Genomic DNA, 144,179 nt, shown 5'->3' with positions numbered 1-144,179 from the left:
GCCTAGATAAGAAGGCAAGGTGGATGTGAGCAGGACCCGCTGGTTGGGACCCAGTGGGGGAAGTCGCGGAATCTCCTGCGCAATTTGTGTTTTCAGAGCATACTTTGGTTGTTCACCTTTCAATGATACTTGCAGAAGTGAACCTTTCGCTTGTGATCACTTAAATGTCGGGGGAGGCGCCTACACCGTCCAGTCTCCCCAGTGCCAGACTAAGGCTTCAAGAGCCCTGGGTACTGAAAATATGATGGTGTCCCCCACCCCCATCCCACTCCTAAAAAATGTGAAACATAACAAAATAAGAAAAGAAAAACAAATTAAAAGTAAAAAGGTGGTAAAATATCAGTGTTGCCATCATTCCAAACCAAAGTTCTAATACATGCAGATTGAAATGGTCATGAACAATTCATTTCAGTTTTATCGTCAACAATTAATTTGACTTTTATTCTTGTGCTCCTGTTGGGCTGGTGCCCTAAACACATTCTTAGTGTGTTTAATTGGGTAATTCGGCACTGAGTCTACCCACTCACCGTAGATCCCCGCTGATACCAATGAATTTCAATCTTGGTCTTATTTTCTGGTCAAAACCTTTATATTTTCTGGAAAACAATGTATGTTTTATAAGCAATCCGAATGTAACTGCTACTTGAACACGTATTCGTGCTACTCTGTATCTTATGGAAACTGATTAGAGATTACCGTTGTCCACATTTATTATAAACATGCCAATTGTATCAGAATTCACTGCCATTTATTAGAAGTAGTAAAAGGATACTCGTTTCTGATTCCATATGACAGTCCTTCCCGGTTACAACTAAAATGCGCGAATATCTATGTCGTTGTTTCGCTTCATTCTCTGTAACAAATACATACCATCAAATTGGAACAATTTGCTTAATCCCGTTGTAAATAGCTATCAAAATGATGATGCTGTCATGCCCATGGAAGTCCCCATTAGAACGTCTCACGCCATTTTTAGCCTAGATTCGGAGAGAGACTTCAGATTAAATCGGTGGGTGAAATCTTCCGTGATACAAACTTGAACAACCAGCACAGTAACTGTAAATCACATGTATTGGCCTGCTACCTCCACACGTCGAAGAATTCGTGTTACTAACGGAGATCGTAGTGAAAATGAGTGAATGTTGTTTTACACACTCCGTTCACAAACTGTAAACAGCAATATTCATGCGCATGCCAGCTGATCAATTGATAATTCGGTTATGATTTAAGATGAAGTTAAAATAAAAAAGTTGAATATTGATAGATATACAAAAATATTACTACCACAGTAATTTGATCTTGTTTGCTTGTTCACGTCTTATTGCTGGCATCAGAAACGTATTCGTTTGATGACTCAACGACTCTCTCCTCGTAACGATCGTATTTTCTAATACTGACAACTCCATGAGATTTGTCAAACAAAATCACATTACTACGATAATATGTATACATACCTAAGAGATTGTATCACATGCTAGGACAGGAAGACTTGGGATTCTATCATTATACTGTCTCCATTGCAAACTACTGTTACCATAACAACTAAAAAAATAAGGGATTTAAGAATTGTCAATCAGCTGAAATTTTGTAGCGAGAACAAAAGTTTAGATTTGAAGAAAGTCAAAAAACGTACATATCATGCCAAATGCATAGAATTGACAATAATGATAAATTCAGATCAAGATATGTTCTTCCCTGAAAAATGGAATCGGCCTAAAGAAAACTTCGTATCTTACACTTGGAATTCTTTGAGAAATCTATTGTAATTAAATTAAACCAATTCATCATTTTTCCGGAAATAATACTATTTTCAACATTATATGTCTGTCTCCCTCTTTCCATATTAGTCTTGAGCTTTATTGTACAACGTCATCAAATGCAGCGTTCCTTGACGTCGGGCTCTCTTACTTGGATATTACCATACCATGTAAATAAAAAAAATCAAATAAAATAAACAAAATATCATGACAAACGCATGGTTATGACACTGAAACCTAGACGTGATTATGACACTGAAACCTAGACGTGATGTCTTGCATGATGTCAGAGCGACATAACCCTCCAAAATATCGATGTTTGTTCTTTACATGGTCGTTCAGATGGATGCCTAGTATCATCAGTGTGTAATGGATGGTCATTTTTTTCTTGCATATTCTGGCCACAAATTAAATCATGCAGTCTTAAGAAAAGGTTATCCCGTCTTGAAGCAAGATAGGTCAACTTGTTGCGACCTGTGCAGTGAGTAATAATGAGCATACATACCAACGCGGACAGATTATAATGCGTGTACATCATGTTGCTGACATCTTAATATCAGACGACAACAAAGCAGATTGGCACTAAAATGTCTGAAGAGTACATCAATATCTATTAATGTCATACAAAACAAAAACATCTTAAACTTCATATTATGTGCGGCGGAAATCATTTAACCCTAAGGTTATAAAGCTACTGTATTGTACCTACCAGTGTCGATGAACAAGAATACACGGCGACTAAAGAATCTTTAGGAAACAGACCAACCGTAACCAACCAGAGAAAAAAGCAAGCAAAAGCGTCAAACTAAAACAAATATATATGCAGTGTGTCTCATTCTCGCTTTGGGTTCCAAAACTTATTTTTAAAAAATAAAAAATTAGTATATATTTAACTGGTATCTGACAATTGAACAACACATTATCTGTAAATTAACCATGGTAATAGCTAGCTCTTGGAGTCTGCGTAGTAAGCCACATGTCGCAGTTTATATAGATCACTATGTATTTAATATACATGACGAGTAATCAATTTATCTGGATGGGATTTTTATATCCATGCTCTACTCGGAGGATAAACGTATTTAGAGTTTGCGATATACGTGGAAGCAGCCATTTTAATGAACGTAATGAGATCGTAGTGCACTTTGTTTGGTTTGGTTTGGACATTTTTGGGGCAGCTTAATTCATGTAGATTACCTAATGCAGAATTAACATGAATATACTGCCTTGCATAAGAACACGCCATGGTAAGCAATCTTAGCAGACCCACTAGTAGGTTTCAAAACACGCACCCATTCCGCCGCGAGTCAAATACACAAACAAAGACTGACACGGTGTTGGTCGTCAGCAAATTAAGTGCAAATATCACGCTTTGATGTTAAGGACAAAATTTACAAGATACACAAAAATAACTACAACTAATTGTTTCTTTGTCAATTCGAAAACCAAAATTCCCTCCTGCTAAAGACATCGGCTGACAGCATTTGCAATGTACGTGGGAAGCACAATGGTATCACTAGGTTCGCTAAAAATAATTAATGAATGTGTTTATTTGTTCATATATATATATATATATATATATATATATATATATATATATATATATATATATATATATATATATATATATAGATAGATAGATAGATAGATAGATAGATAGATAAAGAGAGAGAACGGAAAGTCTTATCACTGGATTAAAAGGAGAATGTTTGTTAATACTGACATAATTCTTCTAAATAAGAATAAGTGCGCATGTCATGTGTTCATGGTTGAGATGGAATAGGGGTGGGTGCGTAAGTTTATCCGGGGACCCGGGTTCGAATCTCCGTTAAAAAGGAATCAAAATTCTCTTACCTGCCTTAAGACAATTAGGAAATTAATGTACTTGATCAGGAGCTTTCTTGCACAAACATAATTGCTGCGCTGCTAACAGGACTAATACGACAAACACATCAAAATTCATCATATATCTTTCGTTAAAGAAACCCTATATAAACTGTGCTCTGACCAGTATCATTGGCTTTTAACATTAATGACTGTTCATCTCACCAGGTAAGCAACATTTGCAAACGCACTTTCTTTGGAAAACAATAATCTCTCTCTCTCTCTCTCTCTCTCTCTCTCTCTCTCTATATATATATATATATATATATATATATATATATATATATATATATATATAAACGTAATAAACAGACTACGAACAGTGCAAAACTAGTATCGAGCTTGCCTAAGCGCTTTCGACTCTTAATGAGTCTTTTTCAAAGACAAATACAAAACATAGACAAGACAAACAGATAAAACAGACAAACCGTTGTCTTTGTAAAACTTTACATGACTATGAATTGTTGCGGATGCTGAAAGATATTTTATATTGACCTAGAAATCGATTTGCCATAGCGTCATCTGTTATTTTATGTAAATGTAGGTACGCGCAAATTATATCCGGATATTTCATTGTTATAGTTGTAATTATAGGTTATTGGGTGACTAATATTCGGTGTGTATGACTGTAAAAAGTTTTTCAATATGTATTTTGTTGCATTCGTTTCATTTCAGAACACATATTCATTAGTTAGTCAGTTCAGTATATTGATTGGAATATTTTCGGCTGTATGACGTTTCAACAATCGATGTCTTTTCTTTCTAATAGCATACGTTATCTTTAATTACATACAATGTATTCACATATTTGATGCCTCTTCAATAAGGCACACAGTTTGATTTTTCAGGAATATAATGAAAAATATTTATCTACCGATTTATCTATCTTCATATTTTCCGTTACCCATATGTGCTTATTTCGAGCACCTTGGACATCAGTGCTTTGCTGCCAACCCGTTAAAAGAGGAATGTTATATATGATATAAGAATGAGAATTTAACAAGTTTTACATTCTTAAACGTTCATATAAGTAAAAGATGACAGGTTATGTAAAGATATTCATGCATCAATACAGTATAATCCCCATCAGGTAATTTTCCTTGTCAGAAATTTGTATCTGTAGATTCATTATCTGCGTGAAATATTAAAAAGGTCATGCAACGGTTTGATCCCCCCACTGTACATGTTAGCAAATATCTTTAAATATACGTGTCTGGACTAACAATAACGTTGCTATCGCTTATTGTTAAACTTTTCCCTTCGTCTTTTTTTCTTTCGCAGAGGATGTCGTCGATGCTTATAGCGTTACTTTGCTTGTGTTTCGTGAGGTGAGGCTTCAGTCTCTCTCTCTCTCTCTCTCTCTCTCTCTCTCAGTGTACGTCAGTATAAATTAGGGCTGTTTATTAAGTCATTCAAGACTCTTTAAAATCCATTTCAATCTCAATCTTGCCTTTTGATAAATCCTGAAAAGGAACTTTATTTTGTTATTGTGCTATAAATTTTCCTATACAGAATCGACGATAGGCTGGCTGTCATTCTTGCAGTATCTATTGGATTAGCAAAATCTGAATATGCGACAAACCATTAAACTATAACAAAAGTATTTAATATTCCGACTGCATTTCTCTGATGAATCCAAGTTTAACATATTCAAATTAATTCGTTTTCATCCTGTTAATTAAGACTAATTAATTCAGCAACTTTGTGATGAATAAGTAATGAAGACAATTGTTTTTCATGTTTGCACATTACTTTACTTCTGAGTCCGATATACATCAAGGCATTGAAATAAATTCCATAAAATAATACACTTTGTAAGTATATAAAGTTCAATGGCATTTGGACATAATACATTGGGTATGCCGTGAAAACGGGAACATTGCGGCAAAACTTGCCATTATTAATTTTGCAAATCACATATGCTCGTGTTACGTGTTGGTATATATGCCTATTGATGTCTTAAATTAGCATCGAAATCAAATAACTTAAACAGCTTTGCGGATAACGTATATCTCTTTGCGAATATTATCGTAGTAGCCGGTGAAGACTCTCTATCGAAGCTGTTATAGACATACCCGACAATAGTGTTAGCACTGTTACGCTATGACCTGACAATTTCGATAGAGAAAACAATTATTCACGGAATTTTCATAAAGGTAAAGACATTACTTGATATAGCAGCATGACGAATCTGATTCTACTAAGCCAACTCGCACATGTGCGTGGTATAAGAATACCAAAAGAACATGCGAAAAGCAGACGTACTTGCTTTATTAGAACCACAACAGGTTGTGCAACCACTTACCCTGGATACATCTCAACTGGTTGCCCAGGATCAACGAATGCAACCACAACTGTATCACAATCGAAGCAATTTTCGCATGAGACTGATATATAAATATAAAGATGCGAAAGTAACGCTGATATATTCACGTAATTTGGTATGAGAGCTAAACCGCGTCAGACTGTGAGAACGCTTTGTGAAACAACACTACTACTTCAGCCAACATCACTGCCGACCCTGCTGAGAACATTCTTTAACACGACAGCCGTCGTATTACGCGCAGCGTTGTTTAGGTTGCCACAAACCACATAAAGTACATGTACCCTACTTTCAGTTTCACCAGAGTCGTGGTGATTTAAAAAAACTATTAGACAATTAGTCGAGTTGAATACGTGTCAGGTAAAGACTTGCTGAAACTTTTTTCAATGAGGCATGCAGGAAACTGTTCAACGTTACAGCGCCTAGATACCTCTGGAGTTTATCCACAAGAATTGTTATTACAAAGATGCATCTCTGGAGTTAAAAAGTAAATCTTGTTTTCTACGTGCGTCTGATTATTCCGCTGAATCGAAAGTCATCAGACTAGGGTTTAAGACCACACAACTTGTAACTTTATTGTGATCCTCTTATAATATTAAACTGCAATAATATCGAGGATATTTATGATAAACCCAACAGAATCTGGATGGACTTTTTAAAGATGAGTGATAGCTAAAGTGCATATTTCTCCGTTAGAACTTATGCGCTCATCAAGATGTATACTAACACCAGAGACTGTTCATCCACATTCATTGATAGATGTAAAAAACGATGATAAACAATATTTTAATGGATGGTTAAACCACATTACACACCGAGAGTGGTAATGCACATCAGACACAGAAATATCAGCAATATTTGGTTGAACTCAATTTTGGCGACACAGAATTCCCCATTCATGTTACGTCGGCCACGCTCAAAATGTCTGAAGCACTTAACACGGGTATCACTGTATATGTGTTCGCTTTGAACAAAGTGTTTGATCCACTCACATTACCTATACATGTACAAAACAAACATGCGCTTGAGAGGACTCTCATCAACATGCTGTTTCTGCGCAATATGAATGGTTCAGAGATCGAATCACATCATGCATGGAAAAAAAAACATTTCAAAGTTGATTAACCGCCAAGCAACCACACGTGTATAATTTTCCCTGCTGATGTTGCATGCATTTATTTAGCACAGAACAATAGCCTCAATACCATGATTGTTTACTGTGGTGGAGTTGATGACAAACTGCAGCGTACGTTTATGTCATAACGTGGTAAAAAAAATTTCCAACCTTTACATCGGTGTATCAAAACATGAAATTACCATATATCATCTGTGCCAACGTAAACTGTTCAAACGGTCCAGTGGAAGATTATAAGAGCCAAACAAACACAGCCCAAGTTGTGAAATACGTCCCATACGGGCTTGGTTACACTGTTTTCAAATGAAATGGGAAAACTTAGCCGCCAATATTACATCGCGCCCAAGGCGCTAGAGGCCCAAAACATTAGATGTGTTATGTAAAACGCTCGAGGGCATGGAAACATACATCAGCCCACAGCTCTATTCATTTGCATACATGATCATGACTCGTAATTATAGTAATACGTTTTCTGAAACCACTTATTGCTGAATCCGTTATGGCGACTTTATATCCACTAATTTCAATGTACGTATTTACTGTCACATTACTGGTGCGATAGCTCAAGAGCTGCACACAACGCCTGCAACTTGCGGCTTCAAATTAAACCAAATGTAATTAACAAAATTGAAGTGTTTCATAAACTTCGTAGGCAGTGTAGCCATATAATAATGCAATAATTAGCAACACGATCAAAACCACGAATACGTGTCATTACAATTAATATGGAAACAAATACGACATTGAGGGTTTGCCAGCTGTAATTCATCGACTCGACACAGTTTGTGAATTTCAGCCTGCCTAAACGAAGTAATAACCTGGCAGGTGATGCTAATGCTCAATTCATACGGTGGTGCAAGTGATGAAACAGTCGGTTTACTCATTCACAAAGGAGTGCATCCTTACGATTATGCGAGAGAGGTGACAAGTTTGATGGACACAGTTGCTACCCATAAGAGCCTTTTACTGATCATTTTCTCGAGAGGGAGTTTTCAGAAAAAGATTACGAGCAGGGGAGAAACGTTTAGTTTGCGTTCGGCTATGTACAAATGGGTGCCTTGTCACTGTATGTAACCGAGAACAGACATGGTTTTGATAGATGGTATCTTTTGGGGTGTCTCATGGCACCCATCCTAAGCAAATCTTTACAGATTTCAATTTCAATTATCTGTATGGTTTAGCAATGATGCAGCACCTGCCTTTTGGTGGTTTTGAATGGGCGATCCAACACATATAGATATCCAATCACATATACATGAGTGCGACAGTACCCGATTCGGCTCTCAAAAGGCCTTTTATCCTATGTTCATCGACTCCATAGTCCTTCATAAATAAAATTACGATCCCAAAAGTCCTTATGATATGTGTATTGACTCCAGGCTCCTTTATAAATGCACGTATTCTCCCTAAAGCCATAGTAATATATATGTATTGACGACAGAGTCGGTTATTTAAAAAAAGCGTATTGTCATAAAATCTTTATTAACATATGCGTATTTTAAACAATGCGAAACAATCTTAGTGTTTACATAATATCCTCATTGTTATAGTCTTGAATAGCAACAATAGATTCAGCAAATATCTAAGTTAGGGTCATTTTAGTAATTTCTGGTTATTGAAGATCTCATAAAAGAGAAGATAAAATATCGATGTACGCATGTGCTGATCCATGATTGCCTTAAAGTACAGTTTTAAATGTGAAATCTTCCCAGTGGACGGCCAAAATAGTTTTGGACGTAGCTTAAAATATTGTTTACGAAATATTTATTCATATTTATCACGCTTCCTTTGTATAATCAAACCCTAAAGCTAATGAACACTCAATCCCATTAAGGATACTTGCAGACTATCTTCTACCTAATTAAACACGGATTGTAAAAGAACTGGCAGTGTCTTCCGTTAGGATTATCGAAGAAAAGGAAAAATATACAGAGGGGAATTCTGTGTTGTGTCCTTTATGTGTATGAATTGCAATATTTTCCCTTTAGATTCAAATAGTTTATGTATAATTGGCAGACACCATATCAACTCAGTAGCTAATCTGTCATCATGCTGTCAGTATGGTTGCCGATGACGTCACAAGTGCATCCAATGTGTTAAGCATAGACCCTATTTTATGATTCAGTTCTTGCGCATCGTCCTTTGTTTACGTTTTGAAAGACGTTAATAAATCTTCTAATCATTAATCATTCCTGTATTCTATGGTGTAATGCATTAGTCCTTTTAATATATATCTATGAATTTAACAATTAGACCCAGCTGGCATGTATTTCAGATATTTATAAAAATGTCGCCTGAAACTTTGTGGAAAAATGATTTACCTCGGGATGTGTTTTCTGATCTCTTTTCCCGCGTTTAAGAGGCTTTTGGGTCATCAAGATCGAAAAGGTTATCTCGTCATGGCAGTGATGTGCACGCTATTCTTATAGTTTTAATAAATTTCCTTTCGTACGCGTGAAATAATGTACATTTCTTTCAACTGGACACATCATACCCGACAATCTAAGGAAGAATTCGAAGGAGGAAGCCATATATACCGCGTCCGCCTCGGAGGCGGTAGGACGTTGTTTCGATCCCCGGCCGAGCCATACCAAAGACTTACAAAAATGGTAGTAACAGCTGCCTGTTTTTTTTTTTTTTTTTTTTTTTTTTTTTTTTATTGCGTTCAGCATTAAGAGGTTAGTGTTAGGAGTAGTCGGCCAGGTGTCATGATAAAGTGATTCAGTGGGACATCATGCTACATGAGTGCTGGACGTCACTATAAACTGCCACACTGCACACATCGTAGCGATATGACTGAGACATTGTTAAATCTACGTTAAAAATCGAAATCACAACTATATATATATATACATATATATATATATATATATATATATATATATATATATATATATATATATGACTCCGTAAAATCGCAACTTCAATACCATTTTAATACAATACATTTGTCCAACTTTTTAACAATGGTAGCTACATAAAATTCAGTTATGATCTTCGTAATATCATTTTGTCGTTCTTGTTGTTTTATAGTTTTGGGTGGACTCAAAAAGGTACAACATCATCGACGGAATCAACCACTGCGGGTCCTCTTTCACAAGAAAATGGCCAAGCCGTGTTTTCTTTCATGGATGGTCTGATCCTTCAGGACCAAAAGATCACATACCCTGAATTCGAGCAAGCTTTGTTGCAGTATGACAGCAACAGTTCGTATCCCTCTATCTCCGTTTCTCTCTCTCTCTGTCTGTCTGTCTATGCCTCCGGACAAAGGTTTACATGGTTCAGATCACAATTATTTTTCCTGTATGGTCTCTTTATTTGTTTCATAGTACTGAACTTTCCACTGTGTTCAATCATAATAAATAATGTGTTAATCTAAAATACCTTCAACGATGATCTCAAGGTGATATTCATGGTATATCTTATCAGGGATGTTTTTGAGAGGCTGGACTGGATGCGAAGCACCGTGTAATGGTTCAAAGATTTCACCTCCAGATCAAAAGTAATGTCTCATTATTCATTGTCACTATCGCCTAAATACACGCAGACAACCACATCATTATTCTCAAATTCTAAAGAATAAACAATTATGTTAAAATTAATAGCACGAACGCCGAAATGCAACTCGGGTACCACTATCAAAGGAGAGGGGAAATAATGCTCCGAAATAGACTGGGGCTGCATTCGGCGGTACTGGACAACAACGAATACTTGTGACCTGCAGCATTAAAGCCTGTATAACTCATTTGCAATCATGCAATACATATGTCTCTGTCTCTGTCCCTCTCTCTCTCTCTCTCTCTCTCTCCATCAGCACCATCATTTACAAATTTATATGCCCTTGATTTTCTGATATTTTGTATCAAATTAATTGATATTCATCGGTTTTGAAAACTAGTTGTGTAAAGGTGTTTTTCCATCTTCGGTCTTGGCAGCCTGATTTAACTAGGAATTGGCGCCATTTACAAACATTTTGAAGACAAAAACATTAATGTCCAGATGCTTTCTAACAAATTTAGTCAAATTCAGTTGAGCGAGACTGACAGCATTTGTATGAAAACGAAAGATATACCAGCACGCTAACTACGAAACATGCTTGAATTATAATGGTCAGTACTGACGAAATGATGAAAGTGTTGACGAACGACACACAAGATGACGATATATGACGGACGAACAAACAACGGTAGAATATGCTTTTCAGTATATTTGATAGATGCAAAAATATCAGTGATGTTTCTGCATTTCTAGAGGATGGCCTCATATCGGTACAGGAGATCGGTGTCGTCTTGGAAAAATTAAAACTTGGACCAAGCTCCATGGCAACAACGATATTCGGATTTATTGATGTCAGACCAACTGATTCTTATTTGAACAAAGCTGAACTGCAGTCTCTTTTCGGTCTTTTTGATTCAAACAGTAAGTTCAGTACATAATCTCTCTCTCTCTCTCTCTCTCTCTCTCTCTCTCTGCGTATGCTTACTTGCAAACGCATACTATTTTATTACAGATATGGCCGAAATATATCTTCTGATTGATTCTTCTCCGTGAAAACCAAATATGTATCAAAAGTTTTAAATAGCCATTTGTATGGTGCATAGCTATTGTTAATATTAAAATAACATCTCCGTTAATTTCAATTCAAAATGTTCTAATGGAAGTATACCATAGGTCGGAAATATCTGTGACATAATTTGACTTGTTTGTAATAACACTATATTGTTTTATATACTGATTTATTTGAGTGTCTGTAAATAAATAAATAAGTAAATAAATAAATAAATAGCTACATATCTTTATTTTTCAGGCGATGGGAATATTGTCTTGTCTGAATTTATGGCCAGTTTCAATTCTCTTCAATCTTTGATCAAGCTATTTGGATAAGAATTCGTTTTCAACTGTTGAAGAAATTTTCTGTTATCCTAGCGAAATTGAATGTGGTATTTGTGTACCAAACAAGACTATGTGAGATGATTTAATTTTTTCTCTCCCAAAGATGACAGTAAAATTCATCTTCATGCATCTATCTAGGTATTTATACCAACGTGAATGTGTATTGCAAACCCATTTATCCGTTTGATCTTCCATCTTCCATTGTTAGCGTGACTACTCGTTGGCTAATACTCTGAGCAACATGATGTACCGCATATATTGTAGATCCCCAAACATTTTGTGACAATTATTGTAATGTTTGACTTGCAGCACTACAGGAATCGGTTTAGCGCAACTAGTCCTGCGGGTTTTAATTCATTGTGCTTTGGTTCCGCATTTTTGATAGATTTATGTCCCGTTGTTCGCTTTAGCTTAACGCAGTGCATGAGAATATCAGTAGTGTAACTGGTCCCCCAGTTTTTTACGTATATTCATAAAGTTGGAAATTGTTAAGTCATCACCAGTGGATATGCCTCTCGTTAAATCAGCTTTCTACCGAAATGTTTCTGGAGATATGCCCATTTTTGTCATTAACTGTAGGGAAGAATCATTTAAACGCACATTGATTTCAGATTCTAAAAGTTGGTGCATGTATAGTCAGCATTAAAGATACACAATTTGACAAATGCATCTGACCTCTTTATGTTATTGTCCTTACTGCCTTAAAGCTGAATGCAGTGCGCGATACAATTTTATGAATGCAACTACTATAGCATTTTGTTTGTTGCTCTGGAACTTGGCATATATTATGTTAATTATGAAATCATATGCATAATGACAAATAGTTGTGACGTAATTCACAAAGTGTTATCACGTATTCCTGCATACAAACACCATTTCCATTATGGGACAGTGATAGGATGTGGGACAACTGTTGCTTTGGAAAGAATATATATATGTACCTACAAGGACAGCACAGCGCTAAGTTTGGAGAAGTACTTTATATTATTGGGGCATTCACGATGATCCTAATTTGAATGACAGGACAAAATAAATAAATGTGGTTAACAAGCATCTACCAGTGTCTATCTTTATAACGTATCTATCTATCTATCTATCTATCTATCTATCTATCTATCTATCTGTCTGTCTGTCTGTCTGTCCCTCTATCTGTCTGTCTATCTATCTATCTATCTATCTATCTATCCCTGTTTATGTCTCTATATCCGTCTGCATTATATTTCTGTGCTTACATCAGTGTGTACGTAGCCCCTTCGTAAATTTTGTAACATTTGAGTATTTGTAAATTAAACTTATTCATGCCATTTTTGCAATGATATTTTGAAATATACTCATTTTACTATTCATAGGGTAGCAATATATTGAATGAGCCCTTCGGTTGATGATTTATGACAGTAAAGTACACCCCCTCTGGTTGTTTCTTATTATGTGAAGAATAAAACAGATTCCTGTATTTAAACCTGTGTGTTTGGTTACATCAAGGTTGTCCTGTCAGGCGTGAGTAAATCTTGAAGACGCGTCGAGAGTTATTGCATTGTTGAGTTCAAGAAAGCAAAGCATGTACGAAAATTGGAGAAAACTATTATGGAAGTCGTCATTCAATGTAGACACTCGTTTGCATCACACCTCGATATATCACAATACATTTAAGGTAGAAAAGCTAGTAATATATTGAGGTTTCAATGCATCTTGTTTATAATACACTACTTTCAACGTCTAGATACCAAGAGATAAAGTATTGTTAACTAGTCTGTCCTTAAGCCGGTAAATGTAAATTTGTTTATAACTTATCAAAAACTTCTTGACATGTTTCAGTCATAAGAAACTTGTTTTTCTTCTTCAATACATTTGTCCGAGATTCAGCAATTATGGAAAAATTATAACAAAATTTCCGATAGCATCCAGCCATACCCGAAAATTGCATCATTTTCTTTTTACTGACAGGCACAGGGAATTCAGAGATAGCCTTGACCTTAGCATCTATATGTTTAACTTGTCCGTGTCCTACCATATGACCTAGAAATGTCACATAAGCACGATAGAGCGCACCTTTGGATAAATTAAATGTCAAGCTAGCATCAGTGAGTCTGTCAAAGAACTTCCGAATTGTCGCTAAATGTTCTTTCCAGGTGTCTTTATAGATGATGACATCATCACAATTATCTAAACCAGATGTAATCATAAAACTTTGAAAAGTACCTGTCGAAGCCTTCATCCCAAACGGCATAGCTTTATTTTAATAAAGTCCACCTATAACCACTAATGCCGAAATTTCCTTCGCTCTTTCCGTTAGAGAAATTTGCCAAATTTCTTTCAGAAGGTCGAATTTGGTGACGTACTTGTTATGTCCGATTTTATAAATGCAATCATCGATTCTTGCTGCTGGAAATGAATCTGTTTTAGTCACACTGTACACGTTTCTATAATGAGTGCACATACGGAAAGTTTTATCTGGTTTCGGAACAAATATACATGTTGAACTCCAATCACTTTAACTGGGCTCTATAAAAATCATTATCCAGCAAATATTGAATTTCTTTTTTCGAGTATTCTTGTTTGAGAGGGTTCATCCTGTACGGGTGTTGTTTCACAGGTTTGAAACTTAAAATTTCAACTTCACTGAAATTTGTGTTAGTTCTTGTAATACTATCTAGGAACAAGTGCTCATATTCAAATATTACCTGCTTAAGTGCATTCTTTTCTTGCTGTTGCAAATGTGAAAGTTTCTGGTCCGATCATTCATAGTTTTTTAATTCCGATGATTTGTCACTGCAAAAACAGTCCGATGATATTCCTTTACTTAAAACTTCACTGAGTGGGATCGGTAATACTAAATTAATTGCATGATTAACCTTGATATCTCTCTCAATATACTGGCACTTCTTTAATTGATTTAGATCTCAGGAGTAATATCACTATAATTTAACTCATTCATCTTCTTCCTAACTTTATTAGGAACATAATATCTAATCTGAAGAAAACTATGAAGAATAAGCAAAAGAGAAAGAACTCTATTACCAGACTCAAACGTTCCCTCCATTGTAGTTCTGTCCAACCATAATTTCCCTTTTGACTTGAATTGCAGGTTCACAATTTCAATCACAATTTGCTGGAAAATTCCAGACATTACTTTTGACCCTTGATCAGATTGGATAGATTTGGGAACTCCAAGCTGAGCAAATTTTGTATCAATGTCTTTACTATTGTTTTCGATTTAGTATTCCTCGAAGGACTTGCCGCTCAAAACCTTGCTGACTCACAAATAATGGTCAACAACTATTGGTTACCTGATTAGGTCTTATGTAAGGGAACGACACAATCTATCATCATTCTGCTAAATGGTTCGTGACATGCAGCATTAGATTACATATGAGCCTCGTGTATCTTTTGAATGTGTATTCCTTTGATTTGACAAGTATGACAAGATCTGCAGTATTTAAAAACATCACTTTTAATTATTGGACTAATACAAGTAAGTCAAGATCTTGTGATATGTCTTATTAATCCCTAAATGACCAGCCAAAGGAGTTTCCTGGGCGACTAAGTATTCCTGTCTGTAACATTTTGGAACTACAATCTGATTATTCACTAACCATTCGCCACCAGCAGGTACCTCAAGAGGACTAAGGTTTTCACAAGAATTCCATTTTGAATAAAATAACAGACAGGTACTTCAGTGGCTTCAGTTTCACTAATGGCTCTTTGAAAGAAACTCTCCTAATATTTTCAAGTTCCACGACACGTGATTGTCGTTTAGCACCCTGATTAGAATATAGAGATTGATTTGTTAAAAGAAGATCAATGTGATCAACACCCTTTGATTGATCGAAACAAGGAGTAAAATTGACCTCATCAAAAGCCTGACCAATACATGTGTTAGCTAAAGAAAACTTTCCTTATCAACATCACTCTCAATAGCTTTCTTTGCCATAGCGCTAGTAACTGCACAGGCTGGGTATAAATCATGGAATTCTTTTTCAATATGATTAACGCTCTGGTCCAAACAAGACTTGTCAGTTATAAGTTGATTAATCACAACCTTATCTTCAGTTAGATTGTTGTCTCTAGTAATATATGTATGCACTCTACGGGTAAAGCATACACTATTCCGCCTATCGCGGGTCATGAGACTAATTTTGATTACAAATTTACACAATGGAGAGGAACATTAACAAAGCCGCATTCCATTCCCTGAGTAAGAACACTTTCATTGTAGGAAAGCAAACCAGAAAAAGGCAAAGTACCTGACAATAAAAGACTCTGAGAAGCTCATGTGTCCCTTAAAATCATAATAGGGATGGGATTGGCCTAATCTCCAAAGAGTGATATAGAACCCTTCGACATGAATGGTTCATAAGTTTCCATAATAAAATCAGATTGGGGTTTATTAGACCCAACAAATGTATTGTTTTCAAAACATTACTGTGACCTTGACCTCTTAGAAACAAGAGCATTTGGAATATGTCTGTCTTGATTCTGATGCTTGTTTTTCAATTTGTGGCAATCAGAAATAACGTGTCCTTTCTTCTTGCAATAGGTACACGTATGAAGAGACAATGATCTTTCAGAAGCTTTATCTTTAAAAGTTTTGCCAGACTAAAATTTAGAATGACTTGTATTAGGCTGAAATACTTTTCTGCCAGAAGAATGTTGAGTGGAAGTCTTATTTACAAAAGGAAGTTTATGAGCTAAGGAATACTCGTCAGCGAGAACGCAACCGGGCAGGAATTGTCAGTGAATTCTAATCCCTCGTTGTAAATAAATTCCCGGAGGGTTTCCTCTTTTCAATGCAATAGCATCATCATTTCTACAAATCGGCATTGTTATTTCTGAGTTGTCCCAACTATCTAATTAAATTTGACCCTTACCAAGACGACATTTCAGTGTATGCCAGGGATTGCTAGCAACGTAGATATACGTCAACAAATGTTACACATTCATCGCCAATTTTAGCATCTCTGTAAACCTGTACAACACCCTGTCAACAATTGCACAACCTCATCACCATGGTCAGAATCCAGCACATATGTGTATTGATAAAACTAAAAGACAAATGCTAAGGACGAGTAATTGACCCTATAGAAAGACGTATAGTCCTTTGAGTCGAATTTTATCTTTAGCAACTGATAATTTTGATGCTTACCACGCTGGTAGTCATTTAATAATTTATGTCATTGCAATTCACCCGCTTTAAAATAAGTAAGTACGACACGGACTATTCTACATTTAAGACGTGAAGTTAACGTTTATCAAACTCATTCCTGACAATACACGTTGACTATTTGCTGTATTTTTTTCTCATTCGGTGGTTGATATGTTCCCCTAAATGTTACACATGAACTTACATCGCGTGGTTGCAAATAAACTCGCGACCTTGTAGCACGGTCAGCATTGATAACGAAATCGACATACCAGCGACGCTGATTCTGCCGATGCCATTGATTTTAACAAGAAACGTTGGAACAGCGTTCCACAGATTGATAACAAGAACATAAAATCCTGCGTTAGGTGTTCGCAGTTTTGCAGTTCAATCAACAAAAATATCCAGCTAACTCGGGTTGACGTGACCGGGTTGGTGAACTCAATCTAACCCGTTTTCGGAGCAACCTTAGTCAGATATACATGAGGGCCATGAGGACGGGCAGTTGGTCATCGTTAAATATCAATAGTTTATTTTAGTCTAATAAGCGTTCTTTCTGAATATGATGGTGATATCAATAACGGCGCGTTGTATTCATGGTGAAGACGCCGGTAGTGCATGAAACGCTGAAGCACCAAGATGTCTGCATCTTTGCTTGCCTTGCATAGTTTGCAACGCCATTGTTGAATAGAATAATGGTTGTCTTCGACTGCCCTTGGAAACATAATCAGCATCATCACGCGGCAGTGCAGGCCCAAAATACAAAACAGATATTTCGGTGTTTCCACGTATGAAGCCAAATATATCGCAGGTCCTTTTGAAGAACCAATGTCGAGTAGGACAGCTTCCAACTGGCGAGGAAACATACATTCAAATTGATCTCGCATAAAGACAAGTCAGAAATGCTAGAAAATCTTTGTCATCGCTAGTAAATCAAACTTAGACAATGGACGAGTAAAAGGCGGGACCTTAACGGAAGACCTTGACCCCAAATCAGCTCTTGAGCCCAATTGGAGAATCGAAGACCTTTTTCGATTTTATTCATTCATCGGACGCTATGCTTCCCCCAACTGCTTTTTGAGAACCATTCCAGATGCAGGTCAGACAGGCCCTAAAACAACCGCTTGTCTACAGGAAGGAGCTGACAATGATATAATATAAATATTCCACCTGCCTTTTGTATTTATTGTTACTTTTATTGTCACTTTTAATGTCACTTTTATTGTTGCAACTTTGATCTGCCTGTCAAAGCTCCTGAAAACATATCACGAATCCCATTTCCGTAATACGTCAGGTAAACATTACTTTTTCTCTAGCATTAACAGCACGTATGGCCTTTCTTTCAAATGTCAATAGCTGCATAGCAGAATCATGGCTTTATATTGTTTGCAATGCCGCATGAATATAAACACTACAAATGGAACCCTAGTTCAAGCACCGAATTTGTATTTGGTGTGGAGTAAATAAATTCACATTTATCGAGCTTTTCTCAAAAACTAATGTAACTGTTACAGTAACGAAGCTCACTGGGACGTTATGGAGCAAATACCTTGGTGAAAGGTACATCTTTGGAAACAGTAAGCATGGAACACGGCTGGATATACAACTTTATTCTAACAACTAACCAAAGTCTGGAGAAGTAACGGATCATTTTACACGCATGGTGTTGCGTACAAAACTCCCCGTGATATATACGCGCATTAATGTTCTCAGAGATTTCACCATGGACTTTAGTGCAATTAATCCTGCACTCGGAGAAAGTAGTGCTAGATGGATCATCAAAAGATGGCATGAAGGCAATGATGCCTCTTCTTTTTCATTAGGTGAACAACATCCGCTTATTGTATGTAACCTTTATTGACAATAATACGCAAACAAGCAAATTCGTACAAGAAAAGCGTATTAATCTCAACGATAAAGTTACTGTTTGAAACTTAACAACTGGCAAAATTCATCTATGGGATCTCTCGAGCATGCTTGGCCGAGCAGGTGCTGTGCAAAATTTACATACTCGAGAGAATAAAAATTCATCGCGTATAGTATAATGTGAGAATACCTAATGAAGTTAATCAGACTGATTGTTATTTTTTCTTGCACATAATCGCGACTAGGGGCGGATATACAAGGACTTGTCACCCATTGTAGATTTTGCTAGCACATATAAGACGTGGGAGAGAACGAAGTCTAAAGATTTCATAAGTTTATCTGATGTGATTACACGTGTATATGCCCGTTCAGTAATGATATGGATACGTATCTTGATCATCGATCCAAATAATTCATTGGAGATGTTTCTGGTTTGTTCGCAAAACATAAAGCGATCGTCTATGATTGCTCTTTAATGCATACAATAATCAAGCTATTGTGGAAACATGTAAAGATGACATGTGCAAAGCGGTAAGCATAAAGGCAGGCAAAGTCATGCTAGTGACCAGATGTGGCCTATTAATACATTTACAAAAACGGATAGGATTTTCGGGGATGGTAGCGTATTATTATTTAGCACGCTGGTGAACGGATAACAAACCGGGCATATGTATGAGGAGAATTGCAAGTTATTCAAGCAGAATCATTACAACCACCAAATATATTCAATGCATTAATGTATTACTAATAACTTAATCAACTAACGTGTAGTGTCTTGGTGCATAACTGGTAATTCCGTCCGGGAATATCAATCATGGTGTCCAGTGTTGACAAACTTTCCCATGCAAAGCTTCTTTGTTTCAATTAGATTTGCTGCGGTGCGAATTCGTGTCGCTCACGTAAATATGCCACATGCAATATGTGTTTGAGATCTTTTGCGAAAACAATACATGAAAAATCCTTATACCTGTCTATTGTCTTAACGAGCAAGGGTAAAACGTCTGGTAATTGTAAGATGCAGGTCCTTTCGTACCTCCATACGTTTACTTGAACACACATCCTTGAACTGTCCAACAACCTAAGTGTACTTGATAATAAATGGTGAATCATCTTTAATTGCAGCCTGTCCGAGGATATTCCATCATTGGTAATGTGTATGAACAACGAGCCCGTACCAAGGCTTAATCTTATCATAGTAAAACATTTGACAAGTCCAGCACAAACACGCAAACATGTATCATTTTAACAACTTCAGCATGGCTTTCTTGCTCTTGACGGTCTTGACGCAGCTAGCTGTTAAATATTGTTGCGTGACTGAAATGGTCGGTCCTTATTTAATCAGTTGAGTTTGACTTGTTCTCTATCAAGTGCAAGGTTTACTCATATGCAATTGTGAAGATTCTTCATAATTGTGCCATACACAACACCGTTTGTTTGAATAACTCTTTCTCAAACTTATTTGTGACCCTGGAATATACGGCGCCATCCAGTCCTTTATCATTTGTACAAACGGCGCCTTTTTGTGCGCCATCTACCAGTTTAAGACAGTATATTTTACTCCGTAATCCAATAAACTCAAAGATAGGAACAAACTTCGTTTTATCCTTAAACTTTTCTATTACGTTTTTGTTATTGTCACAGTAAGATTCGGTATTTTTTGAAAATCTGAAAGACCAAATAATTATCAGCTATTTTACACCTCTTGAAAAATACCATCAGATTCTAGCTTATGAATTAGCGAGTCAGTGTCTGTAAATAACAGTTCTGTATTAGGCCACTTAACCGTAAGAAAACATAATGGAAGCATTACATGAATTTCTTTGATATCTCAGGTACTGCCATACCGACATAAACTAGCTTATTTAACATCAGGTTTTTATTTCGTTTATGAACGGCTGCCATATTTACATTAAATATTTCATATTCACACAACCATCAGATGCAGCAAGTTTATTACGACGTTCCACGTATTTAACGATCTCATTATTGACTTGCTTTCTGATATTTCCCATAGTCTTGCCGAAGACTCAGTTGTTCATGGGCTTGAAAATGTTTTGGCGAATTTTGTTTTTCCAACTTCTCTTCTGTTATAATCCTTCATACAACATTACTAATTAAATTGTAAAACTTAATGAACTTTTCTTAACACCAGGCCATGATCAAGTGCCTGTTTCAGATTATTGTAATGCAAAACGTATCTTTGCTTGTTAATCATATTAGGAACTAATTTATGAACAATAGATTTACACAGTGAAGAAATTTGTTGTTTTTCTGATAATAAACTGCAGCCGATTACCATTGATTATGGACAAAATGGATAATCATAATGGTTATCATGAAGCAAGATGGTCAAAATCAACTTCAACCCAATAACTAATATCGTCCGGTACGATTTTATTAGTTTCATCAAAAACCAGTTTTTCACTGATCCATCTGAAACTACCATATGGCATAGGCTCGAAAATTGCATACATCAAGATAGGTTATACAAGTTGATGGCGCTGTATTATCATAGTCTTGAAAATATTTATTATTGACCTTTGCATTTTGTTTTGTTATAACTCTTATTCCGCCTCTGATTCCTCTCTCGATGAAACAGAACATGTCAGGATATGTTCACAGTTCTAGTTTTACTTTGCCGTGCTTTAAAAACGAATGGCAGCTGAGTCCTAATGCCGAATAATACCAAGATGGACCAAGTGTGTTGTTATCAGCGTTGACATATCTAAGATTCTCAGATGTATATGTGAGCAACAGCACAATTATGATAAGATACAAGTCATGATCATCACTAACGTTTTTTTTTACAGATGAACGAGTCCCATATCAATTTAGCATAAGCATGATCATCATTGCTGACACTCTCAATATTTAACCGATAATGAAAATTATCTTTGTCAGGTAAATATGTTTCATCAAATCTGCTCGAATCATCAAGATCTTCCTATGGAAAAATACATGTACATGTCAGTGAATTTTATTTCTTGCCGAACTGCTCAGTCAAATTATCAAACTTACCGCTGCCTTTTACAAGTTCATCCAACGATGCTGCCATAAATTGCAAACTATCCATAAATTGCAAATTATCCATTAATTGCAAACTATCAATAAATCTTAACTTGCTGAGTGTCACTGACATATACTTTTCAGTGTTAGTAGGAATACATTATATTTTATCGTTGTTAATTTTCAGACCGTTTATTATAACTTTGTTGCCGAACACCTCAACAATAATGAAAATCGTAACCACGAAACTTGTGAAAGACAACAGGAACACAATATGATGCGGTATATTTTATATTACATTTGCCATGTGCTAGAGCGCGATACTTATCAGTAATAAGACAGTTATCTTTTAAACGATCTTAAGGCGCAAGCACCCGCTCTCAGATGTGACGTATTGCTGCTGCAGAAAATCAGCTTTGTGTTTTATTGTCAGCGGTTTCATCGTTGTTGTCTTACTGAGCAACATCATGATGAGATCGACCTCGCTGATAAGTTTTGTTTCTTCAGAAACCAAACAGCAGGATCTGTTCCACGACAAATGTTTATTGATTTTAATAAATGTTTATTAACCACACAGTCAATTTGATATGCTGTTCCAAAAGGGATTTGTTCTTGAATTTTTGTTGTCGAAGGTTTATCGTGATTATATTGTACTCCTTGCACTGGAAGTAAAACAGACTCTAAATATTGTGCATGTAGTGTATAAATTGTAATATTTTTTCATCATCGCCAGGCATAGATATCCGGCGTACGTCATAGCAATACTGAGACTTGCAGCTGTACTTGCATCTGATACATAAATGTTTCTTTTCGTTATGCTTGTTGTACTGACCTTCGACTATCCCGTTAAAGTTTTTTATCCACGCGTAGTAATTTGTATAAAACAATAAATGTAGTGTTATTTGTGATACTTGATCGCTGATATATCTTGGATATTTCTTTAGTGGTTCATCGTCAACACCATACACGTTAATACCTTATTTTTTAAATTTTGGAATTTGATTCTCAGCCTAAGGAAAATCAATCTTACTAAAGTTTAGATTGTTCAAATTACAAATAAAATGAGATACTTGATAAGGATGATCTCGTGCTGGAAATAACGCTAATATCATAGGTCACTGAAAGCATTTGTTGATATTCACACAACATATGAGTTACATTACAATAGTGTGGAATAATATTTCTGAGATCGACTCAAATCTTCATCTCAATCACGATGTTGTGTACTCGTTGTATTTATTCCATACTTCCTGAAACATATTATCTGACAACGTTATCAAATTTGTCCCAGTTAAATGCGATGAGATTTTGATGTGATATAAGGATTAGAAAATTTCTCGCGTTGCTTTTGTTGGGATTCTTAGCTTTGAGAACATAACATGAAACAGCACAATGATCTTTAGTCTTCTGTGTTTAGCAAGCTCAGATGTTACAGCTTGCAGAAACAGATGATACAAGTTTCTGGCAGAAAATGAGCTAGAACAAGTTTATTATCAAAATCTGCAGATGTTATCTAACCCAGCAAAAGCCGTTGCAAGATAGTTAGATGGATAGCGTGCTATCCGCATCAAACGTCGTTTTGCTATATCAAAAGCTTTCAGCATTGGTATATTATGTTGTTTTACATTTTTTTAAAATTGAGTTTGATAGGAAAACTCTCAATTAAAGATTTGAAAAACACAATCAGATAATGACACAAAATTTATATGAGATGCCTATCAATTCGTGTTATCTCGCGAGATATCAAGAAATGTTCTGGGTTCAACCTAGGTATAACTTGTTTTCTGATAACGAGCTTGGCAATGTGATAAATATAAAATCAAAAAATTTGATTGGAGTTTTATCTGCAGCTAGTTATAAAATTCGAACGAACGCGAAAGATGACGAATGACATAATTAAAATATTTGTTACAGGAATTTATCTATACGGTGTTCTGTGATGAGATTCCAACGAGGATGCAAGTTTCTCATGTGAATGATCAGGTCACCGACAACAGCATTGAAATTTGGTCTTTGCAAGATGAGTTTCAACTACATTCAGTTTATGATTTTGACGAATCGAACGATAGAGGAATTATCAGAAATATTAAAATAAGGAAAGTTGTTGGTTGTATTGGTAATATGGGTTATTTTAAGGTGGCAGTACTACGTACACAAACCGATTATACTAATTATTACTCAAACACATTTGTTTATGAGGTTATTCGTGTGCCTATCTCAAATGGTTTGTCATCGACAACATCAACGGTATTGAAACTGATAATCGACTTGAGAATTTGGAACTTGTCATTTATAAAGAAAATATTAAACGTGGCAGATGTTTTGGTGTTAATTTTAGATACTCTGGCAGACCTGTTATAGCAACAAACTCTATCATAGGCAAAGAAAGGGATTTTCTTCAATATTTGAATATCAATCCAACATCAATAAAATATATTGCTGATGGTATTATAAAATCCACCTTCTCAAAACCAAGTGAGGATATAATCTTCTTTCATTACGAATCACCCGCTGTTTAAAATGTTTGCGATATCGTTGCTTGTCAAACATAAATTAATATATTTGTTTAGACTTTTCGCATCGTATTCGACAAAGATCTTGCCGTGATCGACTCCGACGCTGTTGAGCAAGATAAGATTATTTTTTTGTTTTACTTCGAAATGAGCCACACCATTGTTGTTTAGCTGGTTGAGGTTCGAGTAACAAAGCTCTACATGTTGTTTAATAATGAGCACAAAATTGCTGTTCACAGATCTATCCTATGAAAGTTTATGATATCGTCCCTTATCAAACAACAGTGCGCCCACTTCCTCACGCTGTCTCTGTCGTTCCTAACAAAGATTTGTTTTTATATTCATTTAATTCTAATACCTCAGAATTTGTCAGTAGCACGCTAAACACCGATCAAGGATCAGTTTCAATTAGTACGTTCACATGTTTTTTTTCTGTTTGTTCATTGCTAAGAACATATCGTGACAGTGTCGAATAGCACGTTCATGTTTAAGAATTTAGCTCTGACAATGCTTCTAATTTCGTCTGGCGCTTTAGTACAGTAATTAGACAAAAGCTATTTTTTATACGAGATATCTCTGATGAAAAGGATGTCAGATTTCTACTCTGATCTCGAGTGTAATACTGCAGAGTACAAACACATGGAGTGTGAATTACATCAGAATGCAATGCATCAGGATTCTTCGAATCCCAATGCTACTAGTGCTTAAAAATACTGTTAACAGTTCAAAGTGTGATCTAGAAACATTGGTTTTTCCTGTCATCGACAATAAATTTGATGATGCGACAGTTATTAATACCTCAGTATGAACAAGTTTAGGTCGCAACGCAATCACGGTATAATATAACATATGATCTTGCTTAAAAGATTAAAAATTCTAATTTTTGCTATCTCTGAGCAATAGATATTCTGGGAAAAGTTAAAACTTTTACAATTCGTGAACAGCTAGAAATTTATGGTCGTCACAAATTTTACAATTTGACTTTCTGCTTGATAAGAATTTAAACCTGATGACGGATCTAACAACAACGCGAAGACAACATTTGATATAATTATGCAGGCCAGTAAAATGTCAGTCTTTCGCTTTGAAATACGAAAGGATTTACTGTGAATCGTTGGATGAAACGCCTTCTGAGATCGGATAGATAGCGATCTAATCAAATATTTTTTATATCACTAGTTGATATCCAACTATTAAAACTGTCACTATAACCTCTCCATCTGACCAAACTTCGCTTATCTTTGCTTGCTATTACTCGCTCGATGAGAATATATTCTGCTCTGTCACCTTATACGTAACAGGTACTGTTCTAAGAATTTTATCCAAAACAAATACTTCCTTAGACCAATTTTGATTAAATCCTTTTCAAATATTTTCGTTACTAACGAAATTCTAACTATATCTTCTATTGCAAACTTAAGTCTTCGGTACATATTCTCATTCACCAGTATTGGATTAATAGCAGCGCTTGCTGGTGACATTCCAAGCGTTTCATGTTTAGTATTATTGTAATCCGATACAATCAATGGCAGATTTATCAACATACCTATTAGTGTTTTTAGTTCTGAGATGCTTATAGATCTTCTCTTGTAACATGCGAATAAATCTATGTACATATCAGTTTCTCCTTCATTTCAAATTACGTACTTTCTGATGTTATTTTGTTCTAGAAACTGCTCGAAATGCTTGTATCAAAACCTCCACTCAGCGAGTAGTTCAACAGTTTTTTTATAGTTTTCTCGGTGTGTCGCTAGACGCCGTGTTGACAATAATATCTCTTAACGCGTTAGTTACAGCGTTTCCTGTTTTATCTGCAAATGATACACTAAAAGCATATTTACTAAAGAAAATATTAACTACCTTCACCCGGTATCCTTCGTTGTTGTTGAACTGTGCAATGATTGACATATCAGCAATTTCTATTGCTCAAATATCTTCAACTGCGTTTGTGATTACCTTTCGTCGAGGAAACCTTTTTTGGTTTGTGCAGTTGATGTGTCAAATTGTCATAAAGAATATTTTCACCGAGATGGGGCTATGGCGCATGAGCCTTACCGAGACCGAGTTTATATTTGCTCCAGTAATATCTTTCACTAGGTATGAGATCAATTCGCTCTGGTATTCGGTTGCATATCTCATAATTCGTCAAGCATATCACGATCAGAGTTACAAGATAACCCGGTTGGGTTCGGATTTATAACAACACTTTTGATGGTGACAAACAAAACAATGTTTATTGATAAATGACTCAAACGAAAAAAAGAATTATGATTAATACGTGCCTGTATAAGATCCAATTATTGGACAAATTAACACTAAACGCATGAACCTTACAATGTAAAATAAATGTTAATACAAGTAAATGACCTTACACAATACAAGGACAAAGGTTATTTGATTCACGGTAATTCCACATGACGATAAGTTTGGTATACTTTTACAAAAATAGTAAAAATGATGTGCTTTACTCATATTGTAAAAATAATGAATTCACTGAAATAATGAAAAACGATGTACTTAATCAGATAGTGAAACGATGAAAAAATGGGACAGATTTCATATAATATATCTTTACAGTTTCAAAACACTGGGTATAAGAAACCGCAAAATTAGCTCACGGCTAAAATAATACCTGTACGGAGTTAAGCAAAACACTCCATCACTAGAATACTTGGCTACCAGTCTCAATGGTCAATCAAGCAGTCAGCTTTATAGGTAATCACCGACCATCATTCAATAATATCAATCGGTCAGCAACATCTAACCACCTGCTACTCAACCAGCAAAACACTGTTCAACCAGCTCTACAGCTGCTATGGTCAGCTTTGTGGTTAGCTCTACCCTTCAACTCTAATCAATATCGCCAGTTCTACAGCTGCTATGGTCACCTCTACCGCTGCTACCCCGTCAACTCTGAACACTGTACTCAGCTCTTCAGCTGATATGGTTAGATTTATGGTCATCTCCACAACTGCTACCCCGTCACTTCTGATCAGCTGAAAATAAATCTAACACCGTGTACTACGAATGATACGGGCATATACGATTACACGTAATGACGTTATATATTGTAGGCTATACAAATTACATTATCAGCGTAACGTTACCAAGCAATAAACAGGTTCAGAAGTGAACCTACAAGTGTCCGATAAGAGCCCTATGGTACTAAACGTTTCTTTAAAAAATTAAACTTTATTGCTACTATAGATCTCCTGTTAAGTCACATACAATAATAGAAAATATTTACATTATACTACGCAAGCCGGAGCTACATAGAAAATATAAAAAACTAAACGTGGTGGTACAATAGTTATAACCGACAAAATACATACGAAATTAATAAATAGCTCACCTCTACAACTGGAGATCTGCAAGTCCTTAAGTAGAATGCTCACTGACAAAACGTTTCTGTAGTGTAATGTGTTCGTCCTACGGTGAGGTATTTATGCACAGACGATGTAGCCCTACACTATATGTGTGCTTGATGAATAACGGTTTTTCCCATCGAGAGTACTTTGCACGTGCGGCATAGGATGAATCAAATTACTGTTTCAAAATATTGTACACAAACAACTAAGCCGGAGTACATGTAGTTAATAAATAAAAAAGGGATTTATACAATTCCGTGACCATCACAACCAGGTTTTGTCGTGTTCGCTGTCCCGGTAACTTTCGTCACGAAGCATTGTATATGAGGCAACCTGTTTATAAGGCTCTTGTCCTGGTATTGGGTTGTCAGTTTCATCAAGCTGTTGACTGAGTGGATTCCAAGGTCTAGTGTATTTGTGACGTGGCAATGTCCATCTTCGACGAGGTTTTGGTAATTTGCCAATAAGGTTGTAAATATCTAATCCGGATCCGATTACTGCTCTGTGATTACAATGCCGACAGTAATTTATCATTTTGTCCTGCTATATACACAGATCGTGGTTAGCTTAACCTTTGCAACTCATTTTATAAGTTCATCATCGACTAAATAACAATAGGAACCTTTGCATTCCATGATCTCCAGGTAGTGGAATTCGGGCGATTCCATCGCCGGTGACAGAGTCACTGAGTTTAGTTTTTAGAGACATACTCTTTTTTTCTGCCACTGGTAGCACAAACAACTTGTAAAATAAGTCATTTATTTTTAGTTCTTTCTGCAGTTTCGCTTGTATTTTCTGTGTTATTTCTGCACTTGAGGCAATACGTAGTCATTTTTATACTGCTATGCTAGATAAAGATTGTAATAGCTGTATCATTGTTTTCTTCACTAGGTCACTGTGCAAACTGTAATACAAATTTTAGAAAATCACCGATGGACTCTTCCGTTCCAGACATTTGTTTCACAAGTATAACACAGTAATATCCGCAAGCAGCAATACCAGCATGCTGCAGCTGATTACAGGAGTATTTTTTGTATTGTTAGATGCAAAAACGTACCGTTTGATAACATCACTCGGAAGTAGACCAAACGAATGAAAATAATTGTTTTTGTAAAGTGTTACCGAATGTATACATTCGCTAAGACTTTGGATATTAATTACACAATTTCGACAACTAGAAGCTGATGTTAGCGGCGTTTGTCATGATAACTCATCTTTTGAAAATTCTTCGATGAATCCGTTAACATCATTTAGATTATCTAGAATCTCAAAGTGAATTAACGGCGGGTACCAGTTAGCATCAGGCCTTTTAGTCTCGTTTTTGCTTTCTCGTTTGAATTTCCCGCCCTATCCCAGGTAGATTCGGACGTAAACTTCCTGCTATTCCTGCTAGCAAAATCCTTGTGAATCCGCCTTGATTTTGTCGTTGACCGCGCTGCGGTTATCATTTTTTTAGTTGTTTTCCGTTTCCGAACCCTTCGTATTTCAGGTAGTGTTTATTATAATCGTTAGACAAAATCACTAGATTAGTGTTATATTCCATCACTGTACACAGCCCTTTTAGTTGCACTAGATATTGCACCTGACGCTGCAGCTATACCTAATGTTTCTAGTATCGGGAATAATTTCGGTAGTTCCGTTTTTGCAATAGTTGCTAGTGCAGTTTCCATAACTCCTTCACTTCGCGCCGTTCCATAAAGTTTGCTGCTGGTAAATTCAAAATAACTCGCTTTCTTTGTTGTAATGTATTGATTTGTCTTTTTGTATATAACAATATTGCTGGCAGAAAGCTTTGCGTTCCGCTACTTTGCGTTTAGAAATATATCTTCAACGAAACAGACTGTCGTTTGGCGATAGGCTGTGCTAGTTTCTTTTACTTGTCCCGGCGATAAGTTCTTTTCGGGTATAATATATTTCATTATCTTTTATTTTGTCTTCTGTTTGATAAATTTTGCCGCTTGCTGTAAGTGCAGAGCACTCCACACCTGGAGAGTCATTCTGCCTTTTGTCCGAAAATAATTTCAATAGGACTGCATTCGCGAAAAACTTGACTATTTAGACCATTCGCATCCTCACAAAATGCTCTTAGTACGACCAGGAAACTGTGCTAGGTGGCTATGGAGGAAAAACTAATTTGCATGGCTGTATTCCAAACCGTCTTCGCGGAACAGGAAAATCAAAGCAAAGTTTAGAACAAATACGGAACGCGGGATAGTTGATTTGCAGACATAAAACGTCGAAAAGAAACATTTTATAAATACGAAAAACAAGCAACATGTATTGTATTTGTCAGGTCAAAATACAAAAGACGTGTATACAATTAGTGCTATAATCCTCTTCTAATGGAACCTATTGGTAACGTCCGCTAATTACACTCCAAGGATTCACATGCAAGCGTAGATTATGTGATTTCTTGTGATTGAAGACAAAGAAAGTGTCAAGCTACATAGATGGCATCTATCAAACCACACATAATCGCTCTACTAGTCCTAAATGTCTAGAAAATATATTTGTATTGCCTCCAGAGTCCTTTATAAATAAACATATTGTCAAACAAGTCATTTTTAAAATACGATAATTGCATGCGATATGACGCAATCTTGGTGTGTACTTTGAATTTTGTGTTTATTAATGCTATCCATCTCACGTATGTATAATCATGAATTGAATCAATAGCTTTAATAAAGATCTAAGTTATGTTTTTATTTTTCATCTTTTGGATATTAAAGGGCCCATAGAATAAAATAAAACATAATGACGTACGCATTTGCTTATCCATTATTGCCTTATAAAACAGTTCGAAATACCATTTTATAGCAGAGGACCGCCACAAAAGACCTTTTGGTGCAAAGATATTGTTTTGGAGTTTGGACGTCTTCTATAATCAAAATGTATACCCGATGGAGATTCGTTCCGCTTACAGTCACTAGCAGTCGATTTTCTACCCATTTCAACATGGGATGGAAGTGTCTTTGTTATGATCATCGAATCGGATAGTAAATATACTGATATTAAGCCTTCTTGCTTTCCTTCCTTGTATATATTGTAATATATTTTATTGAGATTCAAGCAATCTCTTTCAACCGCCAGACAGCATAAAATAGCAGTAGTATATAACTCACATTAATGCCGATATGGCTACCAATGACGTCAGAAAGGCGCATGCTAATGTGTTAACAGCAAGGCCTCATTGTATGGTTCTCCTCTAGCGTATCGTCATTTGTTTGCATTTTCACGACATTTATAAATCTAGTCATGACTCACTCCTTCGATGTTATGAAAGAAAATATTACTCCTTGTCTTATGCATTTAGGTATTTACCAATTAAACACAAAGTTACGCGAATTTCAGATTTGTATAAGAATGTATGCATGTTTGTCTGAATCTTTGTTTTTAGAAAAGACATTGTGTTATGTTGCGATAGATTTATTTTTATCATTCTGTTCTGAACGTTTTTCGGGTTTCGAATCACCACGATCGTAAGGTTCGAATCGGCAGTGTCGTTTACGCTACTCTTTTAGCTCTAAAACATTTCTCTTCGTATTTTGGTGAATTATTTTACATATCTTTCAAACAAGATAGTATTACCTGACAATATACTGAGGAATTCGAGAAAAGAGCCAGTAGTGATACATATAAATCTGTAAAAACACAAATTAAAATCGTTTCGGTTCAATACTTTTTCTAAACTTATAACAATGATAGCTTCGATAAAAATAAACTATTATCTTTTTGAGCATGTGCAAGTTAAAAAAAGGAATGTAATTTGTCGTTCTTTTTCTTTGACAGTTTTGGATGGACTCATACCAGTACAACATCCTGCACGCAATCAACCATTACGAGTCGACCTTTCCAACAAAATGTCCAAACCGTGTTTTCCTTGATGGATGGTATAATCCGACAGGACAATAAGATCACATACCAGGAATTCAAGCAGTCGTTATTGCAATATGATAGCAACAGTTAGTATCACTCCATCTCTGTCTCTGTATGTCTGTCTGTCTGTCTTGTCTGTCTGTCTGTCTATGTCCCTCTCCATAACATTGTGATGCCTCTTTATCATCTTCGTTACAATTATTCAATGCATCTCTCTCTCTCTCTCTCTCTCTCTCTCTCTCTCTCTCTCATCAGCATCATTTACAATTGTAAATGCTCTTTATGCCAGGATACTTTATATAAATTGTAGCCGAATTGATAATGATCGGTTTTGAGTAGAACTTGTGTAGAACTTGTGTAAAGGGTTCTTTCATTTTTTAATAAGATAGCCTTATTCGAATACGGATAGGCATCATTGCACACGTTTGCAAGAGGAAAGCCTTAATAAATAGATGTTTTCTAATAAATTTAGTCGAATTATGTTGAGTGGGTTTGGAGAAGGCGTTATTTAAATTTTTCGTCTATTATCAATTGTAACAGTCGTTCTTGACGGCTTAATTGAAATCATTTTTATGAACTTGAGAGAAACTTGCACCAGAGTGCCAACTATGAAACATACTTGAACTGTATTTGAAAGTACTGAATAAGAATATCAAAGTGTCGATAGACGGCCCACAGGCTCACGGCGCACAGGCTCACGATGCACCAATGACGATAAATAATTAACTTCTTAGCATGGTTGATGGATACAAACATGTCAATATTTTTTCTTCATTTCTAGAAGATGGCCTCATGTCGGCACAGGAGATGGGTGTCATCATGGAGAAATTAAATCTATGACAAAAATTGACAACATGATTGACATTCGGATTTATTGATTTCAGACCAATTGATTCGTATTTGAACGGATGACGAACTGCGGTTTCTATATTCGTTTATTATTTCCTGTTCACTACTTGTATGTACCTCACAACCATTCTTTCCAGTCATGACAAGTAAACCTTTATTTAAGCATTCGTGGAGTACTTTGTTAGCCATGTTGTATTTTTTACAGCTTCTTAGCAACCATTAAATCTCCGTAGCAGCCATGTAGAGAATACATGTTTAGACATATTCCAAAATATACACAGGTAACATTTTCATTAAACAAATGGATGAAATAATTATTTTATCAAAATCTGCAAACAAAATTTTGTATATCTTGGTCACAATGACAACCAGGTGTGAAATCAAAATTTTGCATCTTCAGAACCACTTTATGTCGATAACCCTTCAAGAAATGTTCAAGTGTGACACGTTTTAGTAAATGATGTTTCCTGTGCCTTAGTATCAAGCAAGCATCTTTTACATCAGGCAGGTAGAAACGGGGTTTAATGGCTTTCAAACAAAATCTATAATGACAAATTAAGTCAATCTTTAGAAATAGATGCAATATCCTTTAGCTTCTATTACATTGATGAATACCCTAAAAACCTGTAATCTGTGTGAATTTGGGATGAGTATGTAAGTGTATCATATAAAAACACTCACCCTTTTATTATCTTACGAGAGAGAGGGTGAGAACTTACAAAGTAAGCTTTCAAATGGCAACTCTTTGAGACGGTCCCTCGATCCCATTTAAAAAAAAAAAAAAATAATAATTTCTTGATACGCCGCTCTGAAACTGCATACTAACATTGCTATTCTCAAAGGAGAGCACAGTACCTTTTTATTAAACCTAGTCCATCCCATCGGCGACGCGAGTATACAGTATTTTATTATCACACAAATTAATGTCAAACCCTCAACATCCACTCTCACGCTTGCTACAAGGTAGATTTTATTTGATACGTGATCATTCGTCTAGTCAAGTTATATTTTTAGTCGTGCAATCACCTACGTACGTCTAATTTTTTTTTTTTAAATGCGATTTTCAGCCTTGTTAGACTTAACATAAGCATAATTTAAAACGTTTTCAACATTTCGAATCAGAGAAAATGAAAGCAACTTTATGTTTTGAACGCTAATACAGTAGAGCTCCGTTATGGTTAAAAACAGCACTGTCGATGTGAATTCAAAATGTCTTCACTCAAATTCGAATATTATGTTAAGCATACGAGGATGTAGCTTTGGTTATATTTGTAATAATATTGAGTTTATTTACTTATTTCTCTGTATATTATTACAGGCGATGTGAATATTATCCTGTCTGAATTTATGGCCAGTTTCAAGTTTCTTCAATATGTGGTCAAGCTACTTGAAAGAGTTCATAATGGATCTATTACAGAAATTGTGTTGTGTTAATGAAAATGTTGTTAATATTTTTACACGAAACTGGAGTTTATATGATTTTGTTTTTCCTCTTATCCGAAAGAAATCATTAAAAAATTCATCGTTATGCATCTATTTATGTATTTATACCTTTATTTATATAGATACGAACGTAGACAGTAATCCATTTGGCCATTTGTGTTTCCATCTAACGCATCATTTGTAGTTCAACTAGAGCCGTAGTTTTTGATGGACTGACATGAAACTTGCAATACAGTAAAAGCAATACCTGGTGTGGTACATAACGAGAACTCAAGTTCATATTTCAGCTTTGTTGCAGAACGCAACACTCAGTTTAGCTCAACTAGTTCTGCAAGATTTAATTAAATTTTAGGGAATTAGTAAATATCATCGTCATCAGCAAAGGAAACGGCTTTTCACAAATTGCTTTTCTTGCGCAGTATTTGTCAGGTTGTTGCCCTTTTTCAGTTTTAGCTGATGTTTTGTAATCTATGTAGCACATATCGTTCCTGAAGTTGGACGGAATGTCATTTAAATTAGTAAATAATCGGGGCATGACCCGAAGATGAGCATATCCATGAAGTAAATTGCTCTCGCCTCTTTGTTAGTAAAACGATTCTATGGTCCTAAACTAAGAAACAGAATGAAGCAAAACTAAGAAGCTTGTGCAAAACTTAACAAATAATTGAATTTATAACACGAACATTTAACAGGGCTGCCATAGTCCAGTTTGGAGCGAATACACGTTCTATATAAATTTAATGTTTTTTTTTTTTTTTTCTATAAGCACCCGAGTCAGTGTGCGCTACTACTTTAAGTAAATCTAGAGATTTCAAGTATTTAGCTTTCAATTTCTTTATGTGCGGATTGAAGGGCAGGTTTTTGTCGAATACCTAAAATGTTTGCTTCCTCATCAATTGGTACAGATTTTCGGTTCAGCGTGAGTTTAGTTTCGCCATGGTGTCTTCGTAACTGACATAAATGTGTGCATACTGTTTTTGACTTTGACAAATTGACACCGTTGGTATTTGCCCAATTTTGAATATTGTTTATATTTTGTTGTAGTTGTTTTTCAATTATATGCTTGTGCTTTGATCGACAACATATTAAGAAATCGTCAAAAGATAAAGCACAATTCACACCACGAGCTAGACAATTGGTGATGCCATTAATGTTGATGTTGAAAAGCGTTAAAGAGAAATTACTGCACACCCATCTCTTGCTCGCACATATATGAGAGGGTAGAATCCACTCGTACCTTGAATTCCGTTTGAGAGAAAGTTTGATATGAAATAGGGCAGACGGCCTTATAGACCCTGCTCATCGATGATAGAGTAAATGGTCTTAAGAGCGACTGAGATGTGGTCAGAGTTAATGTTATCTACAGAGAATGGGATGATTCACTGGTGTGGAAATCATCAGTGACCTTCCAAGCATAATCAAAAAGCAGCAAAGAAGAAAACATTGTCCAATCACATATATGAACCCATTCCAGCATGTGAATAAGTCGGAGAGTTGGTGTTGTATAGACATAAATCGTGTCTAGAAATCAAATATTATTCTGTTTTGCCTCTTTCATTTGTGTAACCCGATCCCCGTAAAATGTTATGGGCATTGAACTCAAGTAAATCAAATGGAGAAGGTAGCTGTTGAACAATATCGTGTAATTGATTTGGTAGTAAGTTGGTGTTTGGTGGTATATCAGTGAAAAAAAAATATATCACTCTATGAAGAGTAACGCTTACAGCAATGGTCTGTATATTTATATTTATTTGAATTACATGGTAAGGGGACCTATTGTCAAAAAAGGATTGATTGATTGATTGATTGATTGTATTTTAAGGGCGCATTAGCAATGTTAGGCTATTTATCGCCATAAAAATGTTATATGTATAATTGTTTAAAAATTATAAAACGTCTCATATCGAGCAGCGATATAAAAACCAAATAGTTGAAATTAAAACGATAAGATGGTAACGGTGATAGCATACAAGTTAGAGTTTAGAGTAAATATTCACTGCTTTCAGGAACTCTATAATACAAGTGATGTTTATAGTATCAAACAGTTCCTTCATGTCATGCACATTGTAATACTGATCGCGCGTAGGTTGCAGGTCAAAACACTCTATCATTAAGTGCTTAACAGTGAATGGTTCATTGCAAGAAACGCACTCTGGTGGGTCTTCACCTTTTAGTATGTGGGAGTGGGTTATATAAGTATGACCAATTCGGATTCTTGCAATGACTACCTCCTCCCTACGCATGGTTCTGTAGGAAGGAGTCCACTCTCCTAGGATTGGCTTTGGTGTGAAGTTTATTATTGACTGCATCATTCCATGATACCTGTCACTTCTGACGTAAAGTCTCTTTGATACTAGGTTTAAAATCAGTATACTGTATTTTAAAATCAGATAGTTGTTGAGATAGGGCCATTTTAGCAGCGCGATCTGCTTTTTCATTATCTTTAATACCATCATGGCTACGTAGCCAGCAGTATACGATGTTGTGGGAGGTACTCAGCTTAGTATTTTTGACGAGAACATTGGTCAACAATGGGTTCTCCAGTTTTATATTGTGTAGTGACTGGAGTACTGATAGGGAGTCGGAGAAGATGATGCTGTTTAAAATACGTTTGTTTTCGATATATTGCAGAACAAGGTACATTGATCTGATTTCGGCTGAAGAAATAGATGTGCCATTTGGTAAGCGAACTTGCGTTGTGTGATTTCCACAATTGAAGGCTGCAGCAGGCTTTTCCTCATCCTTTGATCCATTGGTATAAATTATTGTGTAGTTTTTAAATTCGGTGAGGAGTTCATTATAAGAGTTGTGGGAGACGGAAGGGTTGGTCTCAGATTTTTTTCTCCATCGTGTAGCGTAAAAAGTACTTTTGATTGTTTAAGTAGCCAGGGTGGTGTTTCGGAGATGGACGTTTTCTGAATTTTAAAAAGATCAATTTTTGTACTGTCAAGGCTGGATGCTATTCTAATGCCAAAGGAAGGCATGGCGTCTGGTTTATTTTCGTATAAGGTTTTGTATTTGGGTTTAAAAGCAGCCGAAAAAGCAGGGTTCAGAGGGTTTGACTTTAATTTGAGAGCATACAGTGCGGAAAGCATTTCTCTACGATGTGATAACGGTGGTTCGTTCGCTTCAGCTACAAGACTTTCACACGGGGATGTCTTAAATGCTCCCAGAGCGAGTCTTATTCCTTGATGATGAATTGGATCAAGCATTTTTAAATATGAGTTTCTGGCTGAACCATACACAACGCAACCATTGTCCAGTTTGGAACGAATAAACGTTCTATATAAATTGAGGATGACTTTTCTATCAGCACCCTAATTCTACAACCCCTTACCCGCAGGGGGAGTCAAAAGAGGATGTACCTCCTGAGGTTCTGTCAGTCAACATTTTAGAGTACATGTTGAGAAAGGAGTTATGTTTAGGTGTGTTGTTGTCCGTATCTTTCAAAACGTTTTTATGCAGACATAGTACTGCAGCATCATGTTCTCTTTGAGGCAGAGGAATATCATTGTAGTTGGTTTTAAGTCCTCGACAATTCCATTTTAGTATGGTGTTCCTCAATTTTCAAAGCTTTGTTTTAAAGTCTGCATTTTGAAAATTCTTAAATGTTCTTTTATTTGTGAAATGTATTTTTACTTTCTGTCTTTTAAAATGTTTATTTCTTAAATATGTGCTCCGCATTTTGTTCCAAGTTATGACTTTTCCTTGTTCCTATATTATCTATGCTGTACAATGTTCATTCCGAAATATTGAAATAACGAGAAAACAAATAAAATCTCAATATCATGTTCGCAGACAATATTGTCTAAACATTAGGAAACACATTGAGATGTATATCTGTATGAAATGAGCTCGCCCCTGAAAGCATCTAAGAGATGTATGTATGTATGTATGTATGTATGTATGTATGTATGTATGCATGCATGTATGTATATATGTATCTCGAAGATACAGAGATCAAATTTCAGAGAAACATACATTATTGAGAATTAAATCCCAAATAATCCTAAAGGATCTATCACAAATCTTTACGTATAGAATATTCCGAACAAAGCCCAATCAAGAATGTGCTGATTTAACAATAGCTTGGATAGTTTCATGTACCAACAGTGTTGCTGTGACACATTGATATAATCTAGAATGTAATTCACAAAAATCCCAAAATGTTTTAGTCCCAAATGTCAATTAAAACTTTGTTAATTCCAATGAATAATTTAAATAATTAATATTAACTTATACCCGAACAAAACTAAAATTTATCCGCAAAGACAAACGTTAAGATATTAATTAATAATTGTGTTGATGACAAAATTTAGATATAAAGCTAGACACAATAAGAGGATAAAATTATGGATCACTTTCCCATCAGATTCATAAACAAATTCTCTTGTAGAACCGTCCATGTATCTATTACATCAAAGCTAATGAAGGCTAGATCTCAAGCTCAATTTCAAGAACCCATATACTTATAACTTATGAACAAGACACAAACCAAGTGCAAGCTAACATTCTATCTTCAGTGACGGACAAAATTCAAGCTCAAAATACAAACTAATTATGCATAACAATATAAGTATGCAGATATTTGTAACTGGCTGGTTTGAAATTGTGAGAGAAAGATACATAATAATTATATCTGCATATATGTAGAGAGCGAAAACTGGGGGCAAGAGGGTGGGAGAGAAACAATACAGATGCATAGATGTAGGAAAACAAGCAGCGGATATATATATATATATATATATATATATATATATATATATATATATATATATTGCAGAGAATGGTTAGTTACATCTTGATAAGACCACAGTTGTGTCTTAATCGTATTTACGTTGTTTATGTTTTCAATTCTGGTCTCGCTATCAATACAAATGCTGTCATTTACAGATACATTATTTGTCCAATCTTCGTTTTTGCAACAGATTATTGATTCCCTTGTCTTAAAACAGTTCCATTCATTAAATTGTTCACTGTATCTTTCGTATCGTATTTTGGCAACAAAGACAACACTTTCCAGATGAAAACTGTGACCAATAATACTGTACTAGCGTTGCATTTTGTTATGCATGCTTGTGTAATTTGTGAATAGGCTGTTCTTTTAATTTGTGAATAGGCTGTTCTTTTAATTTGTGAATAGGCTGTTCTTTTAAACATTCAATCGATTTATAATAGTGTAATCTCTATCAGTGATATTTAATTTGTTCGCACAATTGATTGATGTCTACTAAAGTCATTGTACTTCTGGAATCGTACTACGGGTTCCTTAAACACGGATTTTTCTCATACTCCGCAAATACATCCTTGGCGTAGAAATATCAACCCTGGGATGATATAAAGACTATATAAATGCGTAAAGGTGAGGTTAACATATTTGATTTCCAGTATAGGGTTATGTGTTTTGTAGTGGTAAGGAAATTGATCCAGTAATAAGTAGGCTTTATATCAAGGGGCTGACAATTGAATTAATCCAAGAAGCATTTTGTGTTATTTGTTTTGCTTATTCACAGCTCCAGTTCCACACACAAAAGACTACCTATCTATAACTGACCGACTAATCTAGAAATGTCATATTTTACATACTCCTTCGGTATGCACAAAATAACAACTATCGTACAGTTGCCACCTTAACTTTAATAAAGGTGTACATAGCATAGCTTTCCCTTCAACGAGATAAGCAGAACAAGGAATCAAATAAATGATTAATTGGGCAAAATTGACAAAATCGACGTCCTAAAAAGTGCGGATTCGTTAAATATGTACACGAAAAGGTCACCACTCAAGTTGGTATATATGTACACGTTTAAGGTTACTAACATACAGCAATAGCCTGCAGGAGTTTCATCACCGTCCGCTTAGCATTTCGATTTCCGCCTCAACTGACCAATCACGGTCAACTAAAATACGGAAGTGAATAGATAATAAATCTCAAACACTTCTAATGCTTAAATTTGTTAACACACCTCTCATGTAGTTTGATACTATTGGACTTTGTCATCACCGTTTTAGCGCGTGAACACATACAATAATTATGATAATTACTTGATAACGAACACATGTTTGTGTTTGAATTTCCAATTTTATTTATTAAAACTACACTTTAGTTACTCCACTTTTCTCTCCAGTATTTGGGGAGAGGGTGGATGTAATTCTGAATCGTTCAAGTCAACAAATTATAATCCATAAATGAACATATGTATTTACACCCGTATTCTTCTTGTTTTTCTACTTGTCGTTCTTCTTATTATTACTATTGTTGTTGATGATGATGTTGTTATCATCATCATCATCAACATCATCATTAACAACATTTGTATAGTCATTATATCTATGCCGTTATTATTGCAAAATTCATGTTAAGATATTACTATCGACGGAGCATAAAATATACAACTTTTTTCAAATAATAATCAAATACACTTAGGTTACATTAGATTTACGTATGGTAAAGATATCAGTTTAGAACTTTTTATTAACCAGATTAATAGGCTTCAAATGCGCAATTTTTTTTTCTTCTGCATTATCTTGAAATCTTACTTCTTAAAGATTTACATTTCTCTTGAGTTTTATTTTTTCTTCGCAACTTCAAACACATACACGTAAGCCAATCCTTGATGAGTCACAAACTATTCCCTCTGGTGTAATAGCCTTCTTGGTGGGTTTATAGTTTTACTATTTGCTTGCATAAACTACTTTGACTGACATTACAGTTAACAAACACAACGGTGAAGTGCCAATTTAATAATCATTGATAGATGTTATAATCAGCGTTTTGATCTTCGTTCAGAAAAAATTATACACAAGTGTATTTTTGTCAACAATGTATATCTACATGTTGTATTTATATATTTAAAGTATACTAAATGTTTTGATTCCAGTTTATTCGCCTTCAGCATTTATGTTGGTTTAGTGTTTTCCGCAGAGTAATACGAATTTAGTCCCGAGGAAATTGAAATAAAAATGCCTTGTTCAAGTACACACCTCAAACGCATTTTCGAGCCACTGTAGGCATTTTCCTTGTCTGGTCTATTCTGTAGATTTAGAATTAAATTATAACAACATATATGCTATTCGTTAATGTTATAATCTCTGTGTTGTCTCTGTCCATTTATGCTAAACGTCTTTTCAAACCTAGATCGTTGACCTTTTGGGAATTGATTGATTGCATTTTAACGGCTCATCAGCACTGTTAGGCTATTTAGCGCCATACTTTTGGGAATTGTTCGACATTTTTTACAATAAGAAAACCTTTAAGAGTACAATATATGCCCATCCCGCCTCTAATTGTATTTTATGCAGGCTCAAGAACCTATGGTATGCAGCCTTCAACTAAACCTCTTCCGCAGAAGATGTTTTATCGAACATATCATGCCACGACATCTACTTTTAGGCCCCTAAATCAATAGATTCTAAAATTAAAATGGGAGCAAGTCATTCACAAAATTGGTAAAGGACTGTGCGCAAGAACAAACGTTATTCTTCAAAACCAGTATCTATCTGACATACAGTGGTCATTAAAGTTAACTTTCTGACCAATATATCAACAAGCCGCTGTACCTCAGTATAATATTTAGTCAGGGTACTTAATCTGGAAATGAAGCTATGATGTATATACGTGTTTATTTTACTCTCAGTAATTTTGACCTTAAATATCTTGATCCATAATTCAGTTATATCTTTGCCTACGTGACAGTCACCTACAAACGCTGTTTAAGGTACTTGGTGATTAATTGAAAATTATGTGCGGAAACTAACTTTCTTCTTACAGCCACAGTGACCAGGACTTTTATCATTTCGCTCTGAAAATACCAAGCCTTTTCCCTATCCCATGTACAAACTATCTACAACGTTTGATAACTGTAGATGGTGGATAACTCGAAGCATTGCGCGAAAATCAAATTGGTATTACAGAGGCTGACGAGTGGACAAGATGCACACACCATGTGATGAGTCTTATGGTGGGTGTTTCAAAATGGAGAAATTCCAAGAACTTAGGATACATGGGAAAGTTTCGATGATACTAGGAAGGCGTTCAAATGTATATTGGAGAATAAAGAGCTAAACATCTTTTTGTAACTTTTACAAACACTTAGAGAAAATTATATATTTTTCAAGACTTCTGACCGTTGCCTTTCCGTATATAGATTTCTTCAATCCATGGTATATATTCTTTGCATTTTGGCGCTGTGATGTACAGTAAGATCTGCCTTTTAAATACCAAAGGAAAATGAAAACAAGTCAATCACAAGTCTTCTAATACACGTATCTGGCTATAATATCAAAGTTCTTGTAGGCATAACATAGGTCCCTGGTAGCATGCAGGATTTGAACACATCACGTGTTACAAACGTGTTTATAGAGGGTAGTCTTGGAAGGCTTGAACGATTCTTAGGTTCATCTAACAATGTTACGCGTTTCATGTTACCCTGTAGCCGCCTAAAGCTGTGACCTGTCCCAAAAGACCAAGCTATGCATACATAGTTCAACCATATAACATATTTTCTTGAGCCAATCCCATGTTCTAAACGAACACTATGTACGAATATCACCGTGTTGTGCTTATTTCAGATATACACATATACAAACACGCACATGCAATGTGTTCTTTATTAATTTTCTCTCCTAAACAATATTACTTCTGTCGGTCACAGTATTGATGCATACGGATCAAAATACAAATTGTCGTCATGGATTCACGTGGATTCTTGTATTTTTTGTTAGGAAATGTTCATAGTTTATTGCACACACACATGTATATATATATATATATATATATATATATATATATATATATATATATATATATATATACAAAGTACAACTTGGTACTGCTTTTCAATTGAACGTAATTATGGAAGTTATACGTGTCAAGAGATGTCAAAGAACAGAAGCCCATTATCCCAAAAAAGCAGAAAGTCCTGGAAACATACAAATCTGTTTGTCACGAGCAAGGACATAGTCTTCATTTAATTTTAGACCTAAAATACAGTGGGTATCTCGAATTAATTTAACAAGTCATTGATTTTCACATATTAAGACTATAGACGACAGCCTTGCTTTATATTCTGATGCTAGTAGTGACGTATTGTTCTTAAATGTGTTAGCTCCCCATAGATTCTCGTCCAATGTTAAACTTACTGCCGTTTAAACATTAATATCCTGTAGAACCCCAAAGCGTCTTCCTAATGCCAAATCCTCATAAACCCCATACTTTCTCCCCATCTCAATCCCCCGCAGTAATCATGATCCTGTAGACGTTGTCAACATCAAACTCACCTTGCTACCATATCAGCCGAAACCAAAATGACGATTTGATGTAAATTTCGTCAAGTGTACCGGGTGTTGATTGATTGATTGGTTGTATTTTAACGGCGAATCAGCACTGTTAAGCTATTTAGCGCCAAACAAAATGTTATATGTATAATCTTTTAAAAATTATAAAAGGTCCCCGGGTACAGGGTGTTATAACCCATGATAACCATAGTACAGCCACCACAATTTAACCTTCTTCTTGTTGCCATAATATCACACAATATTAGCCCTAAGGACGTTTTTAATATTCATTTCCTCTTGTGGTCATACCAGGTATGGTGGCCCCCATACGCTACTAATACTGTCACTAGCATGATGCACGCTGATTTTGGTTTCAACATCATTGATGAGGTAAACATTAGCAAATGATTGAACCTCATACATGGAATTCCTACATTAGATTATTATTTGCAAACTGTAAATTATAGGCCAGCAAAAGAATAGAACAGATTTAATGACAATTTGATAAAGATTTGCTGGTAACTTTCGGATTATTTGTGAAATACGTGGAAGTATTCCCCGCTACATTCAGAAAGAAGCATGTGCTAATGACACATATACGGCAATTAATATGCAAGAATTGAAGAACATTGTTTTCAGCTTCACTGAAAAGTCAACCTGTGAACCACTACACTTGTAGGATTTCATCTGATAATGGACCAAATGTATGAAACAGTTTTGATACAAAGCTGTTTTAAAACCAAATTACAGATCGAAGCTATGATTAATCTAAACGTTTTGCAACTTATTTAACCAGCACGAATTTTCAATTGTTTGATAAATTGCTTTCCTCACTGCAATTTAATAAAATCAAACAAATTGACTTTTAGGCCAGCACATAAATGTAATCGCTGTGACAGAATATAATGTTTGACAATATATAATTGCCAGTTTGTACAGATTACTATGGAAATAAAGAGACCCAAATAAGCTCGATACTTCGAACACTTGATTTGAATACATTACAAACGTTTTTAATATATATTTTATTTGCCGTGTGTTTCTTATTATACAGCATCTAGTTTCAGAAACAAGTAGTGACAGTGACGTGAAGCGTAAAAGACTAAATTAAAAATATAGATACTCGCATCTTCAACACTTACGTTCATTTATCGAAACGATTTACGTTAGATTAACATTTTCAATTTGATGTGATATGACACAGATGTAACTATTTTTTCTTGCCAGAATCGATTTATAATTCCATCTTATTCTCAAATATCTGTTTTACTGATTGTGGTAGATTGTTCAGGACTGCTTTCATATCACTAATGCTCATTCCGGAAACTGCAAAAGACGAATAAACATAATATATTCGAGGCATGTTCGCAGACAACATCATTAATTAAATAAACAACAAAATTACAAAATAAATATGTGATAAAAATAGAGATGTTAAGCAGGATAAAATATGCTAGCATGTGGAGTCATTTACTACTCATCTTCTCTTGATGTGTATTTGTTTAAGTATGTATTTATAAAGTTATCTACTTTTGGTTGATTCCAGTTCCGCGTATTTGTTTGTTTGTTTGTGCATGAAGAGAGAGAGCGAGATGAACGAAAATCGTTTTGTTGAAAACTATTTGATTGCTGCATTCTATCATGTATTAAAACGGAGCAATCTATTTCGAATGCTCGTGGATGTTGTTTCTTGCCCTCTCGTCCCGTGATGAATACAGATAATTATACAGTCTAGTCTTGTGCGATCTGTAAAATCTTTCAAATATAAATGACATTTTGGGTGAATACGCTGAAAAGTGCTCTCATGTGTGTTTTTAACCAGATCATCGAATCTTCTGTCTTAAAACCCTCTGTCCACAAGAAACTGTTCATTGCCAATTTTCTTAAGGATTTATGCAAAGGCGACTCCTAGAGCATACACATTAGGAAAATACATTGATTACAGGTAATATGTATATTTCTCAGTCAATATCTCTTTGACACTTTTGCTTGAGCAAAGTCAATTTAGGTCATTCAGTTAACCATTCTCTCAATTGTGCGTAGCTTATTCTCTCTTCTTATGGCTGACTTTTTCTAACTTGTTGAGTGCCTCAAGATACTAATAAATTAACCATGACACCGTCATAGTGGGAGCATGTGAATGGCTCCTAATCCATCTTAAGAAAACGATAAAATTATATTCAACATCGGCATAAATGTGTCCACAGGACTGGCATTAAACTAACATCCTTGTTTGTGGATATTATGACAATGTTTGTGGATATTAGGACTACTTATAGCCCCATTTTTTGATAGGAGAAACGTATAATTTGTTCTTACGCCCAAATATCTCCTTAACTTCTTCTGACGGATTGTTCAAGGCCTGCTCAAGATCATACATATTCATTCCTAATGCTGGAAAAAGAAATAATGACAAAAAAATTACAAATGAACGAGTCATGTTGATAGACAGCATTATATATATATATATATATATATATATATATATATATATATATATATATATATATATATATATATATATATATATATATATATATATATATATATATATATATATATATATATATATATTAAACAGTAATAAATATACCATTGTGGAAAGGCATCCACAAATTTGATCCTCATCGCTATTCAGTATATAGGTATATATGTATGTATGATGGATGGATGGATGTAGGTAGGTAGGTAAGGATAAATGGATGGATGGATGGATCGATGGCGGGATAGATAAGTATGTATGTATGTATATATAAACAAAGTTTTCAACAAATGCTATATTTAATCAGTCCATTGGCAGAGAGAGAGAGAGAGAGAGAGAGAGAGAGAGAGTTAGTGTAATAATAGGCACGAAGAGGTATGGAAAGAAAAGCAACAAAAATGAGAGCGAACTTAAGTTAATTACAAATACTTGATTGTATCGTTCTTAGTTTAGATAATCAGAACCTTCACAGCGCCTTGCATTTGATAAAATAATATCGACCACAAATGTTTGTGTTCAATAATAATGAAATCGTGTTTTTTGGTTACTAACGTCTACTGCCTGTAAAATTTTATGTTTAGTTTTATTATAACTTTGCAGTAGTATTTTTGGTATTTTCCTTGACGGTACTGTCATTGCTGGTCACATGTACAAATCGCAAGTAGTGTTTGCCACACTTCTATGCTTGACATTAATGAAACGCATGTCAATTTAGAAAGGAATCTTCGTCCGTAAACGGTCCTTATTTTATATGGACTGAGTTTACCGCTGTCATATATTAATCAGAGTACGAGGAACAAAGAGGGAAGGTATGCATTATGATATACGTACACGTAAGTAGGGACTGGACTTGGTTCTTCATGGCGGGTGGGATATTGTCCAATGCATACTTTAGGTCATCCAATTTCACTCTAACTAGAGCAGTGACATATCAATAAATCAATTATAATATCATACATGAACAAGCTAACCTAGGAGAAAACAAAAAAATACAGCTAAAATTTAATGTTCATGCATTTGACCGTTTGTCATTTTAATTATGATTTCATTCATTCCTTTATTTGTCCACTTGTTTGTTGACAAATGTAAAAATGAAAGGTACTTATTTCAACAAAATAGTATTCCCAAATTCGATTAATTCTTTGAGCATGAGAAATATAAAAGTTACACTTGATCATTAAGATGTCACTTTTGATAAATCCTGTAATTTGATTGTTATTACATTTCTATCAAAAGTAATGAAAATCAAGTGTTTATGTAGCCTTTAATGGGATGAGCTTCCGTGAAAGTATCTTCTATTGTTGGCATTATAAATATTTTTCCATGCCACATAATTTTGTTCATAGATATCACAGCTCGTTCGTTTGTCCCTCATTATTTGGAAATATCAAAACTTAGCAAATGACTTCTCCCAAAATATTAATATAAATGTTATTAGCAATACAATTATTTATAGCAATAAACAACTTACAAGAATCGTCTGCCATGGACAAATCACCCATCGTAAAGGTATTGTCTGTAACAAAAATGAATAAAACCTTAACATTCATGGAAGAAAACGAAAACTATGAAGTGGAGGAAGTTACTTAAATCATTGTATCGATGTTCCATTTAACCGATATAAATGAGAATAGTATTACCTATTCTCTCAACTATAGGATATGCTTAGCCCTCATCGTTCTGATCACATCATAATCTCTTTTCATTTTAAACATGTAATATTACATTTATTCTTTCAACGAAATGGTCAAATAGACATGTTCTTGTTACTTTGCAAATGACGATACATCGCTATAATGACCCTTTGGAAAACATTCGTACACAGAAAATAAAATACTGACGTTTGGGAAGATTTCATGATCCAGCATCAAACAAATTTCCATTTAAAATAAACAATGTCTTATGCAACCATAATAAAATATGAAGATATAAAGATAAGAAGATATGAAATGTGCCGTTCTAAACTGAGAAGGGCGTGGCTCTTTCTTTTGAAAATTATTTTGGTTATACTCTAAATAAAATGCACATAATTTCTAACTTGAGCGGATGCTTCAGCTTTCAAGCTTGAGACACAAATTTTCTCCATACTGTCCAATGGACCATACTATCTTGAAACGTCTTTTGCAGTGGATTAGGCATACTCAAGAGACTGGTGTAATAACTTGTAATGGACAACAGCAGCAGAGGGGGCGAATCGGACATTTTGTCCAATCGTTATTTTGCTTAATTATTACTTTCTGCACTCAACGATCTAGTGTCGTCAGCGCCTGGTAAAAAAAAAACGACGACGTCGTTGGGGGATCGTCGCGTCGTCATTTGGTTTAATTAACACCTTCTGCGCGTCGATCCCCAGCGTCGTCAGCGTCCGGTAAGCACATCGACGACCGCGTCGATGTCATTGCCCCCTCTGCTGCTAAGTGGTTATTTACAATGATCTTACAAACAGAGTGATCACTAACTCCTCCTCCTGTAGATCAATTAGGTTATTTGACTGATCGGTAATTCTAAAATTAATTCTCGTTAAAAACCGATTATGGCATCTCATATAGACTGGATTAATTGGACTCTCAACGATTAAAAATCCGGGAGGGGCTGTTGGTGAAAACGAATAAAGGATATACCCCTGTTGAGCTTGATTTGATTGCTTGGTATTTACCTGGTAACTCCCTTCGATAACATCACACACTAGATTAATCGCTATCACCGATGCGATATTTACGTTGTACGGGGCGATATGCCTACCACCATCTCCGTTATCGTGTTTGAGGATATTAGTTGATGGACCGAGAAAATCATTAAGAGATTTTCTTAGTTCTGGTGCGTTGTATCCTGAAAACTTTAAATCGGGTAAATCGGCTTCTGTGATATTATACTCGGTTAGGAGTTTTTGTTTATTACCATCGCTGTTATCGGATATTGTTTTAACGATTCGTTCATTGATATATTCCATGTCTGATATGAGTTGATTTAACACCTCAACGTGTTTTCGTGCTTTTGTTTGCCGTAGCTGTTCTAGTTGTGAATGGTAAATATAATTAATCTCGGCAAACGCATTAGTGATATCATCTAAATTAACTGTTAATACGACGATCGATTCAGGGGTTTTGTCATACTGAAAATACCACTGCATGGTGTCCATGTCTTGAAATATAAACCTGCTGGGTAATGACGTGTTTTTCATAATAGACAAATTATCTCGATACCCGGGATTAATCTCATGATACGATTTCTCATTCGTGTGCAAGTCCGCGGGTGGATTCTCAGGCCAACCTAGTATGGTTCTTATTGAACTGTTATAAATATCAACCATATACCCCGGTGTGTTTATTTCAATCGTTGACGATAACGTCGGTTCATGAACCGTAATAGCGATTTTTGATTCCTTTCCTGTGATCGATTTTATCCTGCGTTGAAATTCTTTATTGATTTGTTCTATTTGGTATGACCCAGTTGGTATTGTAACCTCATTCCAGTCTGGGGTCCCATCGGGCTTATTTGTCCATGCAAAAACCAGCGAGTTATTAGGTTGTTGTCCGTTAAATGCGTCTGCTCGAATATTAGGCCAACTGTGATATACTCGCAATTTTGCCAGCGCTATTTCCTTCACTGGAACCGGCGACGGGAAGTTCACACTGAATTCGGGTTTCGTTGATGTTATCGATATCATATTTGTTTGTACCGGAGTGGTGTTCTCCGCGATCCGCTGAAGTAATTGAGACCCTTCGGGGTTCAGCGACATTATTATTATTCGTTTTCTTTAGTGTCTAATTTCAACAACCAGGTGGTTTCGGCTTCCAGTTGAAAATCCTCGATTTTTGACATCGCGGAGCTATACAACTGGACCATCGTGGAGAATTCAACATCGGATACGAACAAATTATCAATCGATAACGAGATCAACCCGGATAATTTCGAGTATGCGTCGGATACTATTTGATGTTTTACTGTATACTCGTTGAGTTTTTTCTGAAAACACGATGATATCTTCCTAGTGATTGCGTTGGCAACTCCAGCAACTGTTGTCATCGCGGAGACAGCGATTGGAACAGCGATCGGGGTTATCGTGGTCACCGTGGATAAAATAACACCGGCGCCAGCTACTATACCCGACACCGAGTACACGACTGCGTCGATGACGGTTATTTTACGACGGTATTTTTTTATTTTTGCACGGTATTGTTCGGAAAGCGTTTTCAAATTCGCGGAAAATTCTTTTGCGGTATCGAATCGATATTGATGTGACGTCGGTGATACCTCTGATTCAATTTCCTTGGTGGTCATTTTTATTTTAAAAGAGCTAGTGTTTTTAATTACTTAGATTCGCTACAAATTCCACATACCATGTAATGTCTGCCCTAAATATACTGCTATTAACGACCTTAATCATAAACCGTTCAGTTGCGTCCTTGTCTATAATTGTTGATATTGTATTGTTAAACCCGGATGAACTCGACGATGATATACTAAACTGCATCGCCGAAATCAATGTCAATCGATAAATACCCTTAACAGTTGCGGTGATATCTACTGTATTCTGTGTAGGAGTCCAATCGAATGATCCATGCTGAATTGTGTATACTGTGTTGATGATATTCTCATGAGGGATTTTTATTTTTTCGTATTGATCTGTTTTCAATAGTGATTGTCTAAACGCTTCAACAATAATTTTGATTTTTTCTATTTCCTGTCTATACGCAGTGATATCATTTATAGTTATTGTGATTTCATCCGGTTTGATATTTTTTTTACCAAAGAATTTATCAACGGCGCTATCAATCTTGTTAACATTTTTTCGTAACGAGGATAAATTGGCCGACATCGCCGTAAACTCCAAAATAGCATTTCTTATTGTTTCAAGATTTGGTTCGGTTATCGTCGTGGTTCCAAAAAAACTATTGATAATTAATTGCATACCGACGACAGATACTTGTACCCCCTCGAACTGAATTGCTTGTATGTTAAATTTATTATACAAATTTTTTAACGAATCCGACATGGTTATATAATTGTCGCCAAGTGTACTTATTTTTCCATTTATCGTCAAGATGGATTCACCCGGTTTGAGTCGTCCGTCGCTGGTATACAGCGCGATAGTGTCCTCGGCGGCATCACGCTGTCGTATTAAAACGTCATTCAGTGACACATTACTGGATTTCAATTTACCCTGGCGGTCTTGAAATACAACTATTTCGCCCGGGTCAACACTGGTTAAATTCAACATATCAGCGATTTCATCCTCAATTAGTTTTTTTATGTCGGCGGCGGTCGTTTCCGTGGATTCTTTCAGCGCCGAAACCGGTCGCCCCCAGGTATCAATCATTATTATTGTAAATGTTATTCTCTAAAATCCGTTGAGCTTCTACGACCCCACTAGTGTATTCGTTTACAACCACATGAGGTGGTTTCCGCGATGATGAAATCGCCGCGAGTACGTTCAATACCTCACGGCCACATATCGGTGGGTCGCTTAATCGCTGTGTTGGCAGCGTGGAATAAAAAACCCGGGCTGAACACGCCCGGGCTGAACACGCCCGGACATACCGCATGAACTCTTTCGGCGGAGCTAACCCGTATGAATCAAAATAGACGATTGCACGCGGATCAATCGCGTACGCAACCCAATGAGTTCCCGCTCCGGAGGACCCATCGAGGTTAATTATGCCGGTTTCAATATTCCTTGGTGCCGCCGGTAATTGATCCCTCATAAAAACACCTCTGAAGTTTTTTATCGCTAACGCGTTTGCGGCGTCTATTAAATCAAAATTAGACATTGGAGTCATTAAACGGTTCCCGGTAGTCTTAGACCCTTTCCCGAATACCATGAATACGGGGTTCCCGGTAGTCTTAGACCCTTTCCGGCCACGGGTCGTTTTTTTTTGTAGCCTTTCCCGGTTGCCTTCTTCAATGCCATTCCCGCCGCGGTACCAACGGCTCCTAACGCCGCCGCCTTAGCCACTGCTGGTGCGGCCGCGGCAATCAACGCTGGAATCGCAGCTAACAGCGGAAATATCCCACCGGTCTTTTCCATGTTTTTAATTGCTGCGGCGGAAAAATCTATTTGAGCACCCTTTTTATTCTTCATCGCATCATTGAAATGTTTTATTTGACGCGCCGTCAACGATATCTTATGATTACCACCTGCCATCTGCGACGGCTTCAGCGTTATTGTGGTCCCGCATTGTTTAGCCGACTTTGATCGTAATTTCTTGACTTGACCATCAGTCAACTCTACACTGACGACACTATACGACATTTATTGTAAACGCGTTTTGTGCTTTCAATTACATGTTTTCCACTGGCGCATCAACGATTCTCATTCGTCCACCAACGCCTTCTAGCAGCATTGATTTATCGCTGAGAATGACAGCAACCGCTCTATAATCGGCACCACCCGGGGCTATACGAGCTCTGAAGTGTATATCAACGACGGATTGTCTCGTTAAATCAAGATGTTCCAACGAAAAGTAATAAATCGGATACAGGTTTTTAAAATCAAGTTGTGATATTTGCAAACCAGTGTCGACGTTTTGATCACGACCCATATATGACAGCAATCGATGATACACACGTGCGATATGGTTGTTGTCGTAATTAAACTGTATATCCTCGGATGGTTCCTGTTGTCCGTTTATTCTCAGCGAAACATCCCTGACTCCTAATTGATCAAATATCATATGGCTGCGTTCTTGACTGCCCAATCGTTCCCTATTCTGCAGCGCTATGAATATATGACGCGGGGCTGAAACACCTTGTTTTGATGCTAGGTGCCATGTAAACGTATCGGCGACGTTATCCTCTTTAGCATCAGTTGTTACCGCTAGCCAACTCAACAGCGATTTCCCTCCCTGTTCCATAAATGCTAACAATCGTGCTTCCGTGGTAACTGATGGAGTCAGCACCGGCATCCACAATGCCATTTTAGTTAAAATGACTTTACCGGCAGCGACGCCAGCAGCATGCCATATTGCATTGTTATCATCGCCCCTTCGCGTTAGCGCGATTGTATGCTTAGCCCCATAGACAACTTTTCTGACATTTCTGCAGAATCCAAATATGTGATGGAGTGGAATCGCGCATGAAAACTTTCGGCGTATTCCTTGCAACATCCCTACTCGTGTTGCGAATCCTAGATTAAAATTATCATTAGTACTTTTTATAATATTGAAATTAGCGCCTGGTTTTGCTCTGCGATCTGGATTGGTTGCTTCATCCTGGTCAATTGTGGTATTTTCTTTTATTAGCACGTTGATGTACTGAAGATGGTCAGCGTTATTAGTGATATCCTTTGCGAACATCATAGATGGGCCCGCCGATCTTGTATAATCATCCGAGTATCTCGCTAACCCAATTATCGTTGTTGCAACATCAACCTCGCGTTCTATTGATTCAATTTCTCGCCCGTCAATAAGATATCTGGCGCTCTCAAATAACGCCATGATACCGTTGTTGACAAAGCCAACTCGAACACGATTGTCATCTGCGTATGGTGCATTATCGGCGGCATTTGTCACGAGTTCTCCCTCGATTTCGATAAACGCTTCACACGGCAAAAAATATTTACTGGTATCTTGGACTTGAAGTTCAATTCGCGATCGTAGGTCAGGTTGCGCTGCATGATAAGAATAATATTGATAATCACGGACAGAATCATCCCTGTGCACTGGGGCGTCCATATCAAACGCGGGATCAGCGGTACGCGCAAACATTTTATTATTTATCATGTTGATGTTTTCAATTGCGATTTTTTCGTCGTAGACCACTTCCCGCTATCGCGTTCATGAGCGCGTTAGTGGATGACTCAGCCGCCAACGACTCTAGTTTTTCTTCCACGGCGTTATTTATTACTTTACTGACATTTGCAGGCATCACCGTCGTTGATGGCATCACCGGTGGTTTCTGTTTTTTTCTCTTGGATTTCACCAACGACATTAGTTTGTCCCGCGCGGCTGAAAGCGCCTTTCCGGCAACATCTCCAATAGCACTAATTCCCTTATCACGAATAACATCAATAGCCTTCATCCCTAATTGTTTGGCTAACGGCGCTACTTTTGGAGCCATTCTTGTAAATAACCCCGCAATGGTGCTACCGAGACCATCTCCATAGTACGCGCGGTAAACAGGCAATCGCGAGTTTACCACGTAGACGAGTACTGGTTTATCATGGTTGTAGTGTATGATCATCCTTATTAAAAACACCAGTTTTCCAATTAATCATCCACGAGTTCGTCTATGAGCGTTCGATATGCATTAATGTCCATAATACCGCCTGCAAATAACCGCTTGCAAATATCAGCGGCCTCATTGATTATTTCCGGAGAGTTATTTCCGGCTCGTTTTCCTCCAATTAGTACCTCTAGCCGTGATATATCACTGAGAACACTACCAGGACAGGTAACGCCGTAGGATTCTTTACCAACAGAGTATCCTTTTCCTTTTTTTGGTGTTATACTCTTAACTTCCTTGTGGAATGCGTCGTAATCGGATTTACTACGATGTGGTAATGCTTCTTTATGTTTACTCGCTAAATACACTATTCTTGCCCAGTCCTTTAACGACTTTATATTTTTCTCGTAACCGCTATTGATATGCTTCTTATCTCGTATGCTCTTAGCAAAATTGTTGGCAGCAAAATTAATTAATTCTTCCCTGTTGCTGAAGCCTCTAATTTGATCTATTGTGCTCTTCTTGAGTACAATACGGGGTATATTCCCCTCTTTTTCTTCCGGTATTTCTTCTTCCGGTATTTCTTCTTCTGGTATTTCTTCTTCTGGTTCTCTTGCGGTGGCGCCTAGTTCTTCCTCGTCGGCCATTGTAACATAAGGTTCTTGTGGTTCGGTTATAGCGAGTGGTGGTGGCCTCCGTGTTGTAGCAGCCGCTATTTTCGCAGGGAGTGTTTCTAAGGACCTTTTTGTTTGTTTTGTCTCTGCCGCTATCTTTTCAAGCGCATCGAGGACGGGCACAGTTGCCGCCGTAACATCTTTGGTCGCTTTAGTTACCGGGGCAAAGAGTTGTTCGCTTCCAACAGCAAAATCAGTTTGCATTTGCTGCCGCGTTTGAAGTTGTTCTCGGACCCTGTCTCGTAACGGTATAAACTTTTTAAGCGCTGCTAGCCGCTCTCTGGCTAGCCGAGTAGTAAGTGATTCGCCTACCATTATTGCAATTGCGAAGCAATTTCTAATTTCTCGCCGGAGTTTTCGTCTATAATCCTTCTAATGTTTTTGATCTTACTAGAAATCTCCCGGCGTCGTTCATAAACACGTCCGAGTTTTTTTCGTATTATTTCAACGGCAGTGAATAGTCCAATGAATGCATTTGCGTCATTGTGGTACAAGTTTTCATTGATCGTATGTTGTAATCGTTTTATAAAAAAGTACTCGCGGGCCAGGGTAAAACGTCCCCGTTTCGACTGTTCGTTAATAATCTCATAATCGGATAATATTTTTTCACTGTCGAGACCATCAGATAATTCAATTCCTTGATTTTTTAATTTTGAAATCTCGGCTAATATATTATTGATGTCTTCGATATTCATTATTCTTATAAAACATCTTGTTTTTAAATAAAAAAAAATGAAACCCCGCGTATCAATCCCGAGGTGTTTAATAATTCGTTAGACGTGACCTCGTCAGCGCCATAGGCGCCGGTGACTTCGTATCTACATATGAAAATCGAATTCTATGCCCGGTCTTTTTTGAGATTGCTGTTTGATATACTCGTTCTGCTACTTTTCGTATTGAGGCGATACAAATGTCAAAGTATCTACTGGCTTCATTCATCGACTGAAATATTTTTTCCTCGTGAGTTGTTGTATCAAATGACTTTACGGGTTTTGCTTTCTTTGGGTATTTACCGGTTTGGCCTTTTTTACTATTTTCACTCTGAGAGATGGCTTGCAAGTTTGTAAGAGAATTATCAGTCTTATTATTATTAATATGATCAATAACAAGCCCATTCTCGATTAATCCGTGAAAACATTCATAGATGATTCTGTGACAGAGATATTTCTTCTTTCCGGCACCAAACATTAAATACCCGTGATTATTTACGGTACCAACCGGCTTCTTCAGTTTGCGGTTTCTAACAATGCCGTCGCGAGACGCCTCGTAACTGACGAACACAGGATGCGGCTGAAATTCTTGGTCCATTTGTATAATAATACTATTTGTCTAATTTATTATTTGGTTTAATTATGAATCTTTCAACGTAGTCTTGGGGGGTTTTGATGACGAAGTCTGCGGTGGGATCAATGACGGCGTTTTTAATTCGCTTGTCATAATAGCGTTTTAGTTCCCTGTATCGCTTTCCGCCACAATTAATACACAACTGCGATTTTCCTCTTACACCGACGTGACAAACCAAGCACGGGAGGGGGCCAAGAGAACCATTACGAACGCTTTGTAAATGATACCCGCAGAATTCTCCTCTACATGATTTATTGCACGGGGTTGTCGATCCAATCATCAACCATTTGCAGTGATTCATTATACTATATTCTTTCATTTAAATACTTGTTTTAATTATATGGATGAGTTTGAGAGATTGGCAGCAATTAAGCCCCGGAAAAATATTAAGTTCAATCTCGATAGAGTCCTCAAGGACACACCAAAAGCGTTAATAAACGATAGAACCCTGTTGAGTAAAATACGCGATTGTATCAATGAATTCAAGCGTGATGGTGCATCTCATAGTTGGTCAACATTTCGAATTGATGGTGTTGTTGATGCTATCATGAACGACAACCGCGCAGCAACGATAATATCACAACTTGACGGTAAAAGGTATTTCTTCAGAGTAAAATTCATTGTCCGGGTGGAATCAGGTGATTGGATCATACGTGATAAATTTGAACCAGTTCTCAGCGACATGAAAACAGTCACTGTCAGCCGCGACTCCAAGCCGGGGTTGTTAACCGGAATTGACAGACCATACTATGAACGAGCGTATCCTGAAACAGCAGTTGTTTATGGAATATACCCGTTAAATAAGAAACCTGATATCGGAAAACTGAAACCGATGAAACAGTCAACCGGGATAAATTGTGTAGCAGAACGAATAATAGAGCATTTTACAAATGCGTGTCGAGGAAACAAATTGACTGATTTACGACGTAGCAAAATCAACCAGTGGGAACTAACCGTAAAAGAGCGTGGAGCGACCATCAGCGACATAGCGAGATTAGAAACATCGCTGAGATTTCCAATAACCGTTACAACGATAACCGGTGAAGTATTATACGAATCAAAGTATAAATCGAAGGGAGCCCCAATCAAAATTATTGATCATAACGAACACGCATGGACGCCCGCGATCACAATATTTCCACGGGATAGAACAGTAAAGTATATACCCGAAGAATTCCTGGGAGAACAATTCTCCAAGGACGGTTTTCTCGCGGAGAGGAAACTATTTGATGCTATTGCTTGTTTGTGTAAAAACGACCCTGTATCAGTGTGGTTACTTCGCAGCGCTGAAAACGATGCGGATACCTTTGATCAGTTTGTAAGACCAAACGGTGAATTATACCGCACTGAAGCGTTTCACAACAAGATGAAAAAAACTGCCATAGAATTTGAGGAGCATGATGAACAACTGCTAACAAATTGTTTTACGATTCCATCGGTTGTAGCTCATGTTGCAGCAAGGAAAAATGCGTGGAGACCAACGCGCAAGGAATTTTTACCAGATGTACAATCCAGTTGTTTGGAATACTATCACGGTGGACTATGGAACACTGAATACAACCGCGACACTATGATCTCGGTTGACATGGTTGCCTGTTATCCAGCGAGTTTTCTCGGGTATGGATCCGCCGCTGAGTATTTCAAACGATTTGGACACCCCAGACATGAAATGACTCGTGTTGCTATTAATGGACCACTGCCTGATTTTGATTTAACGGGATTCGCTCGCATAGTATCATTTGAATTCGCGGCAGGACTCCATCGCTGTTGCTATATTTGGATCGGTAGACACATAGCTGAAAAGAAGTGGTTGCCAATAGCGCTGCTACGGTATATGATTGATTGTAGCATGCTAGTTTCGTTGATTGTCAGTGACGCGATTATATCATACCGGGCGCAGACTGAAGTCTGGTTACCAGAACCAGAGCGTCTAGATAGCATAATTGATGAATCCAGAAAACACATTGATGCCGACGAGGAATATATCATCGAATGGTCCAGGAGGATATTCAACCAACGAAACCACGAGGCAAAAGATCTCGGTAGAAGAATAATTGGTAAGTTCACACAAGGTGGAAAAAACTGCGACTACAAACGATATTGCTCACGGCTGATTATAGATGACGCAGAATATGATTTCGTAATCAAGGACGCAGTGGCGAAAAATAAATACGTGAACTGTAAAACAGCTTTCTTGTCCAATGGAACAAGGTTGGGTACAGTTGTTACCTACAGCGATGGAGACAGCCCGGCATACCCGCATTTGAGGGCGTCTATGCTGGGTTACGCCGCTATCAATTTATTCTCGATGATAAATAGATTTCCTGACACCGCGGTTAGAGTAGCCGTTGATTCATTTTATATAGACGTAAAGTACAAGAAAAACGTAGCCGAGTTTACTAGTCCGGACGAGAGTTGGGGTACATGGAGAATTAAAAATGAAATACGACGCGATTATTCCCCGTCAGCAAATGTCATCGTTGAGAACAATTACCTACGCGGTGATAAATTGTCAGAATGGTCTAATGCACCATCGTGTTCTGATCCAATTTGTAGACATAAAACAGTTTATTTAAGCGGCTGTGGCGGGTCAGGAAAGACGACTCGGGCAATTGAATTATTTCAAACGCGGGCAAGTATAATCGTGCTTACACCGACCCATAGACTAGCGCGAGAGATAAAACAACGAAATGTTGACGCCGTTACTTATCACAGCTTTTTTCGATACAGCGGCGGTGAGTGGACTCCTGATCGAATGGGGGAAAAATTTATTCCCGACATTATCATCTGGGATGAGATATGTACTGTTTCGTTAGATACTTTACAAATGTTTCTTGAGTGGTTGCTGCGCGCGAATACAGCAGTAATCATGTGTGGGGACCATGGCCAACCACCACCATTTGTCGGCGAGGGTCCACATGATTGGTTAAAGGGTTTTGTGGACTATTATGAAGAAACCGATACTGATTACCGAGCACTTGATGAACAACTGCGCGAGGTTAAAAAATTAATCAGATTACAGCCGGATAGAATTCAATGTGAAATAATCCGCGAGGTGATTCCGGAAACGCCGTTAAATGAATTCTGGGAAACATGGAGACCAAACGATTTAATTGTAGCGAGCAGAAAGATAGTCAGAGACACACTTCAGCGGAGGTTGTTTGCGTTGCATAAGGAAAAGTTTCCAACGCGTCCAGTGCCGTTATGTTATAGACCCGCGGACACACGGCGGCAGAACATTGAAGTTGAAATCCCGGGCCCGACAGCGTCAGGGACAAAAAAACAAATTCTCGTGCTGAATGATATCGTGCTCGTTGATATCGGTGTCGTCGAGGACGCGCTACGTGCTGATAAATCCCCGTGGACGCTAGGATACGCAACAACAATACATTCCTCGCAGGGACTGACCATCACGGACACAATTGTTTGGATGGTTGATAATCGCATCGAATGGTCGAATCTAGTCTATCTTGCAGTGTCCAGAGTACGAAGGATAAATCAGCTTCGAAGAATTGTTATTGACGGAGCCGGTGACGGAGTCACTGACGAAGCCGGCGACAAAGTCACCATCGATGCAAGCGTCATTGATAGAAAACTCTCGGGTTACCGCCAACAGGATAAAAAAAAACAGCGGCGTTTTGATATTGATGCCGAATTAATAATTGCGTTACGACAACAACAGAATAATCACTGCGCGAGTTGCAATTGTATAATGAGTTGGCGTTATTCGGATAAAGACGCTCGCCAATTTACCGTGGACAGGATCGATAACAGTCTCGGTCATGTCAAAAACAATGTGAGGTTGACTTGTCTTGAGTGCAATAGACGCAACGGCGCTAGTTAAGACCACGTGGGGGCAATTGAGTATCGTTAGGTATCACTTGTAGTTGCTCGCGTGTAAATCCACGCCGAGGAGCAGTTGAATCCAGCCTATAGATCGGTGATCTACCAGTTGATCGTGTTATCGTTGATATGTTATGTGTGGTAACACTCCAAATAGGATCAGTAGCCCTTTTTTTACCGCCTTCAAGCTCTCCTGGTTCATACAGATATCTAACAGTGACATCGCCAAGAATCGGCTTAGAAACGCTATTTATTTTTAATTTTCCGGGTATATACTCGTATTTAATCGCGTCGCTGGGCTTCATGTTGATTGCTCGGGTAATCTCGTTATTTAACGCTGCAATTACACCTGGCAACCTTTTGACCCATTCACGAGATCGTTTTTCCTGAATGAATTCCTTCGCGTACTGATATCCAAATAACCGTTCAGCAAGAGTCCGATTGAATCGTTCAACAATTGCCTGATCACGATGTAGCGCAGTATGACCTCGTCGTATCGCGACGCTATGATGTTTTAGCGTTGATAAAACAGCGCCGCGAAATTCACTACCGGGATCAACTTGTAATAGATTTGGCCAGCGCAGAGGACCTCTTCGATAAATCCGCTCAAACGCATCGGCTACTTCAGTTGCTGACTTTGTTTTCAACGGTTCCGCTTGTTTGTATCGACTCGCAACATCAACTACGGTTAGCGCGTATTTGTAACCGTTGTCATGCGGCAGAAATAGTATATCAGCCTGATGAACTTCATTAGGTACGCTGACATCAAAGCGCGAGAAGTTGATTTGTTTAGGCGGTGGTAGATAGATTTGCCATATAGCCTGTTTGGATAACCAATTAGCCGCAGTGGTCTTTGTTACCTTTGCAGCGCTTGCGAGTTTACCAATTGCGGCCTTCCCCTTCCAGTATCCTCTCGGGGAATAATAGATGGAATCCATCGTTTTTCTTGGATGATTGTTATTAATTACCAGCGCCAATCATTAATTTACCTTTCATAGCCGATTTTACCAACCATGAGGCCAATTTTTCTTTGAAGGATTTATCAGGAATAGCATTTAGCGCGTGAATTAATTTTACGTCCGCGATATGACGCTGTTGCAGATCGCTACTTTTGTAAGCAACATCATGAGCATGACACGCCTTATCGATAGCGTTTATTGGATACTCACCGGGTTTGGGCTGATTTTGATCATCGAGTCTAATATCTAATCGTGTTCCGGGGCCACAGTAGTTATATCCTGGGAGGTGTTTTTCTCCTGGATACTTTGCCCACGGTGTTCCGGGGAGTTTTGCCAATTTGGCTGCGATGTCACCTCCTCGCTTTTTTTTAAAACATCTCCGGGTCTAATAGAAATAAATCTAAATTTCTTTGTACCGCATTGTACACACTTACCAGTAAGCGCCGATCTGTTATTTCTTGTTGTAACGGTTGTCATATCATTTGTGCCAGTACGCACTCTACACTTCACACAATATAGATCCATAATTTATGTATAGAGATATGAATATAATTGATTTTTCGGCGACTAAAACGAGAGAACCAGTTAAGCATGTTGCAGCGTTACCAAACTCGATCCGGATGATTATCATCGGACCATCTGGATCCGGCAAGACGCAATTATTACTTAATTTAATAATGAGATGGATGAAGTGGGATAAGTTGTATTTGGTTGCTCCTAGCGTAGATGATCAACGATGCTACGAGGTGTTGAAAGATTTCAACGAGAATGCATCAGCGATCGCTAAAAAAAATGTCATTGAGTTTATTACGGATATCAATGATGCACCGGGTATTGATGATATTGATGGCGACGTTAACAATCTAGTCGTGTACGATGATGTTATGTTAGACAATCAAAAGAACCCAGCTAGGATATTTTCCAGAGGCAGGCATAAAAACACTGACGTGATATATGTCACTCAACGATACACTCAGATTCCAAAAGTAATCAGAGATAACTGCAATATTCTTGCTGTATTCAACGGCGTTGATACACACACGCTACGAAATATTTGGCAGACATGGTGCGGCGGTGACATGGACTTTAATGTTTTTCGAAACTTTTTTAGTCATGCTCAGTCGACCCCACATGGATTCATAACGATAAATTTACATGATCCTCGGACACGATATCGTATCGGACTTGACCAAATATTCGGTTAGTTGTAAATAATTTTCATTGTAAATAACTTCTTAGCAGCAGAGGGGGCGATGACATCGACGCGGTCGTCGATGTGCTTACCGGACGCTGACGACGCTGGGGATCGACGCGCAGAAGGTGTTAATTAAACCAAATGACGACGCGACGATCCCCCAACGACGTCGTCGTTTTTTTTTTACCAGGCGCTGACGACACTAGATCGTTGAGTGCAGAAAGTAATAATTAAGCAAAATAACGATTGGACAAAATGTCCGATTCGCCCCCTCTGCTGCTACAACACTCAACTTGTAAATTTTTAGGTCTGCTAACATGTAACTCGTGGAAAGTTCATACCGTCCGATTGACAGTTTAATTTCCGCCTCACATGACCGACTGTCAAATTAAGGAAGTGAATAAATAAATATCAGATTGATTGATTGATTGATTGATTATATATTTTTACGGCGCATCAGCACGATTAGGCTCTTTAGCGCCAAACAAAAGGTCATATGTTGGGTTATTTAAAAGTGATAAAAGGTTTTGTATCGACCAGCGATATAAAACCAAGGAGTTGAATGTGAAACGACAAGATGGAAAAAGTAATAAATAAAGCTTCCCGATCAACGGGGAATGTAAATGGTGTATCTTAAGGATGACAAATGAAAAGGTATTGAATGTAAGGGACGGTATATACATTACATAAAACTTCACAACTTGATGGCATAAATGTTATAGTTTAGAAGAAATATTTACTTCTTTTAGGAATTCTAGAATACAACTTACGTTTATTGTATCAAAAAGTTCCTTCATGTCATGCACATTGTAGTCCTGATCGCGCGTAGGTTGCAGGCCGAAACACTCTGTCATTATGTGCTTAACAGTGAATAGTTCATTGCAAGAAACGCACTCTGGTGGGTCTTCACCTTTTAGTATGTGGGAGTGGGTTATACAAGTATGTCCAATTCGAATTCTTGCAATGACTACCTCCTCTCTACGGATGATTCTGTAGGAAGGAGTCCATTCTCCTAGAGTTGAATTGATTGCACGAAGTATGTTTTTTACTGCATCATTCCATGATGCCTGCCACTTCTGACGTAATGACCTTCTGACACCAGGTTTAAAATCAATATACGTTACTTAAAATCAGATGGTTCTTGAGTAAGAGCCATTTTAGCAGTTCGATCCGCTTTTTCGCTACCTTTAATACCAATTGGCTAGGTAACCAGCAGTATATTATATTGTGGGAGACACTTAGCTCGATATTTTTGACGAGTATGTTTTTCAATAATGGATTCTTCAGTTTTCTATTGTGTAATGACTGAAGTACTGATGGTGAGTCAGAGAAGATGATGCTTTTTAAAATATGTTTGTTTTCGAAATATTGCAAAGCAAGGTCTATTGCTCTGATTTCGGCTGCAAAATTAGATGTGTCATTTGGTAAGCGAACTTACGTTGTGTGATTTCCTCTAACAAAGGCTGCAACAGCCTTTTCCTAAATTCTTTGATCCGTCGGTATAAATTCTTGTGTAGTTTTTAAATTCGGTGAGGAGTTCATGATAAAAGTTGTGGAAGACGGAAGGGTTTGTCTGGGATTTCTTCCCATCATGTAGCATAAAAAGTACTTTTGGTTGTTTAAGTAGCCAGGGTCGTGTTTCGGAGATGGACGTTTTCTGAATTTTAGAAAGATCAATTTTTGTACTGTCAAGGCTGGATGATATTCTAATGCCAAAGGAAGGTATGGCGTTTGTTTTATTTTCGTATAAGGTTTTGTATTTGGGTTGAAAAACAGCCGAAAAAGCAGTGTTCAGAGGGTTTGATTTTAATCTGAGAGCATACTGTGCGGAAAACATTTCTCTACGATGTGATAACGGTGGTTCGTTCGTTTCAGCTAGAAGGCTTTCACACGAGGATGTCTTAAATGCTCCCAGAGCCAGTCTTATTCTCTGATGATGAATTGGATCAAGCATTTTCAAATATGAGTTTCTGGATAAACCATACACAACGCAACCATAGTCCAGTTTGGAGCGAATAAACGTTGTATATAAATTCAGGATGACTTTTCAACCAGCACCCCAACCAGTGTGCACTACTACTTTAAGCAGATCTAGAGATTTTAAGCATTTAGCTTTCAAGTTCTTTAGGTGTAGAATAAAAGTCAGTTTTTCTGTCAAAGATAATACCTAAAAACTTTGTTTCCTCAACAACTGGAATAGGTGTTCCGTGATGTCTTCGTAACTGACAGAAATTCATAGATACCGTTTTTGATTTCAAGAATTTGAAACCGTTAGCACTGGCCCATATTTGAATCTTGTTTATATTTTGATGTATTTGTCTTTCAATTGTATGCATGTGCTTTGGTCGATAACATATTAGAAAATCATCAACGGATAGCGAGCAATCCACACCAGGAGCCAAACACTTGGTGATGCTATTAATTTTGATGTTGAAAAGCGTCACAGATAAAATACTGCCCTGTGTCACACCCATCTCTTGCTCGTGCAAATCTGAGAGGGTATGGCCCACTCGTACTTTGAATTCTCTGTCTGAGAGAAAGGTGTCTGAGACCATACGGTGCGGAAAGCATTTCTCTATGATGTGATAATGGTGGTTCGTTCGCTTCAGCTAAAAGGCTTTCACACGATGATGTTTTAAATACAACCAGAGCCAGTCTTATTACCTGATGATCAATTCGATCAAGCATTTAAAGATATATCTTTCGGGCTGAACCATACACAACGCAACCATAATCCGTTGCTAAAATGGCCCTTACTTCAAAAACCATCTGATTTTAAAATACCGTATACTGATTTTAAACCTAGTGTCAGAGGTTCCTCGCGTCAGAAGTGGCAGGCATCATGGAATGATGCAGTGAATAACAAACTTCATGCAATCAAGCCAACTCTAGGAGAATGGACTGCTTCCTACAGAACCATGCCTAGGGAGGAGGTAGTCATTGCAAGAATCCGAATTGGTCATACTTATATCACCCACTCCCACATACTAAAAGGTGAAGACCTACCAGAGTGCGTTTCTTGCAATGAACTATTCACTGTTAAGCACTTTATGATAGTGTTTTGACCTGCAACCTACGGTCGATCAGTATTACAATGTGCATGACATGAAGGAACTGTTTGATACTATAAACATGACTCGTATTATAGAGTTCCTGAAAGCAATGAATATTTACTCTAAACTCTAACTTTTATGCTATCACCTAGTGCAGTTTTATGCAATATATACACCGTCCCTTTTTTAAAACCTTTTCATCATTCTTCATTAACATACACCATTTACATCCCCCGTTGATCGGGAAGCTTTATTTTTCACCGTTACCATCTTATCGTTTTAATTTCAACTGTTTGGTTTTGATATTCTGGTCGATATGAGACTTTTTATAATTTTCAAAAGATTATACATATAACATTTTGTCTGGCGCTAAATAGCCTAGCAGTGCTGATGCGCCGTTAAAATGCAATCACTCAATCAATCAATCAATCACACACCATCATCTTACTATTTTTATTGAATTTACTACACTTTATGTGGGACTTTAGCCCATCTACGCAAATAGTAAACTCGCACATACCAAACTGTGATCAAGCGGAAACTGTGTATGCTACATAAATATCATTGTTACTGGTTGCAATGAAAAGTTTGGCTAGTGGCCACACTTGACAAAATACTTAGAATGATAATATAAACAAAATATAAAAAGTGAAGTCGTATTACAACATTATTCAAAGCCTGAAACACACATTATATATCTAGAGCTCTCTAAGTGAATTATATACATTATGCATTTCAGGTCAATGCCTTTTTGATTGCAATGTGATTAAAAAACATAAGATAATATAAGATACACCTACTTTGAGCATAGGCCACATATACTAATATCATTAGTACAATGACGAATTTCATTCTGAAATAAAATATAAAATGTATGAATCATCTTTTAGAATACACACAACAATTATCATTTGTAATAGCTGCATACAGCATTTCTGTCGCAAGGGTATGTAGACATGCGGCATTTAATATACATCTGTAATTTCGATGGAGTAGGTTAGTCCAAGGCCGAAATGCTGTAGATATTTCCTTATATCACTTTCCCCTTTTACGCGTGACAAAAATGTAAGCAAATTTTATATTGCATATACACTGTTTGAATAGTGAATTCTTTATTTTCATAATTTCAGATAATGTTAAAATGAATAGAACAAATTGTTTCATTGGCACTATATGGTCATTAGCGACTGAAGATAATATGTATTCAGTGTTCCATATAAAATAGTAATTCTCAGTTAAAAACATTTAATTGATAAAATGATTATCAAATGATCAGGATATTTCTGATAATAGAAACCAGATGCGTCATAAAGAATACTTTTTACATGCTAAGGGCAGAGGAAAGGGAATCAAGAACCTGACTGTAATTAACGCAAATATTCTTTTGAACGGAGAAATAGAGTGGAGTATAAATGTATAATTGCAGTATTGTACAAATTGAGGAAAATAATTACGTTGTATTTTTGTCTGCACGAAAATCACAAAGAAGTTAAAAATAAAGTTAAATACTATCGCACTGCAGTCAAAGATATGTCCTAGTTTAGGCTTTGTCTTTTAGTAATAATCGCGTTTTTGAAAAGCAGTTACGAAAAGCTGCAACGGATATCATGAGTTTATGTGATGAGATTCTTACAAGTATACATTGTATATTTTTGGAAGATGCATATATCGGAAAAAATGAAAGATATGTTTTTCCATCTAACAAACATTCGAAAATAAAACGTACTTAATATCTCGAAAATAAAATATCTTTACTTTATAGAACTTAAACGGCAGTATATCTACCTTTATAAGCCTACCTGTTTCAGATACTGTCCCGCAAATCAAGGAATTATTTATACCGAGTGGTCTGAAAAAAGCTTGTTATATACAACCGCTTTTATTGCGGCTATCAATACACCACAGTCAGAAACCTCAAAATCCTGGTGTGATAGTTAGGACGGCTTGTGGAGGAAGTTAGAGAGGTAAATATGTAGCTTTGGGCAGCTTATACGTGGTGATTTTGTAAAACATGAGACGGTTGAAAACTGTTTAGAATGTATTATGAATATCCAAGGAATACATGGGATTGAGTGATTACTATTTTCACGGCGCACAGCACTGTTAGGCTATTTAGCGCCATAGACATGATTATGTGTATGATCATTGAAAAATGACGGGGATGTAATATCTCGTTGATGAAGTGGGATGGCGACAGGCTTTACGTCTACATGCCTTATGAATAGAGATACTCGTTACATCCTTTGTAGGGGCATGGGCAGGGTCTCTGAAACTTCACACACATTCGTCCTACCAACAGCTGTATTATTAGCATTATTATTTTCATATTATTATTATTCAGTTGTATCTGTACGAAACAAATGTCAACGATATAGACAATTTAATAGTGAAACATTGTTTGATATCTTTATATGTGCTTCATTTTCAAAAGACCTCCCCCTGCGGGTCCGGGGTTGTAGAATTGGCCGGACGGGTCCTCACTACGTGTCGTAAGAGGCGACTAAGTAGAGGCAACCTGTTTGCCGTGGGTTGCAACCCGTGTCGGGGGAGGAAAGGATCCTGGTAGTTGAGCAGAGGCTTTCCGATGCAATATACTACTTTGGCCTCTATTTCTTCTGGACGGGTGGTCGGGAGGGCCCGGTCTCGACAAATCGGCTGGTCACGCCAAGCCCTAGGAGGTCTTAATTTACTTGATCACTTTATGTTCACTTAGTATTTTCTGGAACATAAACGGAAAGTACAAGCATGATTTTGCTGGACTGATCATAGGTATACGTTTCGTATGTACGAGGATTTTGTTGAAAAGATTGTTACCAAACCTTCTGATATAAAATACAAAATAATTGGAAGCAGAAGACGATTTGGAAATGGAAACGGACGATGACACGGACTCGGAAATGGAAAACACGAACGAAACAAACACAAATTACGATTCTAAGTCAGATATTGAAGAATAAACGTAGGAGGAAATCCAGAAATTAAAAGAGGCTCTGAAAATAGACCAGAGCCTTTAAAAAATACAAGAATAACCTAAATACATTTTAACACAATTTTAAATAGGAAAATAACAATTAAATGATGCGGCACCTGGTACAGTGTAACCAAAAATGGAGGGAATAATCGTCCCAATTGCGACCATCAATAGCAATAGGGTAGATAAAAAAGATAGGAAAAATAACCAAAGAAATGAATTTTGACGAGATTTTGCTACAATAAACTTATAATGGCATTAGACCGGAATTAAAATACCTCTTACATGACAAATTAAATGCAGTAGTTATCTGTAATTACTACATTAATGAAGATATCAGAGGGGTGTGTGTCTGGCTACAATAATAATAAAAAACAGGGTTTAAGTTGGGATCAAATGGATGTAGAAGAATTTTTCATGAGACGTTTATTACACATTAAGAAATACCATGGCACATACTATATTGTAACGGTTTTTGGTCGTTAAGTACTTTATTTCTCAAATAACTTTTTTTATACGACAACCCCTATGCACCACTGTCACTTTATTTGGTAAAGACACCTTATGCAATAAACTTGATTAAAAGCACGACAGAGTCAGACTTTTGTATGCATACTACACATATTTATTCAAGATGTAATAAGATTCAAACACATTATATAGCAATTATAATGAATATCCAACAATCACGTAGATTCCTGGAATCGCGTTGCAATGATGAAGATGAAAATTTTGGCATCAGGTCTAGCATTCGGGTATCCTTCCCATCCCGTTGACCTTTATCATTGCTTGCAGTCACTGGTACACAGGGGAAAATATCACCAACTTTATCTGTGTGACTTGACTCCTACTCAGCTTATTATTACTTACTGCCTGTGAAAAAGGGGGGTGGGTTACTATTGAGAAGATTGTCTTTATTCATATAATAGACAATCTTGGGAAGAAAACGACTTTTTTCACTTAGGATTCTAGTAGATAGTGTTGACTTGAATCAACGGGACTGCAGTAGATCAAGGGAGACAACTGCATCGACAGAAAAGAGTTGGTTCCCTTAGACAGCGTTCGAACTGACGACTACTTGAAGTTGGATGTGGTGGAGGGGGATTATGTCTGCACGACGAATGCATGTACGTTCATCAGTTAGAGAGTTTTAGTCTAAGAAAGTGTGATGTTTGAAGATAGATATATACATTCAATGATCACGCATACATTTACAGAACTGAATAAGTGTGATATGAGGAGATAATTATTTTCATCCAATAATCACACAATGTATACTTGTAAAAGCGTGGTATGTGAAGAGAAAAGAAGCTCATTCAATGACCACGCACAATTAATATTAGCAAAAGTGTGATATCTGAAGAGAAATTGAACTCATTCAATAACCACACACGATTAACTAGAACAGGGCTATATGTGGCGAGAAAACGTCACCAATGATCACCTAAACAAAGTTTTCTAACTGCAATGTATCCTGACGACAAGGCGAACTCTTTTACATTTACACAACTGGGATTTGCAAAAAAAAAATCTTCTCAAAGAACAGGAACTAATTGCCACGTACATAAATATCTCAAACTCATGAAAATTGATTGACTGATTGTATTTTAACGGCGCATCAGCACTGTTAGGCTATTTAGCGCCAAACAAAATGTTGTATGTATAATATTTTAAAATTTATAAAAAGTCTCATCTCGACCAGCGATATCAAAACCAAATAGTTAAAATTAAAACGATAAGATGGTAACGGTGGAAAAATAAAGCTTCCCGATCAACGGGGGATGTAAATGGTGTATGTTAATAAAGAATGATGAAAAGATATTTAAAAAGAAACGGTATATATATTGCATAAAACTGCACTAGGTGATAGCATAAAAGTTAGAGTTTAGACTAAATATTCACTGCTTTCATTTGCTCTATAATATAAGTGATGTGTATTGTATCAAACAGTTCCTTCATGTCATGCACATTGCAATACTGATCGCGCGTAGGTTGCAGGTCAAAACACTATCATAAAGTGCTTAACAGTGAAAGGTTCATTGCAAGAAACGCACTCTGGTGGGTCTTCACCTTTTAGTATGTGGGAGTGGGTGATATAAGTATGACCAATTCGGATTCTTGCAATGACTACCTCCTCTCTAGGCATGGTTCTGTAGGAAGGAATCCATTCTCCTAGAGTTGGCTTGATTGCATGAAGTTTGTTATTCACTGCATCATTCCATGTTCCATTTGGTAAGCGAACTTCCGTTGTGTGATTTCCATAAACGAAGGCTGCCGCAGCCTTTTCCTCATCCTTTGATCCATCGGTGTAAATTCTTGTGTAGTTTTTAAATTCGGTGAGGAGTTCATGGCAAAAGTTGTGGAATACAGAAGGGTTTGTCCCGGATTTTCTTCCATCGTGTAGCGTAAAAAGTACTTTTGGTTGTTTAAGTAGCCAGGGTCGTGTTTCGGAGATGGACGTTTTCTGAATTTTAGAAAGATCAATTTTTGTACTGTCAAGGCTGGATGATATTCTAATGCCAAAGGAAGGTATGGCGTTTGTTTTATTTTCGTATAAGGTTTTGTATTTGGGTTGAAAAACAGCCGAAAAAGCGGGATTCAGAGGGTTTGATTTTAATTTGAGAGCATACTGTACGGAAAGCATTTCTCTACGATGTGATAACGGTGGTTCGTTCGCTTCCGCTAGAAGGCTTTCACACGGGGATGTTTTAAATGCTCCCAGAGCCAGTCTTATTCCCTGATGATGAATTGGATCAAGCATTTTAAGATATGACTTTCTGGCTGAACCATACACAACGCATCCATAATCCAGTTTGGAGCGAATAAACGTTGTATATAAATTCAGGATGACTTTTCTATCAGCACCCCAGTCAGTATGCGCTACTACTTTAAGTAGGTCAAGTGCTTTTAACCATTTAGCTGTCAAGTTCTTTAGGTGTGGAATAAAAGTCAGTTTTCTGTCAAAGATAATGCCTAAAAATTTTTGTTTCATCAACAACTTGAATAGGTGTTCCGTCCAGCGTGAGTTTAGGTTCATCGTGGTTTCGTCGTCACTGATAGCAATGCATACATACCGTTTTTGATTTCGAGAATTTGAAGCCTTTCGTACTAGCCCAATCTTGAATCTTGTTTATATTTTGCTGTAGTTGTCTTTAAATTGTATGCATGTGCTTTGATCGATAACATATTAGAAAATCATCAACATATAGCGAGCAATCCACACCAGGAGTCAAACACTTGGTGATGACACTCCCACCCATTCATATCAGTAACAACAAACCGAAATATCATAACAGTCAGACCCCTGGACCATCAAAACCCTTAACTGGAGAACAATTACTCAGCAGCCAAAACAAAACACAAGCTAACCCAACCACCCCAACCACTAAATCAAAACCTAACGTGTGGGATGGCATGGGTAAAGGGAAGGGACCCATGTTTACCAAGAACAAACTTGCCCCCCAAAATAATTCAAACTCACCCACCCCCAAAGAACCAAAGAAACAGGCCAAATTTTCATACCACCCCATAGAACACACACTTTATATCAGTAGCAACTACAATAAACTGATAAACATAACTGTTAACAGTCTCACACAGGCCCTTCTTAGGGTTCATCAAGGACAATTCAAAATATTTAGGCCAAACACAAGATAGATAATAGTACACTGCAGCACTCGCAGTCAAATGACCAAATTCCTAGAAATTGAAATTATTAACAACATTAGGGTTAAAGTCGAAAGACACAAACAAATAGGAACAAAGAACATAATAACCAAAACACACAATAGCAACCAGACCCTCATAGCAATAAATAATAACACACGAACAAATGACTTAGTGACACACACCCGCACGAACAACCCCACATTTAAAGCAGTTCTAAAACACACAGGACAAAATAAAGAGATAAACAACGAAACCCTCACTGCCAAACTCAAAGACAGTGGTACCCCCATAAATAGGGCCTATAAACTCAAAAATCATTTAGGACAGGAAACCAATACAGCGATACTAGAATCAAACTCTCCACTCTCAACCATGATAAGACTAGGTCACTCTGGGGCACGCCACCGCCTTGAGACCTACATAAGCAAAACCCAGGTTCTGCAGCAACTGCCAACACTGGGGACATTTCTCTAACAGATGTAGATATACCCAACTATGCTACAAATGCGGGGGAAACCACAAATGTGTATGTCGTAGAACCACACCCAAATGTACCAACTGCAGGGGCCCCCACCTACCTAAATCCCACGAATGCCCCAACACTATCAAGGAATATCAAGCCATAGATATCATGAACAACAAGCAAATCCCGTATCATACGGCGAAAAAACTAACCCCCAATATTAAAAATCACCACCATATCATGACACCAAACAAACCAGCAACTGAAGCAACCACAGCCCAAACACCCAACCAACCAAGGTCAAACAAGGTCAACCAAGATCAAACAAGATTAAATAAACAAGATACATTCTTAATCAAATCCCACAAAGACTCACAACTCCACCCTGAATAATCAGATAACACTAACACCAAAAACAAATCACTGTCAGACCCGACAATAGAAAAGTTACTCATAGAGATCAAAGCCGAACTTATCAACAACCACCACTCCATCGTGGATAAAATAACACAGATAATAAGCAAAATCGAATCAAATTTAAAGTTAACACATAACCCTCAACACAAAACAATCAATAAAGGGCCACCCCAATAATGGATTATTCAACAAACCGCAACATTATAATATGGCAATGGAATGCTAGAGGGCTAATAAGTAATATCAGTGAACTCAAAGCCAAATTACAAAACTTGGAACACAAACCAGATATTATATGCATTCAAGAAACAAAAATAACAAGTAGAACCAAACAAATACCCAAACTCCCAGGATATGCCCCAGGTCACTTCAAAAATCGAACCACGGGACAAGGAGGTGCGGGTTTAGCCATCTATATAGCAGATAACATCCCGAATGTAACAACAATAACCATAACACCAACCCCAAGTAGCAACGAAGCATTCGAAATTCAATCCCTCATAATTCATACAGGCAAGGGTCAAAAACAAATATTCAACATTTATGACCCAGGGGGAACATCAGGCACAGCCATCTTAATTACTTACAAACAAATAAATGATCACAAACGAGTAGATCAGATCGTCATCTGTGGAGATTTCAATACACATAACGAGCTGGGGAGGTGGGGGGCGGTGTGACGGACAAAAGAGGCAAATTGATTGAAGAATGGACCGCAGAATCTAACTTAACCATTTTAAATGACGGTACAAAAACACGCCTCAACCCAGAAAACGGTCTCATGTCCGCCATCGACCTCACCATTTGCTCGCCATCAATAACCCAGGTGGCGGACTGGAGAGTGGATCAAACTGTCCCCTTGGGCAGTGACCACTTTCCAGTAATAGTCACCCTGCAGATGACGGTCCAATACAACTCGCTAAAAAGAACCCCTAGATGGATATATTCAAAAGCAGATTGACCACATTTAATGAAGCACTAAGCAAAGTAGACACCAACAAACCTAGAAAATGATAATATTAATAAATATTACGAGAACCTGATTGATACCATACTAAATGCAGCCACCACCAACATACCCAAAACTAGTGGTAACCCAAATAAACAAGCAGTCCCATGGTGGAATGATGAATGCAAACAAGCCATCATTGATAAGAAAAAAGCCCTCAATAAATTCAAACGCACTAAAAACTCTACTGATTTCACTATATATAAACAAAAGGAGAAAAACCTTAAAAACATAATTAAACAGGCAAAGGAATCAACTTGGCATAATTACTGCACGAATATCAATATCATAACTAGTACCAAACAAGTCATGGATAAGATTAGATCAATTAGAGGGAAGACAACTAACACCACCCCAAAAATATCTGGAGCCATTACTAATAAAGAAAAAGCTGACCGACTAGCTCAGCATTTCTCACATATGAGTAGCAACACCAACCACACCCCAGCATTTCAATTACATAGGGACAAAGTAGAAAGAACCCATATTATTCTCTTTAAAGACCTCGGTCCCAAAGTCTCGAACCTAAATAAAGACATCACAACTTACGAATGGGACCTAGCATTGAAAACCAAAAACGAAACTAGCCCAGGGGAAGATCAAATAGGATACGCAATATACAAAAATATCCCAAATAACATTAAACAAACAATTATTAAATTACTAAACCAAATATGGACCTCAGGCAAACTACCCGATAAATGGAAGCACGCAATAGTAATTCCAATACCCAAGCAAGTAAAAGACCCTAACGATATTAGCTCCTCCAGACCCATTTCCCTAACAAACAACATTTGTAAGATCATGGAAATCATAGTCACCTACCGACTCAAACACCACCTAGAGACCAATAATTTAATCTCCGATAATCAATGCGGATTTAGAAACAAAAGATCCACCAAGGATCAACTAATACGATTGGAAACCGCAATCAAATTAGCGTTCAACTCCAAACGCAAAGCTGATAGGAATTTAATTGCAGTATTTATTGACCTCGAAAAGGCATTCGACCTTGTATGGACCAAAGGCTTATTAGCCAAACTCAACCACTACGCCATCACAGGTCGAATGTTTAAATTCATTGAAAACTTCCTCGCTGACCGTATAATATCAACCAGAGTTGGAGACACCTACTCTGAACCACACACACTTGAAAACGGTACACCACAAGGGAGCTAACGCAGCCCAACCCTTTTCAACATCATGATTAATGACTTGGACACCAACTTAAGATCAAAACTAATTGAACTCTCACAATTTGCTGATGATAGTGGATTATGGAGAGCAGGAAACCCCTCCAACCACAAAGTAATCAGCGATATTCAAACAAGTTTAAACAAAATAGGGAAATGGGCTGATAAATGGGGTTTCAAATTATCCCATGAAGAAACCATAGCAGTATTATTCACCACCAAAAGTAAATTACAAAATCAGTTTCCAAAACTCACCATCCAAAATCAAGAAATTAAATTCGTAAAAGTAGCACGATTTTTAGGAATGCATTATGACTCCAAGCTTAACTGGGGACACCACATAAACGAACCAGTCAAAAGGTGCAATAAAGACCTTAACCTCCTTATAAACTTTAAAGGAACCACCTGGGGATCCAATCAAGAAACCTTACTAGCATTATATAAATCGTTAATTAGATCTAGACTAGATTACGGATGCCAAATTTACAACTCGGCACCCCCCAAAAAACCTCAAGAAACTAGATAGCATACAAAGAAAGGCCCTAATTATTTGTACTGGAGCACTACCATCCACATCACTAGTGGAGCTTCAAATCTTAACTGGAGAACTGCCGCTCCACCTTAGAAGACAAGAACTCACCCTCAGATATGCAGCCAGGCTAACAACACACCCCGACACACACCCCACCCGGCTAGCTATAAATAAATGCAACATACCTTTTAGAACTAAATTAACACAAAACATGCCAGCAGGGAAATTAGTCCATCAATTAGTTGAACAACTTCCTATAGACAACCTCCAAGCAGAAATTGCAAATCACTATGACAAAGAATCATGGATAAATATCAACCCCTCAGTTAACACCCTCATTACTAAATATGGCAATAAAAACGAACAGGAACTCAAACTAAACACACTCTGTACAGAAGAAATCAACTCAAAATATTGCAACTACATTAAGATTTACATTGATGGATCCAAAATAACATAACCACCCAGAACAGCAGCAACTTACGTAATCCCCGAACTTAACATTAAAGTAGGACGAAGACTACCTAACCTCTGCTCCATATACACAGCTGAATTCTGGGCCATACTTGAAGCACTCAAATGGATCAAAGAGAACAAAATGCCCCAAGCGGTAATAATAAGTGACTCGCTAAGCGTCATAAACTCAATACTTAATAACAACACTAAATCAAGAGAAAACTATCTTAGGCAAACCAATTTATTGTTAAAAAACTGAACAATAATAACTTACAAGTAGAATTTATGTGGATACCATCCCATATTAACATACCAGGTAACGATATGGCAGATATAACAGCTAAACAAAAACTAAACGAAACCACTCACATCAACCTAGATTATAGCATATGCGAACTCAATAGCATATCTAAAACCCTCATTGACAATAAATGGCAGGAATTATAGTACACAAGCACTCAAGGCAGGAATCTAAAAACCCTCATTAAAGAAGTCTGTAGAAATAGGAAACCACCCAAACCAAAAAAAAAAAAAATGAACAATAATTCATAAATAGAATACTCACGGGCAAAACCAAGCTGGCTAACAGCTTCGGACAGTACAAAGGACCACAACCACATAACCCTAACTGCTACCACTGCAGGGTCCCAGAAGACCTAGAACATATTTTTAACAACTGCCACACACTTGAAAAAGTAAGGGCTAAGTTTAAAGTTAAACAGCATAATATTGGATCCCCTGCAATATACCCAAAATTCTTGATGAACACAAACCCCAGTATTAATCTAACATTCGAAAATATCATAAGTTTTATACACGAATCCAATCTAATCAAAAAAATCTAAGAAAGTAAATCAAAGACCAGTCAAAAATATTACAAATCACTGTTTGGGAATTATGACGGACGGCTCGGTCTTGTGGGTTCACAGACTGATACAGCCCTTCATAGCCCGAATAATAAAAACCAGTAAAGGACGAATCTAAACAAAAAAAACAATTTTTTTTAAACACAAAATCACTGTTTGGGAATTATGACGGCCTGCTAGGTCTCGTGGGTTCACAGACTGACACAGACGTCCATAGCCCGAATAATAAAAACCAGTTAAGGACGAATCTAATCAAAAAAACAATTTTTTTAACACAAAATCACTGTTTGGGAATTATGACGGCCTGCTAGGTCTCGTGGGTTCACAGACTGAAACAGCCGTTCATAGCCCGAATAATAAAGACCAATTAAGCACACAAAAAATTAAAATAGGAAAATAGGAATTAAGTAAAACAGGACTACATAATAACATACAAATAACCATAAAACAAGTTTTCACTCCAAACCAATAAGATAAGTAATCAAAATAAATAAGGAATTCAAGACGAAAAAAAAAATTAAAAAAAAATAATAAAAAAATTAAAAATTAAAAATAAAAAATAAAAAAAAAATATTTTTTTTAAGTTTTTATCTATAGTGCCTTCCTAATCTACTCTTAACCGTCTCTATGTCTCTTCAACAACATCTGGCATGAAAATTAACACCTCTACGAACTCACTCACGGAGCGAAAGCAGACCCAGTTACCACGTGACTCCAGTATTGCGACTGAACAAGAGAACAAACTACAACACCCTACCTCTCACACAACTACAACACAAAGGGCTGGGATTGAGAATAAGACTGTCCATACCAGTACGGACCAAGATCCGTTAGTAACTCAACAACTGGCTGAAATTTTAAATCAAGCTTCACAAATTATTTCTACTAACATACTCAGCCAAATCCAGGCAATGTTGGCAGACGACCCCGAAGAATTTGAAACTTCCACGCTGGCAGCGGCCCTGGAAGTATCATCATCCAGCGGCGATGAAGCTGAGGAACCTGCACCACCTAAACCGAGTGGAAAAAAGGAAGGCTCTATCTACCGGAATATGGGACTGGGAAAGGCAATTGATGATATCAAACAAGCGGGCCACTTCGTCAATGCAATCCAATACATTAATTGGCGCTCTCTTGGTACACAGAAACCACGACCGGCACAATGGCATTATGGAGTCAGAATTTTGAGCCAATTCTATTATGAAGCTTACTCAGAGTTCTCCTTGCGCCAGCTGACCGATGCGGCTAAATACATCGCTAAACTTCATGGTTATGCCTTTCCTGGGGAAACTAACGAAGAAAGCAAAACAGCCCAGCTTTGCAGGGAAGCAGAGGACAGACGGGGAACGTTTGCCTAAAAACAAAAAGCCCTTCTTAGGGCTACTAAACTTGCCTGTAAATATCTAATACGGATCCATTTTGGCTTGGTATCCCTCCTAGATCAACTAATCTTACATCTGAATTGATCTGTCTTGGTACCGCCTTTTAAATTCTCACACTTACTCTTTTACCATGCGTTACACAACTGCTGTAAGTCGTTTAGACTTGACCGATTGGTTTTTAATTTCAATAAGTATGTACACTATGTACATTAAATTAAAACTTGTTCGGAAAATGTATTCAAAATTTATAACTATTATGATTTGATTAATTGCAGAGGTGGCTAACATATTATTGGTATATTTTGTCCATTAGTAAAACTGGACATGATTTGGAATAAGTACGGGCTGGCGTTTTGGGGAGTACATGACATTCATGCCTGGCTTTCCGAGTACCTTTCCTCCTTTACCACGCTCGGACAACGTACACGTGGCAGTATGTGGAACGATTTCCACCTGCCACAAGACCAGGTGTCCTAATGTGACGTCATCGCTGCCGACCAATTGTAGCGGGCGTCACAGACTGCTTGGGTTGACACCTGGGGCATTTCAATCCAACTAAGAAACATGAGAGTGTGGTGTGACTATTCCCACTCATGTTTATTAGCCTTTCAGTCAGGTTGTTAAGGACTAGTTAGTCCTACACCTGAGTGGCTAAATTAAAAAGTACTCTGTGAGTACATAAAAGCCTGGGGGATGAGGCTTCTTTTCCTTCCCCCAGGAGTAATTAAAAATCACGCAGTGCGTGAATAAACAAGTGGTACATGTTCAAAATTGGTATGGACAGTCTTATTCTCAATCCCGGCCCTTTGTGTTGTAGTTGTATCAGAGGTAGACTATTGTAGTTTGTTCTCTTGTTGAGTCGCAATGCTGGAACCCAAAACTTATATTGCCTAGATCATCAGCCAAAACGCGCGGAAGTGAAGGAAAACACCCCCTAAGACCCAAAACTTATATTACCTAGGTCATGACCGAAAAACGCGCGGACCTAAAAGAAACACTCACTCGCTTTTTATACTACTCATCGCTATTCTAAAACATTTTGACAAGCCACTTAAAGAAAACACTTATACACACACACACACACACACACACACACACACACTTTCCAAGCAAGATAAAGAATTCATCTGCTTATACACGCACTCCTTTTTTAATTAACTTATTATAGGCAATCGATTGTTATTTCTTTTCTAGAGGTTGGGGTAGCCCTGAAAAGGGCTGTTTTTATGTGTGTGTGAACTTGAAGCTAGGCCAATCTTTTAGGTTCTAAGATTGCGGCCTCCTCTGACGATAGGCTTTCTCCCAGGATAAGGTCTGCTTCTTCGGAAAGAGAAGAAGAACTCTTTGGTATCGATACGACAGTCGACATAGCCTCTCTCAGGTTCAGGATGCTGCTGCTGCTGCTGCTGTTGTTGCTGTTGCTGCTCTCTCTGCTGTTTCTGAAGTCCGTACTTCTCTGTTCATTCTTCTTTCTCCCTGTTAATTTCTTCTCTAAAGAGCTCTTCTATCAGGTCTTCAGTGACTTTTAACATTCTAACATTCTCTATCTCTTCCGGCTTCGGTATCAGACTGTGTCTGACCCTATGCAAATTCACGTAGGCATTGTTCAGCTTAGCTAGTCTGGAGCACATCTTCGTAGGAGGATGAGTCGACAATGGATGGTCAGACTGGAGACTGCCCCGGTTTTATGGTCAAAGAGCGGATGTGAAGGAAAACATTTCTACACGGTTTTCGAGTCGGAACGTTCAAATAGTGTCATGGGAGGGATAGAGAAAAGTCAAAGAGCATGAATCATGATTCCTATAGAAAAACAAACCACAAAGGCATTTTTTTCTTCAAAACACAACATTTTTATTCAAAATCACTTAACACTAACATTAACCAGACAATATAACATTAAACATTTTTTTTCAAATAACAAACATTTTTTCTCAAATAACACTATATTTTGGACAGGGCTGACAACGTTGTGCCACTGTTGGAAGTCATTAGGCTATTGATGGACACTACGTTTCCTAGCTTGATACAAAAAATAAGTATAATGATCACAAAACCATCGATCTCCTTTCACATCGTTTCTAGAAGAAGAACGAGGATCAAAATGAGTCACTAAATGTTCTAAGGAATAGTCCAGGCTGCGATGATGCAGAAAATACACACAGTACGGTCCACACACCAAGGAATATGTGCCTTGCAATTTCACATTATTGAATCGTGTGGTCTGAGCATTTCTTCTCATAAAGTCAATGATATCGTCTTCCAAAGGAGGCAATCCATACGAATCAAAATATTCCACACAACCTTCTTGAGGAATGTAGACAGCTAGCCAGTGGGTTCCTGGGAGATGACTGTCGTCCGTGTTGATCACATATGCTTGATGGTCTTGAGGTTTGCGATGAGGGAGTTCATCTTTAGCACATACGACAGGATTCCAAGAAGCAGTGTACGAACTGTGGTTCAAAAGATAATAAAGTTCCCAGGTATCCATTTATTTGTGTTCTTGTTTTTTTCTTCACAGGTGATAATAAGTTATCAATTCGATCCTGATTTTCTCTTGGAAATTGTCTATCAAGTAAAGGGGTACGAGCTCCGACTTTGGACCCCGGTTCCCGAGAGTTTCGATGCGACGGATCTCCAGAGACGTTAATGGAGGAGAAGAATATTTACGCAAGCCTTTATACCACTGATCCAACACAAATTCTATCTCGATGAGACTCCAAGCTTTTTCCAGATACTCGTCCAATTTTTCTTCTTGACTCAGCATCAGACATTTATTCTGTTGAATTTGACTGGGATGATAGTTTTGTCATCCATAACAATCTTTCTTGATCAATTCCTTCATTTTATCTCCCAGGACTGTAGCAAAACAGGAGACTAAATGGGCTTCTTGTTCTGGCCATCTCGACTTCATCATAACTTCGTCTTTGTCTTGGGATTCTTCTTCTTTCACAGTCTCCTCATAGTCCATGTCCAAAGTTTCTCCACTAGGTAAAGAGGGATAAAAGTCTTCCATAGCTTCCAATAATCTAGAATGACTTCTCTCAAACTGTTGATTTCTATGGTATTTTCGAATTCTGCATGCATGAGGACCTTCACTGTGTCAGGTAGAGGATTAGTAAACTGAAGTCCCACTCGAATCTGGCCGGATTTTATAGGGTGGAAATGTCCCTCGTAGCTGCCTTGGTCTGGAGTGAAATCAAAAGCCCACAAACCGTAGCCTCCTGTATAATCCTCGTACGATATGCCGTGACTGGTGTTAGTTCCTAACTGTCCGGTAGCTTCGTACAGGGACAAGTACGACCTCAAGTAATTCCTGTCACCAAACTTAGGCTCAAAGGGTCGGGTACACAGTGTCTTGCCATCGCGACTGACTTCGATCTTGGCTACGTTGTAATGATGAAACAGGAAAGGATTTTCGTTGTGGACTCCATTGAAGGCCGAATTCTTGACGATACCAATGATCAAACGCTTGGGTAACTGGCCTTGGAACAGATGATCTTCGATCATGGATCGCTGTCCAGCAGGAATAGTGAACGTTTTTACTTCTACGTGTAGTATCGGATACTTGGCGGTCGTTCTGCTCAACGTGTGACTGATGTCGTTTCCCACTTTGGGTAACACTTCCAAGCGTCGCACGTAGAGCCTGGCTTCTTGGATGATGGTTTTGTACTCGTTAGCATGGGCCATCAAATGGAAAGCGGTACTGATACGATTCAGTCTCAGGCGAATATCCACCCCGTTCAGCAAATACTTTTCTTGTAACCACATTCCAAATGCAAACGATCCATTAGTTCTAAACTTCGTCCTTGCAGAATTTTATTTCTACGTGTGTTAAATCCCACATTGTGAGGATCGTCATCTGCTGTGAGGGCTGTGTCGTTAAACGTGTTATCAACCGCTGTGTCAGGTTTCCATACCAAGCATCCAGATGAGTATTCTTGGCTTCTTTTCGGTACGTCAAGAGATTTTCCAGGTAGGCACGATAAGGGTATGTATCCATGCTGCTGCTGACCAGTTTGTTATTCAAGTACAAGTCCACTTCGCTGAACAAGGAATGCATGAAATTGTTGACGGGAGCTACCCTAGCATCGCCTCCTGGATTGGTGTTGTCCGTTTTGATCACTTTGATTTTCAAATACAGGTAACTGCTATTCAGATCGATGTAATCTTCGGGCTGACCTTTGATATCAAACTCGATGGGAGCTGAATCCGTCAAAGAGGAGACGGGATGAAATTCCACCCATTGGGATTCTTGCATGGTCATCATGGTGGGTGGCATGGCAAACAGATCCAGTTCCGACTTGGAACAGGTGCAAGACTCTCGGTGCATCATTTTTTTTCTGTTTCTCAATACATTAATAATCGAAAACGTCTAAGTCTCGAACGGTTCTTCTTTTCTTTGTCTTTCTAGCCTTAAAAGTGTGAAGTCTGGTGAAAGGGTGTTTTCTTCTTCGTCTCTTTCTGCCATGTCCTTGCTGTGGCGTCAGAGAAGTTGGAATGCCTGACTCGGTAGGGTTCAGGGCATTTATAGGAGTTTCTCCTCGACCCAAAAGGTCTTTGCCCGTTTGCAACAAGACATTTTTGCCTGCTCTCAAGAAAGCTTCTTTTGGGTTTTGTTTGTCGATGATGACATTTTGGATAAATTCTTTGCCGTGTGTCAATGCAGCATCTTTCAAAGCATGCATTCCGCGTTTCACCATCGGTTTCAACACCGGAGCCACCGAACGAAAAGCCGATTTTAACATATCTCCTAAACCGTGTCCTCGCATTCAAGCAACCCTCTGTACACTGGACACATGACTTACAACTCGTTTGAGAACCGTTCTCGAAAATGGAGTTTCACCGTGACTTTTTCTTTGGTGAATGAAATATTTTATCCCAGATCTCCTTTTATAGCAATGTTGACCGTGTCCAAATAAGACTTGCTGACAGGCAAATAGTAAGGATGTACAAATTCGCGGTGTACGTGATAAGTGTTTCCACCTTCCTCGTCAGCGTTCGTGGCAGAATCCACTTTGAAAGGAATGACACGCAGTAACGGTACGGAGGTGTGACCCACCACATTGTACTCCACCACATCGGAGTACACAAACATCAAATTGAGTCCTTGGTTCAGTTCTACCGGGGAATGAAATAACCTGCTAAAAGAATCGTTGTAGGAAATGACTGGTAATTCGTTTTTCTTGATCATGGCCATCCTCATGTCCATGTCCCCGCCGAACATGTCAAACAATTCAGGACAAAATAAAATAGAAATGATTTTACCCCCGTCAAATTTCATCAGGAAGCGACGAGCTGCTTTGTGGTACTCCATAGTGACACTTTTTCTGACACTTTCCAAAGCTATCAGAAACACGACATTAAATCTGGAGGTAATGGTGCTCACTAAATGTTGACCACTAAAATAATAGCCTGGAGGAACGAACAAGTGATAGGACCACTTTTGAGTTTTGTCATCATAGGTTTTGTTATCATATTTGACATGGGTATTCAAGTACTTTTGCAATGGTTTGTCATGAACTTCCACTGAAAAATAATTTTGATTGGGAAGGACATTGAGGACTTGGGTCGGGTGAATGATTTCTACCAAAGCCACGTCCCAATGGGCTTCGTGATCTAATTGGATGGTCTGAGGTAATTTCACCGTGTAACAGCACAAAGTGTTCTTCGGAAAAACCTCCATGGAACTGTCACTGGATAAGGTTAAGTAAAATTGGTTGTTAGTGTGACTCATAATTCCAGAGTTCTGTGGATGTCCGAGGGGTTACTGGAAGTCAGAGGCGTGTCTCCGCCCAAAATGGGATTGTTATTGTTGATGGAGTGGTGACTGGCACTGGCACTGGACACAAGGTTCCCGTTGTTCCCGTTGGAAGAGAATTTCAGGTAGGAATTGGGAAGCAGGTAACCGATGCAATTGTTTAATAAAATGGTCCACAATTGTTTGTCCCCTTGTTGCAAATTCAAATTGGCAATGGCTGCACTGATGACACAATACACCACAAAGATTTGGCAGAAAAAGACGATTTGCGTTTTAGGCACACGTTCTCCACACCACACCCACAAGCGTTGTTTCTGTAAATCTTGCAGAGAAGAACTGGGTGAAGGAGAGGTCGCAGGAGCTGAGTCTGTGTGAAAGGGCATGATGGTCACTTCTTTTTATAGTCGATGACTTTGCGAACCGTCGATCCAAGAATCAAAACTGGGTGGATATCCTTTCCAACGTACCTTGACTTCTTTGACGCGTCGTCTGCCCACTTTACGGGTTCTGCGTTCGAGAATGCTTTCGATGTCGTACACGTCGTCTTCTTTTCTGGTGACACGTTGTAACTCGGGTAAGTAAAACGTTCCTTTGAGCACTTCTCCGTTCATGTCTTCCAATTTATAGACGGCAGGATGACGGCCATGCACTCGTCCAGTGACACGAAACAATTCGGTAGTCCAGTTAGGTAAATAACCTTTGTCGAAAGTGCTTTGGTTTTGCAAATGCGCACCCAATCTCCTACGGTCAACACTCCACTTTTCTTGGGGACAGCCCTCGTCGGGGACGTACCAAAGAGGCGATCAGGCACCAGCACTTCGTTGTCGGGAGTCACCTCTTGCGGGGCACGTCCAATGCTTCGATGGTAAGATTGGTTGTACGCTTGCACCAGGTGTGATAAGATGTCGATGTACTTCAGAGTGTGGTGATGCGTAAAATATTTCCACTTGCGTTCTTTCAAAGTGCGTTGTAAACGTTCCACGATGCTAGCTTTGGTTTCAGGATTCTCAGTGGTAAAAAAATGAATGTCACGTTTCTTTAATTCTTTTTGGAAAGCTTGGTTCAGAAATTCGGTGCCTTTGTCCGTTTGCCATCGAAGAGGGTGACGACCACTTTGTTTCAACACCCGTTGCAGGGCTCGCACTAACTCACTGCTCGATTTGGGAGTCAAGGGCACGACCCAGGCAAATTTGGAAAAGACGTCGATGACACAAAACAAATATTTGTAGCCGCGATTGTAGCTTGCAAAATGAGAGACATCGGCTAAATCGGCTTGCCATTGATGATCGATGCCTTCCACTCGTGTGCGACTTCTGGAAAACTTGCGCCGAATGGGTTTGTGTAAAGTGTAGGTAGCTTGTTCTTGTAACCATCGTTGCACTTGAGGTAAACGGAGACTTTTCAGTCGAGTTTTGGCAGCACGATACAATTTTTGAACACCTGCGTAACCTGCAGGATGGGATGGATCGTAGTAAATGCTGGCTAACACCTTCTCCATTTTTTGTTTGTTTGTTAATAAGGCACCCACTCTTCGAGGATGCTACTTTGGGCGGGACGAAAGGGTGGTTTGGAAACGGATTTACGTGTCCGATGGGCTACGGGAGTAGTAGTCGAAGGTAGTGGTGGAGGTGGCAATAGAATAACTTTGGTCTTCTTTTCCTTTTTCACTCCTGGTTTCCCTTCTTTCTTTTTCACTTCTGTCGAAGGAGGAGTGGACATCATCTTTTTAACCCAAGCTTTCATTTCTTCTCGTTGGGGTGTGGGAGAAGCGGTCAACATGGATGCTGCAATTTTACTAGAAATGGGAGCTGCTGACGGTGTTTGAAAAAACTTCTTGTATCTCTTCTTCCTCAGACCTTCGTGGGGTAGCGTCTCTGGTGACCCCTGGGGATGGTAGTAGTGGTGATGGTGTGGGGGATGGACTTTTCATCAAGGTCTTAAAATCTTTCAGAGTGGGTTGAGCTGTTTCGTCTAAAGCTTTTTGGTGAAAGAGTTGCTGTCGTTGCAAGAGTTGACCGTACTTTTGCGATTTTTCTGTTTTGGACAAATCTTGGCGATCCATCAAGGACTGCAATTCGTGTTGTAACTGGGACATCTCGCTCAAATTGGGATTGGGAGGTAAATGCGGGGTCCGCTGTTCTTGCCAACGATGGTATTCCATCCATCGTTTGTAAGGCACTAAAGCTAGTTTTCATCCTTCCATTGGATGTCAAGGGTCAATTCTAAGATCTCGGAACTTCAGAGGTCATTATTATCTTGCTCCCACCAGTCCTCCCAGCATGGTTCCCAAGACTGCTTTCAGCAATGGGCCTAACAAGAGGGGTAAAATTCCTCCACGTTGGACCAACATCTTCTTCTTTTGACGAAGGGGGACTTCTTCTTTTGACGAAGGGGGATTTTCTTTTGAACCATTTAACGAAGAACGTGACGATGTTTGCCTAAGCATTGTTTCTGGTGTTTGGACAAAGGGATCGTGCCTTTCAAAACGTTCAAACAACATTCGCACACGGTATCGATGACCTCTTTGGAGGCTGTTTGAATGAGTTTTTTTAGTAGGGGTGCAGAAGCTTTGGACAGGTCAGATAAGATGTCCCCATGTTTGACTAAACGAATACGCAGTCCTTTCCTTTTCTTTCCTTGGGGCTTAGAAGAGGGATGTTATCTGGAGGGTGACATGTTTTGCTTGTGGGTTCCGGGACATTTACCAAAAATACACTAACATCAATGACTTAGCACACACCCTTTTATCATTTTTTGGGGGGACTATCGCTTCGTCATAAAGGTGACAATGTGTTTTCCAAAATCGCCAAGGAATCCTCCCCTTTGGTGACTCCTTTTTTCTTGACGACTGTGTCTTTTCTTAGGGTAACGTCGATACTTGGCTAAGCGCTTTCTCGAATCACGAACCTGTCTTTGCCTCTTTCTTTTTGGACGATACTGACGGTGTGCACTTCTTTGAGGTGACATCTTTTGGGAGTTCACTGATACCCCTACTTTGTCGCAGGCCTTTTTATACTGGAAAGCGTCGCCACTGATTGTCTTTACGTCGTATTAACTTGACGACAGGCATGACACGTCGTGCAGGAGTACGTAACGGACTAAATTGAGCCAGTTCTTGCTTGGACAAATCCAGTAAACTTTGTAACATACCCGATCTCTCTTGGACTTTGATTTTGGGAGAAGGTACTTTGTGAGCAGCGGCCACTGCCGCTAAAGAGGAGGGTCCAGTCACTGGAGAAGTTCATGGGGTCATCAACGGAGAAGTTCTTGGTGTGATCAAGGTCTCCAAGTACTTTTCAGTTCTTGGTGTCATCAACGGAGAAGTGAATGAACCTGAGGCTACCGGAGACGCGGTCACCGTCCTTGCAGGTCGTGGTTTGCGAGTGCAAGGTTGTGTCCTGGCCGAAGTGCCTCAATTGCGACTAGTTTTCTGTGGGCTTTTCTTTTTCTGGGGACTTTTTCTCTGTTTCTTTTCCTGTGGGCTTTTCTTTTTCCGGGGTGGTGAGTGGAAAGAGGAGGGTCTCGCCACTGGAGAAGTTCTTGGAGACACGGGTCTCCTTGGGGACCTGACCTTGCCACCGTGGATCTTTTTCTTCTTGCAGCTTCGTTTGGCTTTTTTCTTGGGAAGAACTTTGCGAGCATTAGGATCCCATCTTAAGAGAGAGCGAATGGTGACACCTCCTAGAGTACCGCTCCCTCCAGGTTTCAAAATGATTTGTTTTTTGGTTTGAGTGTCGATGCGAGGATCGGCCAGTTGGGTCTAAGCGACTTTGTTTCGATCAAAAAAGCGTTTGGTTTTATGAGGAATCTGAATGATCCCTTGCAGTAATTGACGTGCTGTCACTGTAAACTATCGTAAGACTTCTTTGAGACTGGCTTCTAAGACTGGATTTTTCTCGCGAGTGATACCATGCAAGGCACGAATCAATTTGACGGGAAGACGCGACTGAAGGGACGTTATGTTGAGACTGTGTGAGACAGACGAAAAGTGTCTGAGGTTTTTATAGATTTTTTTGTATGGGTTAGACATGTGCAGGACAGGCCCTCCGTTTTGGCACCAGTGGTGAAACAATTGGGTACGAAATCGCAAATCATCAGGGGTAGTAGGTTTCAAATCGACGAGTAAATAGGCGTGTGGAGTTTGAGTGGCATCGTCGTACGCCTGTGTCAGCCAAGGCGTTCCTAACTGTTTGGCTAAGACTTGCACTTGCGATTTATCTCGAGGGCTTTTAAAAAAGACCACGTAATGCGCATTGAGACTGATGGTGCGATGGGCTTTACTTTGTTGAAACAAATTTTGATGATGTAAACGACACTGGCATTACGATGATGACCTTTGCGTGTAAACCAACGTTTAATTTCTTCTTCGTCTTCTCCTAACATGTCGTCGAAAATGACCAAATGGGTTTGACGGGAGTCAGACACGATTCCGTCGTCTTCTTTAGGAATGCCTTCCACAAACACGATGGAATCGCCTTGACTTTCTCGCAGAAGGCTGTACGCCGATTGCCACTCTTTGTAACACCACACGATGCGCTGAGGTGGCCGATCGATCAAATGATGTTTATGTTCGATCAAACGTTTGACAAATTCGGTTTTACCTGAACCGCTAGGGCCAGCAGTGAGCATGTTAAAGGGATGGCGAAGATACGAAGCCTCCAAACTGGTACGATCTAAGTCGATGACTTTGACAGTAGAGGAAGAGGGAGCAGAGACAGTACAGGTAGCCATAATGTCATGAATGTCACTTGTGACACGAAAACAGACAAGACATGAGTTTTTATACTTTTTTCAGGTCACGTTTATTGAATGTTTTAAACATGAACACGAAATATGAAAATACATAAAAGCCAAAGGCTTAAGTACAACGATAAAAGGCACATGAAAACGATCAACGTGGAATAAAAACAAGTTTCTGTACAACATGTTTTGGGTAATGTTCTGACCAGTTCAACAGGGGGTAAGGTCACACAAGTGTCCTCCCGAAATGGTCTTTCAGAAATGTCCACGACAGTCCTGTCCTGAGTGACGAGTTTTTCTTCTTGTATTGTCACTAACACAGGTTGAAAAGTGACTTTTTTCTTTGACGTTGAAAGGAAGGATCACAACTCTCGAGCATACTGGGCCACTTCTTGGGTCCAAGCCTCAAAACCCCATTTTTTCCAGGTACGTACATCTGCCCAGTGGGGGTGTAAGTCACAAGCTACACACACATCGTCATACACGTCTTGGGTAGCTAAAATCCAGATGAAAACGTAAGGCTTTGAGCAAAAGGAGTATTTTGTGACCATTTAAGGCCATTTGGGTGGTAAGTACTGTTCGTAAAGAGTCCACAAGGAATCGGCTGGCAAACGAAATCCCAGAAAACAAGTCACCAAGACACACACTATGCGACGACCCGAATTGAATGGATGCAGTTCTTGTAATAATTGATGGTAATGATCCACGGTTTGAATATGGTCATTGAGTTCCTTCCACGGAATCTGTACAATCACATGTGATAAAAGTCGTGGCATGGCAGCCTGTTTTTATATTCTCTCTTTTTTTCGGAAGCAATACACGTACATTCTAGCCAGAGATCTTCGTTCTCCAGTTGGAAATTTAAATGTTGCATACTGTAACCTACACTTCAGAGTTCGATTAGAAGTTTTTCCTCTAAGTAGATTCCACGTAAAATATGTTGGTAATCCTTTAACTTGTCTTCATCAATTCGTTGTACTAGGTGAATCTCGAAGTAACCAAAATCACAAACATGTCGATCATTGGCGACCTGGAAGTGTTGAACAAGGTCTGACCACTGAAACAATTTCTGACGAATCAGTTCTCTTATAGCATTCAGGTACCAGCGGTTAAACATCTGGTGACGTAACGGATGCAGTTGTTCTTTACGTTTGACTTGTATTTTGACCAGTTCTCGGTAAATGCGTTCTCTCAACTCCACAGGCAAAGCACGAATGTTCTCTTGTAAAGTATCCATGAATAGGTCATACTAAATCCTCTTTAGTCTGACACAAGAAATGTACCGTTTGCACAGACATGGTTTTAATTCAGTGTCGAATTTAAATCGTTTAGTCACTGATTTACACATTACAATTCGTTCAGAAGCTTCCTCTTTCACTAAGTTGACATTGTGTAAAAGATGTTGGTAGGTCTTTAACTCTTCCTCTGGAATTCGATGCAGTAAGTTTACAATGTAGTACATAAAATCATCAATAGCAAACCAATCCTTTTTAGAACCATGGGGTCGTTGATCAATGTCTGTCCAATGGAACACTTTTAACTGAATCAGTCCTTGTATAGCATTCATGTACCAGTGGTTAAAACACCGGTGACGTAACGGATGCAACTGTTCTTTACGTTTCACTTGTATTTTGACCAGTTCTCGGTAAATGCGGTCTCTCAACTCCACAGGCAAAGCACGAATGTTGTCTTGTAAAGTATCCATTTAAATATATTGTCCTACTAAAGGTAAATAGTGACAAATGGGAGACCATCGAGCATGTTCCAGGTAAGCTGAATCTTGCGGTTCCCAGTGGTGAAATGACACACCGTAACTGAAGCACTTGACTTTATCTCCTTCGCCCAAGTAGAAAAATCCGACTCTGGCTAATTCTTCGGGGGTTGGTCCTCCCAGATACTTAGGCCATTTTCCTTTGAACGATTGAAAACGATTTTCAAGGTTGCAGTATTCAAACAAACGCACAGGAAACGAATATTCGTCTTTCACAGGATCTCGATGAGGGTAGGGTGACACGAACAGGAGTTTGCTCAGGGCTGGATGACATCCGTAGGGTGGTAGACGTGAAGGTTGACATCCACATTTAAAATGAAACCCAGTAAAATGTCCAAGAGGACGGGTGGCTTCGCTTTCTCATCCATCAGGTTTGACACGCACAGCATCACTTTCCATGATAGGGGTAGTGAGAATAAAGTTCGCATGATGCTTTACGGCATCGCTAAGGTCACAACGTACAGCATCGTTCCCATCGCAAGGCTCACAATCGCACTCGTCTGAAAACTCCGTTACGCAATTACAATGGTAACCGCATGGACACTTGCAGTTTCCTTTCGGATATTTTCTGTCGCAATGCAAGGGTCTTATCCATCCAATATTAGTCACACTAGGGGAAAGTAAAAAACTTTTACAATCCCTAAACTGGAACGATGTCTCTTTCAAAGGATTCATCTTGTTCGCTTGGTCTTAGTAGTTACAATGAAATATCGATCTTGCCTATGGTTCCTTTTTATACTAGTCGCAATGAAGTCTCAAGCTTGTACATCGTTCCTTTTTTATGTCTTCTTTTGGAAGGTACCGTCTCTAAGATGCCGTCATAATTGTACCGTAGTGTAATGGGTGGAAAGGCCATATAAAGGTAAGGACAGTGCGGAGACCATCGAGTATGTTCCAGAATAGCTGAATTTTTATAGATACATAGATCCATTCGTAACTTCAGGCCACAACTGAAACGCTGTATTTCGTATCCCAATCCAGTCTCAGGTCCCACGTAGACAAATCCTGTTCTAGCTAGAACATGCGAAGTAGGTAATCCTTCCCTATCCGTGGGCCATTTTTGAAACGTTTCCAATCGACGGGCACAATCACAATAGTCAGGCAAGTAGACCGGAAAATGGTGTGGTTTGAACTTGGAGTTCTCATCGGGTTTCTCACTCGATTCTTGCTGTGGCTAAGTCATTCTTCTGGTGAGTGGCTATCCACTTACAACCAATGTTTTATATCAACATGTCCATACGGCAACCTAAAGTGATTGGGAAATCGCACTCGCTTCTGGTACACGATTTGATAGACTTTTTCCAAGGGTCGACTGACGATGTGGTGAGTGGGTAAACGTGCAATCTTGTTTGGCTGATAGGTGGTCACTTTAAAGTGTTCATCTTTTCCAGACTGCAAGGCTTCTTTCAATACGCCAAGGTTCACCACTCCACTGGTACGATAATTCAGAGTCAATCCTTTCACTTTACACTTCGTGTGCACTTCTCCTTGTTTGTCCCGGTATTCGTAGCTGTAATTTTTAGGAAACTTGAATTTTCTCGTCGGGGTGCTCGTCTGTCCAGGCTCCTAAACGGTCTCCTTCGATGTCAGGGTGCTGTTGACTCGGGTGATCGATGAAAATGCAACTGCCCGTGTCAAAGTACAGGACGCGTTCCCCTAACAGCTCTAAAACTTCGTACAATTTTAAGCGAGCATGAGCTGTCACGTAAGCCGCAATGATGACATTTGCAAATGGGTCGGCTTCTACAAAGTCCAGATCTTCTTCGTAATTGACTAAGATGAAATCCTTGCGAACGACGTCTACGTGTTTCATGAATTTGGTTTTGTCGTGAATCATCTGGAAGTCGTGGGAAGGTTCTGTCAAATATTCCGTCTTGGGTAAACACGGCCGTTGTGCCATTTTACTCCACAAGCAATTTAACATCGCTTTGGCAAACGATCGCCTTCCTTCGTTTTTCTCGATGTGGTCTAAAGGGATGCCTTCTTGTTCCCAGTATTTCTCTTTGAATGTCTTTTGGTCTTCGGGAGTGTGACACCAGGAAGGATAGCCACTGGCTTCTTGCTTTAGTTTCAAAAAAGCATCCACGTAGTCTGCGAAAATGCCTTTCTAACTTGGGTCACCCTTGTGGTATTGTTGTGTCTTGGGAAAGTGACAAATTTCGTACACTTCTAACAGTTGGTATCCCATGTCAAGAGCTTTGAACAATCCCACGCTAACCCACGTCCCCGTCAATGCGCGTTCGTCCTGGCTGTGCTGACAAGGCTGGTCTTGGTTGCACGTTTCGGCACAAGTACGGCACAAAGGAAACATCAGTTTGCCTTGACAATGGTGAGGTAACACGGGATGGTACAAGTCCGTGGGAGGCAAAACTTTGCACTTGATTAAGCCTTCGTATTATCGAATGTGGTTCAGGTCAATGTGTTCCGTTAACAATTATGGGTGTCCTGCAGGAAAGCGACAATATTTGCACACGTAGGGATACAGCGAACACACGTCCAAGTATTTGATTTCTTCCCCTTTCTCTTCGTCGGCTTGGTACAGGAAACAGGTGGCATTGGTTCTTCCTCCGTAAAAACTACCCCTCGGATTCAAGGGGTCCATGAACTGGTAACTTTCCACGATGCGTTTAAACTCGGGATCGGTTTTCAAACGGTGATCGTATTCGTGTTCCCACATTTCCACCACTTGGTATCCTTCCTCTTCTAACTTTAGGCGTCGCTGACAAGTGGCCTTGTACAAGTCTTCCATGGTTCGTTGTAAAAACTGATTTTTAGTGCCACGGTCAGGGTAACAGACGGGACATCCGTGAAATAAGCAACCGTTAAACTCGAACACGATCTTGGGGTTTTCTAAGTCTCAACCATCTACCGAATACGTTCCGATGGTCTTTTCGCCCCCTCCGTTGCGGGCATGCTGAATCCATTTGTCTTCCTTGTCGCACAAGCACTGTAGCCAACGTAGGGCTTTGACCGAGTATTGACGTTTGACAAAGTTGGTCGTTTGAGGGGTGATGACAGCCAGGGTGTTTTCAGGTATGAATCTTTGTCGGTAGACTAAGGAACATGCCTTGGCAATGGTGCAAGCTTCTTTCAAAGGATCGACCCCTCCGTGTTCCATGAACAGTTCTCGAAATTTTCCATAACAACGCCGTAAAATGTCTACGTCGGAACGACAATACTTTAGCATTTCTTCCTGAAAGTCAAAAGGGTCCGAGGCGTGAGCCGGGTACCAAGCGTAGAATGCTTCTCGTTGTTCGGTACGCATGTTGTCGGGGTCGTAATAGTGAGCCTCAGGCAAATGGGGTAGAACGGCATGTTGATTGGCTTCCGTATTGAAAAAGTGTGGAAAGTACCCTTTAGCCATTTCTGTCATTCCAAACGTTGTAGGCATTCGACTCAAAGGCATGGCCAAATAGCTCATCGAATCTTTAAACTGTACTTGTCCCACTTGCATGAAAATGATTTTGGCTCCGTTCAAAGTGACTTTAGGACGTTCGGTGCCATGTTCCGTATAGTACCTCAAAAGAAACTGTCCATCGTATCCGGAGAAATTGTGAGCCATCACCGTGGCATAACGATGACAATCTCTGTAACGTTCAATGTCCTCTTGGCTCCATGTCTTGTCGATGGGGTCTAAGACCCATCGGGCAAACTCAGCCAGCGTGTTCGGTCCCCGAAAGATTTTTTCACGTCCTCCAGGAATGTTGCTGCATTGAGGGCAATGACTAAAGATAGGTTCTTGAATGCACTTCTCACACGCTTGATGAGCCACGCAGAAATTAGGAATGTGAATGCCAGTCTTTTGCATGCATTCGAAATCGAAAAAGATGAAATTGCCTTTCTTCTTGTGACCATCCTCTTTCTCATGTTGGGATTGGTACTTTTGCATGTAGCATTGATGTTCCAAGTCCACAAATCGGTGACAAATGTGACATTTTTTCTTTCCTCGACATACGTGTGCCTTGGCATTATTGGTAAGTATGCCTTGTCTACAGGTAGGGCACAATCTCAGGAGTTGACAAGCACATTTCTTCTGTGAATATTGTGTCTTCAAATGTTGTTGGTAACAGGCAGGACTGACAAACGTGCGCAGACAAGCTGAACAATGCACTCGTTCTTGTCCTTGGTCAAGACAGGGTTGAGAAGCCAAACATCCTGAGTATTTCGATTCACAATGCTTGTGTTGCTCTCGATTGTTATAGCCATAGTCACATTTCTCACAGTAATAACTGTATCCCAGGAATGTGGTGATACTGGTAATGGTATCGAAATGGTCATCGTGATGATAGACATGAATGTATTTTCTATCCTTAAAATCTTTCCCTCAAAACAAGAGAGGCCCGCGCACTTCTTGAGGGTACACTTTCAAAGTGTAGCATGGAGCTAGGATATCTTGCAATTTTTGCACCTCAGGAATGCCACAGGGTGTGTCTTTGGACAGACCGGCTTGTTGTAACAGGAGTTCTGCTTCATTTCGTTGTTTGGCTCGGTCGGATTGTTGAATAGTTTTCCAGGCTCTTTTCCATTCTGCCGTGTCGTTCTTGTCGGCATAGGTTCGTCCCACCACGATAGCCCTGGCTAAACACGTCTGGTCTTGAGAGTTGTGAATTTGGACGAGGCTACTCTTAATGCTGCGAAGACCGTTCACCAATAACATTTTTATGCGTTGTCCGGTCCCTTGAGGAGGAGAGACGTGGGTCATGTCCAGTGTGGCTTTTCCATCGGTGATGTCAAACTGGTCATTGGATTGTTGCACGTGTTGAATCTTGTCCATGACTTTGGAAGCGGTCAATTCTGCAGGGCTGCTAAACTCGATCCAAACAGGGGATTTCAAGCCGTCGTGTTGTATGTAAAGTCTCAAGCGATCGTATTCTTTGGGTTGACATTGTCGCTTGAGTGTGGTGAGCAAAGAATCCCACATCTCGGTGATGAACCCTTCTGCTTTCTCTAACGGTACTTCGGACTTGAAATCTTTAAACTTCACCGTGTATTTGTAAGCCGTGGTTCTAAATTTTCTAGAGGGACGCTTTTCCGTCTCTCGAATGGAATATTACTTTTCAGAGTTGACTAAGGGTGGTGAACTTTGTTTAGAGTAAAATTCTCTGGGTTTGGATCCTGGTTCACTCATGTCCTCTTCAAAATCACTGGCATGAATTTGTGCCAAGACTTCAGCCATGGTACGAGGCGATAGATCACTTTTCTGTCTCTTACTTTCTTCTTCTCCTTTCTTCTCGATTGGATTGGATCGTTTCATCGTGACTGCAAAATGTCAAATGACTAAAGTTTAAACACCATGGGTTACTTTATAGCCATGACAGACCAGCGTATATAAAGGGTGTGTGTCTTGTCCTTCCACTATTCATTTCACTCTCAAACTGAGCAGAACGATGGACGAGACTGCAAAGATCAAACTTTTCATCAGAGCCTTGCGAGGGGTCATCCGAAAATTTTCTTCAGACCAGCCGAGGGACTACTCATCCTCCTATCGAGATAAAAGTCAAGATACTTGCTATATCTGTCAAGAGAAAGGGCATTGGTCTTCAGAGTTTCCAAACCGTCAAAATAACAAAAAGGGGTTAAAAGAGACAAAAGTCAAGATACCTGTTATCATTGTCAAGAAAAAGGACACTGGTCTCCAGATTGCCCTAAGAAACAACAGGAGCAAGAAGAAGAAGAGGGGGTTATGGAGAGGAAGAAGAGGAAGAAAGAAGATAGGTGAAGAAACAGAAACAGGAGAAAAAACGAAGGGAAGAAAGTGAGGAGGAAGAAGAGGAAAAAGCTGTGAAAGTGAAGATATTTAAAAAAAAAGAGAGAGTGAAGACAGACAAAAGAAGAAGCCTATGAACTTTTTAAAATACTATGTGGTGTTGTGAACTGAATTGAAAAATTGGTACCAGAATAAACAGTCTATAAAACGTAAGTGTCTCTTGGTTTTGATTTTTAGAATAAAAATCTACACTCACGCACTCACACATTCACGCGTACACTAGGGGTAAAAAGTTTTTTTTGAGTTTTAATTGATGTTGGCCATTGAAATACTATCTCTTTTCGAGAGACATGGGTGGCCCTGAAAAGGGCCTTTGGGTATTTGTTTTAAACAACAAAACTTAGGAAGCAATCAACTTTAACTGCCTTAAGCCTTTGCCACGGCCAAGGCCAACTTCTGGACTGCGTACTGTCGATGATGATGATGATGATTTGGTAGAAATAATTAAGGGTGGTATGGTAGGTGTTGTCACAGGGTTGGGTTGTTTAGCTCGGGAAGGTCTTTTTCTCTTCGGTCGTAATAAAGAAGTCTGATACATTTGTTTCAGACTTCTTAACTCCGCTAAAATGTCTAACAGTACCGTCACGGTTTGACTTTCACCCTCTTGTTTCTTGGCTGCTCCTTCTTGTTGTTGTTTTTTTTCTTCCATCTTCTTTTTGTTGTTGTAGGAGAAAAGCTTGTTCCGCTTCCATTTGCTGTTGTATAAATTTCTCCAATTCTTCTTTCTGTCTCTGTTTAAAATTCTCCACGTGTGGTAAAGAAGGAGAAGGTGGCGAAGGTTCAGGAACAAATTCTTGCGAAAGAAAATCCACAAAATCCCAATTTACCTCTTCTGGAAGTAAGTCCGGGTTCACTTGGATAGTCTCCACGGTCGGTGCACCCCAATTCATTTTCTTCTGAGTTTCCGTCATGTTTATGCTCACTGTGTCGCATGATTGACTGCACACAAACGCTAGTGTCTCTATATAGGAAATGTGACGTCACGGACTGCTCTCTTCCGATTGGACAAAGGGTGACTGAATTTTGTAACGCGTGTTTGGATTGGTCAATGAACTCAATCCGTTTCAATCCTTCCTCTCCCTATAAATAACCGCCGTTTGCTGCATTCCTTCACCTGTTCTCGTCACCAAGATGTGGACCGACGTGGAATCATCAACTCTTGTCTCTTCCATAATGTTCAGAACGGACTTACCCATGTACGTCCGATTCACATGGACTATTGTTACAATGACAGAAACCTGTGCGTGGAAAAGAAGAATCTACGGGGAGAGGCAAGGATGTTTAAAGAGGGTTCTCTTGTATGGCCCAAAAGTAAGACAGAGTTTGAGGACAAGAAGAAGACCAATGCGGTGCCCTCTGTGTCAACAATATGGTATGTTAACATAAAACCAAAGGCCCTTTTCAGGGCGACTCATAGGTTTCGAAAAGATTTTCAGTTTCATGCCTACCTTTTTTTAAAACAAATGTCTATTGTCGTGTTTGTGTGTGTGTGTGTTATATTCCTCTCTCCTGTTCAATTTCCCTTGACGCTATACAGGCCCACGATCTATCCCCATGTTCAATTCCCCTTGACGCTATACAGGCCCACGATTTATTCCCCATGTTAAATTTCCCTTGACGCTATACAGGCCGGGGTGGGGGGTGGGGGTGGGGGTGGGGGGCGGTCTGTAATGCTAATTCACATTGACGCTATATCGCCCCACTTCACTACTCCCCTGTCTGCGTGGGTTCGAGTCTAGAATTCGGCCAATGTGGGTATGTGAGAAAGCTTGCCAGTAGCTTCTCGTGGGTCGGTGGTTCTTCCCAGGTTCAACCTCCACCATTATATACTGGCCGCCATGTATAGCCTATCGTGTGCTGAAAAATGGCGTTAAACCCCATAGCAACAATAAACAACCAAAAGTACTACACGATGGAAAAAAATATGAGACACACCCTTTAGTCTTCCACAACTCCTATCATGAACTCCTCACCGAATTTAAAAACTACACATAAATTTGTACCGACGGATATGCCGTCCCTTTTTTCAATACATTTTCATTTGTGTTTATTAATGTACACCATTTACATCCCCCGTTGATCGAGAAGCTTTAATTTCAGCTATTTGGTTTTGATATCGCTGGTCGATATGAGACTATGAATAATTTTTAAATGATTGTGCATATAACACTTTGGATGGCGCTAAATAGCCTAATCGTGCTGATGCGCCGTTAAAATACAATCAATCAATCAGACCACATATATGTAGTATTATATCATGCCAAGTCTTATTGTTCTAACACCAGGCGAGCCATTCCTAACACTAACCTCTTAATGCTTAGCGTCACTCACTGCAGCTGTTAGTACCATTGTTATAAGTCTTTGGTGTGACTCAGCCGGGCTTTAACCCACGACCTCCCACATCCGAGGTGGATGCTCTAACCACTAGGCCGTCAGAGTGGTCAGCAGATTTATGTAAATGAAACTTTCACGAATTAAGAATTGAATACAGAAGAATCCTGCTACGACTATATTTTGTTAAAGTAAGTAACAGAAAAAAAGCGAAAACCAACAAGTTATGTGTAATTTAACGAGCAATTTATTTCCTTATAGTGCAAAGTGAATATTTAAGAAAATCTTAGTGTTGTAAATTAAATCCCACCTAGTCCTAAATATTTAATCACAAGTCCAAATTAGTAAATTCCCAACTGAATTTTACTTTATCTTTCCAGTCTACAATAACTTCAATAAATAACGCCACCCAAAATAAAAACTGAACACGACAATAATACATATTTAGCTTAGATGCGAAGGCAAGAATGAGTAATCCTTAGGTAAACAAGGTTATATATCCCTCTAACTGACCTAGGTCGCAATTACCATTTTCTGAAAATACACTGTCACTTCATGGAAACATCCATTTTGAAGTTTCAAACGTCAGAATCAAAACTATTAACATACTTACCATAATTAACCTATACCACTAGAGTATCATTACCTGCGTATTTCGTTGTTTCCAAAATAAATCTCACTTGTCATGAACACCATGAGCTTGATTATGAACAATGACAAGTATAAATTATAGATGTATATAGCATATACTCATTCAGAAAAGCCAACAAATAATATAAATGAAGTATACAATAACAAAGTTCTATCCAAGTCCAAAAAAAACAAAAACAAATTGTTCTGCCAAAAGTCATGATGTATCAAGATGGCATTATTCATCACTCCTTTGAATAATTCACATTAGTTCCTGAATCACATTTTAGTCCAATGACCACTTTGTGATTCCAATGAATAATCCAAGTAAAAGTTTTCTTTCAAATAATATCTTAACACAACTTTACATTCGACGGCAGAATGCTTTTACAACAAGAAGATCAGAAGAAATAAGAATGGCCGAATTGCCCAGATCCACGTATTTATATAGTCATAATGGACTAAAATGCATTTTCTATTAGTAACAATAAGACCTTCTGGAAATAAAGAGCATCATTAAAGAACACACCTGAACTAACCCATTAAATGATAAATTCTTCTATGAATCCACCTGACCATACCAGTTACTGAGAAATTATTACAAACTTGTCAAATGGGTTTATTATTAGTATTATTGTTTATGATCTTCAATAGCTATTTATAGATCTTACGCAACCTACACTCCTAGCTATCTGATACCTTGGTTATAGATGATCATTACAATTTACAGCCATGGATACAAATTACATATTATGGACACAATCATGTTCCAGGAGTTAAGACAATAGAGATGTTCAAAACATTAGAGTTATTGCCCTTCTTGTGACGAGCTTCATGCAGTGTGCGACACAATATCGTTAGTGTGTGACTGACACATTTTAAAGCTACGTTAAATTCTAAATTACACACACACACACACACACAATTTAGTTTAACTTCAGCTGCAAGACAAAATGGAGATAACTCTAAGAAAGTTGCGGTACTAAAGTGATTGATCGATATGCGTATCCCTAATGACGACCATGATATTTCCGAACTTTCATGGCAATGTAAGAAACACGCAACAGAATCCTGTGAATGCGAATTATTTTCAAATTATATTATGGGTTGCTGTGAAATGTATTACAACATATAGTCAGAATTTGAAGATGCACATACTGACAAATATGTTTGCTCTATCGATTTTTTATGAGTTATTGCCTTTTCAAACAGTGCATGCTAGAATGTTATGAATGTAGCTGCTACAGTAGTTGATTGCTACGAAACTTACTGTATATTATGAACATCATCAGGCAATCTGCACATTGACCAGTATATGTCGTCTTACTATTTCATCTAGTGCTGCCCCGTGTCTTTGAATAAAAACTCATTTGCATTTCGGGGCAGCAACAGGGTGTCGGACATCTATAGCTTTGACTATAAACTCATTTCATCATGGAACGTTGTTAGGATGTGGGACAGCAATAACTTTGACTTTAAACTCATTTCATCATGGAACATTTTGAGGATGTTGGACAGCAATAGCTTTTAACTTTAAACTCATTTCATCATGGAACATTGTTAGGATGTGGGACAGCAATAGCTTTTGACTTTAAACTCATTTCATCATGGAACATTTTGAGGATGTGGGACAGCAATAGCTTTGACTATAAACTCATTTCATCGTGGAACTTTTGAGGATGTGGGACAGTAATAGCTTTGACTATAAACTCATTTCATCATAGAACATTTTGAGGATGTGGGACAGCAATAGCTTTGACTATAAACTCATTTCATCATGGAACCTTTTGAGGATGTGGGACAGCTATAGCTTTGACTATAAACTCATTTCATCATGGAACATTGTTAAGATGTGGGACAGCAATAGCTTTGACTATAAACTCATTTCATCATGGAACATTGTTAGGATGTGGGACAGCAATAGTTTTGACTACAAACTCATTTCATCATGGAACCTTTTTAGGATGTGGGACAGCAATAGCTTTGACTATAAACTCATTTCATCATGGAACATTTTGAGGATGTGGGACAGCAATAGCTTCGACTTTAAACTCATTTCATCATGGAACATTTTGAGGATGTGAGACAGCAATAGCTTTGAATATAAACTCATTTCATCATGGAACCTTTTTAGGATGTGGGACAGCAATAGCTTTTGACTTTAAACTCATTAAATCATGGAACATTGTTAGGATGTGGGACAGCAATAGCTTTGACTACAAACTCATTTCATCATGGAACATTTTGAGGATGTGGGACAGCAATAGTTTTGACTATAAACTCATTTCATCATGGAACCTTTTTAGGATGTGGGACAGCAATAGCTTTGACTTTAAACTCATTTCATCATGGAACATTTTGAGGATGTGGGACAGCAATAGTTTTGACTATAAACTCATTTCATTATGGAACATTTTGTGGATGTAGGACAGCAATAGCTTTGGCTATAAACTCATTTCGTCATGGAACCTTTTGAGGATGTGGGACAGCAATAGTTTTGACTATAAACTCATTTCATCATGGAACATTTTGAGGATGTGGGGCAGCAATAGCTTTGACTTTAAACTATTTCATCATGGAAGATGTTGAGGATGTGGGACAGCAATAGTTTTGACTATAAACTCATTTCATCATGGAACATTTTGAGGATGTGGGACAGCAATAGCTTTTGACTTTAAACTCATTTCATCATGGAACATTTTTACGATGTGGGACAGCAATAGCTTTGACTATAAACACATTTCATCATGGAACATTGTTGGGATGTGGGACAGCAATAGCTTTGGCTATAAACTCATTTCATCATGGAACATTGTTAGGATGTAGGACAGCAATAGCTTTGACTATAAACTCATTTCTTCATGGAACATTTTGAGGATGTGGGACAGCAATAGCTTTGACTATAAACTCATTTCATCATGGAACATTGTTAGGATGTGGGACAGCAATAGCTTTGGGAATAATGCAGAATGAACAGCACGGCACTAATTTTGGAGAATACTGTTTATATTAAATGGGACATTCCTGAAGATAAAATTCTTTAATGATAGGTAAAATGAAATAATAAATATGATTAACAATAATCTACCAATACCTATCTTGATCAGCATATCTTTCTATATGTATGTATGCCTATATTTCCATCGGGGTTATGTTTCTATATGCGTACGTCAGTAGGTACGAAGGCCCTTAATAAGTGAGTGTTTTATAATCAAACTCTTTCGTGTCATTTTTAAAATGCTGCTCGGAAATGTAATCAATTTATTATTCATGGCGTGGGTATATATTAAATGAGCGTTTTGGTTGATAATTTATAAAAAAAGAGTACATCACTCTCTGGTAGTTTCTTAATATTTTAAAAAAGATATTCCTATATTAGAAGCTGATTGCTTAGCCCTGACAAGTGTGTCCTGTCCGGCGTGCATCTATCTTGTAGACTAGTCACGAGTTAATGCATTATTGGTAACAAGAAAAACAAAACATGTACCAAAATGGAGAAAACTTTTATGATAGTCGTCACTGAAGGTATACACTTGTTTTCATCCTACCACGAAATATCGCAGAAACATGTATGATACAAAGCCTAGCAATATATATATATATATATATATATATATATATATATATATATATATATATATATATATATATATATATATATATATATATCTTTTCCACTGCATCTTCTTTATTATAGACTACTTCTAAGGTCAAGAGACCAATAGATAAAGTACTGATAATCGTTCAACCCTAGAGCCGAAAAAGATTAAAATAGTTTAAGTGGAACCAAATGCACGATCCATATAGGCCCTTAGGAAATTCTGCAACATAAAGCGGGACACAACTTCAGCACAATACTCGTTGTAAAATAATGATATTGTTACCTCCCCTGACAAATTGGCTAGAGTTCGATACTTTCATATTTATACCTTGCCCTTTTGGTTCATATTTGTAGTAAGATATTTTTTAACATTTAAATGTTATCACCTACTTTCTGTCTCAAAGACTGAAGCATTATGGGAATGCTATGACATTTAATGATACACTTACAGGATACTGCAAACTAAGGTAATTATAAGTAACGTAAATATCAATCAAAACTTAATAGAAGGAAGAAATGATGCTGCAAACCAAAACAAAATCCTAAGGACATTCTTCAATATATAATGGTTTTACTTTGAACAACTTCATGTTTCCTTTAAGTGAACGTTTTCTTTTGTCAATTGCATTATAATTTAGCTATCGTGACAGACCTGGTTTATCACCACTGCACACTGTCCGACGAATCCGGCACTTGCTGGTTCGTGAAATCCTCACTTTAGGACTTAGTATAAGCAAAAACAGAATACAAATGTTGAACATCAAAACAAAGACAATTCCGGCTGCGTTGCCATATTAAATCTCGTACTTCACAGCACAATTGTTCCCACATATATTTCTATGACAATTTGAAAGTGGTAAGGTAAGCAATGTGAAGGATAATCACAATGTTATGCACACATGGAAACTCTTTGAATGTTTTAAAGATTCTGTTGAACAATGTTGATGAGTTTATATTTGCCGAGTTGTAAATTCAGCTAGTTGTAACTTTAAAACATATAATACCGCCAGGATTGACGGTTCATCGCGCTGAAGTGTCTTTGTTGTTTTCCTTTTACTTTGGTTTTTTATGGTCTTTTTAGGGGTTGGGGGCCAGATGTGAATCTTGAACTAACATTACATTTGCTTAAGTCGAAATTCTAAAAAAAAAATACTTTTCAGTTTTTAAATTACATTATTTCAGAAAGCAATAAACCCATGTTAAACTATTTAACCTACTTCTATTTCAACAGAGATCAAAGAAAAGCATTACTGAGCCGAAATCTTTCTGCTCTCTTGAAGGCATAGACAGCAGAGTTGGTAGATTCTCCGAAGTATCAGTTCATAGATGGCTTTTGTTCATAAAGATTGCTCTTTGCCGTGACAGGCTAACCATTTTGTGTATGATGATGCATGAAACAGCGACTGACAGGTCAAGATTGACACCGGATCACTGTAACTCTAACTTGCTGACAGTATTATTAAGGATCCTTTAAAGTATTGCTACTGATATAGGTCAATGCCTTCTATGCCCCATGGCGTTCCCTTAAATCACACACAAGTGGATGACTTAAGGAACCGTAAATGAGCCGTTGTGAGCTTTCCCCCGTAGTGTTCCTCAAGTTAAGTTAAAACACAGGCAGGTTAATGCAATGGCAAACTTGTAGGGCGGATTGCTATAGACTGGCAAACATGTAGGGCGGATTGCTATAGACTGGCAAACATGTAGGGCGGATTGATATAGACTGGCAAACATGTAGGGCTGATTGACATACACTGGCAAACAGGATTTTCACTACCTGTAACTACATCACCTGTTTTGGAACGCTAAATCTTCGGTTCGGTAGATGTGCGTGAAGTAGTCAGTTGTTTTCCATTTCCGTCAACGTGGTTCTCAGTAGCTATCAAATATAAAACTATTACCATATCTGATATGGTAATAGTTTTATCTTTTATTGCTACTAAGAACTGTTTACTAATCGCATTATGACAAATTTGTCCTGCTGGAAGATCTGAATAGAGATGTATTCCTAAACGCAGTTGTGTCGAAATCAGTGTTCCATCTCCACCGGAAACTCCCCATGCTATTGATATTGCACCTACAATAATTCAAATTTTCGTACGTATTATAGTGACCGTGGTCACTATTTCAGCAAAACCAAGGCCTATAGTGGTCGTGGTGGCAAGCGAGCAAATTTCATCAACAACCAACAATCATGCACACACGTTTGTGTTTGCTTGCAAAAGATTTATTTGTATCGACTTCATGTTACAGCTGTTGTTCCGCTTCGACTATTTCGGTTACGTTGGTAACATTGAGAATATATCGTAGTTCTTCTGTGAATAAAGTAATCCCGCATGATAATTGCTCAAAATTTTTACATTGATCAGATGGAACGCACATGCTTTTCTAACAAATTAATCGTTTTAACTGGTAGAACTGTCATATATTTATAGAAAATCTCTACCAGAGGAATTTCTAAATATCCGGCAATTCATTGCACTGGGGATCTAGCACCACGTATATATTGAACCATACTGTATATGCCATTTAATGGTGTCTGAAACGATCGTTCTCACTTTATCCAAATATTGTTACACGAACAATTGTGTTCTTCATTAATAGCAGCTGAGATCTTCCTTTCTTATTCGAGTCAATGCTAGTAAAACATAATCAACGGCGAACGCAACCGGGGTGGATTTGTCGGTGAATTCCAATAAAATGTTGTAGATGCAATCCCTGTGTGCTTTCATGGCTTACTTTTGAGACAACCGCCGAGGGTTTTCGCGTGATACTCCAATAACACCATGCTGTCTTGTGGTAGGTATTGATGTGTTAGGATGATACTAACTCTCCATTTCTATTTAACCCTTAGCAAGACTATATTTCAGTATATACGTGGGTTTCCCAACACCGTAGGTATTCGTCAACAAGTGGTACACAATCACCATCAATTTTAGCATATTATGTCAACCGGGACAACACTTGTTGACAATTGCACATCCTCATCACCACGATCAGAATTCATCATTTATATGCAGTGATATATCTCAAACACAAAGGCCATTGACGGTTAAAACGTTTGGCCTTTTGAATCGAAATTCTTCCCTCGCAACTGATAATATTTAAAGTTCAATGCACTGAGCTTTAAACTTTTATCGCGTTTAAGCCAGAAAAGTGTTTGTGAAGGGTCACTTCCATCATTCTTCGTTCATCTCCCCCCATGTCAGTGTAAACTTCAAAGGGGCAGCATTCCATCTCAGTGAAATTGACCTGGGTATCTTAACACGGTCCTTAGAAAGTAAACATTTCAGCTACCAACCCTAATAGCTTAGTAGGAACCTATGTCCACTAATAATTTTTCCAAAGGGAAATTGTTACGCACTGTCGTTCACAGATTCCGAGTTGTCTAAACTTGATGAAAGGAATAATTTCTTTGAGAAAAATTAGAGACCGTTGCTAACGATTGGGCAGAATAAATAAAGTCGTACACTTTAGAGCAATCAGACTTTAAAGTGCCGACCTAAGTCGAACTTCTTTAGTCTGAAATCTCCTGAAAGAGGAAAGAGTCTTGACTCCGTGGAAAGCCTAAAGAGAATAGTGCTTTCCTCGTTAAACAAGAAAGGGACCAGGTGGCCGTCTTGTAAAAATAAAGACAGTTTAGTGCTAGGGCGCACAATTTCTGAAAGAGAACATCAATAAAGCACGCATGTTTAGTTTCACGTAATATTATATTGTTTGATTGTTGTTTTATGCAAATATGTTTGCTCTGACTAGGTTTCCATATTATATATTGTTTATTCAATTTCACGGAAATGTGTTGATGCTAGAGTTGTTATGCAATTTATTTTTATTCATTTTCATGGAAAGTGTTGATGCTAGAATTGTTATGCAATTTACTTTTTAATTTTACAGTTATTAGTTCATTGGTAGAATTGATTGCATGCGATCTAACTATTCATATGTGTAGGATTTCATAGGTTTATATGAAATAACTTCATTTCTTTGTTAGGACGATACAGATTATCGTGAGTTAACGATACTTATCTAATTATATCTGATTTTGTAATGTTTGAATAATCTTGTAGGTTAAGGATTGCTGTGAGTTACAATTTGTGAATTTCATGCAATAGTAATCGAACATGTAGTAGCAAGTAAAAGAATACGGTAATATTCCGACAGACGCTCACGTGGTAATTTAAGACTTGCCGCTGGAAGCGAGGTCACTCTCCTACCGCACTAAGTCAGAATTTACGCAGTGTGTGGATAGCCAACATGCTCTGAGCAACGTGAGTGAATTTTATGTACTTCTCTACAAGAGTGGGGTATACGTAAATTATGGGGTAATTTTGTCCGTTAAGGGACAGCTTTTGGGAGAGAGAGACGGGACAGTCTGAAGACAGAAGTCCGAGGAAAAGAAAGACGAGGTCAGAATAAAAGGACCAGGAAGTCCATGAAGGGGCAAAGCATAGAGCTTAGGAAGGATGAAGTAGGAGACGTTGATATACGGTCAAAGGGAAGGAAGGTGATGCACGTCAATCGTGGACATTGCGTCTTTTCACCTCTCGTTATGATGATGAAGTAAATCCAGTTTGGACACTCCTGTTGAATTCTCTTGATATAATCTAACCTGAATTGGAATTGCCGCTGTTAATTTGTTCGAACTGAATTTGTTAATTTCTTGTCAAATGGGGCTCATCTTGGTTTGTTTCGTCCCAGTATTCTCGCTCAGTTCTTTGTTCAATATATATTGTTCTTTCACTCCCGCCGGGCTACAATATCGAAGGAGGTCATCCTCTAGATAACGCCAGCCAAACCCAATTAATCACCCCTCTACTAAGAGTGCGACGTTACAGTGTGGTATAAAAGTCTTCTACTTTTGTCAGTAGCAAATTCCAAACGCCCCATAATGATACTACTGCTTAAGCGATACGCTTATTAGCTTAAAACACATGTACGTGTTTAGCCAGAATGGGTTAGATTTTCACACTTTATTTAACAAGAATAGATACGAGATAAGAAAGTTCCACCTGTTTGACCAATATTATTAGCTACCCCTTGTAGGAGTTTAGATCTCGACATTTCAGTTGTAAATAATTAGCGTAAAAAGTCGATATAAGGATTCAGCTCCAGGGAGGAAACAAATAGCCATATTATTGATACTACACAAACAACCGTGTTGACGCATCTGCGTTATGACTTTATTGTACTATTAATCTACACTTTTCAAACCAATACTTCAATGCTGTTTTGCAGTATAACTTGATATGCCATTAACGTGGGTGTATCAAAACGGTATTCGCTCGTGGCGTTTGGCAAAGTATTAAACTATTGTATCAATAGTAACTACTGGACACTTGCTTGTATACTTTTAGACACATACATGACATTTCAGTTATTATTCAATAATAAAACAGTAAAATAAAGAGAAACCTTTCTATGTTCATAATCTGGTCCAGATATTTCTAAATAAATATAACTCGTTACATAAATTTCATCGAAATGCTCTCGACTTTCCATATTCATTTTCCTGGCACAAGTAAGCTAGAGAAACGACAACGAAGCAAAAACATGAGAACCTGATAGTGAGAGAGAAAACAATAATTTAAGATCTTAAAAAACTTTAAACATTATCTTGCAGCAATCTACAAATGCCTGTGTATGGATTTAAAGGTTGGTCATCAGAAGAAGATAATAAATTCTAACCTGCTAAACCACTAAGAAGGCAAGCTTAAGAGGAGAGCATTCACTGGATACCATGCAACAATGTGAGTTTAAGAGACCTAGTTAAGAGTTAGGCACGCATGTACTGCACGTATCGTGGATATGAGACACAAAATGAAGTAATGAATCAATTATTTTCGTGGCATATCTTTTGTATATATTTGGCCTTACATAAAGTAGAAGCATTATGTATTGAATTCTAGGCAGGCAATGACTTGAACAATCAGCCATACAAATTTAATATGCTCATTCTTTCAAATACCTTTTCGATTTGTATACGCTTGATTATATCGTAACAATTTTAAATATTCTTTATATATGAACTCCAATGACATATTCTCACACAGCCTAGAGTGAGACGTTCTATATCACTAAATGCCAGTCTTGAAGAAACTGGTCAGCCAAATAATATTTTAGAAGTTACAAGTATATATTCGTATTGCCAACAGACTAGTGGATCCACGCTTCCGCAAGTGAACGATTATCTGACAATCTGAGAGGAATCAAAAGGAAGAAGATAATTACAGAGTGACAAGAATGACGGTAACCATGGTGATCATGTAAACAGATCAATACCAGAACAATTAAAATAAGGCCATGTTTTACATTTGTGTCGTACAAAAGAAAGAAATGTATAAAAAAGATATTTTGAAATTTTAAAAAAAAAAAACATTATCTAAATCATCATCTATTCTAATTCTCAATATACAGTAAATAACATGCATGTATGCATATTCAGCTTTGTTTAATTGCTTTTAAAATTCTTTTTTTTTCTTCAAGAAAGTAGAATCATCAATTTGCATCAATAAGACTGACTGACGTCATGATGATTTTCACTGAGGACCATGCTTCTACATATCCGTGCGTCCGGCTTAGTAACTGATTGTATACTTGTTCATCTTCATGGAAACGTATCAGTGCGTGTCCACCATGTTTGTGACAGCTTTATATCAGATGACGACAACAATGGTAATTATTGAAGTATCTAGACAGTACCTCAAGGAAGCGATGTATTCCTTATTGCTATCAGACTCGAGTAAGTGACACTGAAAGAGTCACTGTGTCCCGCAACAATCGTTTTACACGCGATATAGAACAACAATGACGAACATTCATCCGCACATATGGGCAAGGGGGGGGGGCACGGGGGGCGGGCTCTCTCACTTCTAAGCATGGGTGCCCTAAGCATGTCTTGACCTACATCAGTAAAACTCAATAGCTGAATACTACATGTTTTGCACACACCCATCCCGCGAAAGAAACTTATGCGCGCATTCCTGCGAACAACTATTAGTTGCGAAAAAATAATGCTTTCAAACGAAAACTCATCTAAGCAACAAATCGATAACCAAGCCAGTCGGCAAACAAACAAACAAAAAAACAAGACAAAAGCGTAGAAAGAAAAGAAATCAAGATGGCATGTGTCTATTTATGTACATAGTAGTGTTGTCCTCAACAAATGAAGTTCAAATACCATATATCAATGTAATATACAAATTGCGCAAAATATAAAATTAACTAATTGACGCTCTGACATTTGGAGAAACATGCTCTCTATTCATAAGCATGTTGTTATATATCTCTTACAATTAACATAAAGGCATCATTTCACGAATGGTTATGTCCATTATGTTTTTGAAGTTATATCAATAACAAACACAAAGAAATACACACATGTATATGTGTGTATTTGTTTGTGTTTGTTATTGATATAACGTATCCTTGTACATACGTATCCTTGTACATACTTATGTTAACAATGTATTAATTTAGACATGTGACGAAAGAAGGTTTTTGAACAGTCATACTCATAGTGCTACGAAATTCAGCAACCACATCAAATAGATCATATTATTTTGTTTTGTTACGTATATTTAATTAAATTTATATGTGATTTAATTGTTTATAAGTTTTAAAATCTTAGTATTTTTTATTTCGTTATATGTCAAAATAATGTAGTTCTGTTTACTAGGAACTCACACTTTTTAAGGCTGACCTGGTTCCCGACCTTAATTCAAATTTAGTAACAGTCACGTTGACAAGTTCTTTTTTTATTGTGGGAGTAATAAGAGTGCGATCGAGGTTGTATTGAATACGTGACCCTAGACTTGTAAATAGTTTTAGTGAAGTAAACAACATTTTTTTTTTATTCTTCGAATAAAATGATTGGTTTTTGTTAGGGTCATGCTGAGTGTACGTGATGTAGACACGTGATCCTTTATTTCGCAATTCAAGCATTTCCGAAATTGCGCATTAGCTAGTTTTAATAAGTGATGCTTATAGAGAATTGAGTCAGTCTGGGCTTAAAAACGCTTGATGTCAAGTCGTTTCCTTATGTTGAAGCCAGTTTTCGAGTAATATGTTAATTTTCCTCCAGATTATTTGGATTCAAACGGATTAATTCTTTTTTCCTGTTCCTGTTTTTTGTGTGCTCATAATAATTATTAAACACATACATTTCTTAAAAAAATATATTTGGATTTCCAAAACCGGAGGATTCTTTCTTGTGTTTTACAAGGAACTTTAGATAACCACACAGTACTGGATACAGCATACATCATCGCCTTCCATCTTGGATTCTTCGTCGGGTCTCAAACTTGAAATCATTAGAACATTTCATTATTAGGACTTCTAAAAATGTATTCCTGGATTATTCTTTGATTATTTTGGATTTGATTCTTAAAATCGTAATTTCTTATTTATTTTTGTTTACAGTATTTTTCCAGGGAAATAAATTATTGTTAAGTTTTTCAAAGCATGTTGTTTTCACTCTTTTTTATGTTGCTGTTTATTCGAACCTAAACTAGTAAGATAAGAATTGGGAGCTCGTCCTGGATTATTTTGAATTTTGGATAGAACATTTCAGTAAACTTGTTTTTTAAAATTTGAATTCCCCTAGTTTTTGAAATCTTGGTGAAATCGGCAAGCTTTTTCTAAAATGTCATCAAAAGGGGAAATCTTGTTTTCTCTCTTTCTTGTGTTGCTGTTTACTAAAACCTAAACAGGTAACATAATAGTTTACATTGACTTTAATATAACTGTGCTGCGAAAATGAGTGACAAACAAGAGAAGCTGATTTTCGCCTGCAACATGAAAAATATTACAATGGACGTATGACTGTACAACTGACAGACAATACATCCAACCAGGGGGATGGGAGGGAATGAGAGAGAGAGAGAGATGGAGGATAAAACCAATCTTACGGCGTGTCGCAATAATAAGTGAAAGGATAATACTGACATAGATCAACTGTAAATACATTTTTTTTAAAAACGTTATGTGCCTTTTGTTAATAATGACTGTTAATAGATTAACATGATCATTTCTCAACAGTCATTATTACTTTGTATCACTTTGACCAGTTTTTGAAAAATAAAATATCGAGAACTTCTGTGAATATAGTCCTAAATACGATTTTCTTACCTATTACTTTTTGAGTGATTCTCCAAAAGTCTGTAAAACTGTCCGCCTTTCATAGACATAAAGATCGACGTAGATATCGATAGATCGTTGCATCTTTAGATTTGTACGTAAATATAAAACAGAACATTATTCATCCGTATGAAATATCATACGAGAAAAAGAGACGGATAGATGAACTGATGAATGAACACATGCAAACAAAAAAACAGACACCAACAAAGGAGATATATGCCTGACCACGTACATAAAATACAAACTGTGTTTGATCCTAAACTATATGACATTTACCGTTCAAGCTGTACACGCTGAACAGTAACTGTCACCACTGTGACACTTTAGAATTGAAGGATTTATGGCAACTCCAATAACACCAATATCAATCATTATTTGATCTACTGGCAGCCAAGCGTTTAGGGTCACCGATAAATTCCAATTCTCTCTCTCTCTCTCTCTCTCTCTCTCTCTCTCTCTCTCATATTGTGAAATTTACCGGTGTCATTTCAGACGACCTAACGTTCACAATGAAAACAAATCTATACATGAAAACTTGAGACAGGAAACGTTCCTATTGTTTCGCACTCATTCATTACTCCGTCCCGTCTACCCACCCACCCTAGATGCTTACTTATACCATGAAGTTGAAAATCTATATCTCGTCTTCTTGTCAAAATATTTACATTTTGTAGGAAAATATTTTATAAGCAAGCCAAAGGTAGCTGCTACTTGAAGTGTGTGTGTGTGTGTGTGTGTGTGTGTGTGTGTGTGTGTGTGTGATTAGGATTTTTAACGTAGCTTTAACAATTTTTCAAGTCCTATCGCTACGATGTCTGCAGTGTGGCAATTTTTTTTTTAGTGATGTCTAGTGCTGGGGCATCATGCCGCAGACATATAGCATGATGTTCCACCGAGTCACATTATCCTGACACCAGGCCGACTAGTCATAACTTACCTCATAATGCTGAGCGTCTAGCGAGGCGGCTGTTATTATCATTTTTTAAGTCTTTGGTATAATTCTAACCCGCGACCTCCCGCATCCGATGCGGACGCTCGAACCATCTAGGCCAACGGAGCGGTGCTACTTGAAAACTCGGTATACGTGCCAATCTGTGACAAACAGAAACTGATTATAAATGACAGTCCGACATTTATTATTTATTTTACTTACTAAAGAAAGTATCAGAATTTAGCATCATTTACTAGAAGTAGTAAACACGATACTCATTTTCAGATTCCATATCACTTAAGTTACCGGTTACAATTAAAATGAGTAAATTTCTATGACGTAGTCTCACGTCACAACCAAAAGGAAAATACTATGTGTCTGCATCTCTGATTTTTAAATTAGCTTTAACAATTTTCCAGTCATATCGCTACGATGTCTGCAATGTCGCAGTTTAAAGTGATGTGTAGCGCTGAAACTTCATGCCGCAGACATGGAGCATGAAATCCCACCCAGACACAGTATCCTGACACCAGGCCGACCGGTCCTAACACGAACCTCTTAATGCTAAGCACCTAGCGAGGGTGCCGTTAGTACCAGTTTTATAAGTCTTTGATATGACGCGGCCGGGGTTCGAACCCACAACCTCCCACATCCGGAGCGAACGCTCTAACCACTAGGCCACCGGAGCTGTTAGACGAAATTCGTAACATTCTCAGTAACAAATTTGTATCATTAATTGGGAATAATTTGTCCAATTCCGTTGTAAATAACTCAAAATATTGATATCATTACCATGAAAGTCCCCATTGGAGCCTCGAACGGAGGGAGACTTCAGAGTCAACAGGTGAGTGAAATAGTCTCTGATGCAAAATTTGCCAACAGCGCAATAACTGTAAATCGCATATATGGACATGATATACCCATACGCCGAAGAATTCGTGTTACTAACCAAATGGTAGTGAAAGTGAACAAATGTTATATCACACGCTTCGATCATGGTCTCCGATATCCATAACTATATCCGCTGATCAGTGTGTAATTCGGTCGCGATTTAAGAGGAAGTTAAAATTAAAAACGTTGAAACGTTATGCTATTTCTTTTGTTTGTCAGTTTCGTATTGTGAGTTTATTAAATTGTATGAAAATTGATAGGCATGTAACAATCGTTATCGTAATAATTCAGTCTTGATTGCTAGATCATGTTCAGTTGTCAGCGTCATAAAATACATCTAGTAATCATTACTATTTTCCAATGCTGACAACTTAACGTAATATAGGGGCCCCGAGTGGTCAAGTGGTCTAAAGCGCTCTCCGTTACGGATCACTGCCATCTCACCTCTGTCTGCGCCGGTTCGAGTCTCGGATTTAGCCAATGTGTGTATGTGAGAAAGCATGCCAGTAGCTTCTCGTGGGTCGGTGGTTCTTTCCAGGGTTTTCCCGGGTTCTTCCCCCACCATTAATACTGGCCGCCATGTATAGCCTATCGTGTGCTGAAAAATGGCGTTAAACCCCACAACAATAACAACGTGATCTAGCAATCCAGATCGCATTAGTACAATAATAATATGCATCCCTAAGGACTTTGAGCACCAGCCAGTATAGGAAGACTTAGAATCCTATACCTTTACTCCCAGTGCAAATTAGTTTTACCATAACAGCTCAACAAACGGATTTGAGAATTTAGAGTCAGCTGAGATTGGTAGCAACAAGGAAAGTTTACATTGTATGAAGCTAGTGCATCATCTAGCTTAAAATGTATGTACATGCACAATGCATCAATATTTTATTTTTTTGTTGTTCTAGGGTTTAAAGCCATTTTTCAGCATAAGATAGGCTATACATGGCGGCCAGTATAACTGGTGGAGGAAGAACCCTGGAAAACCCAGGGAAGAACCACCGACCCACGAGAAGCTACTGACAGGCTTTCCCACGTATCCACGCTAGCCCAGCCTTGGACTCGAACCCACGCAGACAGAGGTGAGATGGCAGTGATACGGAACTTTAGACCACTCGGCCACTCGACCCCCCCCCCCATCAATATTTAAGCTATTAACCACAGGTTTAAAAACAAAAACAGTACTGAGAATTATTTCTTTGATCTAATGACGTGAACAGTAACTATTAGGCAGCTCCTTGGTAATAATCCAAAGACACAAGTAATTCACAAATCATGACAAATGCACAGACTCGACAATAATGATAGATTCATACGTATTAAAGAGCATTTTCCCCTAAGATACGTTTAATCCGGATATGACGACTGTTAGTATAATATTTGTGTTGTTTTTAGAATCATTCTCATTTCAATTCAACAAAATCATCATGTAAAAACAAAGAAAGTAAAGACTCTTTCCAGTCGCGAAACTAGGGTTGGCGTCACCTAGTGCGGTAACTCATGGTGTCACCTACATGTACCTCCTTCCTGTACAAAATCTGTATAGACTGTCATTCTGGTGTCAACCCCTCTGACGGTGTCACCCGATGCTGTCCCTTTGTGACGCTACTGCCTGTTGCCAACAATGTATGACAGGCTCCTTCTTTTCAGATTAGTAACATCCTTTATTGCAAATCATCAAATACAGCTTTTCTTCTGTTCTCTTAACTGGATGTTATCATACCATGCATATACATAAACACACACAAGTATTGTGAAAAGCGCACCGTAATGCCAAGGTGGTCGAGACATGATGTCTTACGTTAGCTCGTAACGACATAACTCAAGGCAATCGTTGATTCGTTCTTTATTACATCGTTTCTAGGACAACTGGTGCTTCACTAGTATCGTTAATGTGTAAAGGACTGTCAATATTTGCTACATAGTATGGTCCATAATTAAAACATCAGTCTTAAGGAAAGGTGATCCGGCGTTCAACCGGGATAGGTCAAAAGGTGATCCGGCTTTCAACCGGGATAGGTCAGCCTGTTGCGACATATGCATTAAATGATATTGAACATATACATTAACGTGGAAACGCAAGATTTGTACATTATGTTTCTGATGGTTTAATACCAAAGGACAACAAAGCTGGTTGCAACTAAAGTGTCTGGTCAGTACATCAATCAAAGTCAACGACTTTTCTTCTGTTGCTGTCGTACAAGACAAAAAGGTCTTAAACTTCACGTGATGCGTCGCGGCAGTCTAACTCCGGGATAAAATGGCACTGAAGTGCACCTATCATTGTAGATGAAGAAGGTGAAATGTCAATCGAGGAATCACCAACCAACCAATCAATTAAACAGCCAATAAGCAAACAAAAAAAAAACAAACAAACACAGGGGTAGAAAGAAAACAAACAAGTATGCAATCTGTCGATTTCTTGCTTCTAAAACTACTAGTCCGTCAGGCAATCACTCTTGGATTACAATAAAATAAATAAATGAGAAAATATTGAACTGTTATTGAAAAATCTAAAACCAAACAATCTGTCAACTAGCGATGCTGATAGCCAGCGTTTGGAATGAATGTTGGAAGCCTCGTGCCAGTTTGTATCAGCATACGTATGGATTTAAGACCAATACACATGACGAGTAATTTTGTAATGCTTTTTGTTCTGATGATAAGCATACTAATAATTTGTGACATATATGGGTACAGCCAGTTTGATGCTCGTAATGAACTGGTGACGTACGTTGGCTTGTTTCTTGGCAATTTCACGGCAGTTCAACACAACTAGGTTATTCATTGCCGAATTAATAGGAATACACTGCCTTGCCCATGAAAACACCATTGTAACCGATCTTGGCTTATCCAACGGTAATTTTGCAAAACCACACATATTGTGTTACAAGTCTAGTACCTAACAAACAGCAAACTAAGAGCAAATAACATGGCTTGATGTAAAATATATACTTTAGAAAGAAAAAAATAAAAATAATTAGGTGGTACGTTGTCAATTCCCTCTAGCGAATGACGTCGACAGATAGTTTGCAATATATGTGTGAAGCACAATGGTTCTTGTCTGAAAGTCTAAAAATTCTAGACGTACAAACACACGCGCACACAATTGATAGATACATAGACAGACGGACGGACGGACGGAGGGGTGGATAGATAGATAGATGTGAACGTAATGTACTTGACCTGGACAAATTCTTGGATAATCATAATGCATGCGCTACTAACAGGTCTAATACGACGAACCCGTCAAATATACCATACGTCATTGTCTAAGACAACCCTATATAAACTGAGCTATGAACGATATCGCTGGCTTTAAAAACCATTCGTGACTGTTCATCGAACCAGGTAAGAAATATATGCGATTATTCTTTCTTTTAAAAACAATAATCATGTACACCTCTATTGTACATGCATGACAAGGTAAAAAAAAAAATAATATTTAACCTAATGCGTGTTCAATTCCTTTGGAAAGTACAAGGATATTTTTAAATATGGGTCTTTGCAAATATATATATATATATTGTAATCACTATATTTCGACTACCGGCAATATGCAAAATTAATATAATATAATATAATAGAATATAATATAATATAATATAATATAATATAATATAATATAATATAATATAATATAATATAATATAATATAATATAATATAATATAATATAATATAATATAATATAATATAATATAATATAATATAATATAATATAATATAATATTAGATAGATAGATAGATAGATAGATAGATAGATAGATAGATAGATAGATATTCTTTAACTGTGCGAAATGGTGTAAGGCCATGGAATGGTTGGATCCACACACCTTGATATAAAACATAAATACCCATGAAGAAGTCGCTCTGTTTTCAAAAATGAGTTGCTATTGTACATTGCCTAATAATAATTATTTTTCCTTTTTTGTCCGTTGCAGAGGATGTCTTCCATATTTATTGCATTGCTTTGCCTGTGCTTTGTGAGGTTCTCTCTCTCTCTCTCTCTCTCTCTCTCTCTCTCTCTCAACGTATACAACAGTAGATATTAGTGTTGTTCATTAAATCATTCAAAACACTTTTAAATCCATTCCTAAATTAAAACGTGTCTTTTAATAATCCCCCAAAGGCCTTGTGTTTTTGTTGTGCATTGAAATGTCCAATGCAGAATAGAAGATAGACCAGCCGTCATTGCTACATCATCTGATGGATTAGCATATAGTTGAATACATGTAAATACTTAACACTGCTATAGCTATTATAATGCTATGTAAATACTTAACACTGCTATAACTATTATAATGCTATGTAAATACTTAACACTGCTATAGCTATTATAATGCTATGTAAATACTTAACACTGCTATAGCTATTATACTGCTATGTAAATACTTAACACTGCTATAGCTATTATAATGCTATGTAAATACTTAACAATGCTATAGCTATTATAATGCGATGTAAATACTTAACACTGTTATAACTATTATAATGCTATGTAAATACTTAACACTGTTATAGCTATTATAATGCTATGTAAATACTTAACACTTATAGCTATTATAATGCTATGTAAATACTTAACACTGTTACAGCTATTATAATGCTATGTAAATACTTAGCACTGTTATAGCTATTATAATGCTATGCAAATACTTAACACTGCTATAGCTATTATAATGCTATGTAAATACTTAACACTGCTATAGCTATTATAATGCTATGTAAATACTTAACACTGCTATAGCTATTATAATGCGATGTAAATACTTAACACTGTTATAGCTATTATAATGCTATGTAAATACTTAACACTGTTATAGCTATTATAATGCTATGTAAATATTAACACTGTTATAGCTATTATAATGCTATGTAAATACTTAACACTGCTATAGCTATTATAATGCTATGTAAATACTTAACACTGCTATAGCTATTATAATGCTATGTAAATACTTAACACTGCTATAGCTATTATGATGCTATGTAAATACTTAACACTGTTATAGCTATTATAATGCTATGTAAATACTTAACACTGTTATAGCTATTATTATGTTCGCTTGGAACAAAAGCTTTCTTCCTTTTGCACTACCCTTCCATGTACAAAACATAAAATTCGTCTGTGTGGCGCGTTGATCGGAGATACACGCAACGCATGCAATTTGCGGTTGCAAATCAAACCAAATAATAAAAAAAATTCTTGAAGTGTTTCGTAATATGTGTGGGCATTGTATCCATACAACAAATGCATGCATCTGCAATACGAACAAAGGTACGGATTAGCACCATTCCAAATAATATGGAAAAATATATGTAGGTTGGGGTTGGCCAACTACAATTCATTGTCTTGATACAGCTTATGAATTCTAGCCTGGAAATACCAGTAAATAACCTTGCAGCTGATGGTAATTTTTTATTCGAAATCACTAGTCAATACGACTGGGACGCTAATGAAACATTCGGTTAAATTCCCCAGCAAACTGGTCGCATCCTTAAAATTACATGAGCGGATTGGAAATTTTATGATCAGACACATTTTGCCACCCAAAAGGGACTTCTATTCACCAATGTCTAGAGAGGGCATTTCCGGAAAAAGAATACGAGCAGGAGAACAACGTTTGATCTGTGTTCGGTTGCAGAAACATGAGTGACTATTTGGAAACACACATTTTGTTACTCATTGATATTTTGAGACCTTTCATTGATGCCGCTGTGCGGGTGAAATTCTAAGACCCCGCACATTAATTAAAATCACTTGGAATATCTTGAGACGCTCTAGTGTTACAATCAAAATAAGAACTTGAGCTGTTACCGGTATATTTCAGGATTTTGTTCCTGGAAGAGCAATCCGTAGTGTGAATTTGATGCCATGCCAAAGCTATGTTCGTGCAAAATATTAAAACGTGGACGAATATGACTCCGATGTCCCACACTCGTACATCATCTATCGCGATATCAATAAGCGGTTGATTTAGGCAATGATGGTAGCTTTAAATGGAAAGATCCCACATATAGATATCCAAACATATATAAAGGAGTACGACAAATTCAGATTCAACTCGCAATGCCTCGTTGCTAACCAGTTTTGATATACTCAATACGGAAAAGTCATTCAAATATTTCCGAAGTGTACTTATGCGGAATGAACTTGGACCTACAGACTCCCAAATCAAAGGCTTTTAGATCTGTTGTTGAGTTTAATTATAGTGGCGTGCGCACAATTGTGCATGTGCCACTTTTTTCTGACTGCACCGCAACCTGCTAGTTGTTCCTGGGGAAGGGGATGGTGCCACCTCCCCCAGGCTTTTATGGATTCAAGGAACCCTGATAGTTTGGCCTCAATCTGTGGGTCCATAAAGGTCCCTACAGTTGAATGGTTGGCTGTCATTATTGGGAAGGAGAACTCGGGAACGGTCCGGCTTGCTTTACATCGCTGGTTTCTTGTTGCATTTGCAGGCTTTTAGATGACGATTCCTTGCACAAGGAAACTCGGCCAAATTAACCGGGATTTTACATGACATCACACTCATTACATTGCATACACAATAAGACCCAGACATACTTTGTGATTTTGTCTCAAATGACCTTGAGATTCCCGTCATTTTTTTTTTAACTGCCTTACACCGTATAAAATTAGTAAATCTGCCATACTGCTAGTATGGCTGTCGGTGACGTCATAAGACATTTCCAATCGCAAAACTGTATGTAATGTGTTGAATACAAGACCACATTGTATAATTCGGGTCTTGCGTATTGTCATTTGTTTATATTTTGCACGACAGTAATAATTATTCTCGTTATTAATCATTTCCGGAATGTCAAACGGGAATGCAGTATTCCATGTTGTATGCATCTAGGTATTTAACAATTAACTGTTACATATATTTCAGATTTTTTTAATATAAATACTGTCACTTTTTGCCTGAATCTTTGTATTTTTAAAAAATGGTCCCGAAACAAGAACCCTCAACACGAGATGACCTTCCTCGGAGCCAATGTGACCACCGACCACATCACAGGTTAAACAACAACCCATCGACTCTGCATACAAGCTGTTAGCTCAACAGCTAAAGAAATAACACTAAAATCAGACACATGGTCACACCTCCAAAGACAGCTGAAAATAGGACTTAAACCGTGTAATACTGGCTATACGGTCATGTACAAATGCAACGATGCGCGTTACACGCATGGCATACATGGACTTGGCCATTAGTACATTCATTCTTCTGGACTGCTCTACAGGATTATCATAATTACCATGTTCGTATGCCAGTCTGTATCTGACAAAAATAGTCATCCAGAATTCTCAGGACTATGACATTGTCTCATCCTTAGTGCATGCTGCATTTAAACAGCTACAATTCGTCTGTTCATTGATAAAAGGTAAGAGGTGGCCGAGTGGTCGAAAGCGGTCACCGTTACGGATCACTGCCATCTCACTCACGTCTGTCTGCGTGAGTTCGAATCTCGGGCTCGGCTCCTGTGGGTATGTGAGAAAGCTTACCGGTAGCTTCTCGTGGGTCGGTGGTTCTTTCCAGGGCTTTACCTGGTTTTTCCTCCACCATTAATACTGGCCGCCATGTTTAGCTTATCTTATGCTGAAAAATGGCGTTAAACCCCATTACAACAACAACGATAAAAAGTGAGCTTGAAAACAGACTATATTGCATCAAATAACATGGCGTTACACGACATAAGTCTGATATCAGTAATATTTAGAATAAATACTGGAACATCCAATATATCAAACAAATCTATTGCATTATACTGACATAAATGAATATGATATAAGGAACTAGACAGCTAAAGATTTTACGTAAAGTAAACAATACCTTTCGTGTTATAATGTTACGGTCTACCAGTCGATAAGTACCGTGATTATGGTCCATTCAATGACCAGTGAGCTTAAAGTATATCAGGTTTCTCATCGCATGCTCTTCGCTCGTGCAGCATGGGATGAACCGAACTCAATATTTGGAAATAACATGGGACGTAATTAAACCACTCTAGCGTAAAACTGTACGCGGAAACGAAAATCGAGCACATTATAGATCAGATATAATAAGTAAGGATTAATTATACACAATATACGCTTTTGTTCTAAAATATTTCCTTTATAGGCTTTGAACTATTGTACATCTCTTTCAAAGTCCTACCAGACAATCTAATGAGAGATTAGGGCACGGGATCACAAGGTAATGTATATAATCTCCTCTTCAAAATCGTTTTCACTCAATAAACATTGTAAAAAATTTAACAACGGTAGGACCACTAAAGAATGAATTATCATTGTTGAAGATGTCCAAGTTAATATTTAAAAAAACAATTTGTCCTTCTTGTTGTTTTATAGTTTTGGATGTTCTCAACCCGGCCGAACATCAACAATAACTGGACGACCTTTTCAACAAAATGTCCAAACCGTGTTTTCGTTCATGGATCGTCTCATCCTACAGGATAATAGGATCACATACCATGAATTCGAGAAAGCGATTATGCAATCTGATAGCAACAGTTAGTATACCTCTATCTCAAGCTTTATCTGTTTGTATGTCTATCCGTCTGTTTCCTCACGATTCAGCGGCTTCTTTATATCCTTTGCAATCAATCAATGCATGTAAATCCCCCCCCCCTCTCTCTCTCTCTCTCTCTCTCTCTCTCTCTCTCTCTCTCTCATCGGCATCATTTACAAACCTGCATCCCCTTGATACCATAATACATTTTATCGAATGTAGTTGCATTGATATTTAATGGATTCGATAAGTGTATGAATGATTAGGATTTTGAACCATAGCTTTAATAATTGTTCAGTCATATCGCTACGATGTCTGCAATGTGGCAGTTTATAGTGATGTCTAGCACAGAGGCATCATCACGTAGACATGTGGCATGATGTCCCACCCAGTCACATTAATCTGACAGCAGGCCGACCAGTCCTAACACTAACATCTTAATTCTGAGCGCCTAGCGAGGCATCCGTTAGTACCAGTTTGGTAAGTCTCTGGCATGGCTCGGCCGGGGTTCAAACCCACGACCTCCCGCTTTCAATGCTGACGCTCTAACCACTAGGTCGGATTGGAGAAGAAGACGTGTAAAAAATAGTCCATCTATAACCATGACAATCTTATTTGAATATGGATCGGATTCGTTACATGTGTTGTCAGGATGAAAACAGCAATGCCTAGATGATTTATAACAAATTTATTCAAATTATATTGATCAGGGTTTGAGAAATGTCATTTAAATGTTCTTCCATGTTAGCACCATCGGTCGTACTTGACAGTTTAATTGGCTTCAGTTGTGTTAGCTTGGGGAAAATTGACACCGGTGCTGCAGCTAAGAAACATGCTTGAATTGTATTTTACAGTACTGAGGAAAATTATGAAAGTGTTGACAAGAGATTTACAGGCTCACCATGAATGATAGACGAACAACTAGCGGTATAAGTGACTTCTAAGTGTAGTTAGTAGATACAAAGACATCAATGTTTTTTTATTATTCATTTCCAGAGGATGGTCTCATATCCGTACAGGAGATGGCTTTTGTCATGGATAAGTTAAAACTTGTACCAAGCTCAACGGCAACAATGATCTTCGGATTCATTGACGTCAGACCAACTGATACGTATTTGAACAGAAGTGAACTGCAGTCTTTATTCAGTCTTTTTGATTCAAACAGTAAGTACAGTTCATAATCTCGCTCTCTTTTGAAACGAAATATGTATCAATACTTTTCAAAGCGCATTTATTTATAAAGCTTACGAGGTGTTAATGTTACGATATCCATTCTGTCGACATCATTTCAACAGTCTCCGCACCAAACTGCACAATATATTTTTAATAGCGATTGATCTTGTTCGGGTTATTTGTTATAATAGTTTTTGGTTGTATATATATATATATATATATATATATATATATATATATATATATATATATATATATATATATATATATATATATATATATATATTTATTTATTTATTTATTTATTTATTTATTTATTTCAGATGATGGCAATATTGACTTGTCTGAATTTATGGCCAGCTCAAATTCTCTTCAATCTCTGGTTAAGATGCATGGATAAGAATTAGTTTTCGATCAATTACAGAACGTTTATACTATGCTAATGAAACTGAACTTGATATATTTATACAAAAACAAGATTATATGAGACGTTGTCTTTCCTTTGTTCCCAAAACTAACATAGTACATTTATATTCATGCGCCTATTTATAGTTTATACCTATGTTGATATGCATGTGAATGTGACTAGCAACCCTTATGTATGGTTACCTCTCCATCTGGCGCAACCTTGTTAGCGCAACACGTTCCGCAGTTTTAGATGGATTGGCATGATCCTTGGTACTGAATACGGGCTTCGTCTCGTAAAGCGTATATAGAAAAATCTTGTTCGTCCACCTGTATTTGTTTGCCTACTTACAGTTTTTTGTCTTGCGACATCCAACAATCAGTTTACCACACACAATCCTGCAGGTTTTGCAGCATTGTCATGGGTATTGATAAATAGTATCTCCATCACCAGTTGATACGCTTTTGACCAAACATTGCTCCCGCAATATTTGTCAGAGTTAGTGCGTGTTTAATTTAAGATAATCTGTTGTAAGTGAGGTAGGTATTCGTGGAATGCCATTTAAATATATTAGGATCATCACCTGAACATGCGCATATCGACGAATAACTTTGCATCCGCATGTTTGTTAGAGTTATTGCCCTTTTTATCATTCAGTGTACGACACCATCTCTTTGGCGCAGCTAGTCAGAGAGTGTTTGATGCATTGCCATCCAAATTGGAAAGTATGGTCATCACCGGAGCATATGCATTTTGATAAATCACACTGTCGTATTTCTTTTAGAGTTATCTTCGTTTAGACAGTGGGGCCGATCCTTGCGAGCGCGAATGGTTTTCAGTTTCCTAATGGTTGCTAACGCATTTGGCACGTGTGCAGTCAGCATTTGAAGATGTACATTCTGACAAATCTGTCTGATCTCTTGCTTTGTTATGCTCTGTGTAAAAAAGTGCTGAATGCAGTGCATGGTAGGATGTTATGGATGTGTCTACTGTAGTAGCTGATTGCAAAGAAACGTGGCATATATATTGATTATTAGAACATATTCGTGCTGACCAATCACTGTAGTCTTAACTTTTTCACCAAATGTTATACTGCGTATTTGACAATACTTTCATTTATTTCATGGGACAGGGTTAGGATGTGGGACATCTGTGTCGGTGACTATAAACTCATTTCCATCATGGGATAGGGGTGGAATGCAGAACTATTGATTTGGGTAGGATGTGTGAGTACCTCCAAGAATGTTTGGAGAATTATTCTTTAATTGACTGAGACCTTCACAACGAAAAATGATTTAATGAGAGAAGTGTAGAAACATAAATCTAGTGAAGAAGCATTTATGAGTGTCTTCCTTTATTAGTATATATATATATATATATATATATATATATATATATATATATATATATATATATATATATATATATATATATATATATATATGCGTTTGTATATGTGCCCTTTAATATGGAAATATTTGACAATCAAGTTCTTTAATGAAATTTTTACTATAGAAATGTCATTAATTTATTAGGGAGCAATATATTTTATGATCCCTTAGGTCGAAGATTTCTTGAACTAAAATACAACTCCCTGCTTGTTTCTTATTACGGCAAATTCAAAGAGATTCCTATATTTTGTTATGTACGTTTAATTTGCTTTATTTGCAAGTTAGATTTATTTATTTACCTTAGTCTGGTGTAATGGAGCATTGCATGTTGGACTGAATCTTGTCCAAAATCAAAGAGCATTTTCTATTTGACCTGAATTGTTGGTTTCTTTTTTAAAATTCAGTAAACAACCAATAAATTGTTATGGGTTTTATATTAGGATCATTATTAATAAAGGTAAACATGTTTATTTGGGTCTGCGTCTAGGTTTTGGGAATTCCCCAACAATCTAAATGGCATATCTGACATATGTATGGTCTCATATGATAAATTTTGTAAAAGATCTTCTAATTATAACTAACATTTTATCTTATAAACATTTATAATCTTCCAGATTGAAACGTTTCATTAGGTGATCTTGTTACTGAAATAATTATTAGTTCATGCTTTAAAATCTGAGCAGAAACAAATTATTTGCTGTGTACAGAACGTGATTTGGAATGATTCAGATCATTTCTTCTCTGGAAATACGAAAGTGCTCTCGTAATATTCTTAAAAGAGATTTGAATTTAGAGCGAAATTTCAAATCAGGATTAAATTCTTGGATTGTATTATTGTGATCCAGTTGGTACATAAACAATTTACGAGGCATCATTTACACATCAACATTTTCAGCGTTGGACTTAATTTGGGTTTCAAACAAGGCTATTCAGAAATTAATTATTAAGACACGTGTCCATAATTCTATGATTATTTGGGATTTAATCCGCGATACAATAAGTTATGTTTTGTACATATTCACTTCTATGGAAATTAATTATTTCTTGAATTTGACAAAGCTTCTCGTCCTTTTTTATCACTTATTTAACACCATCATAGATTAAGTTGATTCCTCAGTCATGTCACGATGTTCCTGTCAGGCTTGTAAAAGTTTACCTGTCAGTCATGTGAAGATTTTCGAGTCAGGCGTGTCATGCTTTTGTCATGTCGTGCACCAATATTGAAGGCTTGTCGCGAGCTACTGCATTATATATAACAAGAAAAACAATGCTGTACGAAATGGGGAGAATTATTTTGGTGACTGCCAATGAAGGTAGACACTCGTTTGTATTCTACCTCAATATATCGTACCGCTCCGGTGGCCTAGTGGTTAGAGCGTCCGCCTCGGATGCGGGAGGTCGTGGGTTCGATCCCAGGCCGAGTCATTCCAAAGACTTACAAAAATGATACAAACAGCTGCCTCGCTTGGCGCTCAGCATTAAGAGGTTAGTGTTAGGATTGGTCGGCTTGGTGTCAGGATAATGTGACTGGGTGGGACATTATGCTACATGTCTGCGGCATGATGCCCCAGTGCTAAACATCACTATAAACTGCCACACTGCAGACATCGTAGCGATAGGACTGAAAAATTGTTAAAGCTACGTTGAAAATCCAAATCTCACACACACACACACACTCAATATATCGCATAAATATGTTCGGTACAAATATTAGCGATATGTAGAGGAATTAAATACATAGTGTTTATGCTGGACTTCTTATAAGGTCGAGAGACCAAGAATTAGTGTAATGATAATCATTCTGTCCTCAAGCCGAGAAAAAACATTAAACGAGTTTAATTTGAGCAAAATTCATTCTACTTAATATACTTGTATGACACTCTACAGCGCGAGGCGGGCAACAACTTCCGCTCGAAATTTTTTGTAAAATAATGGTTTGGTTACCTCCCCTGATCATTTTTGCCTTCGGTTCGGATAATTGCTGGTGTTGTTGCTTTGGGTTCAAAGCCGTTTATCAGCGCAAGATGGATTATACACGGTGCACAGTATAACTGGTTGAGGGAGAACAATGGGAAACCTCGGGAAGAACCACCGACCCACAGGAAGCGACTGGCAAGCTGTCCTACATTGGCCTATCCAGAGAATAGAAAACACGCGGACAGGTAAGAGAGGGATGATCGGTGAAGGCAAGATATTTTGTCTACTAGGCCATGCGTTATCCCGGTTCCCATAACTGAGTATTAATTATTGTGTTTCCATCCTTTGAGTGGGATTTTACCAGATTTAAAAGTTAATCTCCAGCTTTCTATCTCGAAAAAATGAAGTTGTATATGAATGTGATGAAACTGAGTGATTTACTTGAAAAAATATTGAATCAAAAGTTTACACAAAATTGAGGTAGCTAAATTATCAAGTCGAATGTAATAGGCTGATGTCATATGTTGCAAGTAATGGATGCCTTTCATCTTCATTCGTCACTGAATAATGTTTCTCTTTTGTAAATCTTTAAGTAAACATAACGTTTGCGTTTTGTGCATTTTAATTGGGCTAACTCCAAAGTTAGAGCTTAAAACCAAGAAAATTCCAGCTGCGACGATGTTTTCAATCTCGTACAAAAATGTTTTATATTTTTCCATGAACATTTCAAAGTTCCAAGATAAGCAATATGAATTATAATCACAAAAGGTTATGCACGTATCGAAACTATTAAAAATTATAACAGATTCTTTTGAACGTTGGTAATTAGTTTAAATATATCCAGTTTTAAGTGAAAATTTAAAACACTCGATGCAGCCAGAACTGATAAATCGTCAAGATAAAATGCTTGTGATCTTTTCTCTTGGTTTGCATTTCTGGAACTGGTGGGGTAGTGGCGAAAGATAAATAGTGAATGGACGCTGCTAAATAAGTTAGTGTACAGCTTTCTAATTATATTATTTCAGAACGTTGTAACATAATTTTACACGATTTAAGCTAGTTGGCATTTTAATAAGCCAAAGAAAACCAAACTATTACTGAACTGAATTGTTTTATAATCGCTTATAGGTCTAGATACTAAAATGAAAAGAACAGGAAAACCGCTCATAAGTGTAAGTCAAGACATGGCGGCTGTTCATGCCGTGACAGATTGACGATTAGTTTTATTTAGTGTATCATGATTCTTGACACGGCGACTGACAGGTCACCCTTGACGCTCGATCAATGTTGTTCTAATTAAATCAAGTAGTAAAAGTATTGTGATTTTGCGTGATTGTTGCTAATTTAAATAAAAGCCTCTATTACCCATGACTTTCCTTAATAGTACAAGCGAGTGAATGAGTTATATAGGTATAAAGCAGCTCGTGGTGAACTTGTATCAATGTTACTACACATCCGGGCTACTAAATTGGCAAAAATGCCATCAGATTGATTTAAACTGAAATACACCTGGGGCCCCGAGTGGCCGAGTGATCTAAAGCGCTCTCCGTTACGGATCACTGCCATCTCACCTCTGTCTGCGTGGGTTCGAGTCTCGGATTCAGCCAATGTAGGTATGTGAGAAAGCATGCCAGTAGCTTCTCGTGGGTCGGTGGTTCTTTCCGGGGTTTTCCCGGGTTCTTTATCCACCATTAATACTGGCCGCCATGTATAGCCTATCGTGTGCTGAAAAATGGCGTTAAACCTTACAACAACAACAAAAACAACAAGAAATACAGCTACACGATTATAGCTGTCTGTAACTCAGTTACCTGTCTTGGATTGCTAACACCTCAATTCCGTATCTGTGCACGAAGTCGTTGGTTATTTTACATGTCCGCTAACACAATCTCGAATTCGGCTATGCTATTGATTTTATCTTCGTTGGTTTCGGAATACATTTTACTGATCCTACTGAGACTACTGTATGCTGTTGCAAGAATCTCTGAATAGATAACGCATTCGTGAATGCAGTTGTATTAAAATTATTCCAGTTCCGCCCCATAAAGAATTGCTATTGAAATGGGTCATACAACAATCCTGACGACATATGCCACATCCTCATCACCACGGTCAGATTCCATAACTTGTATAAAAATGATGAATCTTAACACAAACGTTAAGGTCGGTTATTTATCCCTTTGGAAAGACGTTGTCCTTCGAATGGAATTTCATCTCTAGCAATTAATAGTACTGATGCTGCATCTGTACAATATTCTGCACAGTGTCGTCTATGAGGATATGCATTACTAATGGTCTGCCACTATGTTCTTCCTTTCTAATAATATTATTGTCATTGCATCTCACACGCTTTAAGATAAACAGGTACGATCCGAACTCGTTCGCTTTTAAGATGTGAAGTTTAGATTTATCAAATACATCCTTAACAATAGTGAAAACAAGTTGGTAGCTTGCTACATTAATAAATGTTCTTTTCCTTGATAGGTTAATATTCTTCAAAATACGCTACATGAACGTACTCCGCACGGTGATAATCTGTTCGTACTACGCATGGTGATAATTTGTTCATCCACATATTGTTTTATTGTAACATTACCGTGATCAACATGGATAATCGCAATGAACATAATGTTGGGTATATTTAATATAATTGTTTGCTTGTTAATTTTTTTTTAAAAATCATTACATGCTATTGTAATATAACAATGTATGCTGGACTTGATCTTGTCCGAAATTGAGTTTATTTCTGCTTGACCTGACTGACTTTTTTCATCTTGCGTAAACAACTAATACATTTCTAAATTATTCTCTCTGTATATCGGCTTAGTATCAGGAACATTATTAACAGAAGAAGAAACTATATTTATTTGTGTCAAAGTTTTTGAATTTCCTGAGTGTAATCCAGGTTTTGGTTTAGATTTTGTAAACATCAGGATCATTCTATGTTATTTTCCTTTAGGTAATGTTTTGTTTAGAAAATGATAATTGTGACCTGAGGTCAAGTAGAGAAATATATAATCTTGTAATTGTGAGGACTTGTTTACTCATGTTTTAACATCTAGAAATTTCAAGTTGTAGTATGTTGTGTCCAGCTGGGATGAATCGTTCCTTTCTTCAATTTATTCAATCCAAATTATTATTTTCTCTGACGATATAAACCTACCCTGATAAAATTCTTGGATAGAGACATTCACTGGAATTTTTACTGAATTCAGAACTGGAATTATACTAATCTGATTCAATAAAAGACTTGTGACACATCAACACTCTATAAGCTATAACAGACACATCATCTCCTTAAGTTTTATGATATCTTCGGGACTTGTACTGAGTTGTATTCAGGACTTTAAATTACTAGGACTCGTGTCTGTTAGTCTTGGAATACAGTACGTTTTTTTTCTTCTTCACATTTTCACTTTGTATTATAGCTAAATCAATTATTTGTGAATTTTGCAAAGCTTGTTGTCTGTCACTGTTTCTATTACTTTGTTTAATAGCATAGACTCATAACAATATCAGTGTCTCTGCCTTTTTCCGATTTCATAGATTCCGGCCATGTTCTTTGCAGCAGCTTTTCCGCACGCTGGTAACAATTGAATGTCTGCTTTAGATGCTCGTAGTTTCACAGTTCGATCTTTAAAACTCACAATTTCGACGTCAACAGCAACCCATTTAGTGAATTAAATTAAATCCCCTTTGGCGGTAAACCTGGCCAGAGTCATATGAGGGCCGCGTCGTCGGGCGGTTGAGAGTCCTTATCAATGGGCCTTTATATACCAATAAGCATTTTTTTCTCGAAATGTAATTGTTAAATAAAAACAGGTGAGGTGTTGGTGCCGAGGAAGCTGGCTTCCTGGGAGGTGCACGCAACGCTTCACCAATAAGATCTCCACATATTGGCCCGTCATCCAGAGGTTACAACGGCATCGTTGAATACAATAATTGTTGTCATCTACCACCCCGGAATAAATAAAACAATATAATCAACAACTTCACCTGGCGGTGAAAGCCCTTACTAGTCAAAATGCAAAGTATGTCGAGGTCTTATGACCTAATACGTAGAAGATCCTATTGAGGAATCCAGGTTGAATATACCAGTTACACACTTGCGAGGAATCATTGGTGCAAGTTCATTGCGCACAAGGACACCTCTGAAATGCTGGAATGTCTTTGTCATCGCTACGAAATCAAAACGGGGCAATGGATGGGTCAGCGGCTAGGCCAAAACCGAAGACCATGAACCCAATCTGTTCTTGGGGCCATGACGAAAATTGATGAAATTTCCAGTTTGTTTTATTATCTTACCCGACGCTATGAATACCCTATCTGCTTTTTCAAATGCAAGCTAAATACAGTTCCTATGGGCTCACAAATGTAACCGTTTTTGCAACCACAGGAGTCGCAGCTGTCAACAATTGAAAAGCTGCACGAAATGGAAATATTCTTCTTCCAGCCTTTTGCATGTATTGCCAACTCTGACTTAGATAATGTTAAGATCACCGTGGTGTTCTTCTTGTGTGACCGCATTAAGCTGATTAAGATGTGCTTGGTCAACCAAACGAACATTATTTTTGTTAACTTTGTCGAATAAAGTCTCAATGTGACCCGTTAATAATGTCGTATTTATTTTCACAAACTGCTTTGGATAAAATCAACTTTCTCTTCGTGATAGGACATTGTTATTAAGAAGCATAGCAGATTCAATGAAAATGTTTATACATTTTCTACAGGCGTGCTAATAACTCTCGTTCTGCAGCTCAATCACTGCAAGAGTCTTGCCGGAGAGGCGTGCATCAATGCATTCATAACCTACATCACCGGGACCTACACGTGCTTTAAAATGCAAGTCCACCACGGATTGTTTAACCAGGCCTACAAGTTCAAGGTTAAAGCAATAAATTAATGTAACCTATGAACGTCATGGTTGGAAAACAGTCTGTGATACTCACAAGCGAGCTGATAGGTGCCAACGTCGAGCAACATATTCGTTGGTTTCTTGGTGATCATGTAACCATAGGAAGACCTCAATCAATCCAAGTGAGAAGTGTAACATGGAACTTTCTAGTTCATTGTTCAACCATTTTAACTAAATACACGTACCGTGGCACACTGACACCTTAATGAGTATTTAATTGACTTGAGAATTCTCACTGAGTGATGCTGTGGTGTAAGCCTGTGATTGTCGGGAGAAACCAGTTTATAGAATATCCACAAGACCCCATAAATGATGTTAAATGTGAATCTATGGCCGCTGATGGACGTAGTGATGGCATCTAAAGTGTAAATTTGGATATTACAACTTTACAGTGATTTATGAACGGTGAAACCATCACGCCTAATAGTAGTATTAGCATTGCTCTGTCTGTTTAATGTTATTTTGTGTTTAAATAGCTTTCTGAAAGTTTCAACAAAAGCCGAATATGTGTGAAGCGGAATCGCGCAGGACAACTCTCCGCGCACGATAAGCTGGGCACAACGTTGAGTAAGTCCGTTGTTAACAATAATGTATCCAGGTACCGCAATAGCATTGTCGACGTCAATAGTGTATTTGATATGCTCAGGCTGTTCTACAATGTATTTGCTGATCATATGCACGTCTCATCAACATCGACATTTTTAAGAATTGCAACGATGTGCTTGCCGTTGATGAGTTAAAATGCTCTGTTGAACAACGCCATGGTACCTTTTTTAACAAATCCGACATTAATGTTGGCACCGTGTGCAGCATACTAGTCTCGTACAAACTGTTCTTTGTAATTGAAGGATGCCTCTCACGAAAGAAAATTCCGAGATGTGTCCTGAAGCTAAAGTTACACTGGCCCATACTTGTTTCAATCGCAAAGGCTGTATAAGTAATATTGATCATGTTGCTTGCATGGAAGTAAATGACATCAGGTCACCCATGGTCTTGGAATACGATATATAATTGTGCAACGCTCACATTGTCCTGGTTGAGGCTTCATAACTGACACTGATAGCCTTAGAAGTCAAATTAATGAGAATCGTGGTGGTGATCCTGACCATATCTGGCGTAAAATTGTAACTGGTGTCATCGGGTCCTCCACGCATAATTCAATCGTTTGCGGAAATTTCATTGATATCGTCTAGCCGACCAAAAACTGCTCTTAACTGCGGATGTGTAATATCATTCTTTCACGTGGAGGGTTCGATTGAGATGGCGCTGCTGATTGCTTTCTAGTGTACGTATATGAAAATTGCAGTCTTTACCGGTCAAAAGGTCAGGTTTCTTAAAATCTCATCATCTGTTGTCTAATGACAAGTGAAGTTGAACAATAATCCAGGTTGAGCCACGGTCTGCTAAAACACAAGAGAGTTATTTTCGGGGAAGTCACAAAATGACCATAACCGAATATTAGGCCAACTGACATAACCACTCAACGATGATAATGCGATCACATTAGAACGACCGTCCACATCGGTAGAAAAAACTAATACAAACTTATGGATTCGCTGACTAGATCATCGAGGTAATACTTAGGGTTGTGTTTCCAACCGCACGCTACGTCGCTGCATTCATTTCATTAAGAATCGTCTCATAACTCTTTGTCAGTGTACGAACTGCCTTCGTTATATCGATGTCTTCTACAGGTTCATGCGTCAAAACGTGAAACCTTTTCAGGTATATCATATCAGAGGTGAGCGACCGATGACAAAATTATACGGCTTCGATAACGAGTTCTGGTGCATTTTTACGCAAACGAAATACTGTCCTCAAGACAGTGTCCAACCATTATGCAAGGTCGTGATGGTCAAGCAGTCCATCAAGGCCCCCTCACTTGTCCATCCCATCTTGGATTTTAGAAAGTAAAACATTATAAGTGCAAATGAGTTGTGCTTGTTGATCGACTTGTGGTTGTCATAAGGGTCCAGATGCTTACTGATGTACTTGTGGTTCGTACAAAGTTCCGTGTTCAATTTCGAGTGTGGGTTTGCGTGGACGTGAGTGCTGCCTGGATCCTTGCTTCGTAGGTTTTTCCTTCGCTATTTATTGATAAATTTTAAAATTATTTATTGGCCTTTCTCCAGATTGAAATGTAATACCGCTGAAACATTCGCTTGGGCCTTGTGTTACTCAATGATCCCGATGGTCTCTTCAACATCATGGTTTCAAAAAATAAAATTGGGGGGGGGGATATTATAAGCGGCATATATATGTTTCTGAAAGGTGTATAGGTGACCTCGTTGATTAATATTTTGATGTATTGTTTTCGTCATTCGTTCAGAGACGCGGTTATGGAGGAAGTTTAACAATTGTCGCTCTCACGTTTTCCTAAAGTGGACGGGTGCCTTTTGCGATAATACTAAATATTTCTTACGCATTTCGATTTCTTATGGGATCCCTGCAATCGCCTCCAGCATGTGTCATTAGTCTCTGTGTTGCCGGCACCACTTTGTTTACATATATGGCCTTCCTAACAACTTAACGCGTAGCTTGTTCCTTTCCCGTTATAACCACGGTGGTTCCCTCAACTTTCTTTACTTCTCTGCGATTTGCACGGCCTTGACTAAAATCTCTTTTGCGTTTGTTCTATCAGCGAAGAAAGCGTTTCTTCTGCTACAATCGGACGCGAGTGCAAGATATATCTGACATGTTTGCTTATATCTATAAGACCACGGAAAGTTTCCAAGTGTTCACAGCCAGCTTTATGGCTATATTGGAAAAATGTCACTATGTTTGGGTAGGTTGGGTATTGCAAGCGCAGAAGTTGATTACGGTGAAAATATATTGATACAATAGCAAACAAACACACATGCATAATAAAACTGTAGTTTCTGATCTGATGTAATCCAAAATAAACTACAGGAATCGTGGTTATTAGAAAATAAAGCTGCCGTCAGAACGTTAACAAGCGCGTCAACTTTCACTCATGGGATTACACTAGCATAGTTTGTCAAACAATCGTTGCAGGATATCTATATACCCGCGCCAAGAATGATTTCTAGTGGAAGGTTTGATGAGAGAACATTTAATGAGATTCATCAGGCTGATATCTTGTTCCCTCCCCATGCTCGCATCCGGGGACGAATATACACGTGAGTATTAATCACTGTTCACGTTGCTAGCATATAAAACGAACCTTTGCTAACGACGTTCAAAGATTCCGAAATTATCTCTGATGAGCATAAATTTATTTATGCAAATTCACCATTAATATGGTCTCCTCTGTTTTAAGTCGATCCAGGAAAACAATTTATTTGAACTGTTCTTGAGTTGCGAGTAAAACAAAATATGCTCATTTGCGTTGGACAGGTTAATATAGATCGCGATTATGCTATTGTGGAAAGATTTAACCATACTCTGGCATAACGGCTATTAATAACACGATTTTTATCAGTCAAAGATGCACACAATAATGAACTCACCCACGCATTCGGGTTATAACCTACTTCAGCAATTCGAAAGACTGCCTACCTACAAAAGGATTTATGTGGGTATGTGAGAAAGCTTGCCAGTAGCTTCTCGTGGGTCGGTGGTTCTTTCCGGGGTTTTCCCGGGTTATTCCTCCACCATTAATACTGGCCGCCATGTATAGCCTATCGTGTGCTGAAAAATGGCGTTAAGCCCCAAAACAACAACAACAACAACAACAAAAGGATTTCAAAACCACCGCCTTTAAACTTACTCGGAATCGGAAACAATTCCGTTCGGTCTCTGGATACACCGGGGAAGCCGAGTTGTGGGAACCTTGGCAACTGACCAGATGTGGTCTAATGATACAGTAATTTTACAGTATCAGATAGGATTCATTTTCTGGGACTGTCAACACGTTATTTGTTACAACTCTCAGGCAAACAAAGCATCCTAGTCTCCTAGCAGCACATGTGTGCGAGAAGAATTCCAAGCCATTCAAAATTACCCCCAATTCGAGTTTAATGTACTAGTGCATCATTGTGCTAACGTATCAATAGTAAGTTAATTGACAATCGCGAGGTATATGTGTACATAAGTGGTGACTCCGCCGGGGAATATCCTTCGCTTTGTGTCACGAGATGACAAACGCACCTTGGTGCAACCATACACTCCCGTGCGATGTTTCTTTCGTCAGATAAGATTTTCTGTGTATGCGAATTCGCGCCGCTCACGCAAATATTCCACATTTGTGTCTTATTTGAGATCGTTTGCGACAATGACATGGAGACCACTTTTGCCTTTTGTTCTTACCGCTTTGAGCTTCAACCATAATCGAGTACATATTAGGATGCAGTCCCAGGTAATACTCGAGAGATTTACCAGAGCACTCAACCTTAACTTACCAACATCATTTGTATGGGTGTTATTAAACAGTGGATGATTTTTCGGATAGTCGCTTATATTAACTTGCTTCAACCATTTCCGATGACATGTCTTTGGTGGAAATATGCTTGAACGAGTCCATGTCCATATAAACGTCTTGATGCTGTCACTGTACATCGACTTACTGTTGTCTCAATAAAGCCTATACTTTGGTAGTTTCGACAAGTCCAATACAGATGCGCTAACATAGATCTTGGACTTGGTTTTCCTAGTGTGGGAAGCTACGAAACGGCGGTCACATATTTGATTGATTGAAATGCTGGGTACCTAAGAAATCTTCATATTTTGTGTTATTCGCTATCAAGCACAAGATCAACACAGGTCAGTTTTCAGAATTCTTCCATTGGTTTGCCAAATACAATGTTGTTCTTCATTTTCAAGAAGACTTTCTTTAGTTAATGCCATCCAGTCATGCTGCCAAAATCTAACAACCCAGTACACTTCGCTCACAAGCATTGCTAATAGCAAATACAACTGGAAATTTCGTACGTGGATGACACCGTTGTTTTTCTTTGAGGGATTCGGGATAAGTTTGGTACATTCAGTAAACCTGCGTTTGGATTCGCCCACCATTGCACACTGATACTGGGTCAACATCCAGAGGGTCACTGACGGCGTTTCCGGCGCTAGCGTATACAAGTTATGCGTGTGGTGAAGATCGTCTGGATATTATTATGTATATTAATTGGGGTTTTGTTTTTTGTTAATAACTGTAGATTATATTGATTGGCTATAGTTAATATTTGTACAAGGTTTAGATTCCATTTTAAGATATTATGATTACCCGTAGGTTGCATGGGATCTATAAATATATGTGGTTAAAATTAACATTTTTTTTTCGTTTTGAGTCATAGGTATAGACTTGATTCTGTCCTTAGAATCATCTAAAATGGGAAATTCCATTAAGCTGATAAAGTATTTCCAGAAAATTGAAATTATGACCTAATTCAAGTAGAAGGGTATATAACGTCGTTTATCTCAGGATTATTCATTCATATTTTAGTATCGAAAGTGGAATCATTCTTATTATTGTGTTCAGTTTTTGATTTAGGTCGAATTATTTATTCAAATTATCATTCACTGTAATTACAAAGTGCTCAGTAATATGGTTGGACAGAAACATGAATTTATAATTATAGAGAATTCACTCAAGAACATCTTCGATTATATTCTCGAGATACCTCTCTACCTTTCAGGTTGTTACGTTTGAGATTACAGGTACATCAGCACATTTAATATAGGAATTAATTTAATTGAAATTGTATTCATTTGGACTTGTAACAAAACTTTTAGAAATATTTAGGATTTATATTCACCATACTGTAAGTTCTTTTTAAAATTTCACTTTGAATTCTTGGGAAATAAATCATTTAGTTGAATTTAACAATAATTGTTTGTTTTCGTTCTTTTCTGTTACTTAGTACAAGACCAAAGAGTTGCAACAATAGTCCACATCAAATTCAATGAAGTAGCCATGGTCTCTGTAGTTGTCATTCTTATGCATGTGTTTATGATTGCCTATATACTCAGGATCAATCCATTCAAAATAACCAAAGTCATGGGCTGCACCATTTCCCATTTATAAAGATTGTTGCTGTAACGATACATGGTGTAACTGGTTGGAACAGTAGAATCATAAACATCTATATTTGAATTTCTTGCGCGAACGTGCCGTTATTATACAGACAGTGAGACTAGCAGAGCATCCCAAGCTGTTCCTGCTGATAAATAATGGTGACGGGGATAAATATTGCACAGCAGACTGGCTGTATCACGAAACGTCGCAAATACAGATCGCGATTGTCACCAAGATTCTGACTATCAAACGCGGATGAGACGTTGTTTGCATGTTTGTAGTCATTGGCGGAAATACGTTCGAGAGACAACGTGATGCCTCCGTCGGCGTTGAATGAGTATCAACGAACCTGCTCCAACCACTCGTGTATTCGTATGAATAAATTTCTTTGCGGGTGAGTAAACCTAATGTGCTATGTTTGGCATCACCATATCAACTAGTGGTTTTAAATCGGTCATTATCATTCGCTTTAAAGTTGTCCTAGCCTAAACGTGATATATTTTTCCATTGCATTTGAAATTACTTGTATTGGTGCATTTGTCGCTGTTGCGACTACTTGGACTACAGTAAGCATCTTAGTCTTGTGGCTATTTGGACTACGACATAGTTATGCGGCTACTTGGACTATAGTAAGCATCTTAGTCTTGTGGCTATTTGGACTACGACATAGTTATGCGGCTACTTGGACTACAGTAAGCATCTTAGTCTTGTGGCTATTTGGACTACGACATAGTTATGCGGCTACTTGGACTATAGTAAGCATCTTAGCCATGTGGCTATTTGGACTACGACGTAGTTGTGCGGCTACTTGGACTGTAGTAAGCATCTTAGTCTTGTGGCTATTTGGACTACGACGTAGTTGTGCGGCTACTAGGACTGTAGTAAGCATCAAAGCAGTGCAGGCTATAAAGCATTATGGAAATTCGGGCTTTCTTTAAATAAATTTTCATTGATAGATTGCATGCTTTTCGTGCCGCGCCTCAGTGCGCTCTATTGATATACCAGGCGTCGAAAAAGAATTTTATCAACCCCAAAGTAACCACCACAGACCTAACAATGTGTGGCCGTGGAAAACGTCGAGTCAAGTTGTTGCGTTATCCATTTCGCTGTGACATTCGAACTATTTTTACATACTTCTATCGAGTCACTACCACAGTGCAATATTGACGGGTCGGTGTGTTCGTCATATCTGACTATAGTGTAACAAAATCCGCATATATATATATATATATATATATATATATATATATATATATATATATATATATATATATATATATATATATATGAAAAATGTTATAAACCATCATATTCTAATACAACATATTTTTTTTTATATAGTCACAATAAATATAAAATATTCTCACAGAAAGAAAATATTCTCCGTGAAATTCATTCTGCTAATTATATATCCTCAAACAGATAAAACAATTTGTCCATAATAATTTTCATTAAGTATTATACTGTCAATAATTATTGTGGCATGCACTTGCATAAGTGCACTGACCTGACTGAGGAGTAACTTAGCTTGAGGCTCGACACGAGGGAAATACTCAACACTGGTTTGTGTAAACTTCCTTAAATCATATATTTAAGCCTGATTTAAGGAAATGTCGGGTATAGAAGACTTTACCCTACGTAACAAAATTCGAATGCCCCATAATGTTACTATGCTGAAAATCGGATCAAAAGCTGTTTGATTTTCACACCTTGGTTACTAAAAATATCTCGACCTGCTTGACCTACCGGATTTAGCTTTTTTATAAATTTTAAAAGTTTAGACACGAACATTTGGTTATAAATCGGTAGTTAAAACAAGTCTGTATGAATTTTCAATTCCTGATAGGCATAACCTAGCTGTGTTCTCGTGATACACAAATAACTGTTGACCCATCTGTTCTCTGACTTTAACGTTCTAATTATCAATACTTTTCAATACCAATATTCCGAATTTAGTATGCAATATAATTGTTTCCTTTCAGTTTGACAATGTCGATGTATCAAATCGTGATACGCCAATGATATCTGACAATGCATTTAATTATGGTTTGAACAGTACCCAGTAAACCAGTGCATCTATACATTTTGACCTAGAGATGAATTTCCAGTTATTAATCGTTAATAAAAAGGGATAATAAAGGGAACCTTTTTCGTATTCTCAGTTTAATCTACATTTTTATCCATACATATAGCTCATTACAGAATATGATCGAAATCCTTGCAACGTTTCAGGTTCATTATCTTATCAAAAGTAAACAAACAACAGCAACGCAAACACGTGAAAAGCTGAGAGTGAAAGAGAAAAAATATATCTAAGATGGAAGAATATCTTAAACATTATCTTAAACAATGTAACGTACAAAAACTTGAGTAATAAGTTGTTAGTTAGGGGAAAAAAATTCTTTGAAATTAAGCTGGGAAGCTCGTGACTACTTAATCAGAAGAGGAAAATAAATGCTAACCTGCTAAACCACGAAGAAGGCAAGTTTTAAAGGAGAACCATCCATGATCATAGACAGATACCATGCATCAATGTCATTATTACCAGTGATCGTTAGGAGTTAATTAAGTGAGCTTAGGCACACTTATGGAACACTTTTCAAGGGCATAAAACGAACGAATTAATGAATTATGTTTGTGGCATAAAACCAAGTGGCTGTGAAAACTCTAGAATAAACAACATGATATTCACAGAACTGGATTGTAGAGGAAAAGCAAGAAACTGTCTGATATGCATATATATGTCTTTAGTGATCGACCTTCGCATTATTTAATGGCAAGTGCCTTTTAACTGTAAAGTCAACTGTAATATTTTGAAATACCATAAATCAATAATATCTGTACTTTTTAGATAGACTTTCACGTCATATATATATATATATATATATATATATATATATATATATATATATATATATATATATGTGGGTTGGTGGGTGGGTGGGTGTGATTATTCTAAATCCAATATGAATTTAGAACACATCAGCGGCTCAGTTGTATAAAAATATTTTTAATAAAACCTTAAGATAAACGCTCTGTATATAAAATACACAGGTTTTAATAACAGCTCTATGCTAATCATTTTAAAATTCAATTTCATTATCTTTGGCTTGCTTCAAAATAGAAAAACCTATGCATTCAATTCTATACAGGCAATAACTTTAACAATCAATGATAAAATGATGGTCATCTCGGTATGCATTACAATGAATGATAAAATGATGGTCATCTCTGTATACATTACAATCAATGATAAAATGATGGTCATCTCTTTATAAATTACAATCAATGATAAAATGATGGTCATCTCGGTATGCATTACAATGAATGATAAAATGATGGTCATCTCTTTATAAATTACAATCAATGATAAAATGATGGTCATCTATGTATACATTACAGTCAATGATAAAATGATGGTCATCTATGTATACATTACAATCAATGATAAAATGATGGTCATCTCTGTATACATTACAATCAATGATAAAATGATGGTCATCTCTGTATACATTACAATCAATGATACAATGACGGTCATCTCTGTATACATTACAATCAATGATAAAATGAGATTCGTTCTTTTGTACGTTGCAATCAATGATAAAGTGGTGGTCATATTTCTGTACATTTACAATCAACGATAAAACAATAGATATATTTGTGTACATTACAAAAATTGGGTCAATCTAAGTTCAAGATAAGTAAGAAGTAGGCTGTTATATATACCCGTATCTGATGCAAATTATGTGGAGATTTGCAAATTATTTTAAATACCTTTTCAGTTTTCTATCTGTATGTGTTATGTTGTTAACAAGTTTCGATATTCTTTATATCGGAAATCCAAAGTCAAATTTACATATAGCCTAGACTGAGAAGTCCTTTATGACTAAAAGACAGTCTTAATCAAACTGTTCAGCTAAATGATATTGAGAAGTTGCAAAAAGATATTTGCATTACGAACAGACCAGTTGATCCAAGTTTCCTAAAGTACAAGCTTTTTAGCTTATGTCTTACCATAACATGCATAAATATATTTGGTAATGATCCCGTTCTGGAGCAGACACTATCAAAATGTAGACAGTAAAAGTATATTTACTTTGTTACCATACGTATCTATGGTTCAGTGTTTCAAAACAAGTAGCATCTTTTCGAGCCCGTATGTACATTCTCCTCAATGTATCATAACGATAATCATTTTGGTTACATGTCCTCAGTCCGTATGTACATTCTCCTCAAGGCATGATAAACATAATCGCTGTGGTTACATGTCCTTAGACCGTATGTACATTCTCCTAAAGGCATCATAAGTATAATCGCTGTGGTTACATGTCCTCAGACCGTATGTACATTCTCCTAAAGGCATCATAAGTATAATCGCTGTGGTTACATGTCCTCAGACCGTATGTACATTCTCCTAAAGGCATCATAAGCATAATCGCTGTGGTTACATGTCCTCAGACCGTATGTACATTCTCCTAAAGGCATCATAAGCATAATCGCTGTGGTTACATGTCCTCAGACCGTATGTACATTCTCCTAAAGGCATCATAAGTATAATCGCTGTGGTTACATGTCCTCAGACCGTATGTACATTCTCCTAAAGGCATCATAAGCATAATCGCTGTGGTTACATGTCCTCAGACCGTATGTACATTCCCCTCAAGGCATCATAAGTATAATCGCTGTGGTTACATGTCCTCAGACCGTATGTATATTCCCCTCAAGGCAACATAAGTATAATCGCTGTGGTTACATGTCCTCAGACCGTATGTACATTCTCCTAAAGGCATCATAAGTATAATCGCTGTGGTTACATGTCCTCAGACCGTATGTACATTCTCCTAAAGGCATCATAAGCATAATCGCTGTGGTTACATGTCCTCAGACCGTATGTACATTCTCCTAAAGGCATCATAAGCATAATCGCTGTGGTTACATGTCCTCAGACCGTATGTACATTCTCCTAAAGGTATCATAAGCATAATCGCTGTGGTTACATGTCCTCAGACCGTATGTACATTCTCCTAAAGACATCATAAGCATAATCGCTGTGGTTACATGTCCTCAGACCGTATGTACTTTCTCCTAAAGGCATCATAAGCATAATCCCTGTGGTTACATGTCCTCACTCCTAGTCACAAACTTTCAGCTGTACACTCTTGATGAGATGAGTCCACATTATTCAGCATCACAATTCGAAATTATGACTACTAGAATACAAAATGATGTACAAACTAATCTGCGAGATATGCTACTGAATTTCTTCAATTATTTGTCCGTTCAAATGTACGCATAGAATTAAAACAATATTAATTCTTATTTCTTTTTGTATAACCTTTCCGTTCGATAACTTATACCAAAACATAACCCTTAACACATTATCCAAAGGATTGTGTAAAATTAACGAAAGACCAAATGTACTTTTTTACCAAAAAATTTAGACAATGAATAAATAATTAGCTACAATATGTATATACTCCCCGAATCAAGGCTGAATTTCAAAATTACCAGACAGTCCCCTGTTTACAATTATAAATCAGTTGTTTAAAATTTAAAATATTGTTGAAAAATTTACCTGCTGCGCTTAATAGTGATTGGCATATGTTTTAATGAAATTTGATTTAAACATAATATCTTGATTACTACTGTCCTTGATTTCTACCTTTCTATGTAGACATATTATATATATATATATATATATATATATATATATATATATATATATATATATATATATATATATATATATATATATATATATATATATATAATTCTGCAAATTAGTGCCAGTACAGCATTTTGTAAAAGAAACATTTCATCATTTCATTCCCCCCCCCCGTAGATACTCATCATCTCAATCTAAATGACAAAATTATATTTGCCATTTTTTTTTCTCTCACCTATTTGTATATTGTTTATGCAAAACTGCACTTCCAAACGGAAGGCGACTAAGAAATGGTTTGCCTCTCGGCAAATCTTTTTTGATAACGGGATTCAGCCTAAACTAATTTATGTAACCTGAATCAGGCTTGTACAGAGGATATATCTAAGTCTGGATCCCGTGCTTCTTCACTAAAGTCTGTCAAGGCGGCGAAATTATGCGACTGGGCGTTGTAGTGGAATAAGTAGATATCCCAGGGTGCAATGGACAGATTTAATATACAAATGTAATGCTGCATCAACCGAACCAATATAACAATTCATAGAAAATAAAATACACAAGTGGGGTCTAAAGGGTCCATACCTTTGAATGGCTATAATAAAACAAAACATCCGAATAGTATTTATTTTTGACCCTGCAGGTCCATGGCCGTT

General features: G+C 37.7%; 4 protein-coding genes across 7 annotated transcripts in view; 3 read left to right on the top strand and 1 right to left on the bottom strand.

The window, feature by feature from the left end:
- Positions 1-13,047, top strand: part of LOC149777872 (uncharacterized) — a 19,854-nt gene extending 6,807 nt beyond the window's left edge. The window contains exons 1-5 of one of the 2 annotated variants that reach the window (XM_089938975.1): positions 3,670-3,809; positions 4,923-4,969; positions 10,133-10,305; positions 11,351-11,518; positions 11,907-13,047. In XM_089938975.1, the coding sequence (XP_089795101.1) occupies positions 4,926-4,969; positions 10,133-10,305; positions 11,351-11,518; positions 11,907-11,983 (462 nt within the window). In that variant the 5' untranslated portion in view covers positions 3,670-3,809; positions 4,923-4,925 and the 3' untranslated portion in view covers positions 11,984-13,047. Of the gene's footprint in view, positions 1-3,669; positions 3,810-4,922; positions 4,970-10,132; positions 10,306-11,350; positions 11,519-11,906 lie in introns of those variants that run through there. The other variant, XM_089938974.1, reaches the window with a different exon arrangement.
- A 15,944-nt stretch (positions 13,048-28,991) lies between these two features.
- On the top strand, positions 28,992-34,112 carry LOC149777871 (uncharacterized). Its single transcript, XM_089938277.1, has 3 exons — positions 28,992-30,881; positions 31,675-31,847; positions 33,929-34,112. The coding sequence occupies exons 1-3, from the start codon at positions 30,775-30,777 to the stop codon at positions 34,042-34,044; spliced, it is 396 nt and encodes a 131-aa protein (XP_089794403.1). The 5' UTR covers positions 28,992-30,774; the 3' UTR covers positions 34,045-34,112.
- Positions 34,113-44,335: 10,223 nt separating this feature from the next.
- Positions 44,336-121,587, bottom strand: LOC149777870 (uncharacterized). 3 transcript variants are annotated; one of them, XM_089938970.1, is made up of 6 exons: positions 121,405-121,587; positions 65,843-65,895; positions 47,283-47,327; positions 46,643-46,726; positions 45,649-45,723; positions 44,336-44,655 (listed from the first exon to the last, which is right to left on the bottom strand). In XM_089938970.1, the coding sequence occupies exons 2-6, from the start codon at positions 65,892-65,894 to the stop codon at positions 44,564-44,566; spliced, it is 348 nt and encodes a 115-aa protein (XP_089795096.1). In that variant the 5' UTR covers position 65,895; positions 121,405-121,587; the 3' UTR covers positions 44,336-44,563. The 3 variants fall into 3 exon arrangements, with proteins under 3 accessions (XP_089795096.1, XP_089795095.1, XP_089795097.1); XM_089938969.1 differs by lacking the exon at positions 121,405-121,587 and adding an exon at positions 66,842-66,894; XM_089938971.1 differs by lacking the exon at positions 121,405-121,587 and adding an exon at positions 66,828-66,858.
- Positions 116,893-123,742, top strand: LOC149777869 (uncharacterized). Its single transcript, XM_089938973.1, has 4 exons — positions 116,893-116,912; positions 121,923-122,083; positions 123,079-123,246; positions 123,579-123,742. Exons 2-4 carry the CDS (start codon positions 122,005-122,007, stop codon positions 123,653-123,655), a joined length of 324 nt encoding a protein of 107 aa, XP_089795099.1. The 5' UTR covers positions 116,893-116,912; positions 121,923-122,004; the 3' UTR covers positions 123,656-123,742.
- Positions 123,743-144,179: the final 20,437 nt, after the last annotated feature.

Source organism: Sinohyriopsis cumingii, chromosome 17 (genome assembly GCF_028554795.1).
Source record: "Sinohyriopsis cumingii isolate HCF-2022 chromosome 17, ASM2855479v2, whole genome shotgun sequence".
In the NCBI taxonomy this organism is placed as follows: Eukaryota; Metazoa; Mollusca; class Bivalvia; order Unionida; family Unionidae; genus Sinohyriopsis; species Sinohyriopsis cumingii.
This window is presented reverse-complemented; position numbering and strand designations above follow the sequence as displayed.

What these genes read in the sequence shown, in the direction of transcription:
- LOC149777870 (XM_089938970.1), bottom strand. Translation starts at nt 65,894, where the DNA reads ATGAAATTCGTCATTGTACTAATGATATTAGTATATGTGGCCTATGCT. An exon ending in ATATGTGGCCTATGCTCAAA is followed by an intron (nt 47,328 to 65,842) that starts GTAGGTGTATCT and finishes TTTTTGTTACAG; the next exon opens with ACAATACCTTTACGATGGGT. An exon ending in AGTTAAGGAGATATTTGGGC is followed by an intron (nt 44,656 to 45,648) that starts GTAAGAACAAAT and finishes CGTCTTTTGCAG; the next exon opens with TTTCCGGAATGAGCATTAGT.
- LOC149777869 (XM_089938973.1), top strand. Translation starts at nt 122,005, where the DNA reads ATGGATCGTCTCATCCTACAGGATAATAGGATCACATACCATGAATTC. An exon ending in TATGCAATCTGATAGCAACA is followed by an intron (nt 122,084 to 123,078) that starts GTTAGTATACCT and finishes ATTCATTTCCAG; the next exon opens with AGGATGGTCTCATATCCGTA. An exon ending in CAGTCTTTTTGATTCAAACA is followed by an intron (nt 123,247 to 123,578) that starts GTAAGTACAGTT and finishes TATTTATTTCAG; the next exon opens with ATGATGGCAATATTGACTTG.
- LOC149777871 (XM_089938277.1), top strand. Translation starts at nt 30,775, where the DNA reads ATGTATACCCGATGGAGATTCGTTCCGCTTACAGTCACTAGCAGTCGA. An exon ending in TATGATCATCGAATCGGATA is followed by an intron (nt 30,882 to 31,674) that starts GTAAATATACTG and finishes TTTCTTTGACAG; the next exon opens with TTTTGGATGGACTCATACCA. An exon ending in ATTGCAATATGATAGCAACA is followed by an intron (nt 31,848 to 33,928) that starts GTTAGTATCACT and finishes ATATTATTACAG; the next exon opens with GCGATGTGAATATTATCCTG.